General features: G+C 38.7%; 2 protein-coding genes and 1 long non-coding RNA gene across 3 annotated transcripts; 2 read left to right on the forward strand and 1 right to left on the reverse strand.

The window, feature by feature from the left end:
- Positions 1-43,758: 43,758 nt before the first annotated feature.
- On the reverse strand, positions 43,759-62,867 carry LOC118694997 (uncharacterized). Its single transcript, XM_036396369.1, has 5 exons — positions 62,713-62,867; positions 51,643-51,736; positions 47,399-47,563; positions 46,099-46,194; positions 43,759-45,144 (listed from the first exon to the last, which is right to left on the reverse strand). The coding sequence occupies exons 1-5, from the start codon at positions 62,865-62,867 to the stop codon at positions 44,920-44,922; spliced, it is 735 nt and encodes a 244-aa protein (XP_036252262.1). The 3' UTR covers positions 43,759-44,919.
- On the forward strand, positions 62,181-91,560 carry SP4 (Sp4 transcription factor). Its single transcript, XM_036404416.1, has 6 exons — positions 62,181-62,578; positions 63,253-63,353; positions 63,849-65,397; positions 85,195-85,423; positions 85,658-85,857; positions 86,929-91,560. The coding sequence occupies exons 1-6, from the start codon at positions 62,572-62,574 to the stop codon at positions 87,174-87,176; spliced, it is 2,334 nt and encodes a 777-aa protein (XP_036260309.1). The 5' UTR covers positions 62,181-62,571; the 3' UTR covers positions 87,177-91,560.
- A 9,062-nt stretch (positions 91,561-100,622) lies between these two features.
- Positions 100,623-120,026, forward strand: LOC118698856 (uncharacterized). Its single transcript, XR_004981955.1, has 4 exons — positions 100,623-101,063; positions 104,838-104,997; positions 105,494-105,515; positions 119,943-120,026. It is a non-coding gene; the product is annotated as an uncharacterized LOC118698856 (long non-coding RNA).
- The last annotated feature ends 2,875 nt before the right edge of the window (positions 120,027-122,901 follow it).

Raw genomic sequence — 122,901 nt, forward strand, 5'->3', positions numbered from 1 at the left:
CTGATGCACTCCATGCCAGGAATAAAGCATCCTGGCTGAAAGAAAGAACAAATTTTCTATTTCTATAACTATGAATTCTGGGAGATTTCAATAAAAATTAGCATTGGCAAAAAAACCACAGGAATACATGTTATTAAAAAGTTTCACTGTTTAATCACTCCTACTGTTTTTGAAAATAAATGCTGTTTACTGATCTGTCCTTTAATGCAGTGAGCTAACCAAAAATACAGACTATGCCTGGCACTGTCTCAGAAACAATTTTTCTTAGCTAACTGAATGCACCTAAGCAACTTATTCGTTAGATGCTCGGCATTTGCGTGCTTAAAGTATGCTTTCCCACGTCTGTTAGTAAAACACAAATTTGCTAAAAAGAAAATTTTTAATATTTAGGCTGACAGTGATAAAAGCAGACATAGGAAATATGAAAAATAGAAATACTTTCCATTTCAAGAAGCCATAAATTCAAGCACAAATATTTTCACAAAAAATTTGGTAATTAGTGTTATGATTCAGTCCTTGCAGTTCTTACGCCTTTAATCATTCTAAAACCTGGCACTAGAGTACACACAGAAAATCTGAGCAAACTGTCTGAAAGTCCTTAAGGAATTTAAAATAAATACTTAAATGAATCTCTCACTACTGGCATGCAACAAATGCCCAGATGTATTCAGAGTGATGCGCCCAATTAAGTTTAGAAGAATTGCATGAGTTCAGTTTCAGCAGATCCCTATTGATTCTCCTAGTTAATAAACAGTTAAAGGATGAAGTGAGTTTTTAAAAAATATAAGTGCTTTAAAGGTGCTAGAGAGGGAAAGCATAGTACTAAGTGGTCATGTGGCTAGTGCCATTCATCTTGGTAGTGACTATCTGTCAAAAGTGGCAAGAGCCCTGTTAACAGCCATGACCTGTGCTGTAATGAAGGGAGAGTGCACAGCAAAGTGTCCATTATCAGGCAGTAGGGAGCAGTAAATTGGTGCAGTTTGCCTCAATCTTGCAGCAAGTTGAGATGTAAGATAGGTGGGGATCAGCAAGCAGCAATTTTATCCTATGATCATTTTGTCAGATCGCATCAGAGTAGGAACTTATTCAGATTCATTATTTCAATTAAATAAGTTCCCTCATTAAGTGACCACTGCCATGAACATTTTCTGTGGTCCTGTATTTATAACTGTGCAAACACACCTGCTAATATTTGGACAGGGAGCAGTGATGGAGAAGCAGTAATGTAAACGACACATTAAGATGATAGTCAGGTACAATCAAACAAATCTTGTACCCTCTCAACAGGGCTAACAGCTTGCAATAAAATAGGTAACCTCTGTTACCTATACACTAACCTAGTTCTAACCACAAAAATTCATTTCAGACTCTGTGCAAAACAACAAAACACTCAAGTAAAATTCCACCTCTGTTCAATCCCATGCAAATGAATTGATGCTATTATCACTTTCCTGGGGAATAAGCTCAAAACTCCAGGTGGCACTCAATGTCTGCTCTTGGCTGCATGGAGATGAAGAATTCTGGATGAACTCTTAAACTATCAGGCAGACTTAACCCTTAGGGACCCTCCAGGAAACTAGACAAGCAAACAGAAGACGAATGTACTTGTCACCACCACTCACTCACCACTTTGCAACAGCAAAAGCCTTTCAGATCAGCCCATCTTCTTTCCAGACACTGGATGTATTTCCTTAATCACATATTGTCCCTATTCCTACCCCATAACCTAAATGAGGAATACTAAAACTTCTGTAATTCTGTAATCCCTGTAATTCTGTACAGCACTTCATTTTACATTTCTGCCAAATTCTTCCCCTATGGTGAGAGGCGTGTGCTTTCCCTGCCAGCCACACAGGTAGTTTGGATGATGGGCAGAGAGGTAAAGCTCATGTCCAAACAGCATTATATTGCAAATAGTCACAGCTTTACCCTCTTCCCCCAAGACCCCACACCATCACCTTCCACATGTGGGTCAATGCTATAAAATTGAATAGCAAATGTGGGTTTTTTTCTTTCCATAGGTGTATTAAATCAACAGATGGATAGCTTTTTATTTCTCTGTGTCAGCAGTGCCACATCCAACTCTAAAGGAATGACTCAGCTTCTGTTACATGTTAATAGAGACCAACAGCAAAAAAAAAAAGTTTTTGCAACCTTTAAGAAGTTGCACTTTTACCTTGCTTACCTCAGCAGGTTTTTAAATTGGATAAGGGATCACAGAAAAAGTGCCTCGATTCTCCTTTTGTTGACAGTTTTATATTTTTCATTTCAGCACCAGAGGAAGATTTCAGAGCTGGAAAGAAGAGGAATATTTTGGCCCTTTGAAGTCCTCACCAGCAAGTGAGCTGTGAGGACAAGCTACAGGGATGGGCAAGCTGCAGCCACCTGAGCTGGTAAATGCAGGGATGAGTTTGGGTAATGGTAACAAATAGAGACGATGGCAATAGATTAAAAATGTGCTGCTGAGATAAACTAGAGGCTGGGGTACATTTTAGAATGTGGATCTCTCCCATAGCCTTGAAATGTCCCTCTCAGTTCTCCCCTGTACTCAGTGCACAAGTTAAAAAGACTGCTGATAGCCCTAAAACAAGTAAGGGAAATATAGTAAGGAATTCAGAAGAGGCTTAATAATATTAATAATTCTCTGGATGTTTTGATGGATTTTAGTACACGTGTTAGGAGCAGAGTCTGTTTATCCATTTTAGACCTTTACCTCAAGTTAAGGGAAAAAGAATATTAAAAAAAAAAAGAACAAAGAAACCCCGAGAAAACAAGGAGGGTCAATGACAAATAGTGCTAAACTATTTCAGGGTATGATACAGGTTCAATCAGATAACAATGGGATGAAAAACGTAGACTGAAATGCAGATCTAATCTGTCCAAAAGTAGGGTGAAAAATAATTTCCCTTCACACATTAGCACAAGCATAACCATGCACTGAACTCATGTTGATGCTGGGATCCACACCTGCAGGCACACTGAGATTGCTTCTGCATTTTTACTTTGCTGCAAAGCTGTCAGCATTTCTTACACAACTTCCATGTGCTAATTATCAGGGCTACCCAAGCAATAACCAGGATCTTTATTTCATAAGTATTTGGGTTGTATAAGGCCTGCAGAAGAGGAGTTTTTGCTTTTCAAGTGGGGCTGGTCTTTCTCACAGGTTGCAGTGTACTGCCAGAAACACAGAGCTAGAGGCACAATGGAGAAACACAAGTGATGAGATCACCACTGTTCACATAGCAAGTAAAAATTCATTTTGGAGGGGCTGGAACCATCTGTTACTACCTGTATAATGGCACTTCTTACAACTTGGCAGCTAAAACCAGGCTGTAAAGGGGCAGTAGAAGCTGCAACTTTCTCTCTGCGTCTTTGCAGGATGGTGGGAAGTGAAGGGAAATAAAATTGTCCACATTAGTTGATACACAGGCAAAACTGTAATTTTGGAGGGGGGGATTGTTTACCTTAAAAGCTGCGTAAATCAGCTTGAAACTGAATTAAACAGGTGGCTGACCACCTGTGCATAATGATTAACTGTGCTTACACAATAATTTATGTGAAAATACTGTCAAAGCCTGATAACATCACATCTGCTACTACTGTACTATTGTGCAGAATGTTTGTATTTATTATTTCTTTGAAAAAACAGTTAGGTGTTGCTGACCTTTCTTCCCTGTGTTTTGCATTGAGGTAAAGTGTTTGCACCAGAAAGTTTAGTGTTCTTCCCACTGTTATAAATTTTGAAGTATCATATTTGTGCATATTTGGCAATTTGAACAAAAATTACGTGATTTTAAGTACTGAAAAGTACCTGAATTAGTCTGATAAACCATTGCATTTTTTAGCATTAAAATTGTTATTGAACACCTTACTACTTATAAGGTATTTAAAATTGCTGCTCTGCATATATTTAGACATGCTGGAGTTTTCTTTATCTTTGAGAAGATTATAAACAACATGCTTTGGTCTTTATTCAAATTTTAATTTATGCAAGTAGAATCATATTCTTGACAGACACTATTTTTAGCAAGGAGTACCTTCATGTCTGGTAATTTACAGTGTCAGAAGCAAAATCAGAATGTGACTGTATGGCATGTGCTCCCATTGAAGTTAAATCTGCCTGTGAAAGTACAGTGTTAACCCAACTCTGGTGAGTTTTGGCTGATGCCATCACCACACCTCTCATCCATCCAACCACTGAAGTGAAAGGCTATGAAAGAGCTCCAGAGTCCACACAGGTTTACAAAGGAGAAGGTGAAATTCCTGTCAGTTTATTATACATAGAGCTGAAGACAAATGATTTAGGACTTGCTTAATGAACTTTTCATCCAGCCCTCTTTTGAAAGGGCTTCAGGTTCCCTCAGTGAGATGTGGCAGTTCCCAGCTTATTGTCACTTCAGCCATTCACTGGAGGTGTACAGTTGTATACAATGTCCATCACAGTGAGAGAATTCAAGTTTGATGATGTTCTTACATCGAACACTTTGGCTCCTGCACAACTCGGGGTGCTGTAAAAGGCTTGGGAATGGCAAGTCAGATTCAATGGATTAGAAAAAGTACTAACAACCATACATTTTTTAAAAACTGTTAATATTATTCCATTTATATCATAGCAGCATGTTCAATTCATTGTACATTTGCATGTTTGAAGGAAATCAATCCAGGAGTTTTCAAATTCTTCATTAGTTATCTTAAATTCCAACCCTGAAGGTACATACAAAGCTGCTTTTTGCTTATTTCATGTCTTCATTATAAAAAAAAAATGTCCAATTGCAGCCACATTTATTTTCCTAGAAAAATATAAAAGAGAGTATTAAAGTTCTTCTGCTATACCATAAAGAATTATGTAATTTTCCTAAATTACTCCTAGTAACTAATATGAGAATACCAACAGACATATTCTTATATGCCTGTACCCCTAGAGAGACCTCTTAGGGCAATGAAAAAAGGAAATTTAAGGTTTATGAGAATGCTGCTTGTAAACTCTGGGTTATCAGAACAGGTCCAGGATTCCCCTTGACACCAGCATCCACAAAAAGAGCACACATATGTTCCACTTCATCAGGAACTTCTCGCAGAGTTGCCTTCATGCCACTGTGCCTGTCCTGTTATCCACAGCTCCAGTTTCTGAGTCGCTGGTTCTCTGCATTCACAGTAGAACAAATAGCATAACTATCAGTTAGGAGAGCTTCAAACACCAATTGCAGTGGCAACATTTCTAGTGCGATTAAAATTCTAGCCTAACTCACATTTGATTTGGGGAGTCACTACTTCTTAACAGGATAAATGGAAGAATCCATTGAAAAAATACATAACATGTATTTTCTGTCTCCAGCTGAGTCTATATAGTCAGTTGGCCTCTGGACCCTTGGATTTTATATCTATCCCATCACTTTCCAAGCTATAATTCACTCCTTGTCTTTCAGCACTATGCTAACATGAACAGGCTTTTTTTTACCATACAAAATCCTCTGACAAATACATTTGATGACTCATAATTGTTCTGCTTTGTTTCTTGCAGGGATGCCAAGAGCATTATGTCCATTGCACAGGAGTTGACTGAATATATTAACAGTTACCATTAATATTAACCATATCCTTCCATAAAAAAAAAAAAGAAACAAAACACCACTACCATTGTAAAGGATTTATTTTTTATAAAAATATAGAACAGATGTAAATCTAAAATAATCCACTCAAACAATTGTTCAGAAAAAGACTAGAGGTAGTGGCCCATAATCCTGAGTAAAACCCTGAATTGAAAGCCATGTTTGCCCAAAATCACAGCTTTGTCCCTCCTCTTTTCAGATGCCTCCACCTGTTCAAATTTTGGAGTGAAGATTCCTTGAGCGTGGATTGCAGGTTAAGTCTCTTCTGAGGTAATTTCTTTCTGTTACACAAAAGGTAGAAAAGGTCCTGCTACACTGGCACTCCATTGTTGTTTCTAATTCACACACATTGCATGAATTTTGCTCTTCCCACATTAAAAGAAGCAGTTAATGTCTGGAGCACCCAGCACGTACCTCACTCTTATGCCCTGCTCTCCCATAGACATCCCTCTTTTCTCTTGAAACTGGCATGCCAAATCATTAATAGGCTGCAACAGCAAAAAAAATGTGCTTGTAGTGTAGCAGTTCTGCTTGGATTGAAATGTATTTATTTCATTTATATCTTCCCAACTCTAGTACATCGTCTTTTATATGAAAAAAGTGCTTTTTATTTCCTCTGTTTCTGTGTTGTTATTGTCCCACTTGATGTCAGACATCATGCCAACAGGGAATACTGGCAATTCTGCTTTTAGTAATAGAGATGTCTTCATTGTTATTAATACAAAGAAGTAATTACAGTGCTTATTTTGGTTATGTAACTGATAACAAACATTCCTAAGCTGCAAGAACTTGAAGCAGGAGAGAATTCAGGACACAGATGTAGGCATCACCTTCTTCCATTTTGCAAAGCTGTCTGTATGTTCAATTGCATGTGCTTGTGGGGGCATTCATCCCATCATCTCTGTCCTGGCCATGATCTGCAGAAACATAAATAAAATCAGTTTAGCTCAGATTTTGACTAGGGTTCTCCTTTTTAAACAGCTTTGTTAGTTCTGTTTATGTTTTGCATCTGGACTCATCCCTTACCACATTTTCTGGTTGCCACAAGGGCTGATGCAGAGAAAACAAACACAGGCTGATGTAGCTGCCCTGTGCACAATCCCTTTCCCAGCTATCTCTGGTGGGCAGGTGGTCTGCATCAAAGTACACAATGATTCAAATACAAATACAAATATTACAAACAAATATTAGGAGCCAGGGGTTTTGTTCTGATTCCTAGTTATTTTTTCCAGACACCACCACATCCCCAAAGCAGTACATTGTGTAGTAACTTCAGCTGGCTCTGGGACAAATATTTCTCTTGCAAGCTAAGATTCATCTCATCTGGCTGCAGATGACCCAGAGACAGATGCTGAAGTCTACATCAATTGTTCCTGGTTTTCTCTAAAGCTAGAGAAGACAAAAATGAGCAGTGCCCACAGAAGGGATTTATTTTGCACAACTTAAACATTTTCATTAATGTGGAGAAAAATCCCCATTGGAATCACCTTTTACTCCTGCTTAACTGTAGAAAGAGCTAAGGGTGACAAGGGCAGACTTAGATACCCAGCTTTAGAGATGCCAAAGAGAGAAAAATAAATCCCCAATCCAGTCCTTAAAAATTCCTGGGAACCTGCTGAATGATGAAAAGTTGGACGCAAACCACAAATCAGTCTATCACACTTCAGTCATATTCATGAGCCTTGGAGGGCTCTTATGAAGAATTTCTTTGAAAATATATTAAAAGAGAGGTCTAGAAGGAAGGTTGGAATGAACAGCCACAAGTGTCTGACAGCTAGGAGAATTACTCTGCCTTTCACTGGATATTTTCCGGTATTTGCTCATTTTAAATTAGTGATTTTTTGATAGTGCACATAAAGATTTTTTTTCTAAAATGACCTCTTTAGCTAATGACTTAGATGAGACATTTGTTTGCATTTGCTGCACTAATTTTCTTTCATATTCAGTGACTAAGTTCCTGCTGCCAGCAGGTGAGTTCCTATCTTCATGTCCCTAACAAAGAGATTTAACAAAGAGATGCAGTTTTGATCAGATTTTGTCAATTCTTCCTTTAGCATACAGTTACTCAATATTTAAAATTAATTGAATTGAATGTATTGAATGATGTTAAAATACAACATTACTTTTTTTCTGGCTCTTCATATATAAAATTTTGGGACAACAACTGCCTCACAAGCTTCTTGAACCAAAGATATTTAGTTTTGCTTTGTATTTAAGTTTTTTGTTACTGAGCTTCTTGGAGCACTGGATTTATGAAATCAGTGAGAAACTGAAAAATGTTGCAATATACTGGTTAGGACAGACATGAAATCCTTGACTCTATGACTCTTCATATTTTGATCCAGTTCTGCATTTCTAAAAATATTTTTATTTAGTTTTTCTGTATGGAATAGGTCTTGGTGAACCTGACAGGCTGAAGAACAACATTGCCATAACGTAGCTTGTTTCTGGTAGTCTTACCAGGGACACTCAGTTATTTTACATTTTGTGCCTGTTATTTCTCATTTGGATCCCACTGCCCAAGGCTACACTGAGGACCAAGGAGATCAAGGAGATGGTCCTGAGGATCTTTCCCATTACTCTGTACTTTATTTACAATAGATGGCTGTATGCATGCTGAATACATCCACTTCATACTACCTTCAGTCACCCTGAACAGGAGTTTATTGCTCCAAACTCCTTTGACGTGAATATTAGACTTCAGCTAATGCTACTTGAATCTACCAGCATTCCCAACAAGACAAATCTTCAAAGAAAATATTTGATGCAGACATCATGCCTCCCTTTACAAATATTTCCTTTACATCTTCAAACCAATGTTGTTTTCTACGTGGTCTTTTATTTCTTTTTAAAGTTCTGTCCTTTGTGTGCAAAGTAGGGCTGATTCTTGCAATCACGTTTGCTCTAAGCAGAGACACCTCGTTTGTGCTTTCCTTCCTCCTTTGTCACAAACATGATAATAAATTAGTACCACAGGTTTCTCACCTATCCTTTTTGGCATCTTTAACATGGGAATTCAAACAGGCATTGATCATCCATGTATTTTATATGGGAAAGAATACTTGTCCAGCTAAATACTGGCTACAGGGGAGATTGTCCTGAAAAAGTTAAACTGCTTTGTGAAAAAGATTGGAAATAATTTTTTTGTGACAGTGTAGTCACAAAACATTTGACCTTATGCTTTAGCTATTCAAAAGACTAGCAAATGTCTACAGGAGGGTGCTCACTAATGCAATGAAATCTCTAAGAGTTAGAGTCTGCTTTGCTGTCTCATAATTTTGCCTCATAAGAGGCTTTAATTGTGTTAAAGATATCAAGGTCCAATATTTTCAGAAGATGAGTTTTTAAAATATTTCTTAGGAGGCTGGCCTCAGCCTTCCTATGTTGAACACCAAGCTCACAGAGAGGGAGTTTTTGGGCTTTTATTAAAAAATACATGGTTATGGAGTATGGGGGAAGGTCAGCCCTAGGCAAGGTTATGTGGTGCACAGTTCCCCATGAATGCACTGGCCAGGCTATCTCAATCTAGAAGGCTGCTGGTGTAGACCTATGCTTGGAGTCAGTGGGCTTTCTTGCAGGCAGGTTTTAGTAAATCAAATCATTGAGCACAGATAAGTCAAGCAGTTTGTTGCTGCCTTGAGAATTACTCTGTTGCCTATTCTGCTTATGCCGGAGACAAAAAAAAAACCCAAGCTGGCCGATACTTCTGAAAAGGCATCAAAGATGTGCTTGATCCTTGCAGCCCCCCTCACTCCTGCTATGCCTTCGTTCCTCCAGCAGCAGCAGCAGCAAAGTTCCCATTATTCAGAGCTCTCCTCTTCCCAGGCCAGGAACAGTCTGGCTCCCAGCCCCTGGCTGCAGGTTTTGCCTGTGCCAATGCAATGATCTGAGCCAACTTTTCCAGAGTGACTATCTCCACACAGAGTTACTCTGAGCCCTGTGCATGGCACACACCTGTCTGGAAGAAGCTTTACTGTGCAATGCACAGACGTGCCCTCAAAGACACAAAGAGTTAACACAGTGTAATTTTCCAAATAAAACTAAAGACAGTGCATCATTTTTTTTATAAGCTATGGCAGGCTCTGTGACACCATGTAATTTTTGAGGAATTTTATACTTTGCAAGAAAATAACAATAGCCTGTGTCTTTTTAAGACTGTTTTTACCTGCCAAAAGCACCCATTTGCTTTGTTCTGATTGCAGTATAAATATTGTGGTGAAGGCATTTAATGATGGCTACAAAGATTCTTTTATTTTACCTTGCAAAGGGACATTTCAGAAGTTTACCAGGCATATTCATCTCAATTGAATGAAAAATATTATGCCCACTAGATTTGCTGAAGTAGACCCTACAGGAATAAATGCAACAGAAAACATTAGTGAGCATTAACCCATGCAGAACATCCCAAACACTTCTATGGCCTATTTGGTAAATCAGTACCAGAGAAAGAAAAAGGTAGGAACTCTTGGTGTCATCATTCCACAAATAGTATGAGCAGCTCAAGCCCCAGCTCTCCCTTGCTGACTGGCTGCATGAGTTGAGAACCACAAGCAACATGAGTCTGATACAGGAGAGGCACCTGCCTTGCAGAACTCAGGAAAAGGATCCCTCCAAAGAAATCCTGCATCTGCTTGGAAGTACCATCCCTCTGTGACCTCCTAGATGGAATAATGAGCTTATGCTTCAGCACTTGCTCAAGTCACATGTAAAATTGGGCTCAGCATGATTGAAAGACAAACTCAGGACTGAAATTCATGGTGATTGACCAAAACCAGCTTCTTTTCAGATTCTCTCTTGAAAACGTAACATAACTCAGTCCCTGCTGCTTAGATCAGGAAGTTGAAACAAATTACCTTTTTAGTAGGTCAGTTTTCCTTATTTGGTTTAAATAAGAAAACTGGTCCCAGGTGAAGGGTCCCTTTTAGCAATGAGAGGACTAGGAATAATGCCCCCCGATCCCAGGGCTATAGCCTGATAATTACTGCCAAGTGCTGCAGCCTATTCTCTAGCCATGGTTTCTCCACATGCTAGGAATGACTTATTTGTAGACTCTGTGCATGGCCACTTCCCCCTCTGAAGGATCACCACAGCCTTGTTGCTCTGTAGCCCCCACATAACCTTCCTACAAGGGGAGAACATCTTACTTTAGTTTATTTTCAGATCAGCATCTCATTAATCATTCTGAATTATTCTTCTATTAAACCTATTTATTTTTTCCACTGCTGTCTCAGAAGCATAAACCTTTTTTCTGTCTCTGTGTAACTGATTTAAATGCTTGCTTTTCTGAAGCACCCTAAACCAATTTAGTGAAATTCTTGACTACTGCATCTGCTAGTTATTGTTATTGCTACATTGTACTTAACTAGATTTTTAAACTATTTTCTTATTGATGGCTGTTTCAACCCATTCTTTACATCTATAAAGGAGGCAGTCAATTGTAATAGTAGTAATGTAAGTTTCATCCTTTGAAGAACAAGACAAGAAAGCACATTGCAATATACGCTCAGATTTTGAAATTACAGAATATAAAAATTGAAGTCTCATAAACCTTAATATTACTAACAGAAAGACAACTTGATTTTTCATGTCATATTTTTCAAGATGATATTGAAATGGCAGTAAGCAGAAGGCATAGCCAGTGCTAGACACTTGGGAGCAATGTGTAACTGTACATAAAGCTGCTTTGATGGTTAAACAGAGATATATGTTGCAACCATATGTTGCATGTGGTTTTAAAAAAAATCTGAAATAGATTAAGCATGTGATTTCCTTACATTTTGGTGACACTGAGTCATGTCTTTAGATCCCAATGGGTAACTTATAGCATCTTTAAACATCTAAAGACATTCAGGCAGCTATGATGGAGTCCTGCTAAATGGCAACAGAGAACTTTCAAGCCCCTTCTCACCCTTTGCTGGGAGATACCAAAGGGCTGAATTAATAATGGAGAGTTTGAAATGACAGAAAGAAAAGTAAGGAATACAATAAAGATGAAGAATTCATCCTTGTGTACATATATGAATATCTATGCCCACACATATACAGACCTGAAGTTGGGGCAGTATTTGAGTTCGTATGAAACCAGAATAGGAATAGGAGGAGTTTTATCTGACTGCATGCTTGACTGCCAGAATTATTATAAATGAGCCCTCAGGAGCTCACAGCTGAAAGGATGATCCATTTGCTACTTGTGATGTTACCTCTGCTAAGAGGTGTAAATGAATATGAAATTCACTTCTGCATGACTCCTGAAAATGACAAAGCATTTCTTATCCAACCATGGAGTAAGAAAGACGATCCAGAGTTACTAATGGTACTGATGTGTAATCTTGTCTGACATTCCTCCTACAAGCATTTATTAGTAATTTGCTAAAGAGAGGACATATGACTAACAGGGGTCAGTTAGTCATTGAGTTTGGCTGAATTTCATGTTTGGATTCTGTGAAAGGCTGATCTCTGACTATCTTTGAAACATTTAAATATAATGTAATCACCAGTGGCAACACACAGGAAGAACCAGCTCTTGTTTATCACATTTATTTCTTAGTGTACATAAGCACTGCTACAGCCCAACCCCAAAATGATTAATTTGTTTTCAAAACTTCTTTCAAACTTGTCCTGTAGTTGTGGGTTGTTTTGTTTTGGTTTTTTTTTGAGGGGGGGAGGGGGGTGGAAGACAGGGGGAATGCTGAGTGATGGGACAGTTTACCATCCATTTCCCTTCACCCCTTTTTAATTGCATATTAATTATCAGAGAAAAAAACCCCACACATTTCCCTCTTGGTCTCCTAAAAGCACAAGGATTAAATAGATACTAAGCATTTTTCAAAAACAAATCCTCAGAATAAATGTCATCTCGAGCACTGTGCTATTCCTAAGCTTTCTCATCCACTGGGATGACAGCTGAAGTGGTGGGAAAAGTAGAAAGACTACCTTCAAGAACTTTGACTTAATTCCTGTTCTGGTTCTTTGCAGCAGCTCAATGAGGAGATGTAAGAACTTATTGTAACATAAATCACCTAAACTCATTCCTTCTTGGAAACGGTGTTAGTGGAGATAGTGCCTGTGAGCTGTACAATGACAAGTGTGGGGACAAGAGTGGCTATTTGGAGTGAAGTAGTTGGTGCAGAAGATGTGAAGATCTCATTATTTATAGTTCAGGGGTTTTCCCATCTCTGACATGCTCGAGTCTGATCCTGTGGTCTGCATGCTCTCTCCAAAGGCATTTGCTGTGGAGAGACTAGCAAGTAAAGTCTCACTTAATGAAGACAGCGAGGAAATCTGCTATAGAAGCACAAACCCCAGCTGAAGTGTTGATGTAACACACCTCAACTGCACAGCCTTGGAAAGTCCTCATGCTCTTCACCACAATTCTGAGAACTTTTTTAGTGAGTGGCATTTGAAACACCAGGACTTTTTCTTTGTTTTCTTGCATTCCTTGGGAGCTGACACTTAAACATTGGCATTACACGTCTGAAGTCTCTTCTGAAGTGGATGTATGTAACCTTAAATGTTGGTGATCTTGGCACAGATGATCTTCAAAGACCTCTTCCAACATCGACTACTTCATGATTTTCTCACAGTTCCACCATTTTTCTGTTTCACTCACCAGCTTTATAGCTTTGAAAGAAAATGTGATAAAGATCTAACAATACTTTATTTGGTGTTTTTTAGAGTTAAAAATACCATGCAACACTTCTCAGTGATATGCTGAGGTTATAGCCTTAGGCTCTTGAAAGTCACACACACACAAAGAATTCGTCTTCCTGTGGGTCCCCATGGAGCCCGGATTCACTGCCCTATAGGAAATATGTGTGCTTATGAACACACTTAAATGCTGCAGGGCCAAGACATCCTTCCCAATCTGTCAAGATCTGAGATCTCAGACCTGCTTCAACTGACATGGAGGAGATTAGATGCTAAAGCAGGCAGGAGAAATAGAGGTTTTGCTCTATTGGTCACCATTCTGAACTCAGATGTCATGTGGTTAAATCAAAAGGAAGCGAGAAACCTTTATGACTGCTAAAGGATATCCATGGACAGAGACTATCATGTACATTCAGGTAATACCTTGGTTTCTTCAAAGATTATATCTATTTTATGTAGTATTTTCCTTTTGGTTTAGAAAGCAATCTTTTTAAATTGTGCATGGAAGAAAGGTTTACAAAAGGAATTACAAAAGGAATTTTTTGGTCTACATTTTATTACTTCATAATCCGATTTAAATCTACTATGACTTATTAATATCTGTTACATCCTGTATGTTACCAACAATTAGTACAGTCTAATTGATGCAATTTCTCAATGATCTAAAAAACTTCTGAGTTACCATTTACATGATGTGTAGCTCATGCTCTGGATAAGTTTGAATTCTAGTCTGAATCGTCTTTTTTAAATTATAATTATTATTATCAGTATTTTAATTATTATTACAATAAAAAACTGTACCTACTTGGAAGAAAAATGAGTCCTTTCAACTAACGAAGAGAAACTAAATAAGTCAGAAATTAAGCAAAAACATGTGACAATATTGTATTCATGTTCCTTCCATTTAATTTGAAAGAATGCCCCTTTTGTGCTGATACTGAGGTTTACAACCAACATAATTAAATGTTTCATTAACATGAGACTAACCCACTATAGTAAACACTACCTTAGTAGGAGGTTTTTGCAGAGTTAATCAGTTCTGTGGTACTCCTTCTAACTCTGTTTATCCTTTTCATATCAGTTATTGAATGCTTTCACATATTTATCTATTACAGAGTATTAAGAGAAAATATCATTTTTGGATTGCATTGTCTAATTCTCTCTCAACTACACATGGGGTTTTTTGCTGGCATCAGTAGCTCTGCCATGTTTTTCAAAATACGTAGTCTAACTAATTCTTGTTAGCAAAGAATTGCATCTTGCTTTTCTTAAGCAAGGAGAAAAAGGAGGAATACCTAATACCCTCTGCTCCTTTTTGCTATGTCACTGCATAACCATGGAAAACACATGGAGGAGGAGCATCAGGATCACTGCCGTGTTCTTTGAATCTTTTTGATACTGACAAAATACTTCACATTTTTTCATGTTAGAGAACTTTGAGAGAAAGGAAATTAATTTGCTCTCACCAAAATAATAAGACAACACCCCAAAAAATGGAAATTGCACCTGAAGCATTTGCAAGGCAGTGAATAGATTAAGTTCCATGTGGTGTAGCTACAAGTGGAAAGTCAAACTAAGAGCTGAGATACATGACTCAGGATCCAACTCTCCTTCCACATAAGATATGACAGAAATTCAAGACTAAATGAAATAACTGTAATAGTGTCTCAATCAAATGAGTTTTCAAAGCTCTTGCTCTGGGAGGACTTAAGAGGTGACAATCATTAGACATCGTAAAAACATGTCTATTGCAACAGCAAGGCACTTAAAATAATTTTCTTCTTAGGAGGTTGTTGCCTTAATAAATCCAGACAACATAATCCAGCAAGATTAGGAAGCATGAATTGTAGTGCTTCTAGAAAATGAAGACCCCCAAACTCTAGAAATAGAAAAGATAGAGTGAAAGGCTTGTTCACATTAGGGAACTGCATTCAGGGCTTGCTTGCCCTTAACCTTCCTGAAAAACTCCCTAATGGGCACCTAAACACCTTTGGCTGCACTCTCTGAAGCAGGGCGTCACCCTACAAAGTAGCCAGTGTGACAGATCTACTACTCAAGAAGTTGTAAATCAAATACGGTGGATTTGTTCTAAAGATCATATTTCCTCAGCCTTTCTGCATTCAAAAATAAAATGTCTTTCATACTGAAATTTAAAAGATACTGTGAGTTCTAATCAGTAATCTTGAACCTCAGTATGCTCTGTCTAAATATCATATACTTGTTGTCTCACTATTAATATAGTACAGAATATTGGGATTCTTCTTTTACTTAGTATATAACACATTTTACTATGAGAATCATAGTTATGCATTGAAGAACAGTAGACCACTATTCTAGCTGCAGTTTGCCGTGCAGTGGGTTAAAAAATAAAGCACAGCCTCAATCTTAAATTTCATAGATGATATGCTGGCTCTGGGGAAGTCAATTCAGATTTTGCCATTGATTTCCAATTGTGAAAGTGTTCCACAATACATGTTTGGACTGTAAAAGAAATCAATGCTATTTTGAGACATTTACTGGCTGAATTCTGTTTCTTTTTAGTTCCCTTGATTCCTTTATGTAGGCCAAGAGAAATTCATTCAGAGAACTTTGTGGACTGATAGATTAATGAATATGGTTAAGCTATCAGTCCACAAACTGGTGGCAACTGCCTAAATCATATGAAATTTCTTTTAGTTTTCAAACATCCCTTTTATTATCAAGGTGGGGTTTAACATAGCAAAATGAAAAATTGACACACAAGTCAAGGAATATCAAACACGATAAAACACACATCCCAAATACTTTGTTGATAATGATCTGGTTTTGTGTGAGCACATGGTGTACAGATATACTTTACATAAATCTGCCCTCTCCATCATTTGAAAATGAGCAAAAGTGAGTAATTTTGAAGGAATTTTCAGGAAATTGTAGCAGGGAAAATCAGCTTGCAAGCTGAGCCATTACTCGCCCAGTTTTTGCCTAGAATAATTTTCTCCAACAAAGTTAATCATCCCTGAAAATATTAGTTTAAAGGATGTATTGAAATCATGTAGCTGTATCTGTAGTAAGTTGCTATGAAATGGAGCTTGTATTTTTACAGTGTTCTGATTTTCCAATTTACAATGTACTTAAAAAAAGCATAACAATTTTATGCTTATTCTCAATTAAAGGAGATTATTTAGTTCAAAATATTTTTGCAGCAACAAGGTTGGTTAAACTAATATATGGCATTTGATACTATATGATTGCTTCAGCTGCTGTATATCAATATGGATAAATGAGCTATAGTTTTGTAAAATTAAAAGGAGGGCATTTTTTAAAATTTAAATATATTCCTTTTATAGCTTTTCTTATAAGTTCTTGAAAAGCAGCCTGGGTCTTTTCATATTATATAAAGTGGAAATGTGTTTATGAGTACTAAATGCAGTGCAATATACTCTACATAGTGGCATACAGAATAGGCATGTGTGTACTGCATGTTAGATAATATTATTCTTTCATACTTTATCTACATGGTGTATACAATTTTCCTCAGAGAGGGAATGTACCCAACATGTTCACGAGATCCATACACTCCATCTGAGATGTTAAAGGAGTTACATCCTGAGACAGATCACACGCTCTTGTTTCTCTGCAAAAATTAGGTGGTACCTTAATTAATGCTGAATTACAGTGGAATTCCATATGAGCACTTAAAACACTCACAAGGCTACAGAATGAGTTAATTATGATCAGTGTTATTACAGTGAATACCAAATGAATTAATAATGCTGGCACACTTAAAATGAAGTGTTAGCCAGGACTGCGGCAGAACAACGCGTCAGGTTAAACATTATGTGATGAAAGGCATTACGTGCCCAGCGGGAAGAAGCAAACTCGGTCTCTGCAGCTCCACACTCCCAAGCACAGTGCCTGCCAGCATCACACACACTTCATATTTGACCAAGTCAAATGCACATCTTCCTGCAGGATCAAGTGTTCAGCAATGCTAGGCACGGTTTAAATTTGCAGAGGGAGAAAACACACCCAGTAGAGAAGCAGCATTTTGTAACAGCACTCTGAAGGTCTCCTTCTCCTATAGGCAGAATTTTTCTAGGTATCTATAACACTAAAAGAGTTCACTTAAATGAAGCTGAACACAGGAGAACACCTGAATCTTTTAGAGCGTGCTGCTGCTCCAAGTTGTGCTGTCACTTAGCAGACACTGCGTACTCTAGCTGGAATGAAACTGTGAAATACCATACCAAATAAATTATTGCTTCATAACCTTCTGAAGATAACCGGCCTGGAAGTCATCATGAAATTTTTGTTTAGATAGAATATATTGCAACAATTCATATCTACTATACATTTGAAAGGTGTGAAAGCATAAATGGATTTAATCAGATGTAATTATTTTTATGCCTAGTACTCAAAAATATGCAGAAATGAATTTATGGTAATTTGGCAGCCAGTGGGAATTGTGTTTATAAATGTTGAAACAGCTGTTGGCAAATGTAAGTGTGAAAGCAAGGAAAACAGCTTTTAACTTCCTCGCGTCAGGTTTGCAGTAAAGGAATCCTTGCTCCTTGTGAGAGCTGGGCTCTGATTGACACACTCTTCCAGCTGCTTCCCTCAATTCATCCCACACACATAGGCACAGAAAAGAGATAAGGATTTGCCCTCTAAACTTTGGCTAGTTCTTCACTGGCTCTCCTACTGTGTGTAACTACAAGCACATGTTACACGGTAAAACACAGTAAAGCAGCTCTCAGGAGGAGGGTTACTGTAGGAGGAATGGATAACATGAGGATTTACTGCACTTCTCTCTGCTTTAACTTTTAGCATCTTCCCTCTAGCTGGAGATGCCTATACTGCCCCACCTTTACGCATAGATCAATGCTTGGAGGTTTGTTAATGAGAAACATGCACCTACTTAAAGCTGTGTCAGTGCTTAACTCCTCTGCTCTCCAGGGTGGGCTTCTAGCATTGCTTTCTCAATTTCAGTTTTAGGGTTTTGTGCAGAAGTAGTCTACTTTATAGAAATACATGCATGCTACCTTAATGCATGATAGCTCTGCATGCAGTACTCCCGCCCAGTTCTCATAGCTTGGCTTCTGTATAAAAATCTCAGTTAAAGTAATTTCTGAAGTTTTACATAGTATCAATGACTCATTTTGTTCTATATCTTTATTGCTTTATTTCCATGCATTCTAGACAGACAGGCTAAAAATACCTAGCTTGCTCTAAAATTCCCCTTCAGGTTCTAATCCTAAATTCAATTATTTTATTTGAAAATAAGTGAACAACAGAACTAAAAGTGGTCACTAAAGTCAACAGCACAAGGTAGGCTAGCGTCAGGAAAGTAACCTATTTATGAACTGGAAGAAATAACCTGTATGAACAGCAGTGGGGACTGACCTGTCAACACTTATGATATTCAAAGTCATCATTTTTTAAGCAAACAGCAAGGGTAAAACACATCATTACTGGCTAAGTACACTTTTAACTCAGAGTATGTTACAACTTTTCACATAATTTCCGATTTTGAAGATGTAACTAAGAGCTGACTGCGTACATCACAGCCTTAATCCTAGTATCTGACTTTATCAAATGATGGGGTTCTCTTTCATTCCTGTACTCTATGTTATTGTGGAAATCAGTAGCATTTCCAATAAATTATAGATTGACCAGTACTAAAGGCTCTTTGAAAACCACACTCAGTCATCTCCTACTGAACCTTTTTAAGCTTCTGTTAGGCTCCTTTGAAAACCGTAGAGTGCCCTCTGTTGACCAAAACGTATTCCTTTAACATGTTAAATATTTCATACAGAAAAGGTTACATTTTCATCTTTTCTTATGTTTCACTTGAAAAAACACCCCAATTTTACAAAAGTGAATGTATCCCCTCAAAGACTGCTATTAGAATGCAGAAGTATAAAAAAACCCCAAAACGACAATTGACTGCATTACTAAATATTTACACATAATAGTGATGATTGGAAAGATACATACCCGGCAACGCTAGCTGGGAGAAATTTCCTTCCCTGCTTATGCACAGGTATGCACATGTCTGTTCATTGGTGCCTACTATGCTGAACATGCACACTTCTATCAATACAATGAAAAAAAATAGACTTTGTAAAAACTCAGAGCAGACACAGATACCCCATGACAGAGTGAGCAACAGAAAATGTGTGGTAGATGGTGATTGCTTAATCCCACCATATTCTCCCAAAAAGCAAAACAGCTGAGTGCAGATTTCAGCTCCCGTGTTGTCTCCATATGACACAGAAAAATTGATGGCTTGGCTTGCTGGTGACTTCAAAAATAAGTTCCAGCAAGCCTTGATAAAACAGTAAATTTTATTGCAATTTCTGAACAGGAATTCATAGGAGGATGAGAATAGTTCTGGGTTTCTTCCCATTATTTTTCCTTTCTCATCTGTTGGCCGAGTGAAAGCATTGTTATATGTAAGACTATTTCACATAGAATTGATTGAGGATGTTAACACTGACAGTGATTGACTTGCATTAAAATATCTTCTAAAACAACACATAAAATAACATCCGATTTACTTTGTTTAAGTGTTGATAAATGACTCACACTTCATGATGAGCATTGAGATAAATATTAATCTATATTTAATCTAACCAGTTAATGAAATAGTTCCATTTTTCCTGTGTTGTACAGATGATGATTCATTTTTGGAAGTGACTGTTCAGTGATATTTTGTAACAAAGGAAGACCAATTTCCATTATTTTGTTTGTGTCCATTTGAATGTGTAGAAAAAAAAATAGTTGTGTAGTTTGATTTCTCTTAACTGTATAAGGATTTTGGTTCCAGCTGTTGAAGAAGTGGATCCTAACGCTGAATGTCTGTGTATTCAAAAATATGCTGGCAACTATAAAAACACATGGACAATTCACCTGTTGAATTCCATTAAATCACTAGTAAATAGAGTAAATTAACACTTATTGCCTAATGTCAACCATACAGACTTAAACCAGATGTCTGGAAATTAAAAACGAAACATACAGAAACACAGGTCTTCACTGATCTTGTCTCTTTCTTTCATTGTATTTTTCTGCAAATTTGATTTTTTCCCTAATCCTATAAATAAATCATATATTTATGAAATCAAGGTTTTATTGAGTTGGGAATATGGCAATATAATTTTTAAGTACATTCATCATTATAATTTTTGCATAAGATCTTCATTTTTCCATGTCCACAGATTAAATTCAGTTGTGCAATGAAACATAGCAAACACATTTTTGTGGAGAGGAAAAAAAAAAAAAGAAAGTAAATGTAAATGTCAAAAGGAAAACACAAGAGTGTTTTGGAAAATTTGCAATATAGTTAACTAAATTTATAAAATAAAATTTAGTAACATGAATAGAGGAAAAAAATTAAAAAAAGAAAGAGTAACTAGACTAATAGTCCTTGCATTTTTTTAAGAAGTTCTCACAGCCATGAAAAATAATATAATGTAGTCCTGCCAAACTGGAAGGCAGTAAAACGCTTTGGAGTGTGTGCATTTAAAATAAATTTTCTTGGGCTTATGCGAACAGCTTTTATAAATTCCCTTAAAAATGACGGAATTAATAAATGGAAGTCTCTTCCCGTGCAGGAAGAGGACCCCAATGCAGGATATTCCCATGCCAACACAAAATCCTGGTCCCGCGCGTTTCCCGCCGGTCCCAGGGGCCACACGAGGGCGCTCTGCTTTTGTTTGTGACGCGCTCCGGCCGCTCCGGGGTTCCGCGATCTGCCGTCCTACAAGGAGCCGTCTTTCTCCTTTTTTCCCCTTTTTTCATCCCATTTCAAAGATCGTACATTTCACCGCTTTATATAAGGAGGTGATGAAATGATGGAGCCAAAAATCCTTGATGTGTCACTACAGTTCTACAACCACTCGGTCAAGTTGTGTCTCCCTGCTGCATTTGCGCTGCTCGGGCGCTCCAAACTGTTTTATTCTGTTGAGTGTATGGGATACACCCAAACCATCACTGAAGAGATTTGTTTCACGGACAGATTGAACTCTTGGGCATCACTAAAGAGAAGCAGAACTCACTCTTCTGAGTCACATCAGAAGTGGGTGCAGAGCTCCTGTAGTACCTGAGGAGGTACTGGTACTTTGGACCACACCAAAGGAACAGGGTGTGGGTGTAAACACACCTCCATGAAATCTGGTTTTCTGTCAGGCTGTGACTTGAATGCAACATATTTTAGATCCAGCAGATAGTTGTAAATTGTACCTGACCCTGAAATAATCTACTCCATTAGTTATTTTAAATGTGAAACACAGCAGCATGAACATAGAATTTTTTTCAGTATGTCGTTTCTATTGGAAAAAATAACATTTTCTGCTGTACACAATAATTGAGGAGCATTAACAAAAGTTTACAGGTATTTTATAAATTAGACACAGAAGGCTACCTTGTTTTTCTCAGTACCCTAGACCATATAGAGCTTTAGACTAAGCAAGACTAATCTTCTAAGTAGATCTACAAGGAAGCTTTCCAAGAAGAAATCTGACCAGGAAAAGCATAGGACAGTCCTTTTTGTGCCCATGCATCACTCCTTTTTAGAAGCACAGGGTGCTTTTCCATGACAGCTGCATCACAGTGAAGGGAGGGATGCTGATGTTTCCCAGTCTTTTAGACTTGTGACAGTCCATCTCCATCTGGAAGGCTTTTCTCTGCACATCATCATTAACAAACCACAAGCAAGCTTGGTCCCTTTAGCTGGGCCTTTATCAGGCCCATACTGAGTATTGGTACACAGTGACGCACAGGCTCCCTCAGTAGTTGTGGATTGTCTGTGGCATGTTTTAGAAATTAATCACCTTTCCACATTCAAATTTTAGTCCTCTTTCCTTCACCTTGACCACAGAAAACACAAAAAGTGGAGGGAAGTTTGGTTTCCTTCATTGCGATTCTCATCTCCTGCACTCTTTGAACAAAGAAGCTCTTCTACCTGTTCTTCTACCTCTGCATGTTTTTGTATAATTGTGCATTCTTTGATAAAATCATCAGGAAAGGGCACACTCTCAACAACTACAGCTACTGCATTGGTAGCAGCTGCTGGAAGTATACTGAATTAGATGGGCCAATCTGTTATTCTCACAGATAAATCTTTTCTCTTGTTTGAAACTGGAAAACACACAGTTGAATATTGCTCCTGGCTCTAAGTAATGAAAACACAATATATTCTCTTCATGCTGAATCCATCATAAGGTAAAAGTATATTAAGTCTCAAGTCAAATGACTTCCCAATTAGCCAGCCAGGTTTGCATCCATGAAAAATGCAAATTACAGATGAGTGATGAGATCTTGTATGTGTTACTGTTTTGCAGTCTCAGACTTTTTAGCTGGAACGGTAGTAATAAATAATGTTTCTGAGTGCTCATGCTGTGAAATTGCTTGCTGTTGTGAATACATCTCTTCACTACCTGCAGGTGCAGCAGTGAAAGTACAGGCATTGTTAATCACCCTCAAAGCAATGAAAGGCAAAAAAGTAAAGATCCTTCCTGGTAATGTCTTTCATGTAAATCCAGTGAATCTAGATAATATGTTATCTTCAGGAACTCAGCAGTGCACCTGCTTAGAGATATCCTTTCCTCTGGTCTAATCCCTTCCCTCTCCTCCTGCCTCTTAGAAAGGTCCTTATTTCATACAGGAAAGAGCTCTGACCATTTTTAGAGTGAGCAGGCAAAGATGTTATCATGTAATTACCCATGAAAGGATCAGTCGTGCAAGTTCTAGACAGCCCTTCCCTGCAGGCAGGTGTTGGTGGTGCTCACTACGTGGCTCAGCAGTAACTCCTTCCCTCAAGGGTGCTGAAATGGGAGCCTTGAGGTGTAAGGCAGTTTATTCCCCCCTTCAAAGAGAGGGTATCATGCAGAAGTTAGAGTTAATACAATTTTTGATGTGGGTATTTTTTGTGCAGCACATGAAATGTTGCAAATATATCTCACATATTACAGGGAACAGTTTTCCATAAAAAATGTCCATCTTTAATCCCCTCTGATGATGATCTCTTGCTGACTCTCCAGTTAATTTTATGCCATTGTCTAAACCATGCCCTTCTCTCTTGTGCCTGCTCTAGAAGGTTTCAAATGTAATGTTGCATTATGTCAGAATAATGGGGGCAAAGATGTTTGGCATTTTTGCGAAGGGACAATACAACTTATAAAATGTCTGAGAGTGGCAACCTGAACATTTCCCTCTCTATTTTCCAGTTTTGCAAGGAAAATTTGTGTATTCTCTGCACAACTGAGGAAACTGCCTGAAAAACACAGGACAGTTGGTAAAACACACAATTAAGTTGAAACAGATGTCAGTCCTTCTGGGTTTCATGTGTTCTACTTGGTAGTTTTTTTCCATAGTTTCCCTAGCTGTAATACAGGAATAAAAATATTATGAGCTTAACACATTGGTCTGATGAGTTTTATTTCACTCAGCCTTGCAAAGTGCTTTAAGAACCTAGCTAATGTCAGCAAAATACAGGAGAGGCTTTTTGTCCTCTCTCTTTCATTTTTATTGTACCTGGAAATCATAATGTTGTAAAAAAAATTATATTCATGTTTTCTTTGAAAATAAAGAAAGGGATGGAATATTTTGCAATTAAGATCATTTCCATTTGTGAAATTCACCAGCAATCAATCCTCACACACAGAAAAAAAGATCATGTGATGCATCTATGGCAGTTACACAAAGAAAAATAATTTAATTTATCTTGCACATAGTTATTGTTCTCCATTTGAAACACTTCTGTCAACTGTATGTGATAACATCTCCTGTCTGTGTATATTGTGATAAAAGAAAAACCCGACTAAAACATCTACAATTCTATTACCTTAAGAACTGATTTTTTCATCTTTTCCACTAAAAATAACAGGTCTGACTTAACAGAAGAATTAGGTACCTCGATCAAAACACTTGTTGCTGCAGTAGCACATGTTCTGCTGTGCACTGCATGCTCTTTCCTTTCCTGTTTTTCAAGGGGCATCATGATAGTGTTACCCAGATTATGTACTTGAGGTTCATTTTTTTGGTAAAACTGCAGAACTGAAGTATTAGCATCACTTTAGGGCACTCATAAACACCTAGAGAATTCCTGAAATTTTAAAAATACACTGAACATTAAAAGTATATGAAACTAGAAGTGGGATTGACAAGAAATATTTGTGAAGAAGCATGAAGCTGCTAACAGGTTGCTGTTACCTCCAAAAGCAGAAATTTTCAGTCTTACAAAAAAATCACCAAATTCAGTTATTGATAGTTCAGTTTAAAGAAGTCTAAGCTTATTAATTAGGAGATAGCAGCCAAACGACTTGGGAACTGCTCTACTGTGGCTTTTAGAAGAAGATTTTCATAGCCTGAAAAATGTTTTCTGATGGTATTTCTGCCAGACCACATCTATATTATTATATTAAGACTTTTAACTGCATGAAAAACAGTCTCTTGACCACATCCAATCTGTTTTCAAGGGTGTTTTTTCAGAATTGGAGGTATGTGGCCAGTAAAATTACGTTACTGAGGAAAGCAAAGTTGGAAATATGTTAAAAGCTATTTTATTTAGAGGTATTTCTTTGGCTAATTTTAAAAACATCTGGGGAAAGTGAAGTGATTTTTTTCTAGTGATTTATTTCAACAAAAATATTTCCACAGTTACAGAAACCATTTGGGAGCAAGAGGAATAGGACAGGAAATCTGCAGATAATGCCAGAATTCTGTTCTAAAGATGTGAAGAAATGAAAAGGAAATAATTATATCTTCTGTCAAATTATTTTTTTAACATTAATTACAAGTTTCACCACCATGAAGAACTTCAGGAGGTTTAGCTCATTACCTACATTTCAAAGGTAGCAAAAGTTTTAGGAGGACATATAAAAGGGTTCTGCCAGTTTTATCAGGAAGATGTAGAGGCTGAAAAGATGTGTGTTACAGATATGTGATCCCTTTGATCCATAAATCAAAGTCTCTTACTCAGATCTTTCAGAATTTCTTTTCTTTGCATGCACGTAAGGAAATACTGGTGGAGGAGAGGGCAGGGGAAGGAGGAATACAAGTAAAGGCTGGTAATTATCAGCCAAACTCTCTCTTTCCTCATAGGCTGTGTATAGGGTTTATACTCCTTCAGATGGCTGCCTTCTGTATCTCACTGCTGAGAAAGTAAGTCTCAGTCAATATTTGAATAGATTTTTAATTTTTTAAGTTATTTTAATTCATCTTGCTTAAGGCCTGTCTGCATTGTAGGGTTAAGAAGAAACATGCAGGGCTTGGTTTTTCAACTGGAATATATCGTCTGCTTATAGCAACTCTCATTTGTCTTTGATATTTTTTCACAGGATTAAAAATATATTTCTTGGAACTAGGTCATGCTGAACTTCAAAATATCAGTGAGGCTGTATGAAAATTTTACCAAATGCAAGACACAAATTCTCACTGATCACTCTCTAAACTGACCCAAAATCAGATGGCTGTGGTGAAGTAGTCAAATCAAAATGAGTACAGCCTGTTGCTCTGCTCTACACAGGGGTACAACTGCAGGATGTTATATTCACACTCTGCATGCTGTGAATGAAATCCCATAGTCAGTCTCATTATTGAAAGGTTATCTGAAGGTTGAGAGTGGCAGCTGGATTAGATGATCATTGAAGGTCCCTTCCAATTGAAACCTTCTATTCTAATTGTCTTCCCTTCCCTTCCCTTCCCTTCCCTTCCCTTCCCTTCCCTTCCCTTCCCTTCCCTTCCCTTCCCTTCCCTTCCCTTCCCTTCCCTTCCCTTCCCTTCCCTTCCCTTCCCTTCCCTTCTCTCAGTTGATTACCCAGAACATTTAGATCACTCATTTCTAAGATGGGGATCTTCTTCAGAATCATTGTTAACACTTCAAATGTATAAAACCATGAAAAACATTGCATTTCCAGAAACTGATGATGAAAATTTAGGTGTACAGTAGAACCAATGAAATGCAGTTCTTAATAAGGAAATTTCCTTCAATACCTGTCAACATTTTTTCCATTATTTAAGACACAGAAACATTTTAAACGCGTTCAGTTCATATGAAAGGTTAAACATGATGGAATCTTATGTCTTCTAAATTCTTGCTTTCTGGAGAGAAATTCAAAGTATCTGGATGTGAGAAATAGATACAAAGTATCTGGATGTGAGAAATATGCAGGAAGCAAAACATGTGAACCAATCATGACAAAACCTGACACAGAGCAAAATTTGCCATCCAGATGCTGAAAAAAAAAGATACATCATTTGCATCTTGAAAATGGAAACATTAACACATTAACCACTTATTGGAAATACAAATAAAGGGGTCTGAGTCTTTAACTGTCAAGCATCAACCTCTTCAGTTCATACTTTTCTCCCTTTAAGTTTAGACCACATATTTCAATAAACTGATTCATATAAAAGTCATGTACACCACCAGTATTGCTCATGATACTTGCTGTCAAGAACATGAAAAACTCTTGCTTGACCAACTCCTCTCATTCTGTGACAAGGGAATCCATTTGGTGGATGAGGGGAAGGTGCTTACCTGGACTTCAGTAACACCTTTGCCACTATTTCCCATGTTAATCTACTGGAAAAGCTACTGCTCATGGCTTGGACAGGTAAAAAAATATGCTTCGTGGGTAAAAAATATGGCTGAATGGCCAGGTTCAGGGTGGTGGTGACTGGAGTTACATCCAGCTGGTGGCCAGCCACGAGTGCTGTTCAGCAGGGCTCAGTACTGGGACCAGTCCTGTTTCAGATTTTTATCGGTGATATGGATGAGCGGAACAAGTGCCCCTTATCTCAGATTGCAAGCAGCTCTGGGTTGGGCAGGAATGTTGATCTGCTGGAGGGTAAGAAGAGTTTACAGAGGGCTCTGGAGATACTGGATTGATGGCATGAGGTCAGTTGTATGAGGTTCAAGAAGGCCAAGTGATGGGTCACAACAAGCCTACAGGCTGGGGGCAGAGTGGCTGGAAACCTGCCTGGTGGAAGAACCTGGGGGCGCTGGTCAACAGCAGCTGAACATGAGCCAGGAGGGAGCCAAGGTGTCCAAGAAGACCAATGCCTTAATGGCTTGGATCAAGGACAGTGTGGCCAGCAGGACCAGGGCAGTGATTGTTCTGCTGCGCTCAGCACGGATGAGGCCACACCTCAAATCTTGTGTTCAGTTCTGGGCCCATCACTGCAAGAAAGATTGAGGTGCTGGAGTGTGCCCAGAGAAGGGCAATGGAGCTGGGGAAGGGTCTGAATCACATGCAGAGTGACTTATGGAGAGTGGCAGAGGGAGCTGGGGCTGTTTAAGTGAAGAAAAGGAGGCTCAGGAGGAACCCTCTTGTTCTCTGCCTGAAAGGAGGGTGTAGCCAGGTCGGTCTCTTCTCCCAGGTAACAAGCAACAGTACAAGAGGAAATGGCCTCAAGTCATGCCAGGGAAGGTTTAGACTGGATATTAGGAAGAATTTATTCTCTGAGAGGGTTGCTAAGCACTGGAACAGGCTGTCCAGGGAAGTGGTGGGATCATCATCACCAGAGGTATTTAAGGGACAGGTAGATGTGACTCTTAGGGCCATGGTGTGCTGGCTCAAGAGCTGGACTCCATGGCCTTAGAGGTCTTGTTCAATCCTAAAAATTCTATGATTCTATGAAAAGTCGACAAATTTTAAACTTTTTTTTCCTTTCCCTTACAGAATCATTTTTGGTCGACAGTGATATCAGATACTGTATGTTCATTAACATTTATTAAAATTGTCATATATCTAACATGGTAATTCTTATGCCAGATTTTAATATTTTTATCTCTTTACATAGTAAGGGATGACATAATTTTAATATGTCTTGAACCAACTGTGCTTGAATGAAAGTTAGGTTTCATTTTAAAACGACCCAAACCAGAACCTGAGATTGTTGAGTGAAGATATGCATATGCAGGAGGGGAGGAGAAAGCATTCAGTACAACATATTGCTCTCTGATTTGCCAAATCAAGCATCATGTAATTGAGAAGTCCCTTTTTCAGTGTGTCCTTCAGGATTTCAATATTAGTGCATTCTCTTTTTTTAACTATCTGTAGGTAGAAAGAGGACAATGACGTTATTCCTGCTTGCTCTGTCAGATTTTCAGCTTTGCTGAAATTAAACCAATCCAGTACAATATTCCCTCTGTTTCCCTGGGAGAAGCACTGTGGCTGTGCAAAGCCAGCTGGGTGTCTCAGCAGAGGTGCAGGTCCCTGTGCTCACCCAAGGCCTCTGAGAGGGGCTGTTGTCATAAAACTCTGTGCTCCTGCTGTCAACTATGGAATGAATGACCTGAGAGACAAACAGAGCTGTCACACACATAGCAATGTAAATGTCACAACCATAGCTACAATTCCCCATCAGTAAAGATTTTCCAGGAGCACAAATGTACATTATCTGACAGCTACTTCTGCAATACTACCTGAAAGTGATCTACCAGTAAATCTGAAAGGGATCCCAAAGATCAGTTTCAGGCCAGGGATAGAAAAAATACAAAGAATTCCAGGGGACCCAAACAAGGTTTTACAATTTTAAAATCTCCCACAGCTTCCTTTCTAGAGTCAAAGATTTGAATTGCAATCTGTACAAGACATAAAATACTTAATATGTGATCTGTTCTTTTTTTTAATTTTTTTTAAGGCAGCTCATAAATTTATTGCAGTCTTATGGCATACCATTCAGATTGATTTATGGGACACAGCTCAGATTTCTTATAGCTGAATTACCAAGTACAAACCAGGTACACCATCCCATTAAAAATGAATTTACTATGGGAACTGCACAATGAAAGTTAAATAATGGCTTGATTTTCAAGCTGAAACTGAAATATTTGCTTTTCTGCCAGCTAATCCAAAACGGTCTATGAATAATTGCATTACCTTTGCTTTCAAAATGTTGTTTATTTTCACTGAAGGCCATAGTCCTTGGGGAAAAATTTCAGAATAATGAGCATTACTTTACATACTCTGACCTGTAGTGTCACCACTGTCACACCTGGGCACTGAAGGGTATGTTTATCTTGGCAAACAACTTAATTATGCTGAAGGGTATTTTAACAGATATTTTAATTTTATTTTAAGGGAAATTTTGCATACTTATACCTACACATAAGCAGCTTCAGTTCATAGGAATGGCAAAATCATGAGTGAGTTCCAGATCAACAAAATCTGGAAGAAAATGTTCTTAATCCCAGACAGAATATCATTACGAGTTAACTCACATTTCATAGGAAGTAATATTTAAGCTAATGTCCTAAAGAGTAAGCAAAAAAAACCAACCAAACAAAAAAACCCCAACTGTGAGGTTCTCCTTGTGATATTCTTTCTTCCACCAGTCTGCTCATAACAGAATCTATGATGTTAGAAGAATGATTAAGTGTAGGTATTTCCCAATGTTTCCATTCTGCACTCTATAAGGATAAAAGTAAAAATGCAGGGTCCCAGCCTGAGCTGCAGACACACTCCTCGTTTTCATTTCTAACATTTTCTGAATGTCAACCTTATGATGTTCTTAGGACTGAAGAGAAGATTCACTTTGAAAAGAAATCCTCTATAGAATCTTTCATCAGATGGTATAGAAACCTTACCTAGTATATCAGAAGTGATGAAATAAAAACCATCAGATTTTGATGTTCCTAAAATAAATTAATATTAGAGAGAAAAAAGAAAAAAGAAAGAAAAAAAAAGAGAAAAAGAAAGAAAAAAGAAAAAAAAAAGAAAAAAAAGAAAAAAGAAAAAAAAGAAAAAAAAAGAGAATGAGAGAGAGAGTAAAGGTAAATAATTTTCTCTCCTTGCCATTTGCAGTTTTATTTGCTTGGGGAGCCATTTGAACTTGTAAGCAAATTATGACAGTAACTAAGCATTTGAACTGCTGTCCATGCTGCTAGGTGAGATGAGCAGTTTACTCAGGTCAGCTGGTTAAATCTTGCCCAACATATTTACTCATAATTAAGTCTCTGGTGAGCTGAAAGGGTCTTTTCAGTCTCCACCTAGAACCTCATTTTGTTCGTGGTCATGAGGGCTTGGGAGACCAGAGGAAATCATTATGTGGTTATACTTAAACACACAGGAAGTTCATGTTTAATTTTGGGTTTCCCTGCTAGACTGCCTCACTTATGCCATTTCTTAAGCACAGAGGCTCATTTATCCACATGTGACCTGCAGTCCCCTCCCACATCCTCCTCCCTACACCAATTTCAAGCACACAGTACCCACTGGCAGTACACAAAGTGGAGCAGGTGCTGACTGAATGCAAAAAAAAGAAGTTGCCTTTCCAGGTGGGCACAATAGAGCTGAACTGAAACACTGCAGCACCCATAACCAGGAGAGTGACATCTTTACCCCTGCTGTGTACTGCTGGCCTTTGGAGGAAGTGCTTGTGTGTCACAGAAGGACTGGTTTGATCCAACTTTTTCCCTGGCATACACCCATGGAAGATTTAAGTCAACTGTTCAAGAATATGGTCTGTGCAGAGAGTAATCAGCACATTATATGCAGAAAGAACAATTTATTTATGTAGGGTTTGCCTCATTTGTAAGAATCATAGTGAAAAAGTGCAGAGTCAGCATTGCCTGATCAAGACATGGTTCCTTCATCCAGGTTTTCCTCACTGCTGGTGTGGAGTGGCCCCATTCAGCTGTGCATTTGGAAAGCATTCTGGATTCCCCCATGTCTACAGCAAATGCTCTGCAGTCCCATTGCCAGGCACTGTATTGCCAGAGAGAAATTCACTCCAAACTTCCTAATGCAGGGCATGGAATATAATTTATGTTAGGCAACCTACATATTGTGTTGAAAGGAGACCATGAGAACGAGGGCTAAAAGCTGAGAGATTTTTGTGATAAAAGACTAGGACCAAGGCAGCTACCAGAAAATTAACTGCATGAAGAGGCATTTCTGTATTTGTCCACAAATTTTACAGTGTACAGAAAAGCATTTCTAAAATGTGCAAGTGTGATGTATATGCAGAGCACTGAGTGCTTCTAACACATTGAATTATTATACCATTTGACAACAGTTCCCCAGTAATGGATCCTAACTGTTAGTGATGATTTTCGAATTCAATTGGAATGAAAACAGGCCTTTGTCTCTTTATTCCCTTATGACTTACACACCACATTGGAAGTGATCACCTGTGTTTTGGTATTCTGCAGCTGGCCAGTGGCACAGCATGGTCTATACAAAGAATGCACAGACCAAAGTTATTTCATACTCTCCAGCTTTCCAACTGTGTTCACAAGTCTTGCATTTATGTGTACATATTCTTTTTAGATGTACTAATTGCTTGATTTTTATTTCCTGAGCAATTAATGCCATTAATTAAGCACAAAAAAAAAAGCTTTATACAGCACATTCATAATTAATGACAGTTTAGGTAACTTTAAAAATATTGCCCCACATTTTGTCTAGTTAAAAACTACTTGACACTAACCGAAGTTGCAAATGAGTCTTTCATAATGTTTAATAACAGGCATCTGAGTCATCTACTCAGTGAAGGGGGTGCAGTTCTTAGGAAATTTGGCCCTCTCAGACTCAGGTGCACTGAAGAGGCTGTCAGTTGTTAGCTCCAAGCAAATGTTGTCAGATAACCAAAGTTCAGGAACCACTCAGTGGGCAAACAGATGGTTAGTTGTATTTTCTCAGCTTCTATCTCCAAATCTTGCACAAATGCTGAGGAGGAAATCATGAAATCATAGGCTTGCTGGAAAAGACCTATAAAAACTTTAAGTTCAGCCATTTAATCAAGCACTGCCAAGCCTGAGACTAAGTTATACACCTAAGCACCTCATATACATATTTTTTAAGTACCTTCAGGGACAGTCACTTCACCAATTCCCTGGGCAGTCCATTCCACTGTTTGGCACCCTTTCAGTGAAGAAATTTTTCCTAATATCCAGTTCAAACCTCCCCTGGTGCAACTCCTCTTATCTGGTCTCTTGTTACATGGGAGAACGCACAGACCCCCACCTGGCCACAGCCTCCTCCCACGCAGTTGAAGAGACCAATAAGGTCTCCCCTAAGTGTCCCTTGCTCCAGGCTAAAAACTCCCAGTTCCCTCAGTCTCTCCTCATAGGACTTTTGCTCCAGACCCTTCCCCAGTCTCTGTTGCCCTTCTCTGGGCTCATTCCAGCAGCTCAATGCCTTTCTTGAAGCGAGGGGCCCGAAACTGAACACAGGATTTGAGGTGTGGTCTCACCAGTGCTGAGTGCAGGGAGATGTACACTGCCCTGGTCCTGCTGGCCACACTATTGCTGATACAGACCCAACTGGCATTGGCCTTCTTGGCCACCTTGGCACACTGGGAACTCATATTCCTCAAAGAACCACTGATGGGAGTGAAGAGAGGATAATGTTTTTAGGAAAACTAGATTCTAGATTCCAAGTTCTAAATTCCTTGGAATAGCATTTTATTTTTATTTCCAATGCTAGAAAGGGCTTTCAGACATTTAAATTTGTCTTTCTTGTCACAAACACAAGCCTAGAAGAAGCTGGAGAATTCACCTTGTAAAGGTCTAAAAGGGTAGAGTTTTATACATAAATATTCATCCCAAAACTCAGCTTCACCTTCTACTTTCCATCATCAACCTATAAAATTCATACTTTAAAAACATTCCTTACCATGAAAGAAAATATCAACTTAAGCAAAGTTGATGGCAGCAGACATCAGCGGAAGGGGAGATGGGGCACATTATACTGGACACAGAATTTTATTCAGAAAATGAGGAAAGGTATTGCCTTTGGGAATTAACATGGCACACAACCACATTGCAATAGAATAAGAGCATCTCATCCACTCACTTTCTTTCCTGGCATCATTTTGGTAGTTATTTTTTTAAATATGTCCAACTCTTTTTTCGCAGGCATTGGGTCATTTTCAGAGCAGAAGCCAATGATTTCTCTGCAACTCAATTTTACACCCACAGTCACCAGTCACATGAGAAAGAGTTCATCTGCCTTGGGATGTGCCAGGTATTAGTTCTTCTAGTTATATTATTTTGTTGAATAAAGAAGAAATATGTTGAAGTGAAAGTCTCCCCTATGATGTGCAGTCGTGAACTTTAGTACATTACATCCAAATCTCTGCTGACTTCCTCATTCAAAAAGAGGGTGACCTTCTTTTTTTTGTTATGTTGTCCAATTGTATTTTGAACTCCCATTTCACACATTTGCAGAGCAGATCCACTGCTTTGTCTGTTCTCATTTGTTTCTGTTTCTTTAGCTAGTTTTCCTTATGTGCAATTCATATCTCATAATTTATTTTTTTTTTTGTGGCGAGAGAACCCAGTCCCAAGTGCTAATGTACAACTGATTAGAAATGAGCCATATGCTCCTCTAAATTACTAATTCTGCTTACTAAAGAGAAAAGCAGAAACAGTGTTGAGGACTCTGGGTGAAAGCCTCTTACCTTCTGCTGTCGTCTTTGTAGAAGTCAGAGCGACGGTCTCGTTCCATGACCCTGACCCAGCCAGGCAGCAGCGCTGCCGAGCCTTCAGTCCAGGACCCTGGAGAGTGCCACCCCCGGCCCCGCGGGACCGGCCGCTGCTCCCGGGCCTTGGGGGAAAAGATTGCAAGACAACATGTCTTTTCAGAGGAGGGGAAAAGTGTATGGTTTCAGCTATCCATCCTGTTAAGCGGGAGACAAGGCAGATATGTGTGCTGGTGATTTATGTGAGAAATTTCCTTCAGGGAATGTTTTCTTTGTTCACTATACAGTCCTTTTTTTTTTTTTTTTTTTTGTATGTTGAAATAGGACTTTTAAATCTTTTGGTAGCATAGAAATGTTTCTGAGTCCTTCCTTCCTCCCTCTGAGGACTGCATAGAGACACTTTACCTGTCACTTACCTTTGCTTGCATTGTTTACATCCCTCAACCACGGTCACACAACTTTCTTATGACAACAATAACAGCTGCACACATGGGCAGAGTTTTACAGAAGGTACAATTTTATACAGGTGTTTTTACCTGGCACCTACACTGGAGAATGCTCCTCTCCGAGGATTGTTTGCAACACTCTGCAGATAACTGGGTGAATGAAAACTTTGAAGTTGCAGTAGAGTTTAATTGTCTCTGAAGATGTACTCTAGACCCTATTCTGGTTTTGGAGTTTCTTTCCCTGAATGATTTTCCTGATAGGGATTTTACTAAAAATCTCAGTCATTGGAATGACTTGATAGAATCCTAAAAATAGGTGACTGAGTGGATGTTAGCATACATGTTTGGAAATATGTGCTCAGTTTTTAAATTGAAAAGTATAATTCAGATCACTTTTCATCTCACAGTTTCATTGTGATGATCAGCTGGGAGAACTGAAGTGTCTCCTGCTTTTTAATGTCTTAGGAGAATAAACTATGCAGAGAAAAGAATGCAGAATGGGATTCCTTTTATTACTTAACCAGAAAACAAACCCACACTATTCCTTACGAGAGGTGTTATTCTTCACCAACACAAAGCACAGAAATTGCTTTAGGCACTCTCATAAAAGCAATTTCAGTTATAAAGAGAAACACAAGGTAAGGAGGAAATGTTCAAGAGCTGATGTTTTCTCTTATTTAACTGACAGGTTTCTTGAATACTTGGCTGGCTTTTTATTTCATATCTGTCAGAAAATTTATATTCTAGCAGGTAAGATTCCTGAACAAAAAGAACTTTGAGCAGAATATTTGTTTACTAATTAGGTGCCAAATGGCTGACTCCTTATTCTTGCACATGGATAACATACATCAATACAGTGCACATGAAAACACACATATTATACATATCAGTAAGCATGTGGGTGGAGGATCAGATGATCACTTTACATCAGTTCCAACATTCTTTTTTGGTGACTCTGTCTGTGAGAGTGCACACATCCATGCATAAAACTCTCTTGTGGATGAAGGATAGGACATGACAGGCATTTAGTTACAGGTTATTAGTGATTTGAAAGAGTAGGTGTAAATTGGGGCTCTAAGAACAGCTGCAAAAAAGATTTTTTATTTTTGTAGAGAAAAAAGAGAATGCTTCATAGTACTAGAAAACAACAGATTTGAAAAAGTTCCAAAAGAATATCTGAAATTCCAGATCCTTTTCTAAAACCTTGAGCAAAAACCTCTTTGTGGTTGCTGGCATTAAAGACATGCTATACAGCTTGAGCAAACCTAATGCTTCTATTCAAGACTGTCTCAAAGGAATGAAGCCAACTAAAAGATTAGATGGAATCTGAGTTTTAGACCAGAGATTCATTTGTAACAGGATTCCCTTTAATAGCAAATGCTATTTAATATTATTGATGTGGGCGTTACGGTCCCCAGAAGCATGTCATCTCCTTGAAGGGCTCTGTAATTCCTTTGGTAGGATGACTGTACAGAAGTCCCCTTCCCTTTTGATAACTGACCCAGAGGGCATTTACTGAGTTCAAAGAAAAGGCATATTTTTTTCACCTCACAAAGGCAATCTATATAGAAGAGAGAGCACAAAGAATTTCACTTTTCCCTCCTCCTATAAACACTTTATTTAATATGTATATTCATGAATAATATTTATTTTTCTAAACTGTTGACTCGTCTTTACTTAGGTGCATATTGTCATACAGCATTCTGGGCAAGTGATGGCAAAACCTTTTATGTTATATAGGCTTACCCCAAATAACATTCTTTTTGAGTCAACTGTCCAAGAGAACAATAATAATGACATAACAAAAGAGGCAGATGATATGGGTGCTGACTTGAAGGCAAAAATAAATTAATACAACACTGCATGGAACTCAATACAGCCATTTTTTGTGATTCTGTGATTTTAGCCCCAGGAAAAACACAGGACTAAACCCTTGAAAATCAGAATGAATCTGTGATATTTTTATTCTTTTCCTTGATTCCTGAATATTGGTTTAATCTCTGATGGGTTCAGATGTCCTGCTTTCCACAGGAATAAGTTTGATTTTTTTCCTAATATCTGGTACAGTGCTGTGGTTTCGATTTAGCATTAGAATAATGTTGATAACACAGATGTTTGGCTGTTTCTGGATTTAGCACAAGAATAATGTTGATAACACACTGATGTTTAGCTGTTTCTCAGCAGTGCTCATACTTCTTCAAGAACTTTGCAGTTTCCAGTCCAATGCCTAAGAGGAGGTGCAAAAGAAGCTGGGAGGGAACATAGCCAGGACAGCTGGACCAACCTGGCTGAAGGGATATTCCACACCAAGCCCGGGATATAAACTGGGCAGGAGCTGGGCTGGAGGGTCAAATGAATGCTTAGGCCTGGGTCGGGCAGCAGTCAGCTGCAGTGGTGAGCAATTGCATGATGCATTATTTATCTTCCTTGAGTTTAATTCCTGTCTCTCTTTTTGTTGTCTTCTTTTTTGATTACAACAATTATTAATATTATATTTTACTTTATTTCAAATATTACACTGTTTTTAAAACTTTATTTATTTCAAATTTTAAAAATAATTTAAAATTAAGTAAAAGTATATTGTGATTATTTCTTTCTGAAGGGAAATCTAAACTTTAGCCCTTAGTTATAATCCCCCCATACCTAAAATTTTTACAGCAAATCTAACATTGTGTGGCAAGAACTGCAGCAGGTGTTAATCCATTTATTTTTTCCTAATGCTGTCCTGTGGCAAATTCATCACATATGCAAGCAGAATTTGAATGGAATTAATTAAATTTCGAGGTGCAAAATTTCTACTTACTATTCAAGAACAGTACTCAATTTCGGATTATTAATCTTATATTTCAGGTTTTCATGTTTAAATTTTCACAGATCTCGTTCAAGATTTATGCCAGAGATTAATTGCAAAAAGACAGCGTAAGTAATTTCCAGTTACTTATTAATATATCTTGTTTCTTATCCTCTTCATAAATACTATATTCAACATATGTAACCCATGAAGGTACACAGGCAGTAAATTTTCCTGGGTCAAAATGCATTAAAACTCTTACTGCATACCTTTTTTTTTACAGGCAAATTAATAAGACTTCTTACAACTAGACTGTCAGATAGTGCTCCAAGCACTAAAGCCACTTCAGGAAAGAAGACATTGTTTCAAAAAAGTCAAATTTGCCATTTTGCTAAATACTACAGTTTTTATGGACATTATGTTTCCATTCATGAATTTACCATTCATCTGCTTTAAGAGGGACAATTCTCAGCTGAGAGATCTCGGCTGCCACTGTGGTTGTGTCAGATTTAATGGGAACTGGTGGTGTTCATCACCACCCTGGGGTAGGATTTGGAGAGAGCAAAACACAAATCACTGAATTTTACTATAAACTCTGTAGGGTTTTGAATTAGATCCCACATAATCTAAGGTAGGAAAATACCTTAATTACCTTTAAAAAGTAGGTTCTAAACAAAGAACCAAGCAAAAAGGCCACAGTAGTCTCAGTTTCTAAAAGGAGTCCGATGCTCAGCTCCTGATCTGTGCTTAAGAGTGTCCTGAAATGCATCAGAATGTTCCTAGTGTAAAATTTCCTGGAGTAAAATAATCACCTTCTAGAGGTGTTAAATAAGTCTGTACAAGTCTACAGCTGCACCTTCCCCAGTGCATACAGAAACATAAAGTACTAAAGACTAGAGAGCTGTACAGTTAACATAGTTACTTATCACCTGTCTATCCATAGGTGGAGACATAGATCTTCCAGGAATCTCTACGACTTTGCTGCTGTAACTTGGTTTTTGTAAAGCAGAGGTCACACGTACCCTCAGTAAAGCTCATCTTCTCCCCTGATGGTCCTTTCCCTGTAGCAATGACAGATCAGGTAAAATGGGCAGCACTGACCAACTTCCCCTGCTTCTTCAGAGAATTCACTGCACAGGCTGATAAGGAAAGTGCTGGTGCTCAGACATGTCTATCACTATCCTGGTCCTGTTTCCCATCCACTATGTGAATTTTCTAGAAAAGAAAAAGGCAATAGATTTTTATCATATCCCTTTCATGTCTTCTTCACCTTTGAAAGACTTTCTATGGTTTTCCCAGACTTACTTCATGCTCCTACCCCTTTTTTGCTGTCCCACCTTGACATCAGTGAGCTATCTTCTCAGCAAGAGATATTTACTTCAATATTGGAGTCAAATGCCTTAATAACAAATTAAAGAAGTAAGAGTCAAGTTAAAGAGGCATGCTGAAGACAGAAAAAAATTAGATGACTAAACTGAAAGTAATACATGTGGGTGGTTAATGAGTGATATGCCCTCTCAGACTGTGGGACAGTTGTTGGAAAGAGCTGTCATTCTCTCTGCTACAGCCTGAAGCAAGCCAGCTCATTCTTCTGCCTTCAGACCTTGATTCAGTGACTGCAAGGTTTCAGAAAAACCAATGAGTTTGGGATTCAATGAGGAAACCAATAGTTTGTATTTTCTCAGTTTTACAGTCAAATGTAAACTCTTTGATCTAGGCTACTAGAAGATAGTAACTCTTTGAAGACAACATTAGTAATTTATAAAGTATCTCAGAGATTTGATGTCAAATAACAGATAGCATTTATGCAGCAATTTTAAAACAAATAATCTTTCATTTCCTTACAAGCTTCCTATAGAAATTAACCCCATTGCTACTAAATTTTTAAAGCACATTTGAGTAGCTTGTGTACCTTCTTGTACATCTATGCTTTCACATTAGTCAAATGAAATGTTTAGGATAAATATTTATCACATAGTAAATACTAGCAAAAAAAGGCCCAAGTAACCTTTCAATTTTATATATCTTATCCTGATCATAAATACTATATCAGTTTCAGTTTCTTATCCTGATCATAAATACTATATTCAACCTTCTAGCTTTATATATAGTTGTGCTGTGCTAAGGTTAGCATAGATATGAGGCTTATAAAACCATCATCTTATAATTAATTTTAGCCAAGTTTGCTCTCTTAGAAAGAAAATAATGGTAACTGTTAAAAAGAAAATTGTTAAAAGAGAGATCATTATTTCTCTGACTTGAATAAATGTTGTTTTTTCTTTTTCTTTTTTTTGCATTTTGAAGGGTAAAAATTGAGATAAAACCTAGTGAAATGTATGCAGAGGTGTCTGTGGCAGACTGTCAGGTATAACACAGCCTGCAAACCGAGATATTTAATAATTCTAATAAATTTAGAATAAAATTCTTGCAATGCTTATGCTGCTAACACACGTGAAATACAGAAAATGGCAAGATTGCTTCTGCAGAAGCAACAAATAGTTGTAGTAATATTAGCAATCATCTTTCATGTATACATCAGCTGTTTGTGACATACAGTTTTCCAGGTTGCACCCATGTTAAAATATACATTTATGAAGACCAAATATTTTGTGTTTTGCCATGAGCTCTTTAGTTCCTCTTTCAGCTGAGACAATTTGTTGCAAAATTTGATTGGGAAAAAGATGTTTTCATCTGTGGCCTCATGGTGCCTGTGACCATGGAAATTCCAAAGAGTTTCTGATATTCTATGCTACTAAATGGTTAAAGAAGAATAATGTATTTTTCACCTGTCTTCAATATATTTTCCTCCTCTCCCTGGAGTATACTGCAGAAGACACCTGTTTTAGTTCTCTGAAATAGATGGGAATGCTAAGGCACATCCTTCCAAGGGGATGCTGTCCTGGTTCTAGGTACTTAAAGGGGTAGATTTAGGTTTTCTTTCACAGAAACACAGAATCACATAATGGGAACGGTTGGAAGGGTCATCCTAGAGCACACTGCACAGAATTGCATCCAGATAGCTCTTGAATATCTCCAGTGAGAGAGATTCCACAACAGCTTTGGGCAATCTGTTTCAGTGCTTAGTCACTGCACAGTAAAGTTCTTCCTCATGTTCAGGTGGAATTTCCTGTGCAGCAGTTTCTGCCCATCACCTCTTGTCCTATTGCTCAGCACCCCTGAGAACAGCCTGGCTCCATCCTCTTGGCTCTCTCCCTTCAGACACTGACAGACATTGGTGAGTGTCTCAGTCATCTCTTCCCAAGGCTGAAGAGGCTCAGCTCCCACAGCCTTTCCTCATGAGAGAGATGCTCCAGTCCCTTAATGATCTTTGTAGCCCTTGCTGGACCTGCTCCAGGAGCTCCATGTGTCCCTTGTGCTGAGAAGCCCAGACCTGGATATATTGTCACAGATGCAGCCTCACCAGGGCTGAGAAGAAGGGCAGGATCATCTCTCTCAACCTGCTGGAAATCCTCTTCCTGATGCCCCCCAGGATTCCTTTGGGTTTCTGGGCCACAAGGGCACACTGCTGTCCTTACAGTGGCAACAGATGCAGAGCTGTGGCTAAGGAAAGGCTGGATAGACCACCTTGCTGGGGGAAAGCTGGAGAGCCCAAGGGCACACGGTGGTTACTAAGAGTCCTGTGATGCATTTGCATCAATGGGAGTTTTGTAGGGCCACATCACTACATGCCTCATTCTCTCCTGACCACTTCCTCATCTTTCAGCTTCTGCCACCTCCATCTCCTCACTCAAGACTACAATTACAACAAATGACTATGATTTCTGATGCTCCTTTGCATTTGACCTGAGACAGATTACTAAAGGAAGCCACAAGAAAGCTGTACATACCTGCTGACTCTGAACAGGTTTTACTTATGCAGCAAATCAGAGCCTATCCCAGCATCCAGGCTGTGATCAGAACTAGTTTAAGCCTAGGCTACTTTGGAGAGTATATCACAGCTTGAATAAAGCAGGGAAGCACTAACAAAACTAAGAATTATTCCACATAAAAAGTCTTCATATTTGCCTTATGCAAAGAGTACAATCTGAAACTAAACACAGCTCAAGATTGTGGTTTTTTAACATGGTTATCTCAATCTCTCTATGATTAGATGTTGCTTTTATAGCCATTGAAGAAGTGGCTATAACTGAAAGTGGTTTTGATATTCTCTGGAAGCATCTGCCACATAAAATTAAAACATAATGTTTCCAGAAAACACTGGTAAGTTGGCTTTGCAATCTGTCATTAGAGGATGATCTTTTGTGTTATTTGCAACCTGATATACTTGTAACTTTCCTCTTCTTCATAATAATTGCTCTTCTTTCCACCTGAGTAAGCTAACAGAAGGATCTGGGGTTTGAACTTGTCATTCTCTCTTCATTCACTCTTCCTTTCAACCAGGCACACAGAAAAATAGCTCTTGTTCAATGCCAAAGTACTGGATCCTATCTTTTCAGTGCTGAAAAGAAAAACCACTGACTTTTTTCTTTTAAAAAGCCACACTTGTCATTCCTCCTGTTCAAGCCTCATCACAGATATTTAAGGCTTCTGACAGCCACAACTGATATTGCTTATAGTCTCTTGAAACATGCACTTCTTGTCTTTAATATCCTTTCAAATAACTGTTACTTGTTACTTTCATTTAAAAGAGAAAAGTGCTCATTTTTCAACAGTACTGCATTAATGCAAAACAATTATTTTTTTTTATCTGGATGAGATATCTATTTGTAAACCTAGGCCCTTCTTGTGCCTTCTGTGCAATTGGCAGGGAAGCTAGCTGGAAGGGGCAGAGCAGGTCACCTTTCCACAGGCTGTTGTACAAGGGCCCAGACACACAGACGAGACTCAGATGATCAGCTGTTCCAAACTGGTGCTTTGTTTCATTTATTTTCTACTTCAGTTGGAAAGGACCTACAAAGATCATCCTGTCCAACGGCCTGACCACTTCAGGCTGACCAAAACTGAGAGTATATCATTAATGGCATTGTTTAAATGCCTCATAAACACTGACAGGGATGGGTGATCCACCATGACCTACCACTTCCCCAGGAGGCAATAGAATAGAAATAGAAATAGAAATAACAGAAATAGAAATAATAGAAATAGAAATAGAAATAGAAATAGAAATAGAAATAGAAATAGAAATAGAAATAGAAATAGAAATAGAAATAGAAATAGAAATAGAAATAGAAATAGAAATAGTCTGTGTTGGAAGGGACCTAAAACATCATGTAATTCCAAACACTCTTCCATGGGCAGGGACACCTTTCACCAGACCAGATTGCTCAGAGGTCCATCCAGCCTGGCCTTAAACACTTCCAAAGATAGGGCCTCCTTAACTATTCTGGGCAACATGGTCCTGTATCTCATCACTCTCATGGGAAATTTTTTTTTCTCATCTCTAATCTAAACCTACTCCCTTTCAGTTTGATTCCATTCCCCCTTGTCCTGTCACCATATGTTTTTGTAAATAATCCCTCTCCATCTCTCTTGTCTGTTCCCTTCAGGTCCTAGGAGGCTGTAATTAGGCCACTGTGAAACGCCTTTTCCAGGCTGAATGAAGCAGAACTTTGGCTCTGCTTTAGCTTGTTTTCATGCCTTCACTGATGTATACCTAACATTTATCACTGCCTGAAGTTACAAACACCTTATCATTCTGAGCAGCGATGAGAGGCTAGTTTGGGAGGAGATGAAGGAGCTGCTGTTTCTAGCACATGGGTTGGAAGGAGCAAGCCATGTCATTCTATGTGGAATGGAAGCTAAAGACACTGAAAAGTATCTCTGCTTTCTTACAATTTCAATTTCCCAGTTGCTCTGAGCACCAGCTATGTAATTAGCTCAGTATTATCCAGGGACTAGGGATACAACCTGGTAGGTGGTCACTGTGCTTTCAACACTACCCTTTGAATAGGTAGTGGGACTGCTGGGAGAAGACTTGCTTAATCTTCAAAACTTTGTTAGGCTGCTGTGAAAAGCTGATGTTGTTAGTGTGTACATTAACAGAATCTCAGAAAGCTAAAAATCACTTCTGTTAGGAAATGTGGGACAGCCTCATTAAAAAAAAAAAGGTGTTGCTTGTAAAAAATTCTTCATTAGAGTATCTCCAGCTAAATAATTTCAGAATAAAGCTGATCAAACAATTTCTGAAATTTCTTATTGGGTAAATCAGTACCATATTAAATGCCATATCAACACAATGCCTTAGTTATTAACAACCAATGCCATGGTCGTTACTCCCCCGGGAGTCACTCAGAGGCTACAGTCCCTCTAGGGGTTTCCCTATCTGTCTTCGCAATAATTGACCTAGCAAAAAAACCCTTTCCTTTTTCACTAAATGAACTTGAAGTTACATTAAGCAGGGTGAGCTGATGAAACCACTCCTCACCATGGAAAAGGGAAAAACTCTGTAGGAGCCAACAGTGCTTGCAATGAGGCCCTGTGAGCATAGGAGGAGCAAAACCTCCCCTTCTCAAGGGGCAGTGAAATTTTAGAAAAAGGGATTATGGAAATACATCCCAGAAAATTTTACCCTCTGTTTCTTTCTCAAATGTGTCAGTGTTTACTTGCGTGAGTCTTATCAGGAATACTGCTCAGGGAAAGTAAGAAAGATGAAATGCAGTGGAAAAAGATAGCTATTTATAAAATCACTGGAACAGTATTAATCCGGACAATATAAGAATAAAAAACTCATTGCATAATTCCAATACAGTTTTCCTTTTGTAAAATATATTGCTTTCTTACAATTTTCATGTATTCAAAATTTTGTTGTTTCAAGATTATCTAATAATATCTGTCTTTAATTCTAGCATTTAAAACTAGTTTTCAGTCATTAAATCAAATACTCTGAACATCCTGAAGAGAATAATTTATTATTACAAAACATATAAATAGCACATTTATATAGACTATAGAAGAAAACATTGTGAACAGAAAATACATTACTCATGGAACTGGTAAAATGACAACACTTGAATACTCATTTTTCTATATACAACTGTATAAAATCAGTTTTATTAATAGAATGCTATAAAATTAAAACAAAATTAAAATTCAAATACTACAGTATGAAAATATAAAAAGTTCGTTGAGTGAAACTATATTCTGGAAAGTAAGACTAGTCTGACTAGGTCATGCACAGACCTAAAGTCCAGTTCTGTTACCAATGATACTTAAAACTCCCAGAACAAGGCAGGTCATAATAAAGTATATCCTGTCTATGCCACCTGTTGAGAATTCACCTTCTTTTCTTCCTTTAGGCTGGTCTCCTATATCAAGCATAGGAAATTAGAGGTCCCAACAAGAATTTCTTTCACGTCAGGGCAAGTTCCTTTGGAAAATGTTTGTTCCTTATTTTGTGCACTTCAATTTAAAATTTGCTTTCTAAGCCATAAAAATTGCATGCAGGTCCACTAATAGCTCAACAAAAACTACTTCATATAAAATAGAGGTACAAAATTTAGACACATGATTATACTCATAAATGATCTTAAACACTGAGAAGTAACTTACCATCAATACACAAAAGCAACCCCATTACACAAATGCAGCATCTTATTTCTTCACATTTAAGACATACACTTAAAATTGATTTTTTTTTTTTTTTTCATTCTGTGTACCTACATTCTGAGTAGGTACACAGGCTGTCAGCACAGTGGCTTTCTAAGTAACAATATCTTGTTCTAGAGCAATGCAAAGTTCTAGAGTTAATCTATGGAGTACCTCCTTTATTTTTCCAGAGGGATGACTATTCTCTACAGACCTCAATCCCTTAGGCCTTCAGTATAACCCAGTATTCCTTAATTTAAGCTTGGTTTTCATGTCATGGATAAAGTTGAGTTTTTCCCCAAAACATTACAGCTTTCATTTTCCTTGCCCATAAAAGCCATCATGTGCATCAGCAGCTATTTTGTATCCTTTCTGCCCTCCTGTGACCTACATTCAAAACTTCCCTTAGAGGAAAATCTTTCTTCCCACTCAACAAAGTACACTAAATCCAGCTTTAAAGAACTCTTTATTGCAATCTTAGTGAGACAGTAAAGTCCAGTAGTAAGGAAGATCCTCTTGGAATTGGCAGATGTAAGTTCAGTGCTTGTTCCACAAAAGCTTTTCTTTGCACTCTAGGCAAGTCATCTAGCGGGATCCATGATCTTAAATAACCTTTTTGAGTACAGACTTTAACATCTCCGTGCTTTGAAATCCCAGTTGTAGTGGGAGAAATAAAACTCCCTGTTTTTACCTGAGAGTTGTAAACATAGGAATGTAAAAATTAGAGGGCTCTTACACATCCTGGAATAAACATTTAGTGGTAAGATCCTCTTTATGAGCCTTGGAGGGATCTCATAGATTACAGACTCAAGCAATTTTTCAGAATGTGTGCATACTGGAATGTACTAATTTTTTACAAAAAGCAGGAAGATCTTGATTAAATACTGGTGCAAAATGGGAACTGCTCAGAAAAAAGTGCTACACAAAAATACACTCTTGCATTATTAATTAAGAAATAGAAGTAATAATTAAATTAAATAGAAAAATGAATACTACTACAATCAGTGCACTTTGTACTATTAAATTATTAAATACCATAAATAGCTCAAGCTTTCCTTAGTGTTCCAATTAAGTTTCAGCTGCATGTTACTCCATTATCAGTGGTACATCTGCAGCAAAGACAGGCTTGAAGAACATTACCTTCCAGTTTTTGCCTTCATTATTAATTTTAGCAATATTGTTAACCAGAGTTTATAGAACCTTATTAGTTAGCATTTTCACTGTCACTGGTTGCAAGACAGACTGTTCATCTTCAAGGGGTTCCACAGCTTTAGGAAGCCAACTCAAACCCTTCCATAGTTGATGCACACACTGCTACCTGCCCTTCCCACCCTTCCATTCTGGCCCAGCACTGACCACTCACTCCTGGTGCTTGCACTATGCTAGCCCCACAGCTAATGATGTCTTTTTGGGAACACTTTCAGTCAGCAATGGGTCATGTCAATTCACAACAAAGCCTGTTATAACCTGAACAAGGAAGGATGGGTGCTTGGGACAAGAACACATGGATCAGGAAGGAAGGGAACAAGGACATGGGGAGCAAAGCTTTCTTGGCCACTGAGATCATTTACAGTCACTGCTGACTCTTGCATTCCTTCACATATAGGCTAAAAAGTTCAAGTAGGTAGAGCAGGTTTGTTCGTACTAGAGTGATACTTTCAGTGCTTCTTTTCTGGAGCGCATTTGGCGTCTGCTGAAGAGTCATAACCCAGGTACATTCTTCAGATGTTTGGGTCTTCTGCTGAAATTAGAAGATCAGACACTTGGGCTAACACCAAGAGGTTCTTCCCAAACTATGGCACAGCTACACAGCTTTTGGCATAAGTAACCTCTCCCCAGAAGCCAAATAGCAGAATTGTCAACAACGGTCATTAACTTGTGACTGGGAGATAGTGGGCTGGTCAAGAATCTTTTTTTTAAAAAAAAAAGTTTAAAAATGCCTACAATAAAGAATAATTAAAAAAAAAAGAGGCTGACATAGTTCAGACCTGAAATTCTTTAAGAATATGAAATGTGCAGCCGAGAAGCTTCTCCAGATTATAGAGTACTGTGAGACTTGTACACCCAGTGAAGCGGTAGTGCCTGATCACTCAGTTCAGCTTTTGGCTTAAGAGAAATGTCTAGGAGCAAGGCCAAAGAGGATACTAGTGCAACCTGTGTCACATGCCATAGTAGCTCTCCAGAGAATGTTAATGTATTGTACAAGTTAAAGCAGCGTTAGCCTCTCTTTGTAAATATCTGCATCAGCAACATGATAGACAGCGGATCAACTTTCACAAGTGCTTTGAGAATGGTAACTGTTTCATCCTTCCTGCTAATTTTTAGGCTCATCCACATATTCTATAAAACTTTATTATATGCTTTAAAATCGCTGCAAGGCCACCACATGTCTTGATGTTGCTCATATACCATATCTCATGCTGAGTCCTTGTGAGACATTCCTCATTCTGGGCTTATTTGTTCACTTATTATAAGTGAAGTCACTTATAACTTAAGGTAACTCTGCCCCATGTGTCCTAAGGTCAGACTAATTTCTCTTGCTTGCATTTCCTACTTAGGTTTTCCCTCCTAGTACATCAGTCAACTTGTCCCTGTACACAGGTTGAAGCTGAAAACCAGTGTGGGTAATTGTGAGTCTGGCCTTGAAACCTGAGCTAAGTAACAGCTATAAGGTGTTCATGTGGGCCATGCTGCCAGCAAAGGCAGCTCAGGAGTCCAAACAGCATGCCTCTCTTTCCAGCTATGACACAAGCACAGCCTCGCAGCTTTGCTGAGCCTCTTACAAAGGAGAGAAAGAAGAAGGCACCTCATGAAAGCAAAGAGAATAGGTGTAGAGGTGTTCTGCTAACCCCACAGTGAAGAAAAGGAGTCACACCTCTTGCAGCTGATCTTCACTTCTGCTGAAAGGGTGCAATTCTAGTTTGTGCCTGGCCACATCTTCTCACCTTCCCCTTGTGTTGGGGGTGTGCTGCTTCATCACCAGTCAGCTGAAACAGCTTAGCTGAGAAAATATCTTTTGTGTGAGTGTTTTTTCCAGTTGGGTTGAGTTTCTGTGAGTTGCTGCATGGCCACACCGGTACAACCACAAGGAAATCAATGGTAATGCACACCTGGGCAAGAAGAAGAAGAATCATTCTTTTTGGAAGAGCACCTTCTCAAGCTGGCTAAAGGCAGTTGTGAAGACACACAGCTGCATATGAACCCAGCACAAGTAAGTACATTGCTGTGAATCAGCACACAAAACTAAATGCCAAACCCAGAAGACTTTAATTAGCTAGTGTAGAATTGTGTTTGCTAATGGCTAGTGCTGCAATGACCAGTGAGATCAGTATAGATCCCATGATTTGAAATATCATGGCTTTTCTGAGACAAGCATTGTCAAGAACAAGCAAACTGAGAAAAAGGACAGATGTTAAATGTTTCTGTAACTAAAAATGGGAAATTACAAACTCTGTCAAAAGAAAAATAATTTTTAAATAAAAGTAGAAAATAAAGAATCTACAATATGTCCTCTAATACAGCAGAAGGGATCAAACTAGCATAAGCTCCAGCATGCCAGTTTTTTTGCTTCCAGAGCTGTTACCTGCTTTGCTGTGCCAGCTATCTCAGCTTTTCACAGAGACTGCAGGAACTTTGCACAAAGTATTTACTGATCACATGAAACAGAAGGTTTGACTTTGGTTATCCCAGTTGTTTCCCTTCTCACTCTCTGTTTGAACCAGGAAAAACAGCTAGTGTCAGCGCTTGGATGTGGACCAGGGAATTCTACTTAGAATAAAATTTATTGCCAAACTGACAAAATAGTTTAGCTGTTCATAGCCAAATATTTCACCTGCACTGCTGTGTGGTTTCAGCAGCCACTGTCTGGCTGTTTTCACTGTCTGGCTGTTTTCCCTCCCTAGTGATTGAATGCATACCTTCCCAAAGAGGGAGAGTTAATGGTACCCAAGGAGTTTGGCACTTCATTCATGCTCTTTAGTCATCACAGATAAGCACCAATGGAGAGCTTACCCAAGAGCTGTGAGGTGCACTTGTGAAGCTTCAGGACAGATATTACTTAATTGAAAATGTCTTCCATTTTTTAATATGTAAAATATACACATTAAATCAGAAATCTCTCTGTTTCTCTCTCTCTTAATTATGTTTTAGCTATTATTTTTCAGGTAAGTAAAGAGAGAAGCCATTTCCATATTATATTTTATATTGACCTTTAGTCATTTGTTTGGCAAGTTTAATGTTTCATTGTAGGAAAAAAAACCAAACCAAAAACAAAACAAAAAAAAAAAAACAGAAGATATCTTTCACTATCTAGCAACTGAATTTAGCAGCGCTCATACGTTTGTCATTGCCAGTATATATTTCATCAGGAAACCACATGAGATGAATTAGATTTCCTGTTCAGCTTAGAGAGCAGCAGAAGACATCTAGCCAGTGCAGAGTTGTTATCCATTGTTACAAGAGACATAACTCTGACATTACAACTCTTTAGTAGTTCTTCATGAGAACACTAACATGAACAGGCTGCATGATGTCAGATTGGTTCTGTCCACTTCTGTGAGCTGCTTATTTCAATGTACAGTAAATTTGCTGCCTAGGAAAGCTGTCTTTCATGCCAGACAACTTTGTCTGTGTTCTAAAATATAAATTTAAATATCTAGCTATAAATGAAGGTATTCTTCTAAAGCACATGGAGAGCTGTTCATGGCCATATTCTTCTGCTAAGAAGAAAAACTTGAACTCTGAATTTCTTAGCAACAGCTTCTTTGAGCACCACGTAATTCCAAGGAGTATCCAAAAGCAACTCTCTTTTTAAAACTCACATAATAACTGAAGCTTGATGAAAAGGGAAGAATTTTGTTATGATTTAAAATGTGACTTTCAGCTCTTTGGAAGTGAGTCTTGGCAATCTACATGAAGCTCTTTACAAAAAAGAAATAACTTCTTTTATTTCCATCATCATCAAAAACAAGGTAAAAAGAAAACACTAAAGAAACCATAAAAGTATGACCAATGTAAAGTGGCACATTTTCTTCACTGTTTTTCTGATTTTTTTTCCTTATTAATGAAGAAGGAACAGATTCCAGTAATCACCTCCCACAACTCATAGCATCAAATACGTGTACTTACAAGACCAATAGCAAATGGGTGCTTTCCTCCAGAGGGGTTTAAATTTCACCAACAAAAATCAGTTACTGTGACAGTGGTCACAGGGGTCTTTGGATGATGGAAGAGATGAGAATGTTGACTCCATGTTCAGAAGGCTTGATTTATTATTTTATGACATATATATTACATTATAACTATACTGAAAAGAATAGAAGGAAAAGTTTCCTTTCAGAAGGCTAGCTGAGCTAAGAATAGAATAGAAAAGAATGAAAACAAAGGTCTGTGACTCGGACAGAGAGAGAGCCAGCTCTGCCGTAAGTGGTCACTAATTCCAAACATCCACACGAGACCAATCACGGATCCACCTGTTGCATTCCATAGCAGCAGATAACCATTGTTCACATTTTGTCCCTGAGGCCTCTTAGCTTCTCAGAAGGGGAAAAGATCCTAAGAAAGGATTTTCATAAAAAGATGTCTGCGACAAGTCACAATTGAAAGGTTACAACTATTTGGTGGAAGAAGGGTGGTTTGGGTTTTTTTTTGGGTTTTTCCTTCTTATTATTATCTCGAGGACTATTTGTGTCAGAAGAATTATTCAGTTGTGTGACAAAGCTCACCTGCACACCCACAAGGATGCTCAGAGAGACAGTGGAATGATGGGGAACTCAAATTCTACCCTATTGGGCTGCCCTCAGACCCATCACAGAAGCCATCAGACCACTGAGGACCATTTTCCACAAGTCCTGAGGAGTACAGGGAAGGCAGAGTAGCAGGCAGGAACCTAGACTCATACAATCAAAGAATCATTTACACTGGAAAAGACCAGTAAAATCATTGAGTTCAATTGTTAATCCAGCACTGACAAGTCCACCACTAAACCATGTCCTTAAGTGTCACATCTACATGCCTTTTAAATACCTCCACAGATGGTGATCCACTACTTCCTTGGGCAGCCTGTTTAAAGTCCTGGCAACCTTTTCAACAAAGAAATTTTTCTTCATATTCAATCTAAACCTTCCCTGGTGCAACTTGAGGCCTTTTCATCATGTCCTATCCCAGATTAGCTGGGAAAAGAGGCTGAACTCCATCTGGCTACAACCTCCTCTCAGGCAGGCTGTAGAGTGCAGTAAGGTTCCTCCCAAGTCTCCTTTTCTCCAGGATGAACAACCCCAGCTCCCACATAGGACATGTATACTCCAGACCCTTCCCCAGCTCCGTTGCCCTTCTCTGGACACTCTCCAGCACCTCAGTGTCTTTCTTGTAGTGAGGAGCCCAAAACTGAACACAGGGGTCAAGGTGTGGCCTCACTGGTGACGAGTACAAGGGGACAATCACTGCCTTGGTCCTGCTGGCCACAGCACAACCTGAACCAAGGACCACCAAGAAACAAACACTTTATTTGGGCCCCTCCCTGGACCATCCCAGCAGGGGCCCAGTGTCCACCTGGAAAAGCCATCATGACAAAGTGCTGCAAGCAAACAGCTCTCTAGATCCCCTTTCAGACCAAGCAAAGGTGCTGCCTAGGGCTGGGATACATCATTCAATGCAGGAGAAAAGCATTGTCAAGTTGTGCAGGATAATGTTTAGGGGAGGATCCAGAGGCAGGAAAAGGGAGATGTTTAGGTGATTTGGAGAGGAGCAAGAGTGGGAAAATTGAGGGGTAAGGGGATAAACCTGGCCAGCTGTGTGTAAATACAGTATATTTCAATATTTCTATGTCTTACTACCTCTATTCTTCTTTTGTTCATGTTCTAATTCTTTTCGCCAGTGACTTATTTCAAAGAAGCAATTTGGCAACCAGTAATTTATTATAATGTAGTTTGGATAGAGAAAATTAGTAAGTATCTAACTACCTTCTTCTAATAAGCTTCAGCAATATTTAGAAGGAAAAGTCTCTTAAAGCTACAAAGAAAAGTAATAAAGTAATTATACAACTTCTGAAAAGTTATTTTACTTTATTTTATGTCTTGCAAATTTTGTCTTTTAAAGTGTTTACATAATTTTCTCCTTTTGAAGCAAGTGTCAAATATTAATATCAATAACAGACACAATTTTTATGCTCACACAGTATCTAAATATTTACCTCAGATATTTTCTGTGAAGTGGTCCTAGAATTAAAACGTTTATAACACTGCATTGCCATCACTGTTTTCAAGAATTCTTGAACAATGGGTAGTCTGAATAGGGAAGAATAAAATACCAACTTCAGAAAGGAAAAATCAGCAGTCCACATCATTTCAACATCAAGAACAATAATCTAATAAATTATTAAATTGACACTTTTAAAGCACCTGGAGGGTCAGTGAAAAACAAACAGGCAGGAAAGATTTGTTGCAAAAAAAAGTTTGATAAACTGCTGTGTTTTCTTCCTTTAACAGATTATCTGCCTCATAGCAAAAAAGGCAGTAGCAGAGATGTGTATTGACTTAGGGGAATCTTTGGGCACTACCTTACTTGACCTTCTCATTAACAGGGCACAGAAACATTTTGTTCTGGGTTAACTTGCTGCGCACAATATGTGCGTAATTGCTTGCAGAAAATACTCCTAGACCTATTCATATTTTGTTTTCAAATAGAAAGGATATATAATACATCTGATTATAATTCTGATAAGATCTGGCCAAAATCTGATCCAACACAAAATTTTCACTTAAGACTTGGTTGATGGAATGGACAACACACTCAAAAAATGCCAAAGAAAAGGGGTGCAAGGAAGCTGAAAGATTAGAATTCAAAATTACTTCGATAAATGAGAGAAGTGGTCTGTAATCAATAAGACGAAACTCAATAAATACAAGGACCAAGAACTATACTGAAGCTAGAAGAAAATCAAATGCATAAATACAAAATTGAGAATACTAACAGCTCTGTAGAAAGAGACCTGGCTGTTACATTAAACCACATATTGAATAGAATCAGTGATACCACACTGATGGAGAAACAGAAAAACTCATCCTGGGACATTCTTATAGATATGTCATACGTAAGGCAGAATTACTAACTGTTTTTCTTAACTCACCTTTCAGAAGCCTCTGTTTGGAGTAGTCTAATACAACAGGACATAAAGAAGAGTACTTTAAAATGGTTTAAAATATGGAAAATTATTGAAAAAGGGAGAGGTAATATTTGCTCTAAAAAATAGAGGCTGATGGCAGGTGCGGAGGTGATATCTCAACCTTCCAATACATAGAAAATTCTGAAAAGCAGGGATTCCTCTTCATGATTGTGCTTCATGACACTGAAGGCATGGAAGAACCTTGCTGGCTTTAATCACAGCTGGAAAGGTTTAGGATAAAACAGGAAAACCTTCTGACTCTATGGATAGCTACAGACAGAAATAGGTCACCAAAAAACTGAGGTATAATCTCCACCATTCAACTTTCTAAGAAGAGGTTAGAAAAATACTCCTCAGAGTTTCTCCATTCCTTTGAGGAAGAGGCAAACAAGTGGATCCTGCTGGATTTTCATTCTTGCTACTTTTATTACAGTCTCAAAGAAACAGAAAGTTGTAACTTAAATTAGCTATTTTTTAGTACTAAATATTTTCATGACAGTTTCTGACAGTGACTTGCCTTTCAGAAATTCATGCCCTGGTGGTCTGCTAGTTTTAAATAGCAACATCTCAGAGGTTAGATCTCTTGCTGACTTTGATCCACTCTCTCAAGACAGCTTAATGCATCTCTTGATGCCTGCAGGTCTTTGATTCCAAATATTTATCTTCTTTCAGATTTATTTCTGACCACTTGAATCTTACATTTCCTCACAGAACCTCTCTGACAAATTCATCAGCTACAGAATTCAGATGACACTGTTCTTGATGCTTCCCCCTGGCATCATGGGGGCTGCTTTTAACTCTTCATAGGCTTATTTATTACTCAAATAAACTATCTAATGCAGTATGTTAGTTCTTTCAATCATTATGCTATAGTGCAGTTAAATATTTACCAGGTTGATTTTAAGGATTTTATTTTTCAAAGTACTTTGCCTTGGATTTCATGGTTTTATGCCTGTGGACACCCATTCTACAGTTAAGATTACTACACTAATCTTCACTATCTTGCAGCGACTGTGACAGAGAGAGTCAGCTATAATTACTTCTTAAATCAGATCTCATTTGTTACTTAGGACTAAATCTCTTGCACACCAGCAAAGCCACCTACTGCTTAAAGCACTCCTTTGTATTTACAAGAATTTGCTACTCTTAGCTATATCCTTCAGTAGTATTTGAGCCATTAATCCTGGGTACTTGAAATTAGCTATTAATACAAGTTTACTCCTATCTGGACTCTCGTCAGTGCAATTCTTTTGCAAGGGTTATTCTTCTACAATAAAATGCACTGAGACTTGGAGCTAGGTAAAAAATGAGTCTATGGCTCATGTTCTTGGTTCCCTCTCCTCAGAAATTTCATGAAAGTAAAACTGTATCCTATTGAAGAGTCAAGGTTAGAAAATATATTTGAGACTATGAAATGTGCTTGTTTCATCTGTTTTCTTTTTGATTAGAGTTCAGAGAGGAAAAAATCTACCTCCCATTCCCCCCTCCATCTGCTGTACCTGCAGACTTGAAATTCCAGGTACATTCATTGATTTTCTCAAACAAGAACTGACACATGTCCCTCATGCAGTTTTCATCTACATTTATTGATACAAGACCTGTGCAGAACTGGGTCACTGGTACCACATAAAAAATTTGGATTACAAACTGCAAATAACACAGAACATAGGGTATCCTGTTTATGCCTACATTTATTAGAGGCATGTTAACTAGTATCCTGGTTGAACATCATCCCACTTTCCCATCCTCTGGTACTTTGTAAACTGCCAGCCTGGTTTCACTGCAAGGAATAGGTAAGAGAGGTCGTGAGTCCATGAGTGGGACTCAATGATCCTGATGGGTGCCCTCTAACTCAGCATATTCTGTGATTCTGTCTTTGAACTGTTTAAGTTGAACAACTTTAAACAACTAATATAACAGGCCCTGGACCTATCACCACACCTGCCATCACAGTGTCTCCATTTTTGGAAGATGAACTGAGCAAAAAACATGTATGTGGGCAGAGCAGCAGTGCTTTCGGTGGCAGCACAGATGCAGGCAGACTTCCTGAGCCAGAAGAGTTTCCTGCACACAATGGGCCACATAAAATGAGACTGCAAAGTTGGTTACATCAGACACAACTTTCTCTGTTGTCATATATTGTCAAAGATGACAAAGACAGGATCCTTTTGAGCATCACATCTGTCTCTATGAGAAGAGTTCTGCAAATGCAGGTGGGGCAGCTCAGCAGCAAAAAGAGATTTCTAGAATGAGAAGTACAAAATTAATAAGTTCAGCCCTTTTTTTGTGAGAAGACTAGTGTGTAGGCATGTTGTTGAGCAAGTAAAGGAAATAACTAGTCATGCAGAGACCCAAAGTAGAGTTCCCCTATCTCAGTGCCCTGGCAGCATTTTGGGACTGGAAAATCAATAGCAGGTGAGGTCATATAGGAAGTTAAAACAACCATTTTGATAGGAAGTGGAAGTAGACTTGGATACACCCTCAACTGCATCTGATGGGGTCACTGATGGGGAAAAAATTCTCTCTGCTATCCTGGCTGCTGAGATAATTTTTCTTTTTCCTAGTAGCTAGTACAATACTGTGGGGTTAGCATTTAGTATAAGAATAATGTTGACAGCACATTGATTTTTTAGGTGCTGCTGAGAAATAATTGCTCTAAATCAAGGACTTTCCAGTTTCCCAAGCTTTGCTGGTGAACAGGTGCACAAGCAGCCAGAAAGGATCATAGCCAGGACAGCTGACCCAAACTAGACACAGGGATTTCCATACCACAGAATGTACCATGCCCAGTACATAAATGGGTGGAGTTGACAGGAGGAGACAATTGCTGCTCAGGCTTGGACTGAATGATGGTCAACAAGTGATGAACAATTGTATTGTGCATCATTTGTCTTTCTTGGGTTTTATTTTTATTTCTCTCTCTTTGTTGCCGACATTTTCATTGATGTTATTATTATTATTATTAATTTATGTTTGGTGTTTAGTATTTTATATTTTATTTTAATTATTAAACTGTTCTTATGTAAACCCAGATGTTTCTCCTCCCCATCCCACTGGAGCCAGGAGGCAGCGAGCCTCAGTGAGCTGAGTGTTACTTACTTGCTGGCTGGGGTTAAATCACCACATCCACCAGTTCAGATCTCCAGGCTCTAGATCAAAAGGAAGGAGTCACTGTGTTGCAAGCTTTTGTAACAACCATGGAAGACAACGCTGTGGTTGGGTGATACATGGAGGTGTGTGGTATCTGTGCATCCCGCTGCTCTCTCCTGGCCACACTGACACAAGAAGACTATGATCCCTCAAGCTCCCAGCACACTGAGATCAACAGACTGACCCATCAGGGCCTCCGGGGACTGCACCTGCACCCTGGCAGTCAAGCTCATGAGCTCATCCATTGGCAATCTTCACTAAGGCCTTTTCAGTTACTGATTTAATTACTTTCAGTGGTCACTGGCTGTGTGTACTTGTCTACCTCAAAGAAAAGTCCTTGATTTTCTGTCAGACTTTATTCTACACATGGCTTTCCCACATTTTTTTACATATTTAAGAGTATCTATCTCCTCATCAGAAGGAACTACATCTCAAGGTTTTTCCTCCCTACTTAATGTAGGATTGATGATGGTCACACACCTAGCCAACAGGGGCTCTCTGGCTTAGGAGAAAGGAGAAGGCAAGATGTCTGCAGAGACTTACACTTGACAGATGCTTGGGACAGGAGAAGAGAAGCCAAAAATACTTCATAACAATGACAAGTAGAATCAAGTAACTCCCTGAGATCAAACGTACTTCAGGCAAGACTTGATTTTAGTTTTTAAACTTGTGATAGATTGGGCATAGAAAAGAATACAGAAGACAATTATCACTCCCTTAGGTATGCAGATTATCTCTGTGCTGAATTACATGGTCCTGGGTGTTGGAAGAACACATTTTTGACCTGGTAGGGGAGGTTCTCAGTGAATGCCCTGAAGTCAATTTCCACACTGCGTCCTTGGATATGCTGAAGTCCTGGATTGCAGCTGTCACCTGTTACTGTGACAAGAAACAAAATCTGATGTCTTGAGTAATGTCAGGTAGATTTCACTTCCCTTCCTAAACTAAAAGCTCACTTTCACAATGTCTGATACAATGTCATCCAATAGTCAGAGCTGATACAGTAGCAGGGTGCAGAGTGCATGGGCCCTGTCTAGAGCCACATAAACCCTGTTCAGAATAAGTGTTTGATTCAGTGCCTGAGACATACCTGCTTTCTCGTAGTAACTGCAACACAGTAATGACATGAGAAAATCCTAGGAGAACATCAAGTGAGTGAGAAGCAGGTACAATTGAATGCAGTGCAAAGAAGGGAAGCTTTGTGTTTCAGGCCTGGAGAAGTTAGGGCCATGGCATTCAGAACTGAAGCATTCATTTTTGCTACTTGTCTTCCTGAAGGCAGGATTCTTAATCCAGTCCTGTGCTGTCTGAGATTCCCCAGGCTGATGCATTTGCAAAGAGAGGATGCTACAAAAGAAATCATTGCTCGAGTTCCCCTGGTGTTGTCAATAGATATTTTTCACAGATTCCAAGCAGGTCAAATACCTCTTGCTTGGTTCACTTGGGATCATGTGGAACAATGCCGAAGGGGCTTGCTTGCCAAGTACACGATTTCCACTGTGGCTCTGGTCCAGGCTCCGTCTGATCAGTAATGCTACGCCATCACCAAATTCTTCAAAGTTGCTGTTGATGGACTTGAGTTTACAACAAACCCACCAGAAGCATAAGAGTAAATATGCACCCAAACCTGCATATATTTCTTGGGGAAAATTTGAGTTCCATGGCAAAGCAGCACCAAGAGCACAAAGGGAGCATGAAAGAACTGGCAAAAGAGCCTCTGGGCTGGCAAATAAGCTCCATTCAGAAATATGGTTATCTGACACTTGATCTTATGCAATCCTGGCAGACAAAAATTACTCCTTCTTATGTTTATATAAATATTCTCACCACACCCCCAGCTTCAGTCAAACAGTGTGGTCTTATAGTAGTTCAGCACCTTGTGTCTAAGGGCTGCAGCATTTTTAATCTAATACAAGCTCCTCTACAACTGGACTTACAGTTTTGTGAAGCCACCATGTCATTACTGTCTCTGCTGTTTGCAGCTGCCAGCCTCTCGTCTCTCTCTGTCCAAATGCAACCTATGCAAGGGCTGGCAGAGAGTAGAGAAGGGAACCAATGAAACTGGAGCATGCAGACAGCTGTCTTTCCCTCCCCCTTCACGCCCCCTCTTTTTTTTTCCCTTTGTAAAGATATTTGATGTTGTTCTGTTCAGCATTACAAGCCCCACCGTGCTCTATAGAGTCATGCCTAATAGGCTCAAAAATATCAGTCAGTGAGTTAGGTGAAAAATCAATGAATGCTAAAGACAGCCTAAAGAGCAAGCCAGAAGTGATAAAGAAAAGAGTTTGGGAACTTAAAAAGGGGGAGAAAAAAAGAAAAAAAGAAAAAAAGAAAAAAAAAAGAATGCAACATACAGGTGGGGATTTAGGGTGAGAGAATATTTTTGAGGTGGAGAAATGGGTGGCTATTAGAACAAGGAAAGAAAGTAGCAAAAAATAATGGGAAAAGCAAGACACAGGGAATTAAATTCACACAGGAAAAAGTCGGAGAAAATAAAGAAAATTAAAAGATAAGAAAAACAGGAACAAAACATAGAAGAACTGACAAACAAGAGAGACAGAAAACTGCACATATGGATAGAGAGAAAGGATAATTAAAGTATCAAAAACAAGGAGCTAAGCTCTTTGTAGTTAAAATATATACTCACTGTGAGAGACACAAAGCAATAGAGACTCAGCATTAAGTGGATTTTCTTAGTTTGGGCTGTTGTGCAAACTAGCCACCCTCATGTGATACTATGCCTAAGCTACATCTTGCCAGGAACCTCATATTTCAGTGGGTCTTTGCTCACCCACACACTTCCATGTTGTGCTCTTTTCCTGGGTGACAACACACTTCTAAAGTTCTGAGCCTGAAAGAAAGTGGTAATGAAAGCCGTTTGCTTATTTTTTTCCTGTTTCTGATGTTTTACTTTCATAGATCCCCACTAGCAGTCGGAACCCCTGTGCCAACAGAAATACATCCTCAGACCTGATCTTTCTTTCATGTAACCCAACAGGTGACTTCTGCTGACTTCAATCAAAGCCCACAGAGAACAACCATGTCAGGGTGCAAAGGGAAGGTACTGGTTCATGTGGGAACAATGCTGAAAGGGGCAGACTCAGAAAGCTTAAGCTGGCAGAAAGAATTTGAGCAAGAGTGACATTTGGAATTTGGGAAAGAGTAGGTGGTATAGGAGTAACTATGGATGGTAAAAATAAAAAATGAAAATCGTGGTGCCCCTACTGAAACCACCTACACCACCACCATCTTTTATCTGTCACTTCAATCACTTGCTGAGTTGAGACAGATTTTACTCTTTGCACCCTAGAGGCAATTTTTCAAAAACACTGTACCTACAGCCTCAGATGGAAATCCAGTGAAGTTTAAAAGATTGCATAGGACTTAAAACTTCTGTCTCAAAAAAAAAAAAAAAAAAAAAAGGAGAGTGACCTCGATAGCACATTTGCCTGTTCTTCATATATCCCTTATATATCCCTTCCTTCAGGAGGTGCCCCATACTCTGCTTCCCAGAGCTGAGTGCACGGCAAAGCTCTGATGCTCTGAACAGCCTGACCATACACTCCTACACACTGTCCAGCGGCTGGAGCTCGCATGGAGCTCAGCCCTGACCCTGTGCTGGAGGTGGCCCAGTCTCTTGCTCTTCTGATAACCACTGGATCACCAGCAGGTCCTGTCACTACCTCAAAGATGCTTGGATGTGAAGGGTGGTGCCCTGACCAGGAGGGCACTGCCCTGCCTTGGCAGTGGACTCTCTAAGCAGGAAGCCCTAGTCTTGCTGCTCCCTGGCACTGACTAGGAGGCACTGGGATTTGGCTGAGCTGTAAACTGTGAGCTACTACCGCTTGCTTGTCTGAACACAAATAATTCAGCATTTGTGGGGTCATGATCCCTTCCCAACTGTTGTTGCTGTGAAACAAAAAGAAAAATTGCCATGAAGATAGAGCAGGAATTCAAGCAGTTTTGGGGAATATATAGATGAAAGAAGGGAGCTTTAATTACATTCTTTAAAAGTACAATAGTGGGATGTCCTTAGAATCTCAGTTCACAATAACTGGGCAGGACAGTTTGGGGGAGCAAGAAGTGAATATTCATTTTCACTTTCAAAAACATAGAAGGAGCAATCTTAACTAGTTATGTGTGATACCTTTTTTGTGTACTTTTCTTTGGTACGTTGTTAGGAAATGGGTCAATTTCAGGAATGTAGTTTTTAATTTTCTCTACTACAGTGGGTAAGCCTTTCAAAAGTATGGAGCTATGCTCTGGGGATAAAACCACACCATGCTGACTGACCCACAAGAAAATTGTCTCTTTAGAAAATAGAAACCTTTGGAACTACAGAATTGTGATGGAGTTCAGAAAATTACTCTGTCCAACCCTGCACTGAGGTGGAATCAAATACTCCCAGAGCAGCCTGGTTACATGCACATCCTAACTTCTCAAAAACTTCCTGTGAAGGAAGTTCCTTTGGCCCAAGAGTTGGTCTGTTCTGGTGTCTCACCACTACAATACAACATAACAGAGCAGAGATTCAGAGCATGGCTATGTTCATAGTAGGGACAAACATCATTCATTCACTGCTAGGACAATGTAACACTTGAGTTGGATTTGATGATCCTTGTGGTCCCTCCAACCTAGACTATTCTGTCCTGTGGTTTTGTACTTGTGACCTGTGTTTTCTGTCTGTACAATGTCTGGAAAAAACCTGTATCATGTTTATGTCTATCACTTTCTTACTCTACAATGGGATTTCTACATTTCCTCTCTTCCAAAGGGTTTGTTGGAGGCCTGGAGTAGGGATTGAGGGGAAGACGGCCTCCTCCCTTTGAAGGATGAAACTGTTGAACAGCTGGTATCTGCTTTGGTACTTTCATCTTTGACTTATCCTAGAATTATCATCTAGTTCCAAACCTTCTGCCAGGTGAGACTCATTCCACTAGGCCAGGTTGCTTAGAACTGCATCCAGCCTAGCCTTGAACACTTCCAGGGATGGAGCATTCACAACTCCTCTGGGCAACCTGTTCCAATGTCCCAGCCCTCCACAGTAAAGAATTTTTTTCTAGTATCTAATCTAAGCCTACTCTGAGACTGAAGCCATACCCCCCATTGTCCTACAAATAGTTCTTGCAAATAGTCTCTCTCCATCTTACTTGTAGGCTCCCTTTAGGTATTGGAAGGCTGCAAAAAAGGTTAACCCTTAAGCCTCCTCTTTTCACTACTGAAAAATCCCAAATCTCTCAGCTTTCCCTTGTAGGAGAGGTGTTCTGTGCCACTAATCATTATGGAGGCTGGTGATTTTGCACTTGACAAATAACTTGGGCATATGGCATAGAAAATTTTAACGGACAAAATTTGCACCGGTGCGCCATTTTTTTTTTTTTTCCCAAATCTGAGTAACACTAACAGGCTTTGCCATGGAGGTGGTTATTGTAGATGCACCATAGCTGCCGCGACCAGCTTCGGCTTGCCCAGCTATCGCTCCAAACCAGCCAGGCTGAGAGGGGCCGAAGCCGCAGGGAACAGCGGCACAAGTATCGGGGGGAAACAACAGCACCACGGTAATTCATGTGGTTTTAATCCAGCAACAACGCGCCTAGTCCGGCACAGCGCACCGGGGAGCGCCTCCCGCTTTGTGAATCCGCAGCGAGGCTGAGCCCGGGCGCCTCAGCGCGGACCCGCCCCGAAGGCACCTGCTGGGCACCGCCGCCACGCATGCGCGCTCGTCGCCACCGCCAGCCCAGAACTACATATCCCGGCGTGCCGCGTGAGCCCACCACTGCGGCCGAGCCAATGGCGAGGGAGAAAGCAGCACCCGCCTCCACACAGCAGGTGTGGATGCAATCCCCGAGCCACCCTTCCCCCGCCCGCAGGCAGAGGGCTGGCGCGGGAGGCTGTTACAAAGGAGCACAGAGGCGGCCGAGCGAACGGGCCCTGGCTGCCGTGTGGAAGCCGCAGGGGCGTCTCCTTCCCGCTCCCTGCGCGGCCGGGGAAGCGGGTGCGGGGGCCGCGCCTCAGGGCAGGCGGCGGCTCGGGGGCTTCCCGCGCGCTGTCAGTTACGAGCGCGCGAGGCAGGCAGGCGCCACCGGGTTGGCCGGCGGCCGTGCGCGGCCCCGCCCGCCCCCTCGCCGGATTCGCTGGCGACCGGGGCGCGCGCGCCGTCCATCATCGGGCCCAGCCACGGCGAGACCCGGGGCTGAGGGCTCGGCCGGGCCCCGCCCCGCCCCGCCCGAGGCTCCGCCCCCCGCCCGCCCCTCCGCCCGGCGCTGTCAAGCGAGCGGCGCGAGCGCGGAAGCCCGGGCCTCCCGCACGCCCCCGCGGAGCGCGCGCGCCTTGGCGGCCACGCCCCCTCCCGCGCGGCGCGGACGGGCAGAGGGCCGGGAGGAGGAGGAGGAGGAGGAGGAGGCCGAGGGCTCTGGGCCGCGGCCCGCCCCCGGCCCGCCCCCTGTGCCTGCGGCGTGGGGAGCCGGGCTGAGGCGGAGCGGGGCGACCGAGGGGCCGGCGGCTGGGCTCGGTTTCCTGCTCAGTGGGCGTCGTTGGGGCCCCGGCGGGCCCCGCCCCCGCGCCTCCCACCCCGGGCCCCAGCTGTCACTCAAGGCGGCGGGCTGAGGCCGGCGGCAGCGGCGGGCGGAGAGAGAGGCAGCTACGCCACAGCCCAGCGGCGGCCATTCGTGGAAAAATAGGCCGTCCCGCTCCTCCCAGCTCCGGCTGCGACCGGCCTTCTCCCCGCTACCCCCACCCCACCCTCCGCCTCCTCCTCCTCCTTCTCCTCCCCCCTAGAGCGGCGCCTCAGCGGGGCATTAATGCGGGATGAGCGGTATGTAACCCCCTCCCTCTCTCCCTCCTGTGCACACCCCTCCCTCCCTCTGCTCCTCCCTCCACCCTTCATCCCCCCTCTATCCCGCCCTCCCGGGTTCCCCCTTTTCTTCCCTCTGTTCTCCCCCTTCTTACCCCGATCTTCTCTCGCTGCCCCTCCGCCCATCCGTGCTGCTTCCTCTTATGCCCCCTTTCTTCTCCTCCTCTCCTGCCTGCCCCTCCGGCTTGCCTCCTCCGTACCTCCCTCCTCCATTCCCCCTTTCTTCGCTAACCCTCCCTCCTGAGCACATCCTTCCCTCCTTCATTCCTCTTTTCCTCCCTCTTTCCCTCCCATGCACAACCCTCCTCCTGCCCCCTAAAGCATCGGCGGCCACTGAGTGGCCGCCGATGCTTTAGGGGGCAGGAGGAGGAGGAGGGTTGTGGGTGGTTTTTTCCTGCTGTCTCTGGGAGAGGAAACCAAACCTCCCCTTTCTGGGTGTTAACTCTCCAGCCCCCATGGGTTGGGTTTCAAACCACGTTTCTTAGGACTCGTTCTTTTGTAATAATGATTTGTACTGTTGTTTTTATAAAGAGGCGAAAGCGACAAGCTAGGAACCGAAAAGGATATGCTCGTAGGTTTTGTTATTGTATAAATGAAGGTGAATAATTAACCTGTTACACTTGATATTTTTGCAGATCAAAAGAAGGAGGAAACTATGCCCACAGAGGGAGAGAAATCTCCCGAGGCAGAGAATAACAACAATAATAATAAAAAAGGGAAAACTGGAGGCTCACAGGTAAAGAACACACACCCGAAACGGAAGTGCCCAAACTATTAGCATTTAAAATGAAATGTTCAGCTAACAGCATTTCCTGCTCAGGGCATCTTTCTTTGGGTTGGATGAAGCACAGTTGGTTGGGTGCAGTGTTTTTACTGCCTGGACATGTTTGTTTGGTTGCATTTTGCAGTGATCAGATGCTTTCCATGTAATAGAAGCATTTTTAATTTTTTTTCTTTATTTTGAGGGGAAAAAAAGACTGAATTGATGATGCAGTTGAGGTCTTGGCTGTCAGATAATCATTGATAATTAAAGACTTTTAAGAGCACTATGTTTAAAGATTATTTACAGCAATTCATACTTCCTTATTCAGAGCTGTATCATTGGTCTTTGTGCAGAAGCACCTTGTTGGGTTTTTCTTTGGCTTCCTGTGCAAACCTTAATGCTCACTTTTGATGCTTCGTACTTGCACTCTTGTCCTGAATCCTTTCTGTTTTCTCTTTTTATGGATAGGATTCTCAGCCTTCACCTCTCGCTTTGCTAGCAGCCACTTGCAGCAAAATAGGAACTCCTGGTGAGAATCAAGGAACTGGACAGCAGCAGATTATTATAGACCCAAATCAGGGTTTGGTGCAGCTTCAGAATCAGCCACAGCAGTTGGAATTGGTAACAACTCAGCTAGCTGGAAATGCTTGGCAGCTCGTTGCCGCTGCTCCTTCTGCTTCAAAAGAAAATAATGTTGCTCAGCAAGGATCTTCTGTTGCCTCAAGTGCAGCAAGTCCCTCCAGCAGTAACAATGGAAGTACATCTCCTTCAAAAACCAAATCAGGCAATTCTTCTACAACGACCCCTGGACAATTCCAAGTCATTCAAGTGCAGAATCCAAGCGGTAGTGTCCAGTACCAAGTGATTCCACAGATTCAGACAACGGAAGGTCAAATCAATCCATCCAACACTACTGGTCTACAAGACATACAAGGTCAAATTCAGCTTATTCCTGCAGGGAATAATCAAGCTATCCTCACAACTGCAAACAGGACAGCTTCAGGAAATGTTATTGCTCAAAACCTAGCAAATCAAACAGTTCCAGTCCAAATTAGGCCCGGTGTTTCCATACCACTGCAACTGCAAACTATTCCTGGTACTCAGGCGCAAGTTGTAACAACGCTACCTATAAACATTGGTGGGGTAACCCTGGCTTTGCCTGTGATCAACAACGTTGCCACTGGAGGAAGTTCAGGGCAAGTTGGCCAGTCTACCGAGAGTGGAGTTTCCAATGGAAATCAGCTGGCATCTACACCTGTCACTTCTGCCTCTGGTAGTACCATGCCAGAGTCTCCTTCCTCATCTTCCACTGCTACAACCACTGCCTCAACATCTCTGACTAGCAGTGACACACTGGTCAGCTCTGCAGAAACAGGCCAATACACAAGCACAGCAGGCAGCAGTTCAGAGCAGGCGACTGAAGAGCCTCAAACAACTGCTACAGACTCCGAAGCCCAGAGCTCCAGTCAGCTTCAGTCCAATGGACTACAGAACGTCCAGGATCAGTCAGGTTCCCTTCAACAGGTCCAGATCGTAGGTCAGCCTATTCTGCAGCAGATACAGATCCAGCAGCCTCAACAGCAGATTATTCAGGCCATTCCTCCACAGTCATTTCAGCTCCAGTCAGGGCAGACTATACAGACTATCCAGCAGCAGCCTTTGCAGAATGTTCAGCTGCAGGCAGTGAGCCCAACTCAGGTGCTCATCAGGGCTCCAACTTTAACACCATCAGGACAGATCAGCTGGCAAACTGTGCAGGTTCAGAATCTGCAAAGCCTTTCAAATCTGCAAGTTCAAAATGCTGGGTTACCCCAACAACTAACCATCACTCCTGTGTCTTCAAGTGGTGGCACAACCATTGCCCAGATTGCTCCGGTGGCTGTTGCTGGTACCCCCATCACTCTGAACGCTGCCCAGCTTGCTTCAGTACCTAATCTTCAAACAGTAAGTGTTGCCAACCTGAGTGCTGCAGGTGTTCAAGTTCAAGGAGTTCCTGTTACCATTACCAGCGTTGCGGGTGAGTGGTCTGACAAAGTTTTGGAGTTTTGCTTGTTTGTATGATTGTTTTGTGTTTTGTTTGTGGTGGTTGTTTGTGGCTTTGGTTTGTTTTGGTTTTTTTTTACTATTACAAGAATACCAGATGATTTTAGATTAGCATTCTTTCTTCAGAATTTTCTGTAATGAACATTAAACCCTTAACTGTGAGCAAATATCTCACACTTTATTACTAAAATTCAGATTTTAAAATAGCTGATGTTTTTGCTAAACATTGAATTAATATTACCAGTGGTATCAGTTGAAATGGAACTGTTTGTATTTGATAAACTTTACTTTAAAATTTCTGTCCTCTGTCTTACTAAAGACTTGCAGGCTCCAGAAGTGAACATGGGACTTTACTGATAGAGCTTTGATATGTTTAAAAGCCAGCATAAAAAAGCTTTTTCCAACCAGGCAGTATTCCTAATCTTCTTTTGGGGACGTAGAATGAGAAGTGACAATAAGTGAGCTGGGATACCTTGTGTCCTGGCATGCATTCATATGGAACTACTCATTGCATTCTGCACTAGCTCATAAAGTTGTTCCCTTAAAAGTTTGAGTTCTGCAAAGAGATTGAGTGGAATAATGTGTGCTTGCACATGGTTTCTGTGGCTTGCTTTAAAATAAAAAGATAAAGCGAACTGGTGACTGTACTTCAGTACTTGCTGCTGAACTTTTGATATGTACTATGAAATGTCTGTTTGGTTATGCTGGTCTAGTAGTTGGGAAAGGAGCTATTAAAAGGTTCTAGGCTGGATAACTGAACTTAGTTTTACAGTAAACTCTGTGCAGAGACTCTGGTCTCTGCAGTGTCCCACAAGGACACCTCTTTATGTAAAATTTGCTGACTTTTAATGTTTTAGATAAAACTTGATTTAGGCAGGAGTTATCTTTCTCAGCTTGGTAACTACTTACCTAAAGTTGGGTTTATGTCATAAAAGTCTTCTATTGTAGTAGTTACAATAAACTCTTCCCAACAACAGCCTGACTATAGGCACAGTTTTTTACTATAAAATTGTTAGAAAAAACACATAACGTTTAACTGCTGTCAAGTCTGCATAAGCAAACATTAGTATCATATAGACTCTTAAATGGTTTGGTTTTTGGTTTTTATAATCATATGCTAAGATGAAAACTGTTTCATTTTTCATCTTAGCATATGATTATAAAAACCAAAAAATTGTTCTTTTTGATTGAAATGGTTTTGAGGAGACATAACTACTAGCATAGTTTAGTAGTAAGAAATTTGCTATTGGGAGAACTTTGCTGCTGTGGTACTTCTCAGCATGGAATGGCATGTTGAAATACTAAAGAGCTGAGTTAGATGGCACTAAACATGGCTTGTTTAAGGAGTGTCACACAAGCATTAATGTGGGTAATTAGAATTAAAATCTTGACCTTGTGTTTAGCTCTAATGGTTCAAAGAGAAGTTTGGTTAGCTGTAGCTGAGAAGCTGCAGTCCTATTTACCTTGGAACACTTTTTTTCTTGATAGGAAGGTGCTGGTTGATGGTTTTCTTAGATAGAAGTCTACTTTGGTAGGGGACTCCATAGTAAGCCTGCTTTGGGATCAGCCTAGACTTGGGGGTGCTGGAAAAACCTTTCTCCATGTAGGTTTTTTCTCTGCTTACTAATGATGTACTACTGTTCAGTACACACTAGCAGGTATTAGAGCAAGAGATTCTGAATATCATCTTTGTTGGTTATATTGACCCTACCTGTGCTTGCATATGATGTCTTTTGGAAAATAAAGGGATTGAGATTGGTAACTTGAGGGTGAAAAAAGGGCAATGAATCACAAGTTTGGTCCTGGGCAAGCCAAGCCATAGTCATACAGTGTTTGTATGCTAACTAGACTACATTTTGTGACCATTGAATTCCTCTTCAATGTGCCCACTCTCTCATGCCCTGCTCCCAGTAGGCCTTACAGCTGTTTCCATAATTTTTGGCAGCAGTGAATCATAGAAACATAGAATAGTTTGGATTGAAAGGGACTTTAAAGGTCATGTAGTTCAGCCCCTCTGCTATGATTAGGGACATCTTCAACTAGATTAGGTTGCTCAGAGCCCCATCCAACCTGGGTTTGAATGTTTCCAGGGATGGAGCATCCACCACCTCTCTGAGCAATCTGTTCCAGTATTTTGCCACCCTCATTGTAAAAACCCTCTTTCTTATGTCTAATCTACACCTACCCTCTTTCATATTAAGGCCATTCCCTATTGTCCTAACACCACATGCCCTTGTAGAAAGTTCCTCTTCAAGTCTCTTTTATGCCCTTTAGGTATTGGAAGGAGCTATAAGGTCTCCCCAGAGCCTTCTTTTCTTCAGACTGAAAAACCCCATTACTGTCAGCCTTTCCTCATAGAAGAGTTGCTGCACCCCTATAAGTATTCTGACATTTTTTCCTTTCCTTTGTCAATAAGGTACTATTTCTCCCCCAGGACTTGATGTTAGGGAGAAAGAACAATCTTTTTGAGTGCAAGAGATTAGTTGTAATTTCCTTCTCTTAGTTATCTCTGCTTATGTCCTATGAAACTTCCTGACTCTACACTCTGGGAATGGGAGACATGGTAGAATGTAAAGGAAAGGGAAGAGCATGATGTGCAGTCCTTAATGCTAATGTATTAAGATTCCAAGGAAAGAATGGTTATGAAATAGAAAATTGCAAACAAGCTAAGATCTAAACTTTGCTTGCCACCTAAATAGAATAAGCTGACTTGATCAGGGCTGTTAACTTCCTTGGGTTGGCTGGTTTTTATTTGAAATGTTGTTGTTTTGTTTTTTTTTATTATTCCCAGGCATCATTACAGGAAACCTTTTGAAAAACAAACAGCTCAGCTACCTCAATATCTGCAGACTGGTATTTCTTTTCTGCAGTACCTGAGCTTGCCAGTGTGAAGTGTCTTGAAAATAAGCTGAACTCTCTACAAGTAGTTCATTTGCCACAAATGAGCAGTAGAAATAGGTGTTAGAAATGAGCTGTGTGGAGGATGCCCAGAAAATTTTAAGGAGAAGGCTGAGTAAAGAACTCATCCCATGCATTGATTCAGGTGCTCTTTGTTAGGGAAAAGAAGTTACGTTGTCCTTCAATCAAGCCCCTTCAATCAAGCCAGTTGAGTTTCTAGGAAAAAAACTTTTAAAACCACAATAAAAAATCACAATAAATAACTTCGTTTGTATTTGTGTCATATTTCTGTTCAATGAACAGTGGTTTTCCTAGTTATTTCCACAGTGAGATATTTAAGCACAATTTTTTCTTTAGCTTTTCAGTAGTAAATGAAACAGTAAAACAGGAAAATACTTAATTTAAAATTACAGCAGAATTGTTGATTTATAGAAAATTTTGAGAAATGGGGGGAGTTGTGTTTTTTGGTGGTTTTTTTTTGTTGAGTCTTTATTATTATTATTATTTTATTTTATTTTATTGTTGTTTTGTCAAATAGATTCTAGATTCCAAAAGAGAAAAATTTCACATTGGGAAGAAAAACCTTAAGATCTTCTGGTAAATACTATATTTTGGTCTACCTTTCATAACTTTTGTTACTGAGAGTCTACTGTAAACCTAGCAAGATGTACAAGTGTGTTTGGGGTTTCTTGTGTTTTTTTCAGTTAAAAGTTCAAAAACTGATCCTGGTAAGTACCATACTTAGGGTTATATGTTGCATGTGGTCAAAAACGCAGGGCAAAGCAGAGACATTGTCACAATCTTTCACTTTCTGGCCTGAGAGAAAACTTCAATGTCAGTGATGAAAATTATTTTTTTACTGTGAGAGCTACTGAGTGCTGATACAGGTTGCTCAGGTTGCAGACTCTCCATCTTCAGAGAGATTCAGAAACTGTCTGGACATGGTCCTGGACAGCTTTCTGTAGGTAGCCCTGCCTGAGCAGGGTGATGGGACCAGATGCTCTCCAGAGGTCCCTCAAAGTCTACGCCAATCTGTGATTCCATAAAATTTTATTAAGGTGTACAGAGTGTCAGTCAAAGGCGTAATTAAATGTACAGAAGAAAGTTTTATTCTCATCCAGTTAAGTTTCTGAGCATTAAAACCAGATCTTTAATCAATTGTTTAATTAAGAGGAAGACAAACAACAGGCTACATAGAAAGCACTGTGGTTGCTTGAACATTCAGGGATCTACTAATACCTGCCTTGCTGTGAGATCTTGCTGTCTGAGCCTTTTACCAAGCTACTTCTGCAGTAAGTATTTCTTTTCTGCTGTCAGTTGTTGTTTTGCACATGGTTCCCTGTGGAGGGGAATAGCCTGGAATGTTATAGATTGCAACTTCCTGAATTTTGCCCCTATGGTCTTGGGGAAAAGTAGATACTGTGGAACACCCTTGCCCTTTTTTAAGGCTTCTGCTGTGAGAGTTGCAGATGCAAGTTCAAAGGATTCCTGTCCCCAGCCCCTTTTTAAAGTGGATTTGTGTAGATGAGTTGACTGACGCTGTAAGAGACTATGTGAAAGGAACTGCTTTTAGTACTAATTGATTCTAAGAAAAAGATACAATTTGTAAAATAGTTTCCTTTTGGTAGGTGGAGTTGTTTTGTTTTATTGGTTCATTTTGGTGTTTTTCTCTTATTCTTGGAGGGTTTTTTGGTGGGCTTTTTGTGGGGTTTTCTGGTTGGGTTTTTGGAGTTTTTTTGTCCTTCAGAAAAATTCCCTCTTTATGAGAAAAAAATTAATAGACCAAACTTACATCTACCTTAATGATACTTCTTAGAGTACTTTTGTTGCATGATGGCGGAGGTGTTTGCCCCATACAAAAGTGAATTAGATGATTTTGGTTTAAAATAATGAAAAATATTATTTATATTTTATGTATACTTGTTCCAAAATCACTTTTTTTAAGCAAAAGTCATCAGATTCCATCATCTTGCAACACAAGTTCAAGCGTTTTCCTTGAACATGAGTGGTGACATGATCTGAATTACGGGGAATTTGGAGTTCATCCACCCAAAATAACCTGGGGCAATGACTTCTGTTCAGTGGAACAGGTTGTTGCCTGGCAATAGTAAAGCTGGAGAGTTTTAAGTCTTTTGTAGGGGTGTGCAATGGGCTCCAAAATAGTTCTTAATGACAATGAAATCCAATGCCAAGTGTTCTTATTGAGATACTTAAAAATATATAATGAGCCTTGCCATTCTGTTTCATACTCTGTAGTAATGTGAGCTACTGAGACATTTCTCTCTTTGGCCAGATACTTTCACATCACTGTGACTAGTATTTATGCAATTTGTCAGTACCTTGAGGTCCCCTGACTTCTTGTGCATTTTCCCACTTGTCTGCATCCAGCTTCAGCCTTTCTTCAAGGCTTTTTCTTCCCTTTCCCTCTTTATTAAGCCTTCTTGTGTGACAGGCACTAGTTTTAGGACTTGCAGTTCAAAGACTCAATATATTGTTTAGACATGACTGTCTGGGTCAAAGTTTGATGAGGACTTTGAAGCATTCTATCCAATTATTTAAACAGGAAAAAAAAAGAAAGGATTAGATTAACTGTATGTCACTCAGTGACTGGAAAAAGGTAAACATCACACCAATTTTTAAAGAGGTAATAATTAGGCTCCTGAGAACTAATAAGCAGTCAACCTAATCTCTGTGTCTGGTACAATCATGGAACACACCTTCTGCCAGCTATGTCTAGGCATGTGGGTACAGAGGTGGTTAGAGACAGCCAACATGTCATCCCAAATGTATGCCAAACATGGCTTCACAGAGGGCAAATTGTGCCTGACTAATCCAGTGGCCTTCTGTGCTGGAGTGACTGTATGGGTAGGTAAAGGAAGAGCTGCTGACAATCTACTTCATCTGCCGTGGCTTTTTGTGAGGGTTTTTGACATAGTCCCTCGCAGTAGCCTTGGAGAGATACGGATTTTATGGATGATAGGGAAGTGGCTGGATGGCCGCATTCAGAGTTGCCGTCAATGATTCAATCTCCAAATGGAGATCAGTAACCAATGATGTCCCTATACTGGGACCAGTACTGTCAGAATCTTTACTAAGGATGTTGTGGGATTCTGCACCCTTGGCAAATTCGCAGATGGTACCAAGATGAGCGGTGCAGTTGATGTGCTTGAGGGAAAGGATGGCATCCAGAGGGGTCTTGGCAGGCTTGAGAAGTGGGCAATGTGAACCTCATTGTACTGCAGCAAGGCCAAATAAAGGTCCCCCACCTGTGATGATGGAGTAATCTCAGTATAGATTGTGTGATAAAGTAATGGATTGAGAGCAGTTCTGTGGAGAAAGACATTAGTAGATGAGAAATGGGACATGTGCTGGCAATGTACACTTGCAGCCCAGGAAGCCTATGGTATCCTGGGCTACATAAAAACAAATAAGGCCAGCAGTTCAAGGGATGTGATTCTCTCTCTCTTTGCCACTGCTGTGAGACCTCATCCATAGGAGTGTGCTGGAATCCCCACTAGAAGACATACCTGGATCTGATACAGCTGGTCCAGAAGAGAGCCATGAAAATGATTAGAGAACTGAAAGACATCTTGTATGAAGATGGGCTGCAAGAGTTGGGGTTATTCAAACTGGTGAAGAGAAAGCCTTCGAGATATACAACAGGATCTTGTCAGAAAGACAGACTTTTTACCAAGACCTCAACAGTAACAGTACAAGGGACAGCAGTTTTAAGCTGCAAAAGGGTAGGTTTATATGGGACATGAGGAAGAAATGCCTTACTCTGAGTGTGGTGAGACACTGGAACAGATTTTCCAGAGAGGTTGTAGATGCCCCATCCCTGGAATTGTTCATGGTGAGTTTCGGTAGGTCTTTGAGCAACGTGATCCAGCTGAAGATGTCCCTGCCCATCGCAGGGGGATCAGAGCTACATGATCTTTAAAGGTGCCTTGTGACCCAAAACACTGTATGATTGTATGAATATAAAATTCAGAAGTGTTTCTGACCCTCTCTCATGCTGACTGCAGGTGATACATACAAAGAGCAGTGCTCAGATTCTCTTCCCTCATTCAGTCACCTGCATATTCCTGAGCCAAAAGTGGGATTTTTTTAAAAAAGTTTAATAGTTATTGATGGATTTTTTTTCTCTGAATTTGTCTTTTCTGAGTCTGCCTATTTTTTATGCATTCAATATTTGTCTGCAATATATTGTGTTTTAATTGTTGCATAAGACATGTTTTTATTTAAAGTTCTTAAGTTCCTCAATTATGAAAAATTAAAATACCTGATTCATCTTCATGCTATTCGCAGTCTTCTATTACTCTCTATTATGTATGCTAGATTTTGAGGGAGGGGAAGGTGTTTAGTCTGAAGTTCTAGAATATTACACTTGCATTGTTTAACGATGAAAATGCATTTTTGTGACGGCATATCCTGTGGGGCTCCTCTCGTGTTAATGTAATAGTGTCTAGAAACAGACCTTGGTGAGTGGTATAGCTAAGCAAGAAGGGATTCCTGTAGGTGGCTAAGTTGAAAAGGGTTTAAAATAGCCACATTACATACAAGAAAACTGGCAAGTATAAACACCAAAGGTGGAAGTCAAAGGAGCTGAAGGCTAGGGGTTGCATGATTTATTTTTTTTTAAATAACATGTAGTTGTGTTCCTGAATGTTCATTGACAAGCAAGATGCAGCAAATATCTTGAAAGAAACAAGCTGCAAGCTGTGGAATCTGTAGTAAAAAGATAAGTATAAAGTACTGAGCTGTATTAAAAAAAAACAAGCAAAAAAAGGAATCTGTCTTGGTTTTTTACTTCATACTATGTGACTTGGCATTCTGAGAGTGTAGATGGGAGGAGTATAGAAATGTAGCATACTTTTTCCAAGTCATGAAAGGTCACAACTGTTCTCAGGCTGCCTTGAGCTGAGAATTGTTGCAGAACCACAGTGTTCTAAATATTATAGTGCTGGCATCCTTTTCAAATATTTCAAAGTAATTACAGGAGAGGCATTTAGTCTCCTAATGAAAAAATTGCTTTGGTTATGAGATTTTCTTAAACTGAAATTCAATACAGTGGCAGAAACAGTTTGACAACAAACTGCAGTTGAAAACAAACATTAGCCATGGTGATATTAGCTTAAAAATAAGTGTCAATATAGTGCTTCTGAACTTGATGCCTAAGAAATGTGCAATCTGCCTGTTCAGATAAATTGCCAGTATGCCTCAGTAAAACTAGTCTTTTCTGCCTGACCTGTGAGTAGCAAGGCATGACTTCATCATTACTTCTAAAATAACGTGGGAAGGGGAAGCATTTCAAGTACCAACTTTGCTCATAATTGCAAGGTAACATAAGTTTATAATGAGCTATTTTTATGCTATAAACTTCAAGAACAAAATGTAAGCCTTAAATGTAAGCCCTGTCTTGAGAATTTTGCTATCCCCTCTCTCAATCCCTGTTGTCAGAAATTGGAGCATGTAGAACAGGAAAAGAATTGGCTGAGCTTTCTTGTTCATAAAATGCCAAGGAAGTGAATTGAGTGATATGGCACATCTTCAACAGCTTGTTAGTATTTTTTTCTTTGTTAAAGCGTACTTAGATCTGCATTAAGCCAAACTTCTTGTTCTTCCATTGCCACCTGGTGTGAGGGAAAGACAAGAAGCATATTCAAAATTTCATTTCAACAGCTTCCTCACTGTAATTTAAATTTTGGAATTCTAAGTCTCGTATGATTTTGGAGCTGGTAGATGAAATAAATAATTTCTTACTATTTTAATATATTAAAAACATTTTAATAGCAGTGATGACTATTGAAAAAAGCTAACTATATATGGAATGGGATGCTATGTTCTAAGAGGAGTATTAATTTCAAGTGAAACAGTGTTATTATTGGGGGTTGTCCGTGGAGAGCCAGGAGTTGGACTTGATGATGCTTGTGGGTCCTGCCCAACTCAGGATGTTCTATGATTGTTGAAAAACAAGTCTTTTTTTAGTGGTCAATGATTTTAATGGATAATTTAGTTAATAAAATTAGCTTGATTTATATGCTGTAGCTTTAGAAGTAGTCAGGAGTGCATAATGAAGTATAATTTTTTAAATTAATATTTTACTCTTGTTATGACATATACGAAAACAGTAGCTCTGGACATCTGTAGTCTCTTGAGAAATGTAGCATCAGAGCACATGCTTAGTTTATTTTGGGGTAGGGCTGCAGTTATATTGATTTCTGTATGCATCTGTTCCTAACAGGGCATTCTCCAGTGCTGCTGAAGTTGATAGCAGTCATACACCTTGATCAGTTGGTCCTTGGAAAAACTGTATCACCCCAACATGCATATTTAATGCACATTTAATCTTCATAGATTGGAAGTCTAGTATTATTTTGTTGTAAAGAGAGAATTATCAGTTAATATCTTCCTGCTGAAAAAACCCTTGGGATGCACATTAAGTACAAGCCTGAGTTTCCTTAATTATAGTTTCAAGTCATGATGTGACCGCTTTTCCCTGGAGAAAAATACTAAAGTTTAAGAAAAATGGGCCTTGATTTTCTTATTTCTTTGATCATCGGGAAGTAACTGACAAAAGTATGAATTTTTCAGTTTGTTCTGATCCAAAAAACAAGACTAGGTGAACAGTTTTGTAGGGTAAACAAGACTAGGTAAACAGTTTTGTAGTGTTAGAGAAAATGTCAGAACTTTTATGGTTTGGATCTTACAGATTGATGTGGCCCTTCTTTTGTAATTCTATAATATATGGTTTTGTTGGTCCTTGCCTGATAAAGGCTATAACAAAGTTTCAGGTTTTACATCTTTAATGAACAAATTAGTTTTAATATTGGTCAGCCTATTCATCCATAGACTGTTAATAAAAACAAAGCTTGATGCTCATGTTTAGTCTTGCTGTATAAGATCTTTAAAAATGTTTTATGAATCTTGGTTTGTTTTTTTTCCTTTAAATTCCTTTTAATCTCTTTACCTTTACCTTTCGCCTTTTTTTTATATTTACTTTTATCTTGATCAACATAATATTTCATACAGCCAAAATAATTACCTCAAGGAAATTCATGAACCTTCTAGTCAAGTGTAAAATATTTAGGCCAGCTAAAGCATAGACAAAATCCCATAATACCCACCCAGAAAAGCTCCCAGCTACCTCCCAAACTCCAAATAGAGTACTGGAACCTTGGCTTATATTTTTCATGTTAGCCTACTTCTGTCCTTTCAAGAGTCAGTTATTACTACTTCATGGCAATACCCATAACTTGAATGGAGGTGCAGAAAATGACACTTTCTGAGTGTGTTTTTGTTACCATATGGCAGAAGTGTGTTAGATAGCATTTGATTTTTTGTTTTGGGTTTTTTGTTTTTTTTTCAGTTTGTTAGTTATTGACCTCCTCTAGTCAGACTGTGGAGACAGACAGTCCACAGGCTTCTTCCTAGTCCTACCCCTGTTTAAGAGTTAGGGGGAAGAGTTGAAGGAAAGAACTGGGCCACATTCTGTTGTGGCTATAAGGTGTAGAATAATCTGAGAGTTGGGGCAAGGGGATGGGGGAGAGGGAGATGTTCCATAAAAGTAAATCTAAGAACCTCAGTTTCTTACATCTGCTGCTACTTTCTGTGCAATGTGTCTGGTACTTTGCAGCACAGCTGGTACTTGGGTCTTCAGCTGTTGCTCTAAGTTTCAGCATGCAGGAAACTACTTGTGTTCATCTGCAAAGTGTTCTTGGACACTTACTCTAAATATACTTTTTGACTATTTATTCAATAATGATGAAAATCAAGGTTATTTTGGAAGAGTCTCTTTTCATTAGTATAACAAGTTACTTTTCTGATTCCATCTCCTTCTTTAGAATACTTAATAAATTGACCATATTTTCTTTTCATTTCAAGTCACAGTATCCAAAACAACCAGAGACATTGCCTTGCTTTGACTGAAATCACCAGTTCATTGTTCAAGACTAAATTTTGTGCAATTGCAGCTCTGTGTTTGATTTTTATATTGGTTTTGTGTGGGTCTTTCTGTGTTGTATTTGTAGTAGCTCTTTCCTATGTTTAATAAAGTAATAAAAAGTAAACTTGCTTTCAGTTTAATGAAAGGTCTTACCAGCTGGGAAAACTTATTTTCTGGCTCAAAGTAATAAAGTGCCCTCAGGTTGTCCCTAAAGCTCTTGAGTAAATCCTTACATTTTTGAAAAATCATTAAAGTAACTTGGTGAAACTTTTGGGACATTGGTTTGATTTTGTTTTGGTTACCAATATGATTCTTGCACTAAAGGAAAAAAACTTCATCTTTTTAAAGATATTTAAACCCCTCTAACTTTATAGCCGCCTTCACTCTTGAAGCAGTAATTTCAACAGAGAGCATAGTTATTATGCGGTTTGGTAATTTTTTAATACAACGAGATTAAAAAATCTCTTGAAGAAGAGTATAGCAAGTTCTTAAAAATCTTGACAAAGTTACTCATGGACAAAAGATAGAAACTTGCTGCAGTGCCCCTGTAGGAGGTTGAAAAGACAGATGTCTATTTGATGCTGCAATTTGCACTGGAAACTTTCTGCTTGTAGTAGCATCTGGACACAAAGCTGTGATTTGTGATGACCCTTGTAGTAGCTGGGTGAATCTAGTTCCTCTCCTTACTCCAAACTGATCTCTACAGAATGTGTGGGTCCCTTGTATCAGTGCTTGCAATTTCGGTTCTGGGGAATTCTTCTTTTGTCGCATATTGTTTCTTCATAAATCTTTATTAACCACTGCTTAGAAAAGAGAGCAGAATTGTCAGCATACTGTATCATCTTCTCTGTAAAAATTTAAATTCTGTGTTGTCTTTACATATATGTCATTTTGAAATGTGATTTGTGCTTCTTTTTTCAGCATGAACCTCCTTCATAGTAGTTTAAAAAAAAAAAAGAGGATTTCTAACTATATTGACACATGCTTTTACGCAATATTTGAAACTTGACTATACCTTAATCAAAGCATTATATTCTATTATATAATATAGACATGTTATTATAAGTATATTGTATTATCAATAAATATATAAAGTATATAGATATTATCTTAGTGTAAATTACATTTATGTCTTTGTGGAAAAAGAATATTAAAGGATGTTTTCAAGCTTAGAGTATCTGGTGTATACAGGGCAAGGGAAGATGAGAATTTTTTCCCATTGCTTTCTATTAGTGAGTTGTTAATGGATGAGTTGCTGCATCAGCTCTGATGCCTGTAGAGCTTTGGAACTCTGCAGGCTGTCTTGTAGTAATATGCATTGAATTATAGATTCTAACTGCAGCCTTTTCTTTGCTTTTTAGAATACATAGTTGAACAAATTTTCTTCTTTGCATTAGCCACTGTAACTCTAGGTACATTTTGCCAAGTGTTTCTCAGATTTTGCAGTAAGGTGCACCCTACTAAGGTAACTTTGTCATTGCTGCTCTCATCTTTTGACTGCTAAACGTTAGTTGCATAATAGCAACAGGAGATATATACTTTTTTTTCTGAGGAACTATGCACCAGAATTTTAGAAGTATCTTTTTCCTAGTTTCTCTTCTTTCCAAGATCCAATTCTCTAGTGCTTTACTCTCATGATTTCTGTAGATCAATAAAGTTAAGTCCTTTTCTCTCCCTTCTGCTCTATTAGCCTCAGAGAGTAATCTGAGTTTGTGTGTGCTACCTGAGGTAAACAAGTGTAGGAAAGCAGGTGTGTGTGTGGTAAAAGGAAGCTTGGCTTGACTTATAATGGATGGCCAAGCCTAATGAGCAGTGATCAGTCACTCTGTAGAAGTGATTTAGGTACCATGCATTAGCTTTCTTAAATCATTAAAGTGCTGTTATGGTTTTACAAATTAATTTTTAACTGAAAATGTGATTGGGGTGTGTGCGTATGTATTATTTGGTTTCATAGTAATTACTTAAAGTTGTTAAATTTTCTTGCACGAATGTGTTAAAACTCATGAAACTTGAGTACATAAGTATATGTGGGAAAGTGTATGTGAGTTTTACCTGCTAAGGTGCAATTTTACTACAGAATTGGAAAGTTGAGCAAGTGATGCTGAAGAATAAAGGATGTGCAAGCATTTATCTTGATAATCCTGTATCTCATGTTAATAAGTAATGCAGTTACTTAATGGCTTAAATGGGAAAGATTAGTGACTAAACCCCATGATAAAAGATCATGCAGGCTCTTTTATTTGAGAAGCTTAAAAAATTTCTAATATTGCAATAAGTGAGACTTCTGTTGCACTTGATTTGTAATTAAATACTATAACAGATTTCCTTACTGTATTCATTTTGTCCTATGGTCAAATAAATAGTTACTATTCAATAGCAAGAGAGAACTTAGGCATGAGAGGAAATGAAAGGCAATTTAGTATCAATGTTATTTTGTATCAATGTTATTTTGTAACATTTGGTTGTAAGTTACCTTTATATCCTGACAGTTTGTACAATAAAGCTCAGATATAGGCAAGTTCAGAGATAATTTTTTTTATCAAGATATTTCACAATTTCAGGAATCGTTATTAAAGAAATCATGGGAACTTGAGAAAGCTTTCTCTATTCCAAAAGCAGGTGTCAGTGTGCAGTGACTGCTTTCACAGCTCATACAGAATAACATACATGAACTGAAGTGTGACTGTTCCTTCACATAGTGACTTGTTTTAGGCCTCTTTCTGAAATGCGTGCTGAAACATGAGAGCTGTTGTTACTGAAGGGTTTGATTATGAATGGTGAAGTGTAGTGATATCAGGTCTTGTGGTTTGGAGTATATCAGGAAGAAGCAATTTCAAGTGATCTCCTGATTGCAACAGCATTTCTGGAAGGCTTTAAATAGCATTTAATGCCTCTAGTAAGACTTTGAAAGGAATATTTTTAATAAGCCTTTTTTTCTCCATCTAGATAGTGTCAAGAGATCATTCTCTTCCTGTGTGGATAACATTATGTCAACCACCTGTTTTTAGAGTAAGCAGGTCTGTTTGTTGGGTTTGGTTTTTTTATTTCCTCCATATAAGAAGCCAGTTTAGACCTAGATCCTCTCAACTGAAAAATCCTCTCTGTTTTAAACTTCTAGAAGTTGTCCTCATTTAATTTAGTAGGCTGCTGACAAACACATATCAACATTGTTTTCTCAGTTTCTTTTCTTCAGCAGAGGTGATTTAAGAAATAATTAAATTCTCTTATCTTCTCTTCATATTCCCTTTGTTTTTCTTCCTCTTTAATAAGTGCAAGCAATGTAAAAGTTAAAGGTCCTAGTGATCCATAGGATTCTAGTATATAGTTTACAAAAAAATCCCATACAACTCAAGTCTGTAGCAGACTCACTTTGAGATTTTGAGCATGTTCTGTCAGTGTTGTGAAAAAATTCTGATTTTTCTTCAGGAGAAAAGATATTTCAACTGGTCTAAAATACACTCCTGTTATTCTCAAAGAACAAAGACTTTTATGTTTAACAACTTTAAAATGAGAATAGATGCATTTCTACCCTGTGCATTACTAGTGTGCTAGCTTGTTGGGATGCTCTCTCAGGAGTTCAAAACAAAAATTAAGTCCAGTAATTACATTACTGAACTTCCCAGTGTTTTTTCATAGCTGTGTAAAGCTCTGACAAAGAATATTAATAATCTATGTGTGCTTTCTTCATAGTTTTTATCTCAAAAAACTAGATTTGCTTATTGAATGTTGTGGCTTAGTTTTTCAAATAAGGAAATTTGTATGATATTTTGAGAGCTTCAGAACCTTCTGTTCTGAATTTAGTAAGTGGAATTCAAGGGAAGGGAGTTTAAAATAGTCACTCCATGAGATTAATTTAAAGAAGAAAAATCAATATGCATAATAGAAAATGTTGTAACTAATTAATGCTAGCTAAAGAGCAGGTAACTTATTACTGTTTAACTGAAACCATGTGGGGAGTGTAATTGCCTGCCTCAGTAACCTTCTTGGCATTGTCCCCTTTGTATTTTTATTTTTCTGGTTATTGTGAATCATTTCTACTCAAATGTGTCACTGTATTATGTTTAATAAATAGATTAATTGTTGTAGCTCAGTAGTATTCCAAGATATGCCCCGTCCTTACGTGGGTGAAGGAAAGTTCAGAAAGGTAAAGTGTGTGTCAGCAGTGGTATTTAATATTCTGAAGAAGTGTCAGAAGACCCTTGTGGAGTTGGTCGTCTCATTACTTGGACAGTGAAAGTTGGTTCATATGGAATCAGCAAAATATATTGGATTTTTAGAAATACTGAACAGGCCTCTCTGTAAATGTCTATTTGTCATATCCTAGAATTATATCCTGAATATTAACCAGTAATCATGGGATGAGAAAAGGAGTCATCCTTCTCAGGGTTCAAGTGTCACAATTCACATCTTACTTGAAAAGCCTTGGTTTGACAGCTGTCTTGGTTTAGGGTAAATTTAGGAAGGAATTTTTTGAAGGGGTCTCTTTAGAAAGCAGATTTAAGTGATCCTTTCCCCAGCTGGTTCAGGAGGTAAATTTTCTCTGAGAGAAGTGGAAGAAACTGTTATTTAATGAGCAAAGTACTCACAAACATGAAAAGAATGAATTACATTAAGCAATAAAACCTCTCTTTGCTCTGAAAAGATGGTAGATTCAGATTCAGAGTCTACAGTTTGTTTTGTAGGTATGGCTTTTTTCGGGTTAGGAGCTGCCAAGGCAGCGTCCAAGAGGGACATGATGTGGCAGTGTTGGTCTTCTGGACAGGAGCAGCAGAGTTGAAGAGTTCCTCTGAAGAAGCCACAGTCTAGAGAAAAACCTTTCGTCCCAGCTAATGAACTGGAAGCTAGTTTAAAAGTAAAGAAAGACTCTCCGTGCTCTCTTCCTGGCTACACGGCTGCGAACTCCGAGAGCCCTTTGTGAGAGCTTTACCTTTCTCTTGCTGTCCGTGCTAGGCAGCACAGTCAGTGAGAAAAGGAATTTCAGGGGAGTAAGTATGAAGTTTCTGCAGATAAATGTGTGCATCTTTTCCCTCTACCCGTTGCTCTCTCTGTCTCTCTGGGCCTAGTTTAGAGCTACAGGGCCCATTTCTGAGCATAAATACAGACTATGAGGATACCACATCATAAAATCACCTCAGGACAGCCCAGGGAAAGGTTGCATCAAAACTTTAATACCAATTCAAGAAAATCAGAGAGAAAGAGACAAATATCCTCTTCAACTGAGTTCTGACCACAGACTGATTAGGTCTCAGGACTTTGTGGCATAAATGGAGTAATCCTTCTAACAGACTAATAAAAAAGTAGCATTTTTAACAATGTACTCAAAAATGTGACTGATAATGAAAATAGAATAGGAGGCTGCAATAGGTCACAATATCTGTTATATCTTTAACTTTTGTAGTGACCATTCACAGATGCTTCATTTTTAGTACTGCTCTGTGGATTAAAGGAGCTTGTGCCTTGGGTATATTTAACAGATGGGGAGTGGATTGTGCTCTGTGGAAGACTGCACATTGACCAAGTTCTTCCTTTTCATTTACCTTTGGCTCACCAGAAAGTGTGCCTGGTTTTTATCACAAGCAGTCACATTATCATATTAGGATAAGCATTAGATATTTAAAAAAATAGCCTTTTTTTTTTACTCTGGCTGTTTATGGCACTCAGTGTTCCAACAGCTTAACATCCTGACAAGGAGTTGCCCCAGGACTAGCACTTTCTTTGGAAGATCTAGTATCCTCTTCAGCCACTGTTAGACCAAGGTACTTGATATTACTATTTGCATTTATATCCTGATGTTCTTCTTGCCCTATCATATTCTCCCTCAAGGATTATCATGAGTGCTTTTCTTTCCTATTAAAGCATGGGAAATAAATATATTTCCACTACATTGCTATTCTGAAAATAAAGACTTGGTTCTATCCTAAACATATGGGGACTGCACTCAAGGTTAAGCCTGTAATTATTTTTCCTTTGCTGCTGATACCAGAATCCTTTTAGATTTTTTGTTTGTTTGTTTTAACGATATGTCCAGTAGCAAGTGGGATTCAAATGCTATCTCTTAGGGGCTTGTCCTTGTTCTTTTCAGAGAACTGAAAACATTCAGTGTCTGTCAGTATTTGTGGCCTTCTTAAGAAGACAAGGAGTTCATGTTTATTCATATCTAGGCAGGTCAGATGCAACTTCCAGTCATAAACTAAGGGAAATAACTGTGTAAATTTGATCAGTGCTTCAGGTGAAAATAACCTGGTACTGACCTAGGCAGAAACCAGATTTATTCTATTTCCTGTAGCCAGCAGTAGCCTTTAGATGACAAATCAAGTCACTTTGGGAGGTTCTCTGTATATCATGTTCTTCAGTACTAACCTATGTGCATGTATGTGGTGGTGTTAGGTGGTTGTCCGGTTCGGCTGTCTGTCTCTGCCCTGACATGGGTAGAGTGGTTCTTGGGTGGCACGCGTTTTAAAGGACGAGTCCGGACTCTTCAGCTTTTCGATCTTCAGATTGTTTATTGTTTCTTATCTACAAAATTTTCTGTCTGCCCAACAGAGGTCTGATCTGCAAGGCAGCCAAGGGCACTCTGCCCACCGACAGGGCGGTCATGTCTTCTTATACTAAAATCTACGTAAATGATATTTACTTTTATTTTCCAATACTTTTCACTCATGTTGGCAAGTATACCTTCACCATAAACCAATCTCCAAGTGCCAACATCACCACAGAAGATGGAAGACAAGAAGAAGAAAGAAGAAGGACGAGACACGCCCTGATCCCTCCATCTTGTCTCCATAACCCCCCTGTAGCAAAAACCTTAAAGTCTATATTTCACCCTGTAAATGTGTCCTTGTTACACCCTTCACTCTAAAGTGATTCTCAAGTCCTCAAACTGCTGTCACCTCTGTGGATGGATCAAAATCAAGCCACCAAACACTCTTGGCAACATTCCAGGATTTCCGAGACCCCCAAGGGTTCTCTCGGCAACTCTGGACATCGGGAGCGATGTGCTGAGTTCCCACAGGTGGTGTGTGTTAGATTTCACCTCTGGCTGTTACACAAGATAGTCTGTGCAAGCATCTCTTGCCCCTCAGTAGTCATGTGAACCAAGTAGTCATTGTCCCATGCTGGGCTGTGTGACAACTCACTCAGTGGCTGGGTACTTGAGGCTTCAGAGAGGTGTTCTTCCTATCCCCATTGGTGGTGCCTGTTATGTTATGGATGCTACAGAAATCATTAAAACCCATTCAAACATCTCTGAACCATGTTATCCCTGAGGAATTTCTAAATTTTAAATGAATGCTTCAATACTGAGGACTAGTATTTACGCAATCTTAAATATTGTATTCTGCTCTAAAGAATTCTGGTTGACTGTTACACTCTCTAAATAAGGTGAAAAAAGGGGTATTTCCTTTAACTTCACAGTTGTATGAAGACAGTGAATTTTTGAAAATGGCAGCATCTAATTATATTTTGTCCCAGTCCTGTTACTAAGAGGGCTGGCATTCAGTCATATTGTCATATTGTGGCTGGAAATCATCTCTGTGTCAGGTTCAGTTTATTATATGTATTTTCTAAGTCTGTATACTACTAATTTTTAAACAAACATAATATTGCTTTGTTGTTCAAGAAACTACACTTCTTACCTATATTGGAATAGTTTATTTTGCTTTAATATCAAGTCAGTAATCCAGATTTCCTAGATCAAGAAAGCCAATGAGATAATGGACTTATGCTATCAAGCTGAATTCTTTGTTCATTGATTCAGTCTTGGAATTATGTTTGATCCCTTCCCTGGGGAGGCTGTTCTGGTGATCACCTACCCTCTCAGTGAAGAGTCTTTTCTTAATGTCCTACCTGAACTTTCCCTGGTGCAGATTCATGCCATTCCCTCATGTCCTATCATCAGTCACCAGAAAGAGGAGAGAGGAGATCAGCACCTCTCCCTCCACTGCCTCCCTTGAGGAAGGTGTAGACTTTGTGGAGGTCACCCCTTCTCTTCTCCCAGCTGAGCAAACCAAGTGACCTCAGCTGTTCCTTGTACATCTTGCCCTTGAGACCTTTCACCATCTTGGTCCCCTCCTCTGGACTCACTCTAACAGTTTGATGTGCTTCTTCCACTAAGGCACCCAAACCAGCTCAGAGTGCTCGAGGTGAGGCTGCACCAGTGCACAGCAGAGCAGAGCAGTCACTTCCCAGTCACTTCCCTCACCTGGCTCACTGTGCTCTGCTGGATGCACCCCAGGGTACAGCTGGCCCTTTGGGCTGCCAGGGCACACTGTTGACTTATCTTCAGCTTGCCATCAACCCAAACACCAGATCTCTTTCCCCAAGGCTGCTCTTGCTTCTTGTCCCCCATTTATACATCTAACCAGGATTACACCATCCTGCGTAGAGAGTCCTGCAAAACAACAGTCTCAAAAAAGCTTTGGTATGTTAGTTTGTTCAAGTCTAGTCCTAAGTTTCTTTTTCATTCAAAAGTTCCTTTCTGGCTCAATGTTGATTCAAGTCAGATTGTAAGAGAAGTGAAAATTCTGTAAGTGCCATAAAACAACTTCTTAATTAGCTAATTGTAGTTTTCTGAATGCAGATACAGTTCAAAGGTTCTTAGGGAGACATTAATTGGCAATTGACTGAACTATATTTCTGTGTAAGATTTTGCCTATCTCAGCTTTTAAGAAAAAGAATACATTTGTTAAACTAGTTAATTTTTCTTAGTATCAGTCAGTAATTTGGAGTCTTGTGCTGTTTAAATAACAAATTACATTAAACTAGCAGGTAGGTGAACTTCAGAAAAATTACTGGTTTTAATATTTTGTTTGTGGCTTCCCTTAACATTAGGTGGATTTTTGTCCACCTAATGTAAATGTGTAAAGTTTATTTGTGCATTTCACTTATTGAAATGACTAATAAAAGGTACAAACAATTTTTGTTTTACAGGTCAACAGCAAGGACAGGATGGAGTAAAAGTACAGCAAGCCACAATAGCTCCTGTAACCGTAGCAGTAGGTGGCATTGCTAATGCAGCAATTGGTGCTGTTAGTCCCGATCAGATAACACAAGTGCAGCTTCAACAAGCTCAACAAGCTTCTGACCAGGAAGTGCAGCCTGGCAAGAGACTGAGAAGAGTTGCCTGCTCATGTCCTAATTGCAGAGAGGGAGAAGGAAGGTAAATGTAACTTTTATCAGTATATATTTAAGCATCTTATCACAGCTTGCCTCATTGGAGAATGAGATTGTCCTATATTGCCTAGATTTTGAATGCTTTCTATTAGAAAGTACATTTGTGTGGGCTTTTTTAGACGGGGATTAAAATTGCCTCTATTAGCATGAAATGTTTCTCCTAATAGCTGGTAATGTTTTAGAATATAACTACTTAGCTGTTTAAATATGATTTTTTTAGAGGCAGCAATGAGCCAGGAAAAAAGAAACAGCATATCTGCCATATTGAAGGTTGTGGAAAAGTTTATGGCAAGACATCTCATCTTCGGGCACATCTGCGCTGGCACACCGGTGAAAGACCATTTGTGTGCAACTGGATCTTTTGTGGCAAGCGGTTCACAAGGAGTGATGAGTTACAAAGGCATAGAAGAACCCACACAGGTTGGTCATCCCTCTCTGCAGCCATAGTAAAGCAAGTCTGATTTGTAGTGGCCATAGTTAAACAATGGTATCAAGGTTCTCACTTACTAAGTTAGCTGAAAATTACCCGTAAATGTGAAAAAAGTAACTTTAAAATAAGGAAGTGGTAGATTCCAGTTTTCATTAATTTAGGCTGACTGTGAAATCATATAAATATAAAGGGATCTATTCCAACTGTTCTTTTGTATATAGGCTAGAAAGAGATGACCATTTCATCATAGATAGCTCATGTACATTAGCTAGTGCCTGGTCTAAATGTAACAAATTTAGGTCAGGCACATAGATTTGGCCATGGACCAGGGTTATTGTTTCCTCACTTGGATTAGCTCAGTCCTTAAGAAATGTATTAGCCTAGTCCATACACTAGATTTTGTCTTCTTGGGAAATTTCCTAGTTTCAAGTGGGAACTGATTAAACAAAATCTCTTAACAGTTCAGAATGGAAGAGCTGGTGTTTTAAAAGCTGAAAAATTTTATCAGCCTTCATGTTTTTATCCCCAGGAGAGTGTCTCCTCCTCCCTGTCCCTTCTCCCTTAACTTAGAGCACCTGATGTCTAAGCACTAATTACGTTTGAACAGTAACAGGACCTTTTGGTAAATTGAATTTGTCTCTCTTGGTGTAGATTTCATACATCTTTGTGGAACATTGGAATTCGTGTTTCTGAATTTGTTTCCCACTGGTGTAATCTAAATTTAAAAAGCCTTCTTAAAAAGTTGTTCTTTGAGTGCTTTTACCTCCCTTGCTCTGGTAGGTTTATGGAAGTTTATGAAAATTCTCTGGTGTCCTGAAATGCAAACTTCTCATCAGATGATCACAGCATAGCAAATACTTGTTGAGAACATTTCAGTAGTGGGGAGTAGGTGGCCAAAAGCCTGTGACTGAACAGAACACACCTAGAAATGAGACAGATGGAAAAGGTGTCCTTATAAAGACACTTTGAGTGTTGAATAGAATAGGGTGAGATTCAGATGATAAGCAGTGTTCAGTGCTCTCTTTCAGTAACATGTTGGTTTTCTTTTTCTTTTTAAAAAGGTGAAAAGAGATTTGAATGCCCAGAATGTTCTAAAAGGTTTATGCGAAGTGACCATCTCTCGAAACATGTCAAAACTCATCAAAACAAGAAGGGTGGTGGAACAGCCCTTGCTATTGTTACCTCAGGAGAACTGGACTCTTCAGTTACTGAGGTTCTTGGTTCTCCAAGAATTGTCACTGTTGCTGCCATTTCTCAAGATTCAAACCCAGCAACCCCTAATGTTTCAACAAACATGGAAGAATTCTGAAAGGATCATTTATATGGACACCTAGTGCTGCACTTAAGTTTACATACCTTTCAGGATATGGAAGTGGGCTGGTAAAGTGGATTACAGAGCAGGAAATCTTTTTTTCAGTCATGACTTCTGTAAGTGTTCCAGATTGGAGGGTCAGCAAGGGAAGTGTACACCGGTGCAACAAGACAAAAATTTCAAAAATACAAACAGCGCAAATTGATGACTGGATAAACAGATAGAGGAATAATATTTCCATACTGTACTTTTTTAGTTATATATCTGTATATTCTGTAATGATTTTAAGTGAACTTTACCCCCCTATTTTACCACTGTATGTTAATGTGTTTATAAAATCTGATAGTATCAATGTAAAACTGGGTGGACCTTGACTAGGATTAATACCATTTGATGAAGGCACTTTGTTTTTAACATAAATTTGTAGAATTTTAATGAGAGCATCCTTTTCCCGCCGCAAAACAGAACACAGGATGAACAGTGGATATATTTTTGGGTTTTGCTCAGTCCATACAACACATTGGTTAATTTTGGCCATCTTTTCTCAAATTTTGGAATTACTCAAATAGCAGCTGAATGCATGCTGCAAAGTGATTCTGAGGTGGGCCTCAGATTAATTTTGACTACTACATTATAGTAGTGTGTATAAATGACAATCAGTGAGTTCTAATTCCTCTCTTCATGTGGAGAGCTAGGCTATGTAGAATTAGTGTAAACAGTAGGAAAGATAAAACCATAGAAAGATATTAACATACGATTTACAAAAGTAATGGTACCTTTATGTAGAACAAAAAAAAATTGTGTCAATTTTTGGTAATTAGTTTCATTTTATATTTCCCTGCCCATGTGCCCATGACCAGGAGGTTGGACCTACATGATCTTTAACGTCCGTTCCAACCCAAACCATTCTGTGATTCTATGATTCTGTATTTTAAAACATCTGTGGCCCATTTCTAACTCATAGATAACTTGAATCTTAAAAACTCGAGCTTAGGTGTTTGATTGTTTTAATTTTGTTAGAATTCATGGAAATCAATCCGACAACTGAGTGTTGTCCAGTATCTCCTCTCTGTAAATACTAGTTTATTATGTTGTGGTTAATGTGCTGAGTTCTTTGTGCTTTGACTTAATAGCCAAAGAAAAAAAATAATTATCACATTTTAATAAGGAAAGAAGTAAGTAAACATTTTCTCTTTCCCTTCAAATATTACCACCACTTTTCAAGGATAGTATGTAGGCTGGTAATAAATATCTGTTACCTATGAAGTCTTATATTGATCCTCCAACCAAAAAACAAACTGGGAAAAGAGAAATATTATCATCTTTTTGGGACATGACTTTTGGTTTCAAAGTTTTGGTTAAATTTTCAGATATGACAGTGAATATAGAGGAAATATTAAAAAGTAAAAGAAAAAACAACAACAAAAATTGCATTTTCTATGTGAGAGTTAGTAGTAGGTACAAGGAGGAAAGATGGCCAAATATTTCATACTCAGGATTTTTAATTACTTCCCCTAGGCATAAATACAACCTTTTACATCTACAGTCACTTGTTAATAAATTCTCATGACCAGTTTTTAAGAAGATTTATACACCAAAATATTTTAATGTAACTGAAGGAAGTACAGTGCAAGAAGAATAAGATGTTTTTCTTTCCCCAACAAATTATGAAAGGAAGAATGTATGTGGTAGCTGTTGGTTTGTAAGACGTAACAGGTACCCTGTGCATTCCCTAAAGATCATATACTTCTCATCTGAACAATTTATCAATCTTGTGGTGTTTTCTGTATTTTTGAAGCAAAAGAAATGCCATTGTTTACACTGTGTACACTTTAGGCCAGCCCTTTGTAGCAAAATACTAAGCTGAGGGTATTTTATACTTTCAGTTTACATAAAAAGCTTTGAGATTAAAGAAAAACAATTTTACACTGTGGTTATAAATTTCAAGTTTCTTAAAGCTTTTTTAGACTTGTAACAGAGTCTTTAAATTTTAGTTGGGTTTTGTACATTATTTTGTATATTTTATTTAAAGTACTCTTAACTGATGTATCTGGATTTAAAACATCAGAAGCAATTAGGTGTTACATTTAATACAGATGAACATTAGGTAGTATTAACTGTTAATTTTATTATAAAGGAAATGAAACGTCAAAGATCTATTTTATCATTATGCTTCACAATCAGTGCTCTACATTACTTTATGCAAAGAAGAACTTTCCTAATGTTAATATCATATTTCCTAAAAGTTAACAGTTTTGTAAACTGAAGTTACAAGCATTCTGCACAACCATTTCATATGTAATTTTTTCATGCATACTTATGTATGCAGATAGGAAACTGAAGTAATTTTTAATCTGCAATGAATCCCTGTTATAGATGTATCCAAATCTAAATCTGGTTGGCTTCATAGCATCTCAAGTACATTAACTTGTGTTAGCAGGTGCACATTTTACCGCTGGAATTAGAAACATTCTGCCAGTCTGTTCTGCATACCATTCTGAATCCACTTTTCTGTCTTAAAAGGATCGTAAATTTCAATGTCCTTTATTTGACTCAGTGGGATATAGCTGTTGTAAGTAATAGGGCACAGATGTGCAGTAGTATCTTGTTTAATGGCATTTCACTGTTCATTCCCTTTGCCACCATTAAAAATTTTGCTTTATTGTAATTATCAGTGCAAAGTGTATTTACCATGGTAGAACTCCAGTGTTAGAATAGTTTTTTTCTTACAATATACTTTCTTTGGTTAGGTTTGTGTATGTGTTGCCGATTACATTAGCAATTGGTGTTAAGTCATTATTTATCACATTCTTTCACGAGAGCAGTAATAAAAGTGTGTAATCTAGGAGAAAAAGTTAATTTGTCAAAGTTAAGTAAGCATGATGTTTAGGTCCTATTTTTCAATTTTATAACTGTTTTATTGCAACAATATTTGTATTTAAGTCTTCATTTTAATGCCTTGTGGTGTTTTTTTATGCATGTCACTGAATTGTCATCCCGCAAGAATTGATGTGCAGCATAGGGTATTAAATCTACATAATGATTTTGAAACAGAAAAATAGTTGATGGTAAAAATGTAAATGTTTTGCAAAAATTCCTTATAAAAAAAAAGTTTTGTAGTAATATTTCACTTGTAAATTTTTCTAAAAAAAATGGAAAAGGAAAAAAATGAGAGTAATGTTTCCCCACATCTAGAATTTAGAAATTAATTCTGCCAGCAAAGCCTGTAAGGCATTAATCTGACACTTTTACAATGCTGATTTGTATAATTTTTTGGTGGGTTTGGAACTAAAATCATGTACAAGTTGTTGCCTGCAATAACATTTTGCAAGTAACCTATTAAAATTCCCTTGAGTTTAAAAGGTTTCTTCATTTAATTGCTTACAATATAAAGCAGCAATAAATAATGTTTGTATGATAATCTGTTCAAGAAGAACACTAGAAAACAAATGCTTCTCAATGGAGAAAGGTTGGCAGCAGCTTCTGGATTTGTGTAATTAAGACCTGTACTTGCTGGTCAGCGTTTCCCAACTGGCAGACTCCCAGCAGGGAATTAAACCAGCAGATTCTAGCTCAGCATGAATTCTGTGGGGTTTGTTCAGCTCTTGCGAATGGAAGCTACGGTTGTTCCTGAACACACCAAAGGAATAACCACAGGGAAAGTTTCCTAAGGTAAGGAATATGTGCATACACACACACACACACAGAGCTAAAATACAAATTTAGAAAATGGAAGATAATTCAGTTTGATAGAGATAAATAATCAAAGTGTCACTGTGTTGCATACAGGGGATGAATATAACAAATAGGTGGAAACCTGAAAGTACGGACTTCAACTCATAGAAAATATATTGAACTTTTCCTAGTGAAATGTCAACAGGCTCCTGCATTGTGTTATACTAAAATAACTTTCATGGTATGCCAAATTGCTAATGATAATGTTATACTAATTTTTTTTTTTAATGCAAAAAATTTTAATGTACTTTACTGTACTTTTGCAGTAAATAAGTAATGCTGTTTCACAAAGGAAGAAATACATAGAGAATCATGGGATCATTTAGGTTGGAAAAGACCTTTAACATCACTGAGCTCAAATGAAAAGCTAACACTGCAAATCCCACCACTAAAACATGTCCCTGACCACCACATATACACAAAAGAGGGCCACTTCCTTCCATTTTCCAAAAGATGAATTTATAATTTGAGACTTCTAACCTTGTACTGCAAAACAGAATAATCTTTCCTGAGATATAAAATATATTATCTTTATTATATGTTTGATTAAATACCTGTTAAAGTCTCAGTAGCTTCCATTTGAATGTCAAACTTCTGAAGTCAATTTATGTTGTAATTCAAAGTAAATGGACATCTGACCAACTAATATGTCTTTATTGACCAATTTTTTAGTATTGTGGCAGTGGTATGTTTTGAAGCAAATTCTACATTACTGGTGAGAGTAGTCCTCTGCTTACACCATTTCAAATATACAGTATCAGAAAATAACAAACTCTTACATAAGGACATAAAGATGAATGTGCATGTTACATTTTACCCTTTTAGTCCTTCAAATGTGATCGTTCTACTCTGGGAATCATGAGGTGTGACACCAAACTGAGTATTTCTGTCCACAACTGTAAATTCCCTACCATTGCTAAAATTATCTAAAGTTGCATTTTATATTTTTTCTATTAGCTTCATTTTCTGTACAGCTAGGTAGCAAATATCAGGATTAATTCATATTGAACTTCCTAATGCCTTCTGTGTCCCTGCTTCCCATTCCTTTTCCTTTCCCCAAAGCTTCTTGCATCATTCCTGATATCCTGAGATTTGACAATGAAAATGGAAGTGCTGTGGGGACCTAGAGCTAGCATGTGCTATCTTTGCTTGCTAGAATACCTTCCATGGAGAGAGGCAGCGAGATACCTTTTCTAGAACAGCCTCACTAAAAATGACCAGAAGCTATCACAAGCAGGTGGATTGGTGCTGTGCCCAACTACTGTTGATATAGTGATGGGCATTGTTCTATTCAGTTTAGTATGGTTTGTTGGATGGTTTCCATAGCAAGTACCCAAAATTGCCAACTTCTAAATTTCCAGGTCAAGGAACATAGGCATTTCTTTGACTTACATGAGCAGCAGTGTGCAATATAAGATTCATAATATACAAATTCAAACTTCTATCTAAAATTTCTACTTCTGTGTATGGAAAATGCCTAGCCTTGAGCATTTAATAATTTCTTACAACAATATTTTAGCACAACCTTTAAAAATAAAAGAATGTTTCAACATTTATAATTTGTCCTGGGAAGGAGAAACTGTTCTTAACTGAAGCGTATTGGAGACCATAAATATTCAGAGATTTCTTTTTCAGGTACATAATTTACACCATTTCTGGAATTTTTCACTTTCTCTCTTGCATCTGTTCCCTCATGCATCTGTACTGTATCCTAGCCTAGGCTGCCATTAAGACCTCTCTCATTGCCTTTTCAAATGCTATAGCTTTTTATTTGAATAACCTTTTGCTTCTTGCTAAATACATTGCAGAAACATATAGACAGACAAAAGAAGTACTCTTTCCTAAATATTTATATTGGCAAAATCCTTTGGAAAGTATTTCAGTTGAATGAGATCTCTGTTCTATCCCCACATATTATGGAAGTTTAGTCCAAGCTACAGTTTAAAATAAAAGTTTGCAGGGCAGGGAACGTTTATCAAAAAATGTTTGGGCTGCTGATCTAAAATTCTGTTAAGCATTTATTTTTATGTTGTTTTTAGTTGAATGCATAGGTTTGTGTCACTTGTATGTATTTTAAAGGAAAGTCTTGGACTAAATTCAAGGAAGAACCCAATCTTAAAGCTGTCTGACCTTTTGGTGTTGACACATTTGTCAAAGTTCTGAAAGATTCTTAAAACTACTGAAGCAAGTAGCAAGAGAAGCATTCTCTGCATAGACCTAGACACATCCAGATTTTTTTTTAAAGTAAGTGAATTAACAAGGTATTGATTTACTTTCACAGCTCAGTTTCCTAACTTAAACTGATGCTGATATGTGTGTCTGCTAAGTGGACATGTACATCTTTCAGGACTTGAAGGTTCTTGAGTTTGTACATCAACAAGTATATAAAACACTATCCACTTGCTATATCATTTTTGTCAGTTCTACTTCAGTCTTGCAGATATAGATTCTCTGTTTACAGTTTTAAAAATCTAAGGGATTAATATGCAAAATTAAACAGGTAAGTGGAAACAGCCAAGAAAGTGAAAGCCAAACCAAGTGAGCTAATTTTTTCCAGTCACACATTTTACTTTTGTACTGTTGCAATTTTTGCTTAGGCATGCCAGTTTTTTCATCATTTTATGTAATTTCTAGCTGGACACTTCCATAACTAGATGTGGAAGAAGTGTTTACTTAAAGGAGAAAAAGAGGTAGCTAAACAGGATGCTGGTTGGTTTACCTTTTGCCCCTAAAGTTCCATTTTTATTGACAGCAGTCACTTAAGCTTACTGCCGCTCATAAAGGGAAAAGAAGTCAAGATCATTGAAGCAGGCAAGAATTACCTGAGAGTGGGCTGAGAAGGGTCATAAAATACTTAAGTAGGGAAAAAAAAAAGAGTACATTACAAAATAGGAGACTGAAGTACTAAAAGAAACCTGAATGGAGTCTAAAATGATAGTACACGAACATGAAAAGCAGTAGTTACCATTAGTAGTTACCATATGGAGCCATAGAAGAAGGTGGAGAATAGGTAGGATATTCCCTTTGCAAATATACATTTTTTTTATGCTTTTGACTTTTGGCACAACACTGGCCTTGCACATGGTGCTGGCAGCTTCTTTCTATCTTGAGCAGAAGTCACAGTGTACTCAGTAGAGTCACTATTGAAAGGTCTTTGAAAGTGGAAATTCTTGATAGTGTTTATTTTTCTAACTGCTGGACTTGCAGACAGAGTAGAATATGGTTACAAGTAGATTCCCCTGGGAGCCGTGCATGGACACAGTAAATGTCAATCATCCTGGATGTCACCATCTGTTTACATTAAGAGAAGCAATCAATTTTTACAGAATGTCATAAACCAGAGAGATATTTCTATGTACACAGAAAAAATTCAATTTCCCTCAGCTTTTTTTTTCTCTTCCTCTTTTATAACAGCATGAAACTACACAGAAATAAAGTTGGTAGCCTTGATGGAATAAAAATACTCTGGTTTAAGTGGCAAGAGTTTAAGATGTGAAATAATCATACATTTAAGCTCCTGCTCTTAAATATGAGTGGAACTGGTTTCACTGGCATCCAATGTTAAGTTACTGAAAACATTCAAGTGGTGTAATTCAAAAGTATTGTAGTAAATGTGACTTTTGCATTAAACACAATCCACACTTCTACATTCGCCTATCTAAGTTTCACTTTTTTTGAAATAAGTGCCTGAAGACTTTTTCTGAAACTAAGATTGAAACCTTTGGGTAGTCTTCTATTTTTACACTTGTAGATTTCAAAATTAGTTTGGCATTGAAAATCACCTTGCTACTTATTATTCCTATTTAGCCAGCAATAATTAGTGATTGCACCCTTGTTCCTCCTTTAGTTGTAACTGTTCAATAGCCTCTATGTTCTGCTTGTTTTAGCACAGTAGTCTGTTACCACACTGTTAGAATAAAATTTCTCACTCTTAAGAACTCTAGTCTATATTAGATTGTTATCTAATTAATTGTGGTATCTGACATGTTAATATGCATGTGAAGAGTAGAGTTAGAGAACAATGGAGTATGTAACAAGCCAATACGTAAAGAGGCATTACCCACAAAAATGCTAAATTTAATCCTGTCTCTATTTGATCTCTTCCATTCTTTCAAGTTCTGCTTGTGCCCTGCAGGAAAAAAAAACAAAAACAAAAACAAAAACAAACAAAAAAAAAACCAAAAAGAAATCATCGTCTGTGGTCTTGAGGAGATATCTAGCAAACACACAGGAACACATGCAGTGAAAATAAGCTGACTGAGACAAATATTTATTGCAACAAACCCCTTCCAGTTGGACAGCAATGATACATGGAGGAAAATCAAAAGTGAAAGTTATCGTGGAAGATAATAACAGATTTCAAACAGGTTCAGAAAAAGAATTTAGAGATTATCTTTTGTCATATTGAAGAAATAAAAATACATGTACCACAATAATCTCTGTGTACCCCTTCATTTGAATGACTTGACAGAATGTACCACGTGATCCCTCAGCTGAACTAAACAAAGCTTTCCATGAAAATTCTACAAGCAGTTTTTTAATAAGGATCAGAAAATTACTTTTTGAAGGTGCCAACCTTTTTAATTTCAGAGAACAAAAGCATCTATTATACTACTTCGCTGAGATCTTAGAGATCAATATCTTTTTCACTTAGATCTAGTCAACTGTCATCTTATATCCCTCAAAATGTATTATTATGATCTCAAGTTACTGTTGAATTTGTCCGTTAACAATCTGTTAATTGTCCATCTGACTGGCCAACTAAGAAATTCAAATATCTACTCTATATATTGGGTTGAATATATGTATTCATTGTGCTACAGCTGCAGTAGCTGGCTAGAAAATTTGCACCAAAGCTTTTACCCATGCTCTTGCTGAAGTGCACTCCTAGAAGATTTTCTGCTGAATATTTGAGATAAGATTTAAAGAAACAAAAGGATTATCAGAAAAGAATAAGGCAAGTAAATCTTGAGGACAAATTATGAGGACAGTCACTGAGGTTACAGAAGTCAGAAAGAGACTTTGGGTCAACTTTAAGGATTTTTCATCCTTTTTTAATTATAGATATTTTAAGTTTTCTTTAAAGCATGTTTTCTTTTATTTCACCACAGGAAATAGGGAAATTACATGCCTTCAGTAGGTAGGTAGGTTGATAGGTAGATAGAGAGAGAGAGAGAGAGAGAGAGAGAGCGAGAGATACATACATACATTCATAAATACATACATACATTATTTTTTTTCATCAGTGCCCATTTAAGTTTGTAGACTCCTCTGGCTGTGACCCAAGAGGCAGGTTCGTCTGGAGAAGCCTGGAAAAACCCCTGCACTTACACCAAGACAGGTGTTTTCTCTGCCACTCTGTGATTCCAGAAAAGAGATGTAGATCAAGCTTAGCTGTGAGGAGCTATATCACACAGATCAATGTCTCCAAAGAGCAAGAGAAGTAAAAAAAAAAAGTTTCTGTTTCCTTGAGAAAGGTGAAAAGTGCTCTGAAAGTTGGTTACATGCTGAATGTTGACCAAGTGAAGCATGAAAAGCAAATGGATGGCACTGGTGAGAAAGCCAAGCTCCAAGCCCTAGCAACACTGCTGAATTCTGGCTGACCCCTGCAGAGGGGAAAGTAATCGCCTTCTCATAGAACATAAGAACAAAGGTGCTCATAGAAAAGAAACCAGGGGAAGAAATGTAATGTCCTGTGTGCTGCAAAATAAGGAGAGTAAAATTCACCAAACAGCACTACAGTTTTCTGCACAAAGGAAGCAAGCCATCTCCAGAGGTCTGTGGGGCAGCAGCTTCGCACAAGGTGGGTTGCTGGGCATTGCCTCACCATTAGTGCTCAGCTCCTGAGAGAGCTCCCATGCAGCAGCACAGGGCTCTGTGCACTCAGAGGTACTGGTCTCTAAGGTACATTGGTAGTAGACTCAACTCACAATTCCATTCTAGATATTTTCTTGAAAATAATGCCATGATCACAGAGGTCTCTAGATGCCCACGCCAAGAGCAGGCACATATTTTAAAAGGGCGCTTTTGCATTAGTCATTCAACTTTTTCTGGGATGAGTGGCTGTCTACAGAGATGCTCTACAGCTTGGCAGACCACCATGAGCTAGTAGAGACATGAGCAGCCTCTAAGTGCCAAACTGAAAAAACCTCAGAGGGAAATCTGTCACACACCAAGTGAAGCTGACTTTCTTTGCAGCTGGCGTAATGGGTGTTTTTCTCAAACATCCACAGATATTTTGCTTTCACTGGGTTGAAAACATGTATTATGAAAATATCTGTGTTTTGTTTGTGCTTAGTCAGATACAGTTAGGCAGCTTTAGCAGCTGTGAAGGCAAACACTAGTGACCTGGAGGATTTTTTTCTGCAAAAAGCAAGCTGAGGAGCAGTTTTAAATCCCGGTAGGAAATGTTTGTTGCACATGAGCGTAACTTCAGAAAGCAGCTGTCCTCCCACCGCCGTGGAAGAGGCAGTTGCTGCTCTCATGGCCTGAAGTTTAACTAAGAGCTGCCCGAATAAAACCGCTGTCGGCGCATTGCTTCCTCCTGAGCCCCTTGTCCTTGTGTCCCCGCAGCAGCAGGAGCAGGATCCAGTGGGACCTGTCCCAATGGTTGTTCTGGAGTGGGAGCCGGTCATTTGTGGTCTGGTTTGTGTCTAACAACTCCCACCGGACGCGCTGTCCTGTCGTCCTCAGGGCGCGCCGGGGAGCAGGTACGAGCAGGCAACAAACAGTTAATTTTTGGCACTTTTCTACACATTTGCGGAGAGAGAGATGCTGAGACGGGGATTCGTATTTCACACGTTCCCGGCGGCGCGGGGGAGGATGCACCAGTGCTGCTCCGTAGGGACCCGGCGCTGCGAACGGTCCCGAATTCCCTGAAACCCGGCCGCGCTGCCGTGCCCTGCGCCCCGGCCCCTCCCGCACGGGCTCCGTCCAGGCGGAGACACCGGGCCGCCTCCGCTCCGCTCCGCCGGCCGAGCGAGCAGCGCCGTGCCCCGGCTGCGGCGGCGGGAAGGGCCCGGGAAGCCACCGCCAGGGAGACGGGAACGCGGTGAGCGGAGAGACGGGACGGGGCGGCGAGGGGTGTGTGCGTGGGGCAATAAATGCTCGAGCCGGCGGCAGCGGAGCCGCGTCCCGGGCCCCAGCCTGGCTCCCGAGGCGGCCCCGGAAGCGGCAGGTGAGCGGGGCCGGCCCCGAGCCCCCTGTCCCGGCCGGGCCTCCTTTCCCCGGCCGAGCCCCCTTTTCCCGGCCGATCCCCCTTTTCCCGGCCGAGCCCCCTTTTCCCGGCCGAGCTCCCTTTTCCCAGTCGAGCTCCCTTTCCCTGGCCGAGCCTCCTTCTCCCGGCCGAGCTCCCTTTCCCCAGCCGAGCCCCCTTTCCCTGCCCGATCCCCCTTTTCCCGGCCGATCCCCCTTTCCCCAGCCGAGTCCCCTTTCCCTGTCCGAGCTCTCTTTTCCCAGCCGAGCCCCCTTTCCCTGGCCGAGCTCCCTTTTCCCTGGCCGAGCTCTCTTTTCCCAGCCGAGCCCCCTTTCCCTGGCCGAGCTCCCTTTTCCCGGCCGAGCCCCCTTTCCCCAGCCGAGCCCTCTGTCCCTGCGCCGCGGTCCCGCGGGAGGCAGCGGCCGGGCAGCGCCGGCGGCCGCCGCGGGTGCCTCCTGCCGGCCCATCGGGGCTTTTCGCAGGGAATTTCAGGGTGTTCTTCCCCGCTCTCCTGGGGTGGGTAGTGGGGAAATGCAGCGGGTTTGTGCTTCTTCTTTTCAGTTCCGAAGGGTTTGTTATTTTGAAACCTGAAGAGCGACCAGCAACCAAGGCAGTGAGAGTGTCGTCTCTCGATGGAATATAGTGTCAGTCTGAAACAAAAAAGTTGTCTGATTGGTTTTCTTGAGGGAACAAGAGTTGGACAAAACCTCAGACTGATTCCATAGCCTTGGTTTGACCAACAGAACAGGTTCAAAAATTAATTCTTGGTGCATCTTTTCTTTGCATCACCGTGAGGCTCCAAGTGTATCTTTTATCCAGTAAGTTGGATGCATTTTAAGAATAGTTAATAGTTAATAAAGTCTTAATAGTTTAAGAATAGTGTCAGTCTTTTTCCTGACCTCTTCTCCCTTGACTGTGAATGGTTTTGAAGATCTTCTTGTCATTTACTTTGACAAAGGTCACTGATTTCTCTGCTGTACTGCCTCTGTGACATCTGTGTTGAGAACTAGAACTACAAGAATTGTATAAAACTTTCCCAGTTAAAATATTTGTAGCAAATGAGTTGTTTTCATGAATGTAGTGTCCAACAGGAAAGTCTGTGAACACTTCAGTTGTACAAAGCACAGCTCCCCTTCTCCCTCCCATCCTTCTACCGATGGAGTCATGCTTATGCTAATGGCAGCAATTGCTGCTATTTCTTACCTCCCGTTGCTGACCTTTGCCACAAGCAGGCTGACCTTCTCTAAGGGATTACTCCTCTGCTGGTGAGCTGTCTCTGTCACTCTCAGCCCTCTGCCCCATACCATTCAGTGGGCTACCACCTCATTTTAGGAGTCATTTAGTGCTGTATATGCTTGTTGGTGTCACAGAATCAACCAATTTCTTGTTGGCATCATCCCAGACAACACTCAGTTTAGCCTGTACTCAGTAAAGGCTGTTAACTCTTTCAGGTAGGCTAAAAGCATTTTGATTCAATGAAAATTTCAGTTCTGTATTTCTGAGCAAGCAGACAAATTCTCAGTAACTTGCAGAGCTGCCAAGCTATGAAATACAGAGCCCTGGCAAAGATTCTGAAGAGTTAGTTTATTTTTGGTCATGAAGACACAATTTGTGATAAAAATTATGCTGTCAAATATTTTTCTAGTTCCCACTAACTTAAGGAATCAAGTATATACAGTTGAACACAGTTAGGTCTGCGAGAATCTTGTCTCATCTCCTAAATGCAGCTTGCTGGTATCTGGAAGGAGGATCCTGATTCTGTATCTGTTACCTACCATTAATGCTCTCTGGAAGATAAAACTACATGGATTTTTGGCAGAGCAGAGATGACTAAATGCAATTATGTATATTAAAATATGGCACTGATGAAAGGTGTTATGGGATATCCAGGGATGGTTTTCAAAAGATGGTGTGTATGATCATATTTCCAAGCCCAGAGGCTTGGGAAAAGTCAGTGAATATCCATAGGGAAGCTGGAAAAGCAAGTTTAGGAGGAAGAACAAGGAATATGTATGTTTGTGTGTAGGTGTTCTAGAAAAATTTTCTGGATTTGAAACTTCCCTATTTACATATCATGTTTTCCTCACTCTGTCCAAAAAACACATGCTGAGGTTCTGGCTTCTATTATGCATCAGTTGTTGGAGAGCTCTGATGGGCAGCTGAACCCTCTTCATCTTTTGTCTGTCTAAACAGAAATGCAGCAGTGGTACTGTCAAACAAATAACCTGCATCTCACTTGATTTGGGTGCCACATGAGGTGATGCTGAAAGCTGTCTGTGCTATGAGGAACACCACAGAGTGCCTTGGGCTGGGGAACAGCAGAAGAGACCTTCAGTTTGGGGAGCTGGCTCAAACAATTCCCAGCACACAGCAGCTTTCTTAGAAGAGGTTTTTATATCTAAATACTTATGATAAAGCAGAAAAAAAAAAAGAAAATAAAAAGAGAATTATATTTTAACTGGTATCAGAGACAACTGATGCAAAATAGCTCTTATGAAAGTGCCTCTTTTAAAAAAAGTAGCTATCCCATTTCTAATAATCATCAGAAGTGACTTGTTGCTGAAGGCTTAGTTCTGTCTAGCATGTCACTCTTCCTTTCTTTCTGTTGCCTTTTGTATAATGGATGTGACTGCCGTCATCTGAATTGTTTACTGCGTGAAAGATATATTCTTCTTTGTGCTCAAGTCTCCAGAGCCATCCCCAGCAGAGTGCAAGGTGAGGTACTTCTTGTCCAGTGCACGTCATGGTGAGAGATGAGGCATGAGTCACTTCCCCTGTGGGCAGTGATGACTAAACTGCCTCTCCTGCCTGTGGAGCTGCCACACCAGAGCTGGCCGCACGAGGAATCATCACCTCCAATCAGCTCTCTGATGACGACATGATGTAAAAGCAGTTTATTAAGCTGCAAGATGAAAGACTTTTACAGCTCATAAAGGAGGAAAGCTCATAAGAAGGTAATAAGAGAAGGAATATTTAATTTTGCATGAGTCTGCCTAGAATTGGGCTGCTTCTGAAGTGTAAATCGGAAGAGATTTGTATACAAGATTTCACAATGTGTCATGTAAGAGTTATTAGGATTAAACTATAAAAACAATTTCTTGTATAAGATTTTCTTAAAGAAAAGCACCTTCTTTTAGTGTACATGTCATAAAGGTCTTTAGAAATCTCTTGCTTTATTAACAATATGTAGAAGACACTTAGAATTAGGACTAGGTACAAAATGTTCAGGGTATTTTTTGTGTTGTAAATGTTCTGGGACTAACATGAAGTATTTAGTTTTCAACTTTTCAACTTTTCAACTGAGTCTATATGAACACTTTGAAGAATAAGGAGAGAGAGACTGCAAACCAGACCAGACTCCTACCTTTGCAAAAAAATTTCCCTTAAAATGGCTTTTGAAACTCTGCATTATAGCAACAGTGGATTTACACTCGGTAAAAAAGGCAACATCATGGATTAAAGGTTTTGTACTGTTCTTTCTTGCCCCCGAGTCATGCCTCCGATCCTGATCTTGACTTTTTGGGTCTCTTTTCCAAAATTTTGAGAAGTTTTGACTCATCGAAATAACATGTTTTTAAATATAAAGACTCCAGTTCTGTGGAAAATTTTCTGATGTACAGATGAAGGTCCAAATTTTGGCTGGAGGGAGAAGAATGTAGTGATTCATGTCCATACCTCAGACTTAGGGAAACACAAATTTAAGACCAGGGAAGCCAAACAGTTTTCGCAGAGTTTTTTAATTATCACTCCTGCATTTTTATGGAAGAAAATGAAGTTTCAAAGAGGGAATAAATGTGTGCCATTTATGCTGCAGTATTACAGATATTTTGTATAAGTACCAATGGCAATGACAGGAAGATGAAAAGTAGTCTTTTTGTCTGCTAGCACTTTGTTAGCAGTGTTCAGATTTCAGGCTGGTCATTATCTTTTCAGTTTGATCCTGAGAGGCAGCGGTTATGAATAGGGGCAGGGATAGAACCACAACTCCCCCGCCGAGACAAAATCTCCTCCTGATTGAAGCCCATGACAAAACTCCCATCAACATCAAAGCAGAAAGATTCCAAGCACAGCAACCTGAATGCATCTGAAATCCACTGTTGGGCAGCTTGGAAAGGTCAAGGTTTTTTCCAAAGATTAGTAGGAAAAAGAAAAAGACCCAGAGCAAATCATGACAAGCATATAGAGAAGAGGAAGTTGACGACTAAGTTCACAGTTCATTGCTAAATCTGTACTTATTAAGGAGATAATTTTTGTGACAACTGATACAGGCATTCAGCTGGCTTAGGTGTTTCTCTTCAAATGAGAATGGGATTACTTTTTTCCTTGGTTTGATGTTAGGGACACGAATATATAAGATTTGGGTGTCACAAGTGGTATCTGTAGCACTATTGTGGCTGTTTACTTAACTAGCATATTCTGCAAATGGAAGACAGAATTTCCCAGATTACCCACTAAAGTTTGTATCTATAACTTTCAATTTCCATGTGTTTGTGTTATTTTAAAAGACAAGCCAAAGCAAAATATTTGTAATCTCAAAGTGCTTAAAAATTTATTTTAAAATATTTTACAACCTTTTGCAAAGGAGAAACTGAAAGAGAAATAAAAGGTTTTGACATGAATTTACTGGTCGCTCAGTATATACAAAAGGTGTTTAATTCATAACTTTGGTATTTAAATCCAGTAGTTCCATGTCATAACATGGCTTTAGTGCTCAAAAACAGAAAAATAACCCCTCCCAATGACATTTTTCTCCTTTTTTCCATACTGGAGCAAATCCAAACCCTATCAGATTTATGAAGGCCGTGAAGGTTAAGGAGTTTATTGTGTTAAGGAAGCATAAATTACTTCATAAAGCCACAAATGAACTCGTTAAATTAATGTCTGCCTTATGAGTCTCCAGGGAGCACACAAGCAGGGTAAGGCATGCCCTCCTCATGGATGAGATGGGAACTGACCAGCATGACAGATGTCAGGAGGCTTTTAGGAGGGGAGGATGGGCTCTGGGAGAGCAGACTTCTCCTGCCCTGGAGCAGCTGCTGGTGCTCAGGGACAAGCTAGGACAGAAACTGAGCTTCAAGGTGCTGGAGAAGCTGTTTGCTGCTCTATCAGGCCCTAATAAATTAGATTTTGGGAGAAGGATGATGGTTAAAACAGACAAATAGAAGTGCTGTGGTTTTCATCCTAGCTTCTCCAGTTGTTTTTTTTTTGCCCACTTGCTTCCTGTTGCTTTGCAATTTTTACTCATTTATGCTGAGATTGCTCTTGTGCTGTTCATGTCTTCACTGTCAAAACAAGCTAAATTGCACCATGAGTTTGTAACTAATGCAAAAGCAGACTTGCACCACTATTTTCCTTCTTGCTTCCTTTTGTGTTATTTTCCAGTTTCTTCTTTGTAAGTCACTGGCACACAAAGGAATCAGAGAGACACATTATGGATGTAGCAGCACATCTTTAGCTGCACAGTGCCGTAAAACTGAGCTCATAGCAAGGGTTCATCTCCCTGAATTCTGTAACTCAAAGGTTACTTATCAATTTTGATGTTTGACACTGAAAAATGTTTTAAATGGTTTTGGCACAATAAGTGTAATTAAAGTGTAATTATTTTGTCATATTGAAATATGAATTTTTATTATTAATTTCAAAGGTAAGACTTAAGCATTCTTTAAAGTCATCAGAATTTGAAATCAGTTGAAGCTATGCTTCCAGGGTACAAAATAGGGTTTTTCTCTTGAATTACCATTTAAATGTATTTTCAATAGATTGCCCTTCTGTGTTGCCTTGAGCATTTAATGTGAACTAAGCTTATATCATAAAAGGCATCTTATTGTTTTTGATGAGTCTAACACTAATATCAAAGGATGGCATCAAAAAAGAGTGACACTAATTATTCAGATGTGACTTTCTTACCTGTAGAGACAGCAATAATATGGGCTGTGTTCCAGAGTGCTCACAGCTTAAGCAAACTTAAGATTTGATTTCAGTTTGGGAGTGACTGTGTACAGAGATGATTGATAATCAGTTGTTGGATAACTGAGGTTTATAATCCTGTCACAATAAAAAATGATCTGAAGGCTCTGGCCAGGGTCAGCTCTCTGCTCTGTGTCATGGCAGTGAAGCAGATGTGCCAGGCAGAGTAGTGTAAGTACTAAAAACTCAGCTAAAACTGAGGCAGAACTGATGAACTGGCTTAAGTGAAAGGGAAAAAAATAAGGTGTGGAACAGAATGTAAACTTTAATGCTCCATAAATATTTTATTAAAACGCTTTGCTGTGTATTATTAATTTCTCGATTTGTAAACACTGCCAAAGTGTAATAAAATATAGTAAATAAGATCAATTTAATATTTTATGTTTATGCTAACTCTCATGTTTATTCAGAAAAACAAATTACCACATAACATTAAGAAATTAAATAGTAAAATGCAGATTTTTTCACTTCTGGAATAACTGCAAGGAACCACTCAAAGGATCTTCAGTCAATGATTTTTGAGAGGGTGTTTGGTCATGGTGTTGATTAATAAATACAGCTGAAATATGATCTCTGTCTTTATAAACAGTCATTTAGCTCTGTCTTCAGGATTTTTTTAAATCTTATTCTAGTCAGAAAGAAATTCTGAATTTCAGTGGTGTTCATCCTTAAAGTGCATATAGGAATGGGGATCAAGGGCTCTGTGCTGTCGTGAGTTAGTATTCACTTTGAAATTCAGGGGCTGTTTTTGTATTTTGCAGACAAGGTTCTAATTCCAGGACACTGCTGCATGCTGTTGAATCACTGGTGGTCACAGCAGATTCTGCTCTTCTTCTGCTGCATGGCCTTCATACAGACCTCCAAACTGAGCTGAACTTCTGAAAAGCAAGAAAAGACAACATTTTGTTTAAAAATAAACAAGTAAGAGATTTCAGATATTTCTGCAAACATCAAGGAGAGATTTCTTTTGTACTGCCTTTCGCTATGCACTTTGAAAAATGAGGCACCAAAACAACTTTATGTTGTTTTGTTTTTGCAGACAGTTTATAGTGGTTTCCCAAAGTAAGCAGGACTTGCATAAATTCCAAAAGAAAGACTGAGTTAAATATAAGAGGAAGTTAATGTTAAGGGGTAAACAGCTGTAAGGGGTTCTGTTGTTCTTGTCCATCTCTTCTAAATTTCTTCCCATGACTTTTCTCACACTCTGGAGAAAATGAGTTCGAGAATGAAGTTTATATTCAGGAAATTATTGCCAAATTTGGCCATGAATCAGACAATTTAATTAATGATAACAATCATAGCTTGTTACAAGCAAAATAGCTCTTTTTAATTTAAAATAATAAGCAAGGTTACTTACTTTCCAAATTGTTGGGAGCTGTGTTTAATCCTCTTCTTTTTCCATGCTTGTTTTTCACAGTGTTTTGATGCGATGATGCCAGGTGAGTGAGAATTTTGAAGAATCCAGTTCATTCCCCACTTTTTAAACCTTTCTAAGGATTTCAGCCAGCATTTATCAGTCTTTATTTGGTAGTAGGCTTGGGACATATTTATTCATCAATTCTCTGAGTGTACTTCTAAGCTGTATATTTTTGACAGGAGCCATGATCTTCAACTGTTTTCTTTATCATTTGTAAAATTATAGTTTCAGTGTTGTCTGGATTTAAAAAAAAAAATTGTTAATATCTTAAAAGCCAAAGAAAGCAGCTGTTACCCAGCTTTTCAGGATGTTCTCAAGGAAATAGAAGATGGTAGGGGTTGAGTGAGTGAGATGTATACTTTGTGTTTATGTGTGTTGTAAGTCACAACCTACTTGTTGCTCAGGTAGCTTCAAGTAAAGGTTATAAATCACCTAAGTACCTAATAAATAAATGTTACTTGGTACACAGGATGCTATTAAAAAAGACATGGACGTAGTCTGTCTTTTACCTGCTTAATAAACACTAAAATTACATTACAGATACTTCCAACCAGTTTTAGATTATTAAATCGAAGATAAGATGAATAAATAGTTGTCAGATAGCCATCAGACATACAGGCACTGTGCAGTTAAATAAAAAATATGCTTCTTGTATAGAAACAAATTCTCTAGAAGCCATATAACCTTTCCAGGATAGGTTGCTGCTCCTTACTTTGCTTTGTTGGTATAAGTTTGCTGCCTCTTTTCTTATCAGATATCTTAATAGGTATTTCTGTTTGTGAATTTCAAAATGCTGGTAAGAGCTGCACAAGCCAAGGAAATATGGGCTTTGCAAACAAGCTGTGAATCACCTGCCTTGAGGCATGTTTTGTGGTCAATAAGCTTTCCCCATGCTTCCACTGAAACCAAGTGGACTGCTGGGGGCGTGAGCACTTTTAGATGCTGGCAAGAAAAGACATTGTGTAGGGTTCACTGTTCTAGAGTATTTTGTTGGTCAGGAAGTAGGAGAATTACACATTATATATGCATGTGTGCTACATTTGATTCTGGGGTTGGGGAAGCCCTCTTCTGCAAGTTTACTAAATGATAAAATCTAAGAGGACTCATTTGCCATTTCTGTATTTGTTGGCACAATATATGCCACAGGAGAATTAGTATCCAAAAGCTATGGCAGTGTTATGTCAAACAGGTGAATCAATTTCCAATATCACTTTTACTGAGAGGAAGGAACTGTCTTTACTGTGTTATTTTCTGAATGTTCACTGTACATACAGAAGCTTATACCTAAGAGTCAGTCTAGCTGGACAGGTTGCATTATGAGATAATTATGAAAACTAGAAACATTAAACATAAAAATTTCAAAATATAATACATGTTGGGATTTGTGTTTATATATAAATTGAAAAGTAACTTTATGACTGATGCCATGACTACATTTTGAAAAGTAACTTAAATTTTTTTTTGTGGTTCATTTATTTACATTCTAGTCTAGATTGTATCTTTTTAAGATACAATCTAGACTAGATCTTTTCAAGAAGAAACTGAAGAAGCATTAGAGCATGTGAAAACAGCTACAACTACCTTAAAAAGATTTAAGGATTTATTCTTTAATCACAGAAACATGTTGGAGAGTTACTTCGCCTGTGCCAAGGAATTTAAACCATGGGATTTCACATCTGAGATGTTGTTTTCCAGATTTGATATGTTCCCTAAAAGCTCATTGAAGACTGAGGTATTGCTTATTATCTCTGCTGTTGGATGAATACAGTATCTGAGAAATATGGGCTATTCTCAGCCATGCAGACAGCAAGGGTCAGGTTTCTAATATCCAGAACACAACAATCACAGTGCACTGAGGAGAGTTAAGAGTGTTGAACAGGAAGAGAATGTCACATGCTGTGCAAGGAGCAGACTAGTAATAGCATTATGGGGAATTGCAAAGGTGATTCCTAAATCCACCGCTTCTTAGGGTGTTGGAAGCTGCCTTAGTACAGAACTGGTCTCCACATGCAGCCCATGGCTTGAACTTTCTCCCGAGCATGGTACCTGCCTCTAAGGACTAAGGACTCATCTATTTATAGCTATAAAAATATAGTGTTTTAGGCTAGTCCTTGGATGAGACAGAACTCCCTTCATTTTTCTTTTTAAATCTCTGCTTTTAAGCAAGGGAAAATAAAAAATCTGAGGTCAGGAAAGAAGTGCAGAATATTTATCTATTATTGTGGTTAGTCATCTGTGTAGGATGGGAGCAGCCATAGTTTTTGGTTCCTGCTCCTGGGGCTTTCTTATTGTTCTTTACTGAAACTGGAAGCAGCTGTAGTAGGAGACAGGACTGGCAGCTGATTAGAATTACAGAATCATAGAATATTTGAGTTTGAGTGGAATTTTGAAGGTCACCTAGTCCAATTCTCCTGTGATGAGCAGGGAATCTTCAACTAGATCAGGTTGCTCAGAGCCCCATGCAACCTGGTCTTGAGCATTTCCAGGGATGGGGCATCCCCACCTTCTTTGGGCAATCTGTTCTAGTGTCTCACCACCCTTATACTAAAAAAACCTTCTTCCTAATACTCAGTCTAAATCTACTCTCTTTTAGTGTAAAACTATTATCCTTTGTACTGTAGCAACAAGCCCTGCTAAAAAGTTAGTCCATATCTTTAAGTCCCCATTAATTACTAAAGGCTCTGATAATGTGTCCTCAGAGTCTTCTCTTCTCCAGCCTGAACAATCCCAATTCTCACAGCCTCTTCTCAGAGGAGAGGTGCTCCATCCCTCTAAACATCTTTGTGGCCCTCCGCTGGACCCATGCCTTTCCAGGAAATGTGAGGCTCACTTTTGGAATCTGAGTTGGAAAATTATGTACTTCAGCTCTGCAATTATTGAGACAGTGTGCTGCTCCATCCCACCCCTTAAATTGTTATCTGAGAGCAAGAAACCCAATCTTACAGTGCCTGACAGTGCCCACCAGCACGATCTGCAAAAGGGCTTTGGGGTGAATATGTTGGATCTTGGCTGACTGTCATGAGAACAGGTTGAGGTTCTTTTGGTGGGGGGAGCTGTAGATACTTGGGAAGGGCATCCTGTGCCAGCAGCTTTACAAAGGTGGCAGCTTGTGCCCATCAGAGACGTCATGCACAGCCATTGCACGTGAAGGAGCTCTTGCTGGTTCTCCACAGTCAGGGGGGCCACAGAGAGCCCTGCCCTGTGCCAGGGCTGAGGGAGGTCTGTAGATGACAGTCGTGAGACAAGGGGTCTGCAGTGACCAGGGCTGCTTGGGGAACTCATGAGTGGTTTGCTCCTAGGAGAAGAGCTGTTCTGATTTCTAAACATACAAGGGAAAATTATTTTCATCCCTTTGGGGCATAAAACAATTACTTCATTTGAGTGAAATCAGAGACCATAGAAATTAATTTGGCACATGTTACTAAAGAGGCTAAAGTGTGTTCAATTTTATTCCTCTGGGAAAGATTTAAGTTTAATTTTCATAGCAACATTTTCTGTTACTGTAATAAACCATGTGTTTATGCTTGAAAGTACGTGTTCAGGAGTGCTTGCTCTTTTTCATCTATGTCTTTTTTAAATCAATCTGCTGAAGCTGAAATGGAGTTAAATGTGTATTTTCCATGGGACAATTCATTTCCACTTGTGTTTTAATCCTGGAAGTGAATCAACCAAGATGAAGCCTTGCTGGAAATATCTGTTGCTCCTTCACCTTTTCCTTCATAGAAATTATTTGGGATTGCACAGGCTTAACTGCTCATTCTGCCAAACCAGAAGGGGAAAGATCAAATTGCAAAGACTATCTCAAGCATAGGTTTGTTACTGACTTTTTTGTAGAGGTTAATTAATTTTTATTAATTTGATCGGGGAAATTTCCATCACTATGTTGCAATTTCAAAAGCTGAAAAAACTGGTTTTTGGTGGACTCAAGGGGCATAGTTAAAGTGAGCAGAATTACTGAATAGTTTCTGGAAAGCTCTTCAGAAAGAGAATATACAATCCTTTAGGTTACAGTGATATGTTAACCTTGTAGCCTGTACACAGGGTATTATTATTTCCTTGTTAATTCAAAAACATCTGTAAACTTGGAGTTGTGACTCTGGGAATGTTATAGTGCTGAATTGAACTAGAGAGGCATGAGGTAGGCTTCCATCACAGCTGGGTACAGTGTCTACCATTTGTTCTTTAAAACAGAAATTAATTTTCTTAAGGTTAGATTTCTGGATGCATTTTCCTGATCAGGTAAATTATTTAGAAGTGTCACATGTAGAGACGCATTCAGATGGCTTTCGCCAAAGATTTTTAGTGGATAAATGAAACTTTAGTGAATAAAATAAATTTGGATAAAGTGAGACAAAATACCCCAGCAACATTGCCCAAAATCTAAAAAAAAAAAAGGTCAATTTTTTGCATATAATATTCAGAACTGTCAGTTCTGTAAGCTTTTTTTCCTGAGTGTTAGGATGCAATTTACATGCAGTTCTGGTGCAGATACAAAATCAGTTGATTCTACGCAAAAGATAGAGAATGTTTTTAAAATATTGGTTTATAGAAATGTCTTGCAATAAAAGCTAAAATAATTCCTAACACTATACTCACCAGCAGTCATAGTATATCTTTAAAATAAAACAGAATATTTATTACTGTACTTTTTTAGACACCTTTTCTTGTAATTTTCAAAATTTTGGTGTTAGTTCATTGTATCTGTGAACTTGTAAAATTGGGTTTTTGGAAGGATTTAATCCCCTTCTAACATAAATTCAAACAAAGAAGTACTCTATCATATTATGTAGTTGGCTTTACTGCCTGCTGTCTAGAGTACTTAGCTGGCAGGAGGGCAGCCAAATTCTGTCTCCTTCATTTTTACCCTGCAGCTTTGTGGAGCAGGGAGATATTGATTAAATTCCCCTTGAAGAGGGGGGGCTGGTGAAGCCCAGGTGTGTCCAGCTCCAGGTGCAGATGTAATGGGTGCCCTGGGATGACTCCCTTCTTCAGTACCCTGATCCAGAAGGGGATTCTCCTAGCTGTGTCCCTGCCATTTCCCTGTGCTCCTGGCACCTGTGTACCCACAAGGCTGCTGGGTTTGCCCAGATGCAGACCATTAGAAAGTGGGCTGTGAGCTCTGCTGGTCTCCAGGAGCTTGGATCTGCTCTGTGGCAATTTTGGCAGTGTGCTAAGGAGAGAGATTGCTGCATGTGTGAGGAATGCTTTTTTTTGGTAAGGTATTATTTAAACAGGCAAAATTTGGGAGCAGACACAAATATTAAGTTGTTAAAATGATAAATAACAAATAAAAATAATTTGATAAAACATATAATAGTGATACTTATAAGGAAAGGATTAGCAGAATATAGAGATTTACTGTTCCATTAGACTGGGGTAGGAAGTATATTCTCTGTGTGCATACACTGATCTTTTTTGCAAGTATATATCTTAATCTAGGTTATTAAAAACCCAGAGAAATGGTTATAAATGAGATCTAAACTAAATGAATGGCACATGCTTAGTTCATGCAGAAGCCTTGTAAAGTTGTTAATGTCTTTGGACTAAAATCCTGGTACTTCTTTCTAATCCATGGCAGAGCTTTCCATGTCTCAGGGTCAGGACTCACTCTACTGTACTTCTGAATTTCATTGCTCCTGATAAAATCCCTTATGATTCACAGTAAATTCCTGCTGATCCCCGCAAAAAGCTGCCTCAGAAAGGAGAAGTGAATGGCAGCAGTGACCTACTGCTGCCTTTTTTCTCCCTTCTGAAGCACCAGGAGGCTCTGAACCAGCCTTGTCTGTGGCAGATGTGGATTCAAGACACCCCTCCTGAGGTCTGTGTGCAGCTTACCCGGTCTTGCCTTTACCTCCTGAGGATTCCCTGCATGCTCAGTATATAAACACAAGTTTGGTGACATGCCTGAAAATCAGTTTTAAGCTGCTCTGTAGGGTACAGCAATTTGGACAGATGTAGACTGTAAGAGGGTTTGAATTGATCAGTTTTTGAGGTGATAAGTGCTTCCTTAGTGGCTCAGGACAAAAGTAGCCCTTTAGCACAGTTCTGAATGAGCATTCTACATTGTAAATTTGCTGACTTTCCAGATTAGTGCCAGGTAAAGCACAGTCAATGAATATTAGTTTTCAAGTTTGAGCCATTCTTCCTCATGCATGCAGTCTTAGTGTTGACAGAAGAGGTACAGGTGAAATACCAAGCACCAATTACTGCACTGTTTTAATGTCACCACTAAAATATTTATTTTCCAGGTTCTTCAGAAACTATTTGCCTTTGGGTTTTACAATCCTAATCCAGATCTTTTTCAGACAATAGCTGTCATCTTACAGTTAATTTATTTGTCAGAAGCTTGAAGGTTCATGCTGTTAAGTGCATGATATATGAATAGGGTCCGCATATTTCCAGAACAAGCCTTACATGCTTCTGGACAGGCAGGAATGTGTTTGGCTAAAATGTGAGTGGAATTGCCTGAAAACCTGAACAGAGCAATGATCTGGTTTGTGGTGTGACTGGGGGGGGGTCTGATCCAAAAGAGGATCAAAGGATGCTTAGCTTTCAGGATATAAAATGTGGTCTTCTCAGACTTACTGTCTTAAATGGATTCTTGATGAGTTAAATATGTGCACCCCTAAAAGAGAATATAATCTAATTTAGCCATAGAACTATACCTAAATTCCTTTATTTGCCTTGGAGAAGTGCAGTAGTTCATCCTGTCATAGGTTTTGTGTATATGAGTAGGCTTGTGCTGTGTATTTAAAAAAACCTCAAACAAACAAAATCGATGTTAGTTGAGGGATGGGTGGAGTTAGAAAGGAAGAAGATTCTTAAATAAACAAGTTAATTTGATATGCCTATTCAGAGATGCTGGGTTTTTATTTAAATGTCCACTGTGGTTACTAATACTTCTATTTGTTTGTTTATTTATTTTTCAAGTGGTTTGCAACCAAAAAGAGATGCAGACAAGCTGCAAATAAAAAAAGTTCTCAGAGGTGATTAATGTTTAATATATTTAGTAAAGTAACAAGTGTAGCTTTACACGTACATGTTGTTGTTTATGTTGCTAATGGAAAAAAGGAGAAGATGCTGGAGCTCTCCCTTTAGAGCCAACATGAGCTTGCATTAGTATGCACCTCTATTTTCTGCCCTGCTATTATTTTTCCAAAAGTCCTCATCTCTGAACATGGTTAATTACCTTGAGTATTAATAGAGTACATCTGTGCTGTAGAAAATGACTTGTTCTGTTGCCTGATACATGGTAGCCATGGAATAAGATTTCCTAATTAAATGTAACAATGATTCAGAGTCAAAAGATACTGTTTACTTAGTGAGTTGACTTCAAGTATTTGAGTAGCTGAAGTCTGATGTGCATAATAACCTTCTTAATGATACTAGATAGGCATAATTTGGTCTTGTAAAAACCTGTTGAGAAGATCTTTATTTAACAGGAGGTTTAAAAGGATGAAACAGTATCAAAGTAAGGGCCAATATAGGTGGCTATCCCTCCTACTATGCTTCTTAAACAAAGGTGTCCCTAGTACACTCATGCATTGATTTTGCAGTGGTACACTTGCATTATATCTTAAACTGTTATTCAGAATCAATCTGTATTTCTCAGAAAATGCTTCAGCTGCTAACTCAGTTTCTGTTTAAAAAACCCCAAAACAACTATCAGTGTTAATGGTATCAATCATTGCTTGTTGGTTAAAACAGCACTGAAAAATCTCAGAAGCGTGTTCAGTGGCAGAGGTGAGCTATGTGTTTAACACTACCATATGCCATCCATCAGATTTTTCTGCCATTGGAAAAACATGCATTTTATACTTTTTTCTTCTCCTTTTTTTAACATTACATGAGTTTGAAGACGATTATACCGATTTTAAAGCCAAAACACTGGATCTTGACAGATGTGTTGCCTCAGTTTTCTGTAGGATTTCATGACTGTTCTAGTTTAAAATCTGTGTTCAAACCAGTACCCATATACATGAAACTGTTGATTTATAATTAGGAAGATAGTTTTGTGCATTGCTTAAATTGCACCTTTAGTTAAGCTATTTGTGATTTGAATGCCTTGAAATACTGACATCTATATTGCAGGTGGAAATCAAACCATGTTCTATGGTTCTGTTCTTGCTTTAGTGATGTTCTGACTGCAGGTTCCTTCCAGAAGTTAACCTGTAGCTAAAGCCAGAGCTAAAATGCAATTCAAAGAAACAGGGAGATTTTCAGCTCACTAACATACTGTATTTTGCATTTGTCTGCATGAGGCACAGAGAATCCATGGATGGCAGGCGTGTTCTGGCTCTCTATCCAGTGTAGCACATAGGTAACCTGGGTAGTTGGAGCATGTGTTATTCTATAATGAACACTTAAGATAGGAAGGAACTTACTAGAAACAGTTCTTTAATATGATTTAGGTATTGTCATATGTTGAACATGAGTAAGTGAAGTCATGTTATTAAGAGGTAACATGTTATCACGTTACCACTTTATGTTTAAAGAGGTAAGTATGTAAGTGTTCAAATGAGTGGTTGTCCTGAAAGGCACAAGGATGTGAAATCTCACATTTCAATCAGCCTTGACGAAGCCTCTAGTGGAGTATTTTGCCCAGGCATTGCACTTCAGGAAAAAGGATCTGTTGATAGTCATTGAGGCTGAAGAAGAAGAGAGAGAACAGGCATAAATCTTTAAATACAATAGAGATTTCTGCATACAGGAAGGAAGTAGTCTGTTCTCTACACCCAGAACATACTGAACTTAATTTAAAGTTTATAAGGTTCAAGTATGATTGTGACAGTGTTCACAGGGGTTTTCAAGATGAGGGAAGAGACGTAGAGCTGATCTATATTTCAGAACGTTTGATTTATTATTTTTGATATATATTACATTAAAACTATACTAAAAAGAGTAGAAGGAAAAAGTTTCATTTCAGAAGGCTAGCTAAGCTAAGAATAGAAAAGAATGAATAACAAAAGTTTGTGTCTTGGACAGAGAGTCCAAGCTAACTGGGCTGTAGTTAGCTGTTAATTGTAAACATCTAAGATGAGCCAATCACAGACGCACCTGTTGCATTCCACAGCAGCAGATAACCATTGTTTACATTCTGTTTCTGAGGCTTCAGCTTCTCAGAAGGGAAAAAACCCTAAGAAAGGATTTTCACAAAAAGATGTCTACGACATATGATGACTGAGAAAACCACTTTATGCCAAGCATAATGAATTGCTAGAACAGATTGCCAGAGGAGGTGACAGGCTCTTCATTACTGAAAAATCTTCCAGGGAGAGCTAGAAAAACTTTTTGCAAATTGCATAGGTATAGCAAACCTCTTCTTGGAGCAGGAACATGGAAATCACTTTTAGATGTACATTGCTATGACACTGTATTACACTCAAACTGTGGCAGAGTATTGCAAATTAGTTGTGGGTATAAGGCAATAATAATAAATATTTAGCTACTAGTTTTGAATAAATGAATTTTCCTTAGGTGGACACTTGTGGCATTGTTAGCAATTAAATGAGTGTCTTGCATTTAATGTTTACTCTGTTCCTTTCCAAACTTGTTTTCTCACTGATTTCGGACAATACATACATTATTACATCTACCCTTTCAAGAGGCTGATAACGTGTCCTCACTTTACACATACCAATGAGAGTGAAAGGCAACTTAAAGAAATCACTTCTGCTTGCCACTTGTTTGGTAAGCTTTTACAGGAGTAGGCATTTTTTTCTTCTCTAGAAAACATTAGCTTACTAATTCCAAGTAAGGAATTTTTATGAGACTCAGGAGGAAGAGCCCAGTGACTTATGAGAGAGAATATATCTGAGGGAAAGAAAAGGGGAGAAAACAAACAAGTGAGAAAAGTACAGGATAGAATTTCACTTAGAAGGTGGACTCGATCCTTGTGTCCTTCTAACTCAGAATATTCTGTCATTCTGTGATTTAGAAAGTATCAAGAGTGTGGGGTATATGTCTAGATCTGGAAAGCCTAGTTCCATACTTTTAAGGATCTGAGCTAATCTGTAATTCTTTAGCATTCTAGAATTCATCTGTTGGGGACAATTTAAGAGCATATTTAGAAATATGTAGTTTGTTGGTAAGCACATGACACATACCAACAGTACAGCTTGGTTCAGTGCCAGTCTTTGCACTAAAGAAATATTGTGAATGAGATTTCATGTTGAGATTATTACAGAAAGAGAACTCTACTGCCTTCTCTGCTGTTTGGGTTTTTCCTCTTTTTATTTTCATTTCAAGCCTTCAACCATCTTGGAAGCTTTCTAAAAAAAAACCCTGTCTGAGAAGATAATTAGCCCAAATTGCAATATTTCATTGCAATTGTTTAGTGACGAACTAGATAACTGCAAATGAACACGATGAACACATTAAAAAGGTATTGAACAATGCAAAAATAAAAGTGCATTTTCCTACTGGTTCATAATACCTTAATTTATATTCTAATAAGTAGGGGGAAAGAGTAGGAGGTTATAATTAAATCATTAACAAAAATATGCTGGTTACTTTGGGAAAGCTGAAATGTTCTAAAGAACTGAAGGAACAAGTACAGACATTTTGGTGCTACTTTTCCTTGGAGTCCATAAAGAGTTTTATTGTTTTATGGGAACAAGACTTTCAAAGATACTTATGGGGGACCTAGATATCCAAGTTATTTGAAAATTGTGCTCTGTCCCTTCCTCTTGTCCTGATCCTAAGCAAACATGTTTTCAGGTGGGAGCACAGAGGATGGAAGATCCTGTGAGAGCTTTAGACACACATGAATTAAATTACTGTGTAGTACCAAGTCCAATATTGAAAACTGACATAGCTAATAGCATGCAAAGAGGGGGAAACTAAAACTTTCCACCAGCATTTGTTCATCAGTAAAAGGAAAAAAAACTGATAAGGTGTGGGTTTTTACCTTGCAGAAAGTCCACTTAGAAAGTCCAGAAAATACCTTTATTTCTTGGAAATATGTGGAGAAGTTGAAATCTGTTGAGCAGTATGAAGATCAGACCTACAGTAAGTGGAATGTTCATGGGGATTAAATTTGTCAGTTTATTTTAAACCAAATTAGGCATAATCCTCAAAACCAACTCCTGATGATGAATTTTGATCCTAAGATGTGTACTTAGAACTGTAACTAAATATGTAACTGATGTTTGTCTTTGATTTCACAGTCAAAAAATGACAGTAATCTTCTAGGGTATGAAAGAGTTTTAGAATCTTAAGCCTCACATATTTTTATTGAATCATGCAATCATTCAGCTTGGAAAAGATCCCCCAACATCAAACACAACCTTAAACCCAGCACTTCCAGGTCCACCACTAAACCATGTCCCTAACTGCCACATCTATGTGCCTTTTAAATATTCCAGGGATGGTGACTCTACCACTTCCCTGGACAGCCTGTTCTGATGCTTGGCAGCCCTTTCAGTGAAGAAATGTTTTCCTAATACCCAATCTAAACCTCGCTTGCCTTTCACATCACAGGCAGCAGTAGTTTGGGACTGTTCGAATATGTTTTCAAAAGGTAGAATTTGATGGCTGTCAGGTGGTGCTGTCTTACAGACACCCTCAGCAGTCTTTTTCTCTATATATTCTGCCCCACACCCCTCCCAGTTATAATTTTTGTGAGTGGCAAGTGTAATTTTTCTGAATGAAAAAAATCTGGTGAGAGGAATAGATGGGAAAACACTACAGTGATAGTGTTTCCTACTGACACTAGAAGAACTTATTAAACCATCTTTTTAAGAGCAGCATCTGCATATGAGAAATTAGAAACCTTTATTTGATCTGTTTTGGGATATGCACTGCCAGTCCATGGTGAAATTTCTATTTCTGTGCACATCTGGTCTAATCTTTTTGGTAGGATTTTTGATGTGTACCTCTAGCTGATTTTCTAGTTACTCTGAAGTGATTCAGATTTGAGCTTCCCTTTCTTGTACTTTTGATACAGACAAAAACCACATGTCAAGGTATATTTTTTTATCCTGGTGGATTTTTTTTGACATGGTTTACTGAATTTTCTTTGTGGGGAGATTTGTGGAATGACAAAACTACTTCCAGGTCATCTTTACATATTTGAAAGTGGGTATAGCAGCAGGAGTAGAACTCTGTTATACTGTGTGGAAGATTCCTAACATAATTAAAATGAAGTCTTATGTGATTATACCTAAAATAACTGAGGGTATTAAGTTCAAATAGTTTATAATTACCAGTGATCCATGAAATGAATTCTAAAAAATTCTAGTAAAAGCTATGACATAGAGTATAGTTTTGGTTAAATAATCCATCCACTCTAATTTCTTATTTATGAGTAGATGCAGGAATATTCTCACTGTTAATATACAGATCTTACTGGTGCATTTCTACCATGTGTGATTTTTTTTTTTTTGTTTAAAAAAAATGTTATCCTGTTAAATAGGAATTGCCCAAAGAATAGAATGCTGTTAAGACTACAGCTTTTTCAGTATAGCACAAAGTAATTCCTCTTCAGGCATCTGACATTGCAGTTAATCAGAAGAAAATGCACTTTACTTGACATATATTGAATTCTGGGATCAGCCCTTTTTGTCTCTGTTTTTCTTAATAAGAACGAGCATAATCAGTGACAAATGTCACTACCTGTTCTTCATGGGTAAGCAGATGGGATTCAGAGAAAGATTTAAAATGGAAGCACCCTTTCCATTTGCTGTAGAAAATCCATATGTTCATCTCAATAAGGTTATGAGGATTCTCAGAAAAACATATTTGATTGTAATATTTCGGTACAAAAGTTAATGATATTTCAATGTACACATTAAAATATTTGTGAGTTGGAACTTTTGGGTTTTTGCTGGGCTTTTTTTGTTTGCTTTTGGGTTTTTTGAGGGGTTGTTTTGAAGAGTTTTTTGTTTTACTGTTGTTTTGGGGAATTTTATTGGTTGGTTTGGGGATGTTTTTTCAAGATGCTGTTATAATTCTGGTGCCACCAAATTCAGGTTTCTTGTTTCTCTTCCAGTGTTGCATATGCTTACCAAAAAAAAAATTAAAATTAAAATTCTGAATACTTTCTCATGTTCCTTTACACAGCTTAATGTGCTCTTGAGTAAAATAGCCGAAAGTAGGCCTTCAAGTGGCTCTTTTTTAAAACCTCATGAGGGCACTTTGTTAACATTTATATAACTTTAAGAAGAAGTGGTTTAATAAGTTAAAGAATGCAAGAATATAAATTAACTTCTTTATATGCAGCTTTTCTTTTGTGGTTTCAATGCAGAGTCATTTGTAGGCTTTTGGGTGCTTTCAGAGGCAGTGCAAATGCAGCTTTGTAGCCTCTTTGTCATAATTCTCTCAGCTTTTCTTACCTTGAATCATATATGCAGGATCCATAGATTTCACTGACAGGTTAAGTATGCTCAATATACCCTACAACTGTACTTTGAGTGCTCCTTTCCTCTTCCAGCAAATCAAGAGCTTGAGATGCTGGAAAAAGAAATGTTTCTAATGTGGGAATCTATCTACAGAACTATTTTAAGTATCTATTCCAGGCTACAAGCATATGAAACAATGTTGAAAAGTGCAATTGCTCAAGAAAGTGTGGGATACTCATATTTATATTAATGTAAGTTTTTTCTTAAAATTACTTACAAATTACTTATAAATTTAGACTATATTTGAATGTTATATTTTTAATTTGATCCTAGAAGTGTTATAGTTTTGATTTTAAAAAGTTAAATACTGGGGATTTTACTATTCCTTTTGTTTTTTAAATAATAGTTACTATGTTTTAGGATACCCAGAGTGAGAATATCTCTGTTTCCAAGTCAACCAATTTCAAGATAATCCCAAACCAAAACAAACTTTGTAGTTTCCTTTAGGGCTTTCTTAATACCCAGAACTTGCTTGATTAGTTTAAGTAACTGAGTAAAAATTCAGAAATCCACAAAATCCAATTCAGAACTCAGAACTGTACATTAGAAAGCTCTACAAATCTAGAAGCAAGAGTCCAGAAAAGTCAGTGTACAGATCTGTATGGGGAATCAGGCTTGCAAAGTTGTTTCCCTCAAGATCCTGCCTTTCATAGGCAAGGTTAAAAATACATGTACTAGATCTTCTTTCTGTAATTTTGTTGGTAGCACCCCCAGGAGGAGTTGCAGGGCATCTTCCCAAAATCTCCCAGGTGGACTTGTATGTGGCCTGTGTGTATGGATGTGTGTCTAATAGCACAAGAAAGTTGTGCAGGTATGTTTTTATCAGATACTGAAACATTAAGCTGTTAAAATGCTTGGTCTTTGAGTTGAATTTAGAGAAGATGGATTATTTTGTGTGTTTGAAAAGTAATGGTGGTATAGGAAAAAATTTAGGCCCATGAACTCTTGCTGTAGGATGGGCTTGCCCCTGCATCCATTTATCTGGTTTGTGGCAGAAGCTTGTCTTCACCAAATGTTGTTGATGCTTTTATCTGTACTTTCTGTTTCAGAGCAGCATTGATGATTGGACTGAAACCCAGTGGAGAGAGATTAATGTGAAACAGATGGATGTGCAGCTCAGAAGGTTTGCCAAGGCAGGTTCCACAGCCATCTATTTCTGCAATTTGTCTGTCTCAGTGCCACCCCTTCCTCACTCTTCCCACCCACTTGGATGTTTCAGTGGGTTTATTACTCATGTCCAAGCTGAATGTTCTGGAACATGCTTTGCTTTGGGGGCTTTCCTATAAAACTATTTTTCTGAATGGGTTTGCAGCCCCTGTGAAGTTGTATGTAAAATCATGCTGTCACTTCTCTGAGTTGAGGCAGTATGGGAAATAAGAAAAGAGGATGGGGGTTTATGGTAGACCCCTCCAGACAGCAATGACTTTTGCAGGAGGAATTTGCAGAGGTTCATCTGCTCTGCTCATAGGCTTAGCTCTGGAGGGTTGGGAGCTGCAGGAAAGGTGCTCATTTTTAAAGGGAGGGCACTTCTTTTGCTTGAAGAATTTCAATGTTCAATGACAGTAGCCCTGCAGAAGAAAATTTCAAAGGGACAAGAGAAGTGAAAAGTGAAAATAACAACAAAGACTCCCCAGACCATTTGCAGGACGCTACAGCTGTGCCTCACAGACAGCACAGTGGTTGAATACAAAGTATTGAACCTAACAGGTATAAAGTTTCTTTTTGTTTTGTATTTGTTTCATTCAGAAAGAAATTATCTCTATTGCATGCCTATTTATTAGTCTTTTAAGAGAAAAATCAAATTTCATCCTAGATGTCTTCTCCTAAATTGCTTCAAAAGTGTGAACTCCACCTACCCAGTTCTGATACTTTTTTTAAATCAAAAAAATCCCAGTGGTTTTGGTTCATAGGCTATAACATGGAGAAGTTGTTGGTTTTCAAAATTTTAATAAAATTCTTTTGAACCATTTTGAAAAAAAATATTGAAGACCAATTTCCTTTTTTTTTTTTCATTTTTAAGATTAAAAAACTGTGAATCTGAAAGTGTAGCAGGGAGTGTAACAGAATTTTTCTGTTTTTCTTCAGTATACCAATGATTAATCACATACAGTTTTAATAAAAGCACATTTAAACCTATTTTTAATGCAGGAAGCTCCTAACAGTATTAGCACAAAATTGTGATTTATTTTAACAAAAAGAAAATGAAAAAATAATTGACTGTTATCTTTTCAAATAGTTGATAAAAATTTTAAGGTTTTTAAAATTTAATTTCATGAATCCTACCAAGTAGCAATAAAATACTGCAAATATCTCCATCACTCCCCAGGGTTTCCGGTTTGAGATACCAAGTCTGTATCTTGCATCAGTTTCAATGGCAGCTGTGCAAATAAACTTACCTTTAGTGTTATGAAGTACAGAACACCAGAGTACAAGACAAAACAAAGCAAAAGAACCCTAAACCTGTAACAACATCAAGAAATATTTCTGCTAGGCTGATTAAGTCCACACTTTGGTGGCAAATCTGAACATGTAACTGGTATCTAGAGTGCATTTAACTTATTTAATTGTGTTTTTGAGTTAGATTCTGTTTGAACACTTTGTTATCTGCTTATGTTGGACTTTTCATTGACTCAATTTGCTCCCTGCTGTCTCTTTTCTTTACAGGTCAGGCTTTCAGTAGCAGAAGACCTTCTCAGACCTCCTGGGACTCCAGTTTCATAAAGGTAGAAGATGAAGTCCAAAGTGTAGCTGTCAATGCTGTGCAAGAGTTGAGTACTGAAAAGGTGAGAGATTTACTTTTTTTTCCCTTCTGTTTTTGCAAAATAGTATGTAACAAACTATTTGTTTGTTTAGGTCTTATTTCAAGAAATTAATCATAGAACTGAATATTTTCATGTGACTTCTCTAGGTATCAAAATTCACAGCCTAACAAAATGAACTTCTTGTCTGTGGTATTTTTTACCATCACTGTGAATTACATATAATTTAATTAAATTCCTCAATTCCCAATACAAAATGTGACATATATATAGACAGTTGTTATTGCTGCTCTTATTATTCCCAGACTTTGGAAGAAATCAGCCAAACGTGGACTGCTATGAAATTTTCTTACCAAAAGCATAAAACAATAGAAAATCCTTTATTGAAGTCCAGTGAACACCTGCTTGAAACTATAGGTAATAATCAAATAAGAATTTAATTATTAGAAATATTATTATTGTATCAATATTATTAACTCCCTTGATATACTTGGCAAGTAAAACTTTTTCTTCCTGAATCTTTATTGCACATTTATATTTTCTCCAGATGTTAGTACTGAGAATTTACATGTGTGCTGTGTAACTATACATATTCTAAAAATATTCCTGTCTCCATGTAGGACTCTAAAAAAAATAACAACTTTCTAAGCTTGTAATTACTTCAATTTTTTAAAAATCCTTTAATAATATGCTGTCCACTTTCAGTGTTTAAAGATGTCTTTTCTTATGATATACAATAGTAACAATTACAGGAGAATTTGTTAAGTTCTTGTCAGCTTTAGTTCCTCTGTTTGATAAATAATTTTGATTAGTGCCGTTTTTTCTGGGTTTTTTTGTTTTTGTGTTTGTTTGCTTTTTTAGTTTCAGATGCAAGGGATTCTGAAAGTAAATATGTGGTATATTTCATTGAATAAATAAAAGGCTGGCAAAGTAAATTAAACATGGCAGATTCTGTCATTTCCATTTGGATGGAATTTCAACACATGTGGTATCTTCATCAGAGTGATTATCTGCCTTGATTTCCTTTCACGTGGACTAGAAGCTGCTGGTGTCACAATTTGAGACAAAGATCTGCAGATCATTCCTTCACATGTCTTTAATATCTTCTTTTACTTACTCTTTGTTAGCTTTTTAACCTCCTGGAGGCACATAGATATATGATACTGCAGAGGTCCAGAAATCTTTTCTGCAAAGTCCCTATCATTTAGGAAAGTGATGGTAGAAATACAAGTTTAAGGTCTGTTATTTA

The sequence above is a fragment of the Molothrus ater genome, chromosome 1 (assembly GCF_012460135.2).
Source record: "Molothrus ater isolate BHLD 08-10-18 breed brown headed cowbird chromosome 1, BPBGC_Mater_1.1, whole genome shotgun sequence".
NCBI lineage: Eukaryota > Metazoa > Chordata > Aves > Passeriformes > Icteridae > Molothrus > Molothrus ater.

Bases quoted from the DNA above. Each gene is read 5' to 3' on its own strand.
- SP4 (XM_036404416.1), top strand. The intron at 85,424-85,657 runs GTAAATGTAACT...TGATTTTTTTAG, and splicing joins TGCAGAGAGGGAGAAGGAAG to AGGCAGCAATGAGCCAGGAA. The intron at 85,858-86,928 runs GTTGGTCATCCC...CTTTTTAAAAAG, and splicing joins GCATAGAAGAACCCACACAG to GTGAAAAGAGATTTGAATGC.
- LOC118694997 (XM_036396369.1), bottom strand. From the start codon at position 62,867: ATGTGCTCAGGAGGGAGGGTTAGCGAAGAAAGGGGGAATGGAGGAGGG. The intron at 46,195-47,398 runs GTGAGAAGATGT...TTCTAATTTCAG, and splicing joins ACCCCCAACACAAGGGGAAG to CAGAAGACCCAAACATCTGA. The intron at 45,145-46,098 runs GTACGAACAAAC...TACAACTCTCAG, and splicing joins GCACTGAAAGTATCACTCTA to GTAAAAACAGGGAGTTTTAT.